The sequence below is a fragment of the Anthonomus grandis genome, chromosome 2, assembly GCF_022605725.1.
Source record: "Anthonomus grandis grandis chromosome 2, icAntGran1.3, whole genome shotgun sequence".
In the NCBI taxonomy this organism is placed as follows: domain Eukaryota; kingdom Metazoa; phylum Arthropoda; class Insecta; order Coleoptera; family Curculionidae; genus Anthonomus; species Anthonomus grandis.
The window spans coordinates 39,733,105-39,877,283 of record NC_065547.1 but is presented as its reverse complement, the minus strand read 5'-3'; the positions used below and the strand labels follow the sequence as shown (position 1 = coordinate 39,877,283).

The window sequence follows — 144,179 nt, the reverse complement described above, 5'->3', positions numbered from 1 at the left end:
TAGGATAGTTCGCGTTGTTAACTAGAGTTTTAATGCGTTCAAACTTTAAGGTTATTTATAATATTACTGTGTAGAGTAAGATTAAGTGTTTTTCGTTGGTAAGTCATTGTTAATAATTATTTTTATATTATACTAAGCGCTATTTTTATTTAGGATACTTACTATGGATAATAAGGTATTGTCGACTAAACTCGTATGCAAGAAAGAGAAGTTTTTAATCTTATTTTAATCCGTGTATTCGTTTTTTTCCAGTTGAGATAATCAACAAAGCAAATTATGAAAAATTCTTTTAATACGATCCAAAGGAAAAATATTCAGCCTATTGCCAGTCAATGTTTTAAAGATTAAAATCGTCGTTTTTTGGCAGATCTATATTCTATAAAATATTTAAATGGGTTTTTCTCTAAATAAGTAATCAATTTCTTTACCTTAGACACAATCTTGCAAAGAAGAAAAACATGTGGTGTGTAAATACTTATTCTTTCTTCTTTACAATAGATTGTGTCTAAACGATACAAAATAATTATTTATGTAGAGTGCTAAATTATTATTTTTTTGGCAATATACCCAATTAAATATTTAATACAATAATATATTACTCTTATTGGTTTAAAGAAAACCATTAACATACTTTAGTTGACACCCAGTGTAGGTTGATGGAAAACTCTTACTACAGGGTGTCCCGAAATTATATCGCAATATTTTACCAGCCGCATCTGTGTCTAAAAATAAGACAAAAACTTCATATACAGGAATCTTGAAAAGTGAATCGTTTTCATGTTACAGGGTGTTACATGAAACTGGTATTGAAGATGGTTTTTTTGTGTTAATATTTTCGAAACGCCTGGTCGTTATTTTTCAAAATTTTTATCGTATTGTTACTAACTGTTTTTATAACAGTTTATGGTAAAATATATACAGGGTCGTTTAAAATTAGTGGTCTGCAAAGATAAAAATATCATAACTCTTTTTCTGGTTACTTTATTTATTTGGATAGTAAAAGTAAAAAGAACCACCATTTTTACATAGAAAAAGTACTCTTGTCTTATTTCGAGTATATTATAGTTTCCAATCCTTATTTTTCCTTTATTTAAAATATTCACATCAAACGAATACATTTGATGAATACAAAAGAACCCTGTACATACAGGTCACTGCAATGTATTCACTGTAAACTTTAATGCTGACTTGTGGAAAAATATTGTCTATTTTTCATTAGATCAGACCTATGTTTAGTTAAGTTATTTGTAGCAGGCCTTTCTAAAAATTAATATAAAAATTGGGAATTACATTTTTGTATATTATAACGATTAATTCACCGCAAACAAAAATATTATATTGGCAAATAAAAGCTTTTTTATTGAAATCATCACAGTAAGTACAAATATATAAAATATAACAACATTCCGATATCTCCATATAGGCGTTCACGTCGTCGTGCCTTACGGGATGCGCTAAGCGTTTAAATATAAAAATAACGACTGGTTCGTAAAACCGTACTAAAACACCAAAAATTTATTCATTAAAAGTAAATGAAAATTATGATTTTCAAACATCGCCTTTTCTAAAATTTTTCTCAGTAAGAGGCTAGTTCCTCAAAAATATCAAATTAATTTTCTAGGTTATAATGTTTAGGGCCAAATTACGGACCAGCTGGTAAAGTTCCTGTGTATTATCAGGCAGATAAATTCTATCCTGTCGGTAAACCTACCAATAGCAGTAGGAGGAATAATTGAACCAAATTTTAACCTGTTGTTAACTAGCAGAATGTGTACAATTTGGCAACAACATAATTGTTGCGGCCGGTATAATAATCTTAAAAAAAAAAGAAAGATTAGAATTATGAATATCCCGTCTTGAGAAAATAAATAAAATAAACAAAAATAATGGAAGTGTTTGGTGTTTAATTTGAGATAATAGTTATAGATACTTATATACTTGTTTTGTGCCAAATCCGATATTCTTTTTGTTAGTACTAGTATTAATACGTAGTAGTAATAATACTAGTATAATTTGCCAGTGTGTGACACAGGTTTTTAGAAACTGTATACTGTGCAGTGAATTTGGTAGAATTTTAATCAATTTTTTTACATTATTTTTTTAGAAGATGTCTCAATAACCTGATAGAAAAAAGAGGTCGGTAAACTTTTAAAAAGAAATTATTTTGCTCTGTAATTTTGTAAGTCAATATGCGAGTACAATTTTATCAAAAAAAACTGATGCAACATCTTGGAAAGAAAAAGATCAATCCTGGGAAAAATTGACAGCAGAGTTTAATGTAAAAAATCCTATGTCAGGGGTGGTTCAAACCCTGAATAATCTTCAGACAAAGTGTGAGGGTATAAAAAAAGATCTAAGATAAAAGCAGCCGAGAAAAAACAGGAAATATTTAAAACTGGTGGCGGTAGTGCAATACTTCTCTTATCACCTATGAGGAAATAATCTATAATTTAATAACACTGAGTGTTGAGGGACTGCCTTCAAGATATGATGATGATAGTAACTGACAGAATATGATGGATCAAATTTGACGTTCCTATATGGGATTTTTTAGATGTATGTTTTCTTTTCATTTCTCAGTCACATAACAGTGGCATAGCCAGCAAAGAGGGGCGGGTGAGGGAAGGGTGTAACCTTAAGTCGGGCATTATCATATTAAACAAAGCGAGATTTAACCAGATGAAAAATAACAAAATACTCATACAGATTAAGAACAAAATTTAGAATATTATAAACAGCGACTTCTTGCAAAACTATGCAAGCTTCAACTATTTGAAAAATTTGAGGTTATAAACTTATTAAATTGGTTAAACTTTATAAACTATATAAACTGGTTAACCTTTTATACGCTGCTTTTTCCTGTTGTTAACTTATTCTACTGGTAAACAGGAATTATCGTTAATTATAGTTACCAGCAAGATAGCTTTTCCAGACACTTTACCAATTTACGGTCCATAATTTGGCCCTAAATATGTTAAAATTAAAAATAAGAAAAAATTAAAATTAAAAATAATAAAAATTAGAAATAAGAAATCTTACATTAATGTGATCAGCCATTCACCAGTTTGAATGTTTGTCAAACAAATTTAAAATAAAAAAAAACCGACTTCTCAAAAGGAGAATTTTCTAATCTTGTATCTCCGTACCATCGTAATCCCATTCCCACATATTTCCGCCGCAGACGCCATATTGTATTTCCTTGAGTTTTCCCGTTTTTCGTAAATTTACACTTTGATTTGTTTTATGTACGGACGATTTCTTTTTCCGGCTCGTCCCGCCGCCGCAGCCGAACGAAATCAATTTCGGTTCTTATTGGATTTTTCTTCTTTTTTTCTACTCTTGTAGTTTCTTTCATTCGATTTGGTCTGGTACGGTTCCCCGGTTTCTGCATTGCGCGTCCCACCGCTCCACACATTGCACAACGATGCGTGCCTAATTTTTATAAGGCCCCTCCTGGTTTGTTTTATTTTATTAATCCGGTTGTGAAAATTGTTTTCAATTTTTATTGCGATTGTACATAAGTACGCAATTAAATTTCCTTTAAAAAAGATCTATATGCATTTTTACGTATGACAATTAGAATAGAAGATACAGTAAAAATGTTTCCAGACAAAAATACTCATACTTTTTTAAAGTATCCCAACGGTTTTTCTAAAATATCTTCTGATACGTTAAGTTTCTGAAAAATTTTATACCTAACAATATTCTTAAGAATTTAATTTCCTTTAAAAAAGCCCTCGATAAATTTTCACCTAAGACCCTTAGATTAGGAGATACAATACAATGTTCCTAGACACCCCTAGTTACCTTGGCCAGTTTTTCTTGAATATCTCCGCAACCACTTATCCTAAAATAACGCGCGGTATCTCAAATTAAAGCTCTGTCTACGAACTACTAGAAAGTCCAATATACTTTTCCCAAAAACTTAATATATATTTAAGTAGTTAATGACAAATTAATGTTAATATTATGTGAGTGGTACAAAAGAAAAAACACGAAAAATGAAGGCAACATGTAATAGTGCCAATACCATCTACGAGTATCAAAATTGGTGTTTTGCGACGTTATACAGCGAGAACGCGCTTGAAGTTGGAACAAATTCAGGGGTGTGTTCGAAAAAAAAATGCTCGGAAACGGCGATTTTTATTTTTTGTCGCTATTTTTTTTTATGCTGAATTTATGTATACAGGGTGAACGAAAAATAAGCAACGACCATCAACTTCAATTTTTTAAATAGAAACACCCTTTTTTATTTTATTTTTTAATTCTGTATAAAATTTTAAGTCCACCCTATATACATTAATTCATCATCAAAAAAATCGCGACAAAAAATCAAAATGAATGTGTCCGACCGTATTTTTTTCGAACACACCCCTGAATTTTAAAGGAATTTGTTCCAACTTGCGCGTCCTCACTGTACACTAATGTTCATATTTCTAACTAAGGTGGCCAAGATTATTTTTTTATACAGGGTTGTCTACTATATTTAAATCTTCTAATGTAATTTCGGGTGGGAAAATAAAAAAATTGACAAAAATAGAGGATCGAAAAAAATTTAACGCATAAACAAACACATTTTATAGCTATAATTCTAATTTTCGCTTTTTTTTCAATATATAAATTTTTCCTACTGCTCCGTCTTTATATTTTTGAACTACATAATTAACCCCTTTTCCCATTCAATAGGTGTGAATTAAAACAATCGAAAATAGTCAACTAATTTATTTATATTACACAGTTCACTACGAAAACGCAATCACTCACAACTACTAGATATTTTTATTTTTACTGTATCTAAACTATTTAAATTTTGCGCCAATATTCCAAAGTTTAATTCACTGAACTGACAACTGACTATTATCGGCAATGCGGCTCTTTATATACTCGGCTAAACGCTGTCACCAACCCTCTAGACGTCGTGCGGTGTGCCACTTGTCATTCCGAAATAACGGAGAATCAGCTGCTTTTTCAGTGTTTAAAATATTGTTACTAATTGTAAGCTTATTTTGTCCCGAAATGATCTCATTATGGTGGATGTGGATATCGTCAGAAAGTTCTCTTTTGCAATTGGACCTTTGGTACAAATAACAATTAACAGTTTTTTATAAAGAACGGCGTTAACAGGAGGGAGTATACCAGCACATCAGAGTCTGAAGTGTCTGACTGACTCTGGGATTAGACCGATGTAGTTCTTGAATTTTTCCGAAGTTTCTATGAAAAAATTTTATCTATTCCTCCCAAGATTTATAAATCCCTATTAATCCCTTATAAATAGCTACACAATGTGCGCGAGCGTACTGAGCTGAATATAGGGCACCATACAGGTCACGCTGTACCTTTTCTCTCTGATGTCATTATCAATGATGACCCATGGATTTATCAAATGTAAAGTCCGATTTTGATTGAATATGCCACAGCTCAGCATCTAATTCTAAGTATCTTACAGATGTTCTGAAATAAGCTGGATTCAAAATTTCATTCACGTCAACATTCATGGTCAACATTAAATATACATTAAATCAGCAGATCCATTCGTATATTAAGACGTCGCCAAAAGTAGAGGCTTCCTGGTAGAAGATATGCTTGCTTATTTGCTGGAGTAGTTCACCATAACCACGATGTACTTATTTCCTGCTTCGGATTCGAAAAACGAACCAAAAAGACATCTAAAGACGTTGCTTTAGAAAACCTTTCAAAGGGACTTCTTACGTTGTAATGATGTATCAAAGCCTTCTGCTTTCTCTGCGGCTCATTACCTATCTTGGTTACTCCAAAGTGCTCTCGTAACATACCGACATGGATTTTTGGAGACATGGAGTTCCAATATGACTTTACATTGGGAGAATACTTGACGTCTTCTTCGCAAGTTGGCTTCACCCCTCCTTTATACAGGTTAGTACTGCCTGGATATCGGAATCCCGCTCTTACTCTTTTATAAGATCCCCATTTTGACAAGCATCATCGACGACGTGGTTCTTAACAACTTGGCATCATTTTCCTCTGCCCGCAGCTTGTCAGCGGGTCGTAACAAGATCTCCTCCGAATCTTCTTGCTACGACTTGCTGAAGACAGGTCGACAGAGTGTAAATGGCGCCATCTGAATGGTGTCTTTTACGACTTGTCACATTTCCAACACTCTAACTTCTGGTGGGTACATCCTCAAATTGCCTCCCCAATCATGCACTAGACAGATTCCTCAAATTCGTCTCCTCCTGGAATCACTTGTCAAACACGAGCCTGACCCTTGATCGTATTCTTCGCAGCATCGAATTCGATTGCACAAGTGCAATGCGACCGGTAAACACTCGAAAAATTGTTATTACTATTTCAATTAGCACGTGCAATTTAAGTATCGACTGCAAGGCCTTAATGGTTAATATAAAAGATACTTTCTAGTAAAAAAGTCTTTTCTGTACAAAATATTTTGGAATAAAACATTTGCCCATCCATCTCTGGTCTTATTTATCTCTGGCGGATCCACTTAACGCTTCATTGAAGCAACAGCTACGCAAATGGCTATACCAAAAATAGGTTCGGGGAGCATCGGCGATTCCGCAGATCCAAGTCTAGCAAGCGACTTTCTTGCTTCCAGCATAGCCTAAGTGACCCAAACAACCTGCACCAATTGCTCCAAAATCTTCAAGCATTCTATTATGAGCTTGGAACTCACTTTTTTAACCGTAATAGCCTTAATGGCAACCTCACTATCCGAACAGATTGATATGACGGTATATATTGTGGTGTCGAAAATTTAGGATTTCCTGTCCAAATTTCAATACAGCAAAGAGTATCGCGGTGCTTTTCTAGCAAGTATTTCCTGCTAGTATCTTAGTTTTACTACAGAACCCTGCATCAGCTATGTTGTTCATTTTAGAAGCATTTGTATAATAGATTGTTGAGTAGACATACAGGCTCATTGGAGTCGTGTCAATGCTCTCCTTCAATATAGTTCACAAAACTCTTTTAATGTCTATCAGAAGGAAAGAATTCTCTGTACGGCATTAGATCAGATATTTGCATGACCGACATGAATCTTACCAGCCCCTTGTTCACCAAGGTCTGCCTCGATTTGCACCACAAGGTGACCTCAGGGGCGGAAGGAGCCTTCGGCTTATAGCCGTCATCCAGTTAAGCTCGAATTTTTGTTTTCTCTGCGTACAGGGTCACAAAGTATAAGAAGAGGTTTTATAATAGTTGAGTAGATCTAGTGAAGGATCTTCGAAGATAAACTCCAGGTGCTACCGAAAGCCTTATTGCATGCTCAAAGCTCGCAGAGGTTTATAGTATTTATTTTTAAATTTTGCCTTATTTCTAAGATTTTCCAAGGTTTTTATAATAACTTTCCACGTCATTCAAATAATTTAAGTAGTTTTAATATTATTTCTGGCATTTGACGTAATTTCTTTCGACTTTTAGTATATCCTGTATGACATATCTTCCAAGTATTTCATAATCTTGTTTACACCTTCTCGGTTCTTATACGACCCTTGGAGTTAGCTTGTATGTCTTTCAGGTATTCTAGGATTTGATTTAATTTTGTAGAAATGTATAGTAATTTTGATTTTTGTCTAGGCAAATAATGTAATTTTAATTTCATGTTTATAGAGTCTTTTGTTTTTACATCTATAACTATTTTTAAATAGAAACGGTTTTTCAGATTTTTCGGGCTTTTGGAATTTGATTTCAATGTTGTAGACTTTAGACTTAAGTTCTTAGGTACGTTCGAAATGTCCTTCTGTACCATGGTAAATCCAACGTTTTTTTATTGTTTTTCAAGACATATCTAGAGAATGTGTGTAATTGAATATTAATCCTTAAAAAAACTTGCCTTGTTTGACCCATCTTCTCCAACTAATCAGATATATTGACTAACAGTTTAAAGTTCAACAGCAGACTAAAATCAGAAGTAAATAAAATCTTAGTATTTCTATTTAGTGTTAAGGGTAATTTTTTAATCTATTTATAACAGTAATCAACTATACTATTGTTACCCTCCTCATCTCTTTAATTAAAGATAACTGTTCCTACAGAATCAAAAAAGGCTTATATAAACCCGAAAGGTCGAGGTAATAATTGGGCTGGATAACAGGGGGGGAAACCCGATATGTTCGGTCAGTTATCTTTATAGCGTCGTAACGTCGGAGAGATAGTGTTCTGACCTGAGTGTTAGAGGTACTCTGAAATGAGCCAAAAGGGGGCTACTTATAATAAATCGATGTCGAATTTATTTTCCGGTGCTATAAGAAGAAACTGGGGTTCGTATCCGACATTTTTCACTGCGGCAATATAAAATATGGATGCGTTGATTTAAGGAAGTACAGGAAAAAGTATCGGGTTTACGGTTAAGTAAACGTTCAAAATTAAGCTAAAATATACTCCCCACCGTTCATCCAGCCTCATCGAGATTAAGTATTTACTTAAAAAAAGTATTGAGAAGCATTGAGCTTGAAGCTACGAACTCTGACAATATATTTATTTATATTTTTTTATATCTTTAATTGTTCTCTCACTCATCAACTTATAATAATCCATTCTTGTATATTTCTTATAAATTAGATGTATGTTAAAAAAAGAGGGTGGAGGACTGAACGGCTCTAATATGCATTGGTCATTTAGGTGGCAGGGCCGAATATTTTATAAATAATTTTTTAATTATTGTAACCATATTTATTTGTTTGCTCTCCTACTCGTTAACTTGTAATAATGTATTCCTGGCCAGATTGTATGATTTAGCTTTACCGTACTGTAATCGACTCCGGACCGGATCTTCACTAAATTTAAGGCCGAAGTTGCCTCGAACAGGATGGTCCCGGCATTATTCGCCCTTGTTTCATTAGTGGTAAAATAATGCACACTAACCTGCTGGTTCATAACCAAGCCGAGAATCGTTTATCTAAGAATTAATGGCCAGTCGGTTTAAAAATAATTATTCATTGATAAAGTTTGGTAATCTCGATTTAATCGTCGATGATTCGAATAATGCTTTTGCTCTTGCGCTTTTAAATTTTTAGTAAATAGTATGATACCTAATAAGAAATTAAAAGATTTTTTTAAAGTGGACTTAGGACTTAAATTTATCAATCATATATCAAACAGTTTTAAGCAGTCTTAATTCCAGGCACTCAAAAATTAAAATCAGTTATTTTATATTACACTTTTATGTCTATAGAAGTGAATTGAACAGAAAAATGAGATCTCTCCAAACCATGTTTTGGGATCATCTCTTTTATTCTCTTTGATACTAAACTTGTCTGCAAGTTTTACTACATTTCTAAAAAAAGAAGGATGACATATTTTTAATTTTTAAAAACGTTGTTAAACGACCTTTAAAATAAAGTATTTCAATGTATTTCAAATATTCAGGGTCCGTTTCTGAAGTGTTGATATAACTTAACCCCTTAACGCCTAGCGTTACCGTATGGTCACAATTATATACGCTTTCTGTAAAGGATGCTGCGGCTCTATTTTTAGGCCGGTTGGAGAGCTTATATCCCAACACTATTGCGGAGAATGCGCTTGTCAGGCAAAATATAATATCGCATTTAAATTTGGAAGATGGGAAAACCATGTATCGTTCTAAGAGCATTTTGTATTTTTTTTGAGTAGGACATATTTTTTTCTGCTCGTAAAAATAGTACAAAAAATAGTACAAAATTTTATTTGTAACTCTTTTTTATTTTGTTTTAAATTATTGTATTTAGGAAATAAACAAAAATAATGTTATTTTTTTTTTGTTTAATATAAAAAAATATCGTGTATTATCACTTCACTATCAATTAATTATCACAAACAAAGTTTACTAAAGTAGTATAATCATCAAACTCTTCATCCTCAACTTTTCTCTTTCTTTTCCTTTTTAGGGATTTCAAAGTTGTAGTTACTGGTAATGGCTGTCTACGATTTTGTAATTCAGATTTCTTGTTATGAGGGTAGTACTCACTAGAAACTAGAGGGCTTATTGTAGTTGTTTTCATTGCACTAATAGCAGAAATTATAGTTTTGATGTTTTTCTTTGCATAAGTAATTTCTTCTAAATTATTGCTATTTGATATCAAGCTTGTCAGAATGCTTAGTTCTTCCAGAGTTGACTTTTTTTCTAACTGAACGGTATCTCTAGTGTTTTGATTAAGTTGGCAGGATATAAGCTGATGTTCATCATCAATATTATTTTCATCAATATATAATGAAGAATCTTCATTATTCATGGAGAAAATATTTTCTCGTGGAGTAGGAGGGTACCTTGTACAAACCATATGTATATGTTTACACATGTTATACTGTATAGCATAATCGTAGCAAGTACATGAATATGTATGAAGGCAGCATTTACATTCATTGCAATTAAAATTGCATTGGCATACTTCATGAGTATCTTTAATACATTCAACAGTATAGTATTCTAAACCTGGAGTACTATTCGTGTTCTTAGATGAAGCAACAAGCCATTTCTGTTTAGGAATATCTTCAAAAATTTGAACAGTGTGCGCAAATTGCTCGGCAATTTTATGACGTTTTCTTAACTCACTAAGTTTATAGGGAACCCTGTTTCTTGATATTGTCACCAATCTTCTTAAAAATTTCATACGAAGGCATTCTAAAATGTTATTAATGCTGACATCCAGTCTTCTCTGACATTTTCCTGCCATTTGAGGATTATGTTTCAACTCCTGGTGCCATTTTTCCAGACACATGTTAGTGTTCTTTTTAAATCCTTTCCGGAAACAATGGGCCCATTGTTCAGGTCTTTTTGCATAGTAAGTGGCAAAGTACAGTCCATATTTTTTTGTATCCTCATCACTAGTTATACTTTTTATCAGATTAGTCATCATTTTCTGGAAAGTTAACTCATCAAGTTCATTAATTAATAATTTTATATTTTTCTTAACTTCTTTTTTACATGCCAGTCACATAAAACTTTGTTAGGTGAATGTTCATAAACTTTCACAAAGGCATTATAAAATATATTACAATCGTCCGACATAAAAATTCTGGGCTTAAGTTCTGGAAATTTTTCTTTTAGACAAGTAAAAAAAATCTTATATATTACTTCTGTCTGGGTAATTGACCATAAAAAAGCTACTGGAAACCCTTCGTAGTCTTCATCGACTACCATAAGTGTTGTAAGCTGTATTGTGTACGGATTGGTCCCATGGGTTGAATCAATCATTAAAATGTTATGCCCATATTTTGCAAGCATTTCTGTTTGAGCTGAATTCATAAAAATTAAAAGAAAATTATTTTTTCCTATGGTACTATGTTCTACACCATAAGGTTTATACAATAATATAGGATTATCCAAGTTAGACATCTTTTTCAATTTTTCAATCAAAATAGTTACACTTTTAGTGTCGTCTTCATCAAAAATCATGTCTGAATTTATTTTAAAGGATTTACTTACATTATGTAAGTCATGTTTTGTTGTATAGCTAATTCTGGCTGAAGGGTTAAAATTTTTACTCAAATCATTCAAAATTTTGTAATGGGGAATTCCTTGAAACATTTTTCCTGCTAATTGTTCACGTTCAAACTGTGTCATTCGCAGCCTTCCTACTTCCAGCTTATGTCCTATGTGGGTGGATATATACTTGACCATAATGTTCCCTTAAAAAATAATGACAAAATTAGGAAACATGCCAATTTCAGTAGAAATGTTTCTACTATTCCTATAAAAGTAATCTTAAAAATATAGTACCTACCTTTGTAATTTATATTTGTTGTTATCCTTTTGGTTGCCGCTCTCTTTTTGTATTTTTGACATTTTCTGTGTAGTTTCCAGATCGGTGACAAATATATTTTATTATTTTTGATTTGTCATTGAGACTTCTGGAATTTAAAAGAACATATGATGACTGATTATTTATCTCTATTTCAAGCTTCCACTCCTTAAACTCATCAAATGAATTAAATTCCAGGTTTTCTTGCTTCAATGGTAAGTCATGCACATTGGAAAAATGCTGATCCAGTTCAGTCATTAAAGAAAACAAAGTGCTGCATAAAGGGCATTTTAAGGTCTTTAAAGTGGATGGTTTCACGAAATCTTTGTGTTTCCTTTTCATGTGAACGTTAATATTTGATTTTGTACTACATTTCGTCCCACACTCCGTGCAAACATTCACAATTTTTCTACAAAAAATGGGAATTAATATTCTTACAATCTCAATAATGATAATAACTTACTGGGCATTAACCTGCTCCTCCATTTTTTGAAATGAAAGAAACTTTGAAACACAAGAACACAATTGTGATATAAAACAAGTAACAAGTGATAAGCACATAATAACTTTGCCAGATTTGCCTTTGCAAAATAACAAATAAACCACACTCCGCATCAGTCCACACAACAACAGCTGATGGGATGGAAAGAATGTGACATTTAACATTGAACGACCAGAGGCATGCGCAATGTCTCGCATTAGTGTTGGGATATAGACGCGAGTCTTAAAAATAGTTCAACTTGTTGATTAGTTCATAACAGGTCTAGACGACGTTCGTACCCGACACGTGTGCGTGTAATTTATTTAGGTGTTTTTGCTATTGCGTAAAAGTGCTATGGAGCCAAACTTTGTGTAAGTATATTGTTCGAGTTTTTTTATGAAACCGTTTCTAACTTTGTTAGCCAGTGAGAAGACATATCAAATATTGTACTAGTTATTTTTTTGTCGAAATCTGAGTTATGCCATATTAGCTACAGATGTATATATCAGCCTGTTACCGTATGGTAACGCTAGGCGGTTACACTACCGAATTTTTTGTAAATTGTTTTTTTTTTTTTGTTATAGGAGGGGTTTCTCACTTCAAGATGCCCTAGAGATTGCCTATAGTGATAATATAGACGAAATATTTATTGAACCACCCGATCCGGACGTTCTGACAGACGTAGACTCCGGGGATGAAGATGGTAGTGGATTTATTGACAATTTATCTGGCAGACAACTTAGAGGTCAAGCCGAAGTAAAACTCTTGGACAACACCAGAGTTGGTGGGTGCAGTTCTGATGATTTGTCGCGAAGTCTTGGATCACTTCGTGCTTCACCAAAACATAGGTCTCCTTCGCCATCACAAAACAAAGCACCTTCGATAACACAAATTACTGTTGATGTAGAGGACTTTGACTGGGTCCAAGGAGATTTGCAACCAAATCACCAAATTTTTCCAACATGTGACTTCAAGCCATATCAACATTTAAGTCCCGTGGAATTATTAGAATTGTTTATCCATGATGACATCATACATATGATGATCAAGGAAACGTGCAGGTATGCCTTATTCAAAAACTGTCCGGACCCTAAAGTATCTGTAGGAGAAATGAAATGCTACATTGGCATTCTTATAATTATTAGTGGGTATATTGATTTACCAGGAAAAAGGTTTTACTGGGACTCAAATAATGACATGAGAAATGAACTGGTTTAAATGTCTATGCGCAGGGACCGGTTTTTGCAAATTTCGCGTTTTATTCACTTCGCTGATAATTGTAAACCAGAGCTGTCTGATAAAGTGTGGAAAATGCGTCCACTAATGGACAAGATCAAGGAAAACTTTTTAGCTTATTTTGAGCCTGAAGAGCATCTATGTTACGACGAATCTATGATTCGATACTTCGGAAAACACAGCTGCAAGCAGTTTATTCAAGGTAAGCCAATTCGTTTCGGCTATAAAATGTGGTGTATGAATACGGCTTCCGGTTACCTCATCAACTTTGAAATCTATCAGGGAAATAACCCCCGCCGCTCCCCTGAGTATGAATTATTATTCGGTAAAGCATCAGCGCCCATGGTGCAAATGCTAAAAGAAGTAGAAAGAGTAAAAGGTTTCAAACCATATAAACTCTATTTTGATAATTTATTTACAGGCGTAAAGCTCCTTAAATATTTACGAGATAAAGGGTATCAAGGTACTGGAACTGTGCGTGAAAATAGATTACCTAAGGGATGCTCTCTTAGAGAAAAAAAGACCTTTGAAAAAAAACCGAGAGGTACTACCGAATCTATCCTTGATAAGGGAAATGGGATTTCATATGTTAGCTGGGCTAATAATGGAGTTGTCACTCCGGCGTCAACATGTTTTGGAGTACAACCAATTGGATCTGTGCGCCGATATTCAAGTGCCGAAAAAAAAGTAGTTCAAGTGCCTCGGCCGTTTGTTTGTATTTTTTCACAAATTGTTATAACTAGGTAGTTAAAACGCCTACTGTTACCATATGGTCACATTTAATTTCAGCTACAGTTTTACCAATAAAACTAAAAAATTGCTGTCAATCCTTGTATTGTATCCTAAAAACCTAAAAAATAATCATTTGATATTTCTCTGCCAAAAAAAAATTAACCAGGCGTTAATTGAACAGCCGTTTTCTGAGCAGAAAACGGCTGCAGAGGACTTGCGGCTCTCAATAGACGTCAACAAGTGCTTTATAAAACTAAATATCGCATCTTAAAAGCTCTTGCCCTACTAAAAACCAAACTGATTTTTACTTAAAATATTGCTTTCTACGAAGAAGTGTTGTAAGTCGTTTTTTTGCCAGTTTTTCTATAAATTTAGACAGCGTTAGATAGCTTTGTATTTTAATTAAGATTTTAACGGTGTGGAGGTGGTTGCAGGTTCCATATCCCTTTCTGAATCCCGCTTATTAAACAAGTTGGTATATGTCGAATAATCGGTTTATTATGATTTCTTTTGGTAAGAAATGGTAATGGGTGGGTAAAGGCAAGTCCAATCCTCAAAATAAAATGAGATAAAAATCCTCTCAAATCCTCAGGCATTATAAAAAAAACGACCTTAAATATATAAACTGTATGAGTCACAAAAAATGGAGCAGATTGTAGAGAACATTCGAAATAAAAGAAAATTCCTCAGAGTACTATGGAATACCAAAATTCACTCTATCTGACAAACTCAAGGGACTAAAAGCTGGAAAATATACTGCATTTACCAAACTTTCAGAAGAAGAGGAAAAAATTTTCGCGGAAGATATCACTCATCTTGAAGAGAGGGTAACGAATGACAATAACATGCTTGGTAAAGGATTATCTTAAAAAACAAGGAAATTACCCAGTTTAAGGAAAATATGCCTAGGATTGAGTGGTTTTGTAACTTTGTCAGTAGAAACAAAATTTTGACTGAGAGATTTGCACAAAATATAAAAAAACACAGGGCTAATGTAACCAAGACTTTAGTAAAATCCTATTTTCAGAATTTAGAATAGACTGTAGAGCAAGTTGAATCCATGAATATCGTGAATTATTATGAAACCAGTTTGATGGCCCTAGAAAGCAAAAAGGGATATGCCTCCGTGGTTCAAAGATGCTTAAGAATATAATTGATTTAAGTAAATCTAGCACCTCTGTTATGATAGCAGTAACAGTGTCAGGATAATTATTACCCCCATATGTATCTAATATGTTTACCTATATCCAACCTGGAGAGCCGAAGATCCTGATGACACCATTACAATCGGGGCGATTTTTAAAGATTGGTTTGATAGGATTTTAATTCCTTACTTTCAAAACCTTCAAACCAGGCCAAAAAGTATTAATAGGAGATAACTTAGCCAGCCACACTTTTTTGCACGTTTTAGAATGCTGCCAGAATTATAAAATTTAATTTGTACTTTTCACACCCAACGCAACATCAAGCATCTTACAGCCTCTGGATGTGGCATGTTTTGCACCGATAAAGAAACAACAGCATATGATTTCACTAAAATGAAAAATTCGAAATAGGAGTTGCATCGTGATATTAGAATTACCAAAACTTTTAAGAAAAGCTATTGCTATCATTGACAATTCCGAAAGCAACATTAAATCTGGCTTTAGAGCTTGCGGCATTGTCTCACTTAAGGCTTAATGTAATTTTAAACCGAATTTTACCTGATGTAAACCAATAATAGATAGATATGAGGGCGAAGTATATACCTTACAAGAATTTCTCAAGGAGAGCAGATTAGCTACAATTCAACCAAAAAGAGGAATAAAAAATTAAAGTGGCACTGAAAAAGTCTTTGAAGAAAACAGTGACAACCCTAAACCTGAATATTTGCGCCTATCGAGTAGTGGCATAACAAGAAGCAGCTGAAAATTTTTGTGGAGAACCCAATGATGATCAACCTAACTAGATAAATTTCGATTGTATCGATATTGAAGCTTTCTTGTGAAAATAATACATTCAAATACTTTGTTGGCTATGTCTCTAACGTTGTAGATGCCAATGAAAAACTTTATTATGTAAATTTCTTAAGAGAGCAAAATTCCGAAAAATGAATGAATATTTTGTATACCGTAATAATAGGGACCAAAGCTTGGTAGAGTCTTCTCAAATTTTAAAGATTTTAAGACAAAGAAAAGTTAAGACGAACGCGTTTTCAATCTTTTAGCTTGAAAACGCTTAAATATATTAAAATTACGGAGAATATGTAAAAAAAAATTGTTTGAATTTTTTAATCAGTAATTTTATTATTATTAGATCTCTTTTACTAAAATAGGTGGAAAATTATAGTTTTAGTTAAATGCAATACGTTAACCATGTGTTTCCTTTTTAGGTTACTGCCTTATATACCTATGCTACAGAGAAAAGTAGTATAGGAGATCAAAGTACCATAGCACGCAGTTGCAACTGAGAAGACCGGCAAGAGCAATAACAGCTAGTCCGGAAGAAACCAGTGTAACAAAGGTAATTCCAAATCTAGATGTTCTATTCCCTGATCCAATAGAAGCTGATATGCTGAATAGATCTTCTGGTTATACATACATATATGTCCGATTTTATCCCATAAAGCTACAAAATGCATTAAAATATTTGTTCTTCACCTCACACATAGGGTTAAAGGCGGATATAAAAGAACTTATTAAGCTTCAACATAAAAGAAATGGAAAGAGAGTACATTATTAGATTTTTCTTTATAATTTGGCTTGGAATACTTTGAGGTACGTAAATTATCCTTTTTTTCCATGTGACCACTAAAAGTTAGTCAAAAAATATGTAAAAAACATCCGACTTTACCCCAGATCTGTTAAGAACATATTCTTATTTGAAATTAGTACTCTAATAGTGCCTTTTACACTTCGCTATATTCCAAACAGCTTTATACAGTGTCAGTCTGTAACTTAGAATAAATTCGATAATAAATGTTCGGAAAAACGCTCGGGCACGTCAATTGAGATTATAAGTGGCGCATTTTTTACGATAAATTTTTATACAGGGTGTGTCATGTAGGCGGGATTGGGTACTACATCCTGATATACCACCCATATCTCAAAGTACTATAAGCAAGATTGAAAAACAGTTTCGGAAAAATGGTCACATAAGAACAATAACTAGTTCTCGTCGATTTGCTCTTAATGAAGACACCAGAATTATTGTGTTATTAGCCATTGAAAAAAATCCTATTATTCCCACTAGGCAGCTATCGCGCGAATTGGAAGTGAGCCAGCCTTCAGTGGTAAGGGTTCTTGAAGCAGAAAAATGTCATCCTTCTAAACTAACAATTCTCTAGGAACTAATAATCCAGGAAGATGCATATAGAAGAATTGAATTTTGTGAACAATTTATGGAATTAATGCAGGATAATACTCTTATCACAGAAAACATTCTCGTTTCCGCTGAGTCGACATTTATGCGGAACGGAGCAGTAAATTGTCAAAATTGCCGTTATTGGGCACATTTAAATGTTTGGGCACGAATTTTACATCAGCAAGTTATAAGCCCGATTTTCGTCGAAAAAAATTTAAATGGAGCAAGGTACTTTTAGAGTTTTTACAAGAAGTAAATAACTAATTCCAAATCTTGATCTGCACTCTGACTGCAAACTTGATACAATTCAAGAATACATAATTAAAAAACATTCAAAGTTCAAGGAAAAACTCAGAAGTGTAGACAACTCCCTAATAGGAGAATTTCTCCTGAGACCAAGAGAAAACCGGTCATGAAAAGGCGTAATGTGATATTAGCCGCCGAACTCAAATAAGATGAAAACAGTTCATTTAGTATATCAGGCTTTGTTTTCTCTGCGAGGAGTGGGGCTCAAGCTCTGGCTCCACCCAAAGATAACTGGCAACCTTTCCCCGAAGCCTAATTACTCTTTCTGAAATAAGTTAAAAATCCTTTAATCCAACCTCAGCACCCAGATGCTACAGAGAAAAGTATAGTATAGGAGATCAAAGTACCATAGCACGCAGTTGCAACTGAGAAGACCGGCAAGAGCAATAACAGCTAGTCCGGAAGAAACCACTGTAACAAAGGTAATTCCAAATCTAGTTGTTCTATTCCATTATCCAATAGAAGCTGATATGCTGAATAGATCTTCTGGTTTCAGCAAGATGGTGCGTCTCCCCATTTTGCAAGAAACTATCTGGATACAATTTTTTCAGACAGATATTGGCAGGATAGGACCTTTTGAATGACCACCAAGATTGCCCGATTTGATTCTGCTCGATTTTTTCCTATGGGGATATTTGAAATCCAAAGTTTATGTGACTAAGCCGGCAATTAATGAGTTGAAAACGTGAAAATGAATTTATATGTATTTAATGTTTACGTTTAGGGCATTGCCCGATAGTAAAGGGTTTACATTTTGAACACGTATTAAAGAAAAAGAAAGATTTAAGAGAACCCTTTTTAAGTTTATGAAATACGTTTTCTTTAACGGCGTGTATCTTAAAAACAATCGAATAAAGGTATAGCATATGATACATCAAAATGTTTGGAATTTCGTGGAGAATCCAAAAATATAATAACATTTAAGGTGTGTAGAAATTTGGTATTAGCCCAGCCTACATGGCACACCCTGTATAAAAACTTGTAGAAAATGCGCAACTTACAATCTCAATTGACATGTCCGAGCGTTTTTCCGAACACGCCCCCATTTATTTATTATCGAAGTTATTTCAAGTTACAGACTCGCACTCTATTATCTGACCATCACCTTTACCCTGATTATTTAATACCTGTATTTGTTAAACGACTTAAACGTGTAAATTTAAGTGACAATGACATTCCACTGTCAGTTTTGAACTGAAGGTAACCGAAATGAAAAATCCACTATTAATCCTATTATCCCTACTGCAGATTTGCTTCTGTTATAATGGATCCTCTTCATCTCTTTTACCGGAATCATTTTCAAGGTGGAAAAGCAGGAATATCATGTATACAAAGGATTTCGACTGGTGCACCCTGAATTGCCAACAAGAGAATCACATCGCATGCGTTCATAAAGGCCAATGCAAACCGATCAGCCCTTGTACTGTGCCCAAATTTGATCCCGCAGAGATTGTTGAGGAGCATAACAAACTAAGGTTTTTCTTATTTTTTTCTACAATTTTTTTTCATACCTGATATGAAATTTGGAGTTCAATTGAAGATTTGGTCGAAGGTCTTGACGCGTTGATTTAAGTTGACACGCGTGTAAACACACGTGTTTGACACGCTTTGCGTCTTGATTGTCCAAAACATTGTAATTGTTAGTTCTTCAATATAATCTCCCCTTGATTGGTTTTGGACCTAAAGATAATTGAAGTTATATGTTCTTATTTTGTTTTAGAAATAAATTTGCCAAAGGCGAAACAACACAAGCACCAGGAGTGACTGCCTCTAACATGATTGCCCTCGACTGGGACTGGGATTTGGCGTTTCTCGCCACGTGCAATCTAAAAAAGTGCGAAGACTCGATGAAACATGACCACTGCCACGTGACTGAGACCCATAAAAGCGCGGGACAAAATTTGGCATGGACGAAAGGATTTAAGGATCCCTGCGAAAAACGAATAACTAATATGGTCAATGACTGGTACGTAAATGTTTAAACAACTATATATTAAGTAACACATTGATCATATATTCGTGATATTTTAGGTTTGATGAAATTAAACCCCTAACCGCAGATCAAATTAAAGCATTGACAAGCAATTTTCAGATGCCTCCTATGGCCGGTCATTTTACTCAATTAGTATGGGCGGAGATAACACATGTTGGATGTGCCCTAACCAGTAAAGACGATGGCACAAGTACTATTTGTACTTTGGCATGTAACTATGGCCCGGCGGGCAACATTCTAACAGGTAATTCTTAAACATTAATAACGATGCGATTGTTAACTCACTGGTTAATTGACAACAACTTAAACTCTAGATGGTTTTAAAATTTGGCACGTTTCATTTCTTATTTTTTAGATTCGATGTTTAAAGAGGGCGCAGCTGCGAGTGCATGTTCAAATGGATTGTCTGCCAACGCCAAATACCCCGGACTATGTGGAGAGGGATACAAAGCAACTGATAATCCATACGAGCTTAATTCTGTATCTAGTATTTATGGAAACTCACAGCTTGCTTTAATTTTGTTTAGTATTGGAAATGTTTTAATTGCTTTTGTAAATTTAATTAATTAATTTTTTTGATCTTTTGCTTATTTAATCTTTTATCTGATGATACAAAAAAATAAACTTTTCTCAGGTTGTACAACAAGCGTTTTATGAATGAAATATTTTGATTTGAATCTCAATTTTAATACAAATCATACCAAGTGTTTTCAATATTAAAGCAGGAATGTTGGCACGAAACGTGCAATGATAAAATAATAAATTTGTTGGGATATTTCAGACAGTTATAAGTGCCTATCTTTGTTCAGGAGGAGCTCGAGTATAGTTAAGGGCATTCCTGATCTTGTCATATACAAGGTATCTACTATAAAAACTACTATACTTTAAAAGGGTGATTAAAGAAGTCATTTGCAATAAAAAAGTCGTATAACATTTTTTCAAAAAGTTGTTAGTTCTTCTGGTATTTAACATTTTTCGATTTTATCAAATTTCTTCCATTTTTTTCTTATAAACAAGAATATCTCCGTTATTCTTACCACCACATAAAATTTAGATACAGCATCTGAAAGAGAATTAAATTTGCTATAAGATAAGTGTCTTTAAGATTTTGAGTAATTTTTTATACCGGGTGTTATCAGAAGTTAAATGTAACATTTGGAAAATGTGCAAAATTAGTGGTATCTTCTTCGTTGCCGTTTTTCTAAAATTTGGTAAATAGGAACATGTTTTTTTTTCAGCAAAAACTTTTGCATTTAATATGCTTTCCAATGATATACTTACATTTGTCTTAGCTATTTGTTTTTACAGCAATATCATGGGCAAAAGAAAGAAAACCACAAAAATTGAAAATTTTCAAATTTTATATTTCTTGATTGACCAAAATTAAAAAATCAAAATTTCATTAAACAAACCTAAAATTATAACAATTCTTCAAAATGTGCTCCCTCTTGTTCAATACATTTGATGCATCTTCTTCTGACACTATCAACAACCCGTTCTAGTTCAACGCGGTTTTGTCGCATTTCATTGCAAGGCACACTAATTCGATTAATTAGTTCGTCTCGAGTATTAATGTTAATACTATAAACATTTGATTTTAATATGCCCCAGACATAAAAGTCAAGGGGCGTAAGGTCAGGGCTTCTGGGCGGCCATCTTACCGGACCGTATCTTCCGATCCATTTCTCCCAAAAGCATTGATTCAAGGAATTTTGCACAATTCTGCCAATATGGGTTGGACATCCGTCCATTTGAAACCAAAGTTCCTGTCTAGCGGCTAAGGGGATTTCTTCCAGAAAGTCAACAAGGTCATTATTTAATAAATTTGAAAACTCATTGGAATTGAGCCGATCAGGAAGTATTACAGGCCCGAAAAGGCGACTTTTCATTAATCCTATTCATACGTTGACCCTTATCTCAGGCTGGCAATGTGAAACAACAGTCGCATGAGGGTTTTCTGCATGCTATATATAATTATTTCTTAAATTCATTATTCCGGCTCTTGTAAATGTTGCTTCATCTATCCAAAATATTTGATCTGTCCCCCACTTTTGCAACTTATTCAAGTACCATCCATAGAATTGAAGCCTCACCTTATCATCTACTGGCAATAAATCCTGGACTTTTTTCAAATGAAACGGATGCAAATTGTTTTTTTTAAGATTTCTATGTACAGTGGAATGGTGAATCCTTAATGCAGCACCAATGCGGCGAGTACTTCTAGACCTATCTTCTGTAACAGCTCTCATAATCGCAGGTCTCCAGGATCTTGTCTCCTGCGTTGACCATTTTGACCACCTTCTCTAATCCGCAAACCTCGAAAGGAACTAGTTTCCCCACAGCGTCAGAACACTTCTATGGGGTTGCCGTCTATTAGGAAAACGAAGCGCATACTCCCTTGCTGCCTCCCGCGAGTTTCCATTTACGACACCGTAAATAAATAAGATGTCCCGGTATTCAATGTTTGTGAAACTAGGCATTCTTTTTTTAATGAATATCGTGATATGCTATTTATTTACGGCTTCTCTAATGGAAATTTGTGGAGTTTTTGTGTTAGAGAAGATAGATCTACAAGTACTCACAGCATTGGTGCTTAAAAGATCAAGAAATAAAATTTGAAAATTTTCAATTTTTGTAGTTTTCTTTCTCTTACCCATGATATTGCTGTGAAAACAAATAGCTATCACAAAAGTAAGCATATCATTAGAAAGCATATTAAATGCAGTAGTTTTTGCTGGAAAAAACAGGTCCCTATTTAACAAATTTTAGAAAAACGACAACGAAGAAGATACCACTAATTTTGCACATTTTCCAAATGTTACATTTAACTTCTGATAACACCCGGTATAAAAAATTACTCAAAAACTTAAATATCTTATAGCAAATTTAAATCTCTTCTAAATTTTATGTGGTGGTAAGAATAACGGGGATATTCTTGTTTATATGAAAAAAAACAAAAAAAATTTGATAAAATCAAAAAATGTTAAATACCAGAAGAACAAACAACTTTTCGAAAAAATGTTATGCGACTTTCTTGTTGCAAATGACTTGTATAATCTGATTCATGAAGAATGGGCAATATCTGAACTGGAGATACTACTTACCAAAATATGGCGATTGAGCTTAACATGTCTTATATAAATATTGCAGGTTTACGAGATACAGGGTACTTAAAGTTGGAATTTCTTAATAATTGTGATTTTAAGCAGTATTGTCTTGAAAATTGGCGGCGATTTATGTGTTTTGACATGAAAATTACGAATTTTGTTGTAAATTTAGCATTATTTATACAGGGCGTTAGTTACACTCTCTTACTTAGGTAAATTACAACATTATCTTTTTTGCCTAATCAGTTATGGCTAAAACGACTAGAAAATCTAAAAGGCAGTTCAATTTTGAATAAAAAAGTTACTCTTGTTCATTTCATGTAACTCTATTAGTTTTTAAGTTATTTGCATTTTAAACATTCAGCGTAAAAAATCCTAAGCCACCGTTATTACATTGGCTTAATAGGAATTTATTCTTTTAAATTACTACTATGCTGGGTACCAGCAGTAAAGACAACAAATAACAATCATTAACAATATTAAAAGAAAACTTCAAAGTAAATGCTCAAAATTCCCGCCTTTCACTTTAATACACTTTGTAAGGCGTCTCCTTAAAGATCTTTGATGATTAAATAACATTTATCGATTATTTTTGTTGGCTTCTTGAATTTTCTGTCGTAATTCTTCGATGAAATTAATTGTATCTTTGTAAACCATGTCCTTCATGTGTGACCCTATTAAGAAGTCCAGAGGGTTTAAGTCTGGACTTCTAGGTGGCCAAACAAATTTACTGCTACGCCCAATCCACCGGTGAGGAATGTGTTCATTCAGATATCTGACGTACTGGCAGAGAAAAATGTGGCAGCTAGTGGTACATCTTCTAGTAGTGGGTTTAACTGTTGTTCAAGGAAGTTTAAATGGAGAGGCCCGTTCAGATTAGGAGAAAGTATAAAAGAACCAATAAAAAAACCAGATATCACACCACACCACATATTTATCTTGAATTCATGCTAAAAATGCCTGATTGAATGCCTGAAAATGATTGTTTTTGCATTAAAATTACATGGAAAATCTAAACTTACATCCATACAATTAAAAACACCTCGTCTTGTAAACGTCGCCTCATTGGTGAAAAGAAGGTCATTAAGAAATTCCTGGTTTTTGGATTGTTTATCAAGCATAAATTGAGCAAACTGTAGGCGAATTGGTAAATCTTGAGGTAGATATGGACAAAGATTCTCTTTCTTTAAAATTCTTATTTTTGTTGTACTTAACCGCCGAGTACTGAGATCTGAATTTTCCGGAATACGAGCTAAAACCTCTTCTTCATCACCATTTAAGGTTTTAGGACGAAAACACCCTGTTTCGCCTAGGCGGGTATAAATACGTCTGAACAGTTTATGATTGCGTTGTCTTCGATTTGAGTATAATTCTAAATACCTTCTAGCTGCACCAAGTCCACTATAATTTGACTGAGGAAAAACGCAAATCATATCACGGATTTCACTGTTCAAATATTCATTATGATGTGGCATTTTCCTATTTTAGAATTTTTACTACAAATTATACTACTACAAATTATACTAATAATTATATTGTCATATAATTTCTTTACACGAAAAACTGATAAGTGCTGATACAAGCTTACCTGAAAAAAAGTCCGAATGTTTAAAATGCAAATAACTTAAAAACTGGTAGAGTTACATGAAATAAACAAGAGTACCATTTTTATTTAAAATTGAACTACCTTTTAGATTTTCTAGTCGTTTTAGCCATAACTGATTAGGCAAAAGAGATATGTTGTAATTTACCTAAGTAACAGGCCTGTATTAATAATGCCAAATTCACCATAAAATTCGTAATTTTCATGTCAAAACACATAAAGTCGCCAATTTTCAAGATACTGCTTAAAATCGCAAAATTATTACGAAATTTCAAATTAAATGTCCAACTTTAAATACCCTGTATCTCGTAAACCTGCAACATTTGTATAAGACATGTTAAGCTCAATCGCCATATTCTGATATGTAGTATCTCCAGTTTAGAGATTGCCCATTCTTAATGAATCACCCTGTATACAGAATGCTTTTAAACGAGCTAATCATATTGTGCTTAGTTTGTGTGATCAAATTAAGGCATTTGACTATACGTCTCATAGGATGCCCCTTTCCAAGCTGAGTAAATGTAACGTATCCGTATAAAGTTCGGACCACTGCCAGAGGGTAAAATTTGCAGTGGTTGAATTAAATAAAAAGATATCTATTTTAGGCTCTCTATTATGCGCGCTTCATGATTCTAGATATGAACTTACAATACAGTTACTCTTACTCCTAACATTATAAATAAAAAGTGAAAAAAATAGAAAAATATAATATTTACACGACCATCAAATTTAAACAAGCATCTCTAAAATATATAAGTAAAGTCTTCTTGAGGTTATTCTTTCAATTAAGTGCTGCTTCAAGAAGCTTCAAGAACTAGTTGTTTGTGGAAAGTTATAAGTGAAAAGACCATGAGCTAGAGAATTTCTTATATTTCTTCAAAAACGTATAGCGTAGCAAAATCTATACTCGCTCAAGGCAAGTTACACAGTCCTGCCAACCTCTGGAACAAGCTACTCAATAGTCTTTGTAACCGCAAGACAACTCGATAATCCCCTGTTGGCAACATTTCATTTTTGATTTTTCAACTTTTCAAATTATTAGCGGTTGTTAAGCTATAAAGAAATTTTAAAATACACCAAAGATACCAACATAGCTGTTTGATAATTCATTGAGGAGATTAACATAAAAATATATTTTTTTTCTTCTTTAGATCTTCTGACAAGCCCAGACTTAGGTAGTAAATAGGCCGCTAGGTCATACCAAAGAAGGATATCATCAGAAAAAAGTATTATAAATTACCAGAGTCCTAGAAACATACAAACACTCTTTGGTAATGCCCTTTAAAATAGAAAGAAAGTTATGACAAGATCTAAGACTGTAGTTTAACTATAGCTGTCGCAGCAGATTCCCTTAGCTCGTATAGTGATTTACTTTTTGTGAACAATTACAAAATAATCAATAGCAATAAAATCAGCCCCTATTCCATTGATCTGATAATATGATCAGCCCTTATATTAGAGAATAAAGTCTATAGTGAAAACTAAACTATGCTAAGTATGATATTAATTGTAAAAATGAAATAACACATCAATCTTGACAAGCTCTTTAATTATCTTGAATAAATGGCCTATACAATTTTCACTTTACTGATAAGTCACTTTCTTAAATCAGCACATTTCACCGTCTTTGCTGCTGATATGAGTTTCACTACATGCTATATTCATCGACAATGATAAAAAAATAGTGCGTTGCATTTTCACAAACAGCCTAATGGTTCGACTTAAAGAAGTTGTTCATTACCTCAACAAACACCATATCTCTTTTTTTTCCCTGATGGATACTATTACTGAAAACGCATTATTCTATCATCGTAGATCCAAGGCCATACTTGATAAGGTTAAATTTAACATATTAAATAAGAATAAAGATATTTCTCTTGCTGAAAGGTTTTCCGTAGAGAGAGAAATAAATTATTGACTGGTAAAACGTATGCTAGTGAGACTTATGAATTGTTCTCACATTATGTGATCTCTTTACTACTGATTCTCATGTCCTTAATTCTTGGGAAAAAGAAAGTTAGAAGAGGTGCTTTAAATACACATTTAGAAGAATTATGAACTTAAATCGTTATTAATACTTTTCGTTTGTAATAATTTAATTTAAGATCCAGAATTCTTAAATACAATAGTTTACTTTTCTATACAGGGTGCCTCCGATTAAGTCGGCACTATTGGTATCTTTGTTAATATTTACAGGGTCGGTTAAATTAGCAAACTAGTAGGATTTTTTCTGTTGATTAAAATGGTGAAAACAGAAAAAAAATTGAACATCGCGTTTTCGAGAAAACGTAAAAAATGTACTTTTGTTAAATGGAATCCCCTGCATATTTTTACATAAATCAAAAGATAATAATTTTCTTAATAAAAAAGTTTATTTACACTAATAGCCTAAACCTAAAAATAACAAAGTTATAGCGATATTAATAATTTTGTCAAATTTAGGCAAGTTGGCTTTGAAATAAATAACATTAAGTAAAACTACTAATTTACAATAAATGAGCAAAAACATCGCCATCTTATTTAATACATTTCTGAGCACACTTAAGCACACGTCTTGTAGCTTTTCAGATTGATCTTCTATTTATTCTTCTATTTATTGATCCAATTATTTGCCTAATATGTGTTTGAAGTTCATCAACGGTTCTGTATTTTTTTTTATACACTTCATTTTTTATGTAACCCCAAAAATAAAAATCTAGAGGGGTTAGGTCTGGTGACCTAGGTGGCCAACGAATCGGGCCACGTGTCGCAATCCATTTATCGTCAAACAGTCTATTAAGTAATATTCTTACATCATTTGGTTGATGGGGAGGTGCTCCATCCTGTTGAAAATAGATTTGTTGCCGTCTCTCCAAGTTAACATTATCCAAATAATCTTTCTGCGCTCCAGATAATATCAGATCAACATATCTCCTTCCAGTCAAAGTGCCATCATAAAACACAGGTCCTATTACTTGGCTTCCTATTAATCCGCACCAAACGTTTATACTAAATTGATTTTGAGGATTTCTGGGATCAGTAAAGAAAAGATTTTCTTGGGACCAATAGTGTACATTTTTACGATTATACATACCTTTGTTTGAAAAATTAGCTTCGTCGCTCCAAATTATACGGTTTAAAATATTATCATTAGCTTCATATGCATTACGTAACCAGTTGCAAAAAGCATGTCTTCTTTCGTTATCGCCAGGCAACAATGTTGGTACTGGTCGATACTTATATGGCACAAATTTGTGTTTCTTGAAGACCCGCCAAATTGTTACTAAGCTCACACCGTAAGCTCTTGCTAAATCTCTAGTTGAGTTTTCCATATGAGCTTCAAAATATGCCAAAATAGAAATTTCAACATCCTCGCTTACTATAAATTGGTTCCTTCTTCTAGTTCTTTTAAACACGTTTTCGTTACTTCTAAATTTTCTGTAGAGAATTAAAAAGTATCTACGGTTTGGCAAGTTACGAGTCTAAAATCTCTGCCGGTACTCTTCTAGCGCTCTGTCAGTATTTTTTCGACATACAAGGTAACATTCTAACATATCACATTTTTCAATATGTGTAAAAGGCATTTTACTAATTTAGATTTTACAAAAATCACAAACTTTGCTAACATGTAACTGTCAGTTTTTCTTTATTTAATAAAATCTTTACGGCTACTATCATTTTATTATTCAAACAATGATTTATTTGTTTTGCTTTCAAAAGGCCAACTTGCCTAAATTTGACAAAATTATTAATATCGCTATAACTTTGTTATTTTTAGGTTTAGACTATTAGTATCAATAAACTTTTTTATTAAGATAGACATATTTATTTTACATATAGGGGATTCCATTTAACAAAAGTACATTTTTCACATTTTCTCGAAAAAGCGATGTTCAATTTTTCTGTTTTCACCATTTTAATCAGCAGAAAAAATCCTACTAGTTTGCTAATTTAACCGACCCATCTTAAATATTAACAAAGATACCAATAGTGCCGACTTAATCGGAGGCACCCTGTATACTATATCGATTTTACCGTTTGTTAGGTGTAAATTAAAACAACTAAAAATAGTCAACTAATTTATTTACATACTTACATTACGAAAACCCGATCACTCACGGCTTCTAGAGATATTTATCTTTACTGTATTTATTTAAATCTCGCGCCAATATTCCAAACTTTATGGCACTGAACTGACAACAAGCGGCAACGCGGCTCCTTATATACTCGGCTGATCATTCCGGAATATTCGCTAAAGTTCGAGACGTCGGCGTCGTACGGTGTTTCATGCCGTAATGACGAAAAATTAGCTGGTTTCTTGGTGTTTACTCACAATATAGTAAATAATATAATACTATAACACGTAATAATACTACTTAGATATGCAAGTTCTGCCTAATAGTATTAATAAGGAGTATAGTAAATTGAGACGCTATAAAGTCAATATTAAGTCAAATGATGTTTAAATTTAAGCATGAGAGCTAAGGGATCCGATTAAAAACGAGTTAAAGGTTAACTCTGAAAGCTTTCAGATGTTTAATAATTTGCAATAAATTAATACAACTACGATTGTTCTATTAATATAAGCTAATTGGGCCATATTCTAGTTGCTGATAGTTGTTATAGATCAAAGCTTTATTACTCACTTCCTCTTGTAGATCTAAATCATCCAGTGAGTGAATATAAAGCATAAGATGAATATTGCCGCCCAAAAATCAAATTTGTACATTTAATTTTAATAGGGTAATTTTCTTTTCATGAGTACATATTTTAATTCGGATGAATGCGGTAGGAGCTAAGAAATATCACTTCGGTGCATTGCGTCATTCATCTTTTTTATAGCGTTTTATTTACTAATTAACAGGTTGATTAAAGGTAATAAAGGTCCATGGAGAAAAGAAAAGACCAATAAATTATAGCAAAGATCATTATCAAAAGAATCTTCAATATACAGAGTATTAAATTAAAGATTACTTATGAATATTAATCTAATATAATCTAATACCCTGATCTGAGAGATAATTAACTCAAAAATTATAGGGTAATGGAAAAATAAGTATTATTTTTTGTGACAGAATTATTTTTAGGAAGGATATTAATAAGATGTATAAAAATTATATTAAAGGCTTTTACACTTTAAGTATTCGGTTAGCCTTGGGTTAACCATCTCATCTCATTTGTAGTGGTTCTTTGAAATAGATTTATAACCAATAGGGATTCTACGAAAAAATCTACTTTAACAAATTCTTTCCAGTATTCATAGATTATCAATAAACAAGAGGATGTTATCTCCGAATCTGGTACCTATAAAGGTTTTGCCAGTCGAGTAAGTAACTAAGTTATGACTGTTTAAAACTTCCAGATGATTTTTACATAAATATCTTGAATGCGCATGTATGTCGTATCACTTTAAATAGAAATCTTACAAATTATGAATAATAAAATAAAGAATCGGCATTTGAAAAAGGGTAATATGTAGCGAGATATTAGTGTCATTTGTGACTCTAGTCTGACCTTTGTAGAATATAATCTTTCTTAATAATATACACTGTTCTATTATGTTATTGCTGATTGAGTTGTTTACCAAAGTTATTCCATATATTACCATATTTTCATCTAGTAATAAAAGTATAAAACTAACCCTTTCTACTAATAGCAATGCCCTTTATATTTATTGTGAAATGTTTTTGAAATGGAATGTTTGACGAAACATAGTCCATCTTAACCTCTAGCAAATTTGATAGTTCCTACCAAAAGCGAGTCTCTGCATACCAATTCCTGCATTTATGTTGACTCCCACAGAATAAAAAGGAGTCATTGTGATCAAAATGACCGTCTTTATAAATGTCCAGGGCGATCAGCTACTGCATTACCTCCAAAATTGTGTGGTTAGCTTGCGTTATGTTAAGGTATTCCATTTTTGAAACATGGTCTAGTTTACGACGAATTGTAACTTGATCTCCTTTATGGCCCTGGAAAATTCAGCCATAACATAACTCTTATAAAAATTATGTAGATCCACATAACTGCTCTGGGGAATTGTACCAACATGTGTTTGTACAATTTTTACACGTGTATCTTATGATTTCTGTTTCATATCAAGGTACTTGACTTCCGGAGTAAAACTGAGTGTGGTACGAATATTCGTTAAGAATTCGAAGAGTCTAAATTAAATAATATGTATTTTTTCAATGTACAGGCTGTTGGAAGTAAGAAACAAAATGTGTTTCACTTAGCTTCTTTAAGAATATCTTTGCATGCATACCTTTTTAATTGTTAGGCTTAGAATTATTGAGTGACATACATTAAAAACACATTTCAAAATTAAATGTAAATATGGTAATAATTCTATTTTATTTATTCATTTTTCTAATTTAGGATAGTTATGTGTCTGTGGTCGATTTAAAATTTGAACTCTCCTGAGCAGAATTGGGGATACTGCATACATGTAATTAAAAGAAGGAGCCTTATAATTAGTATTAGAATGGATGTATGATCAAATTTTCTGAAAGCACCTTTTATAACCGTAATCATTAAGCCATTCCTGTCACTTTAAATGAAAGTGAAAGATGAATGCCAGTTTAAAAAAATTAATGTCAAAAATACGAAAATGAGGACAACGCTATTAGTCCTTTCAGTCCTTTACCAGATTTGCTCCTGCTACAATGGCAATGAACCGTCTTCGCCCATTTCACCAGGACCATTTTCCCGGTGGAAAAGTAGGAATATCATGTACACGAAGGATTTCGACTGGTGCACCCTAAATTGCGAGGCGGAAAAACATGTTGGATGCATACATAAAGGCAATTGCACACCGATCAGGCCTTGCGTAATGCCGAAATACAATCCGGCAGACATTGTTGAAGAGCATAACAAACTAAGGTGACAAACGCTTTTTTTGTATAGGGTGGGCAAATAAGCGAGGTGAGCGACTGTATTTTAAGATGTGGTTGTCTGGTAACAATGGATTGGGGTCCGGTAAAGTTCAACAGACGTCTAAAAACCGATTATTTTTTTAGTTGTTACATAAAATGTTGGGTGTCGTCAAAATATTGATAAAAAAGTGAGGATGATTGGAAAAAATACAAAACTTAATGAAGGTTTTTCTACATGTGTTAAATACGTAATTATTGCCGGCTTGCACAAGGTTTTTTAGCTCTTGATTTTGCTATAATTAAAAAATATATATATTGGGGCAATTTTGGAACTTTTTGGGGGCTATAATTGTAAATTTATAGCATTTTTATCGCTTTGTACCCCTTTTAATCACATATTTTGTAATTTACACACAAGAAAAATAAAACAACAGTCAACAACCTTATTGACAAAAATCGCACTGGCTTCACTATGTCCGCAGTAGTATTTTCTGGTTTTGTCTGGAACACTTTTTAGTTAGATGGGTTGGCTGTGGACTCAATTTTAGATAATAAAGGCATAAATAATTAGATTTTACATTACATGAACAAAACACATTTATCAGGTGTTAAAAAATAGGTATTATTTATTTAAATTATTTAATATTTTATGTAATTTAATATAGAATAAGTATAAATTTTAAAATAATAATAATAAGTCGTTTTCCAACAATTATCCCATTCCCTAAGTAGGACTCAAACGACTACCTAACCCACTATTTAGCGCCAACCCAAGGTTCCAATCCCTTTTTGTATCTAAAGAATGGAATGTTAGGCGGTTTGCTTTAGTTAAAGAAAATGCAATATAATGTGTTTTAGATATGTTATATGTTGAGTGAGAGCTTAAGTGTGTCTAGCCATATTTTATTTTACGAATGCCCATAATTGTGCTTCTTCTTACTTTATCCCAAGTGTTATCTGAAAAAATGACTGCTGTGTCGTCGGTATAAGATATTACAAATCTGTTTACAATTTTTAGATCTGTTAGTGAATTAATATACAAAAAGAATGGGCCCTTGAGAAATCCCAATCTTCAATTTCAGGGGATCACTCAAAATATTTTCTATTTTTAAAAATTGTTGTCGACTTGTCAAATTGTTTCTTAATAAATTGAAGACCGTGCCCCTCATGCCAGACCTGGACCACATATCAAGAAGCCGGTCATGGGACACGGTATCAAAGGCCTTTACCAGATCTAATAATACCCCAATAAACTTTTTATTATCGTCGAGTGAATTTGTAATCTGTTTAGTAAGCTGACAGAGGGCGTCTGTGGTACTAGATCCACTAAGAAAACCATATTGGTGTTTGGATATTAAGTGTTTTTTCTTTAAATATGTTAATAATCTGTCTTTAAGGCGCTTTTCAAAGATTTGTAAAAAATTATTTATTACGCTAATAGGTCGATAATTGCTGATATTTGCCTTGTCTCCGGATTTAAAAATAGGCGAAACAACTGAAACTTTAAATTGTTCAGGGACTTCACCTGTGGCAAAAGTTAGGTTAATAATGTGTACTAGGGGACGAGTTAAAGATTGATGTGCCTTCTTAATAAATCTAGATGTAACGTTATCAATTCCAGGAGAACTATCATTCTTAAGACTATTTATTTGTATGATTACTTCGTTTTCATTAACTGGATTTAAAAATAATGAATCAACTACTCGAACACGATCCTCCAATAACATATTTTCAGTTGGCTTAATTTTTTCGTACATATCTAACCCTACATTAATGAAATATTCATTGCAATAATTTGCTAGTTCTCTGGGGTCATTAAAAAGAGCATTTCCGATCTTATTTGAAATTGGTAAAGATTTTTTTTGCTTTTTTGAATAACCATTAGTTGCTTCAGTTATAAATTTGTTTCAAATTGCTGCCAGAATTTTTAATTTTATTTTTATCATAGATATGTCTAGCTTTATTGATCAATTTATTTCATAAATTTCTATATATTTTATATATTTGAAAGTGACGTTCGTTATAATTTTGCAAAAGCTGTTGTTTCATTTTATCTCTCTTTTTTATACTTACTATTATACCAGTTGTTATCCAAGGTTTTCGTTAATCGAATTCTTTTACGTAAAATGATTTAGTGTAGGTGGCCTGATAGTATTAGCTTGTAACAGTTTTATACAAATTATCAGCTGCTTTTGACACGTCTGTTTCATTCAAGACAGAACACCAATCTTCGTTTCTCAAGAGATCGCACAATTTATCCTCATTCAACCTAGAAACAGTTTCTTTAATTTTTTCCTTATTTTTATTGACGTTGATTAAATTTGATATATTTAACATAATCGGATCTGTTAAATCTGCCCATAGCACATACGATTTGATTTGTAGAGCATTAATTTTTTTGTTATTTACAAAAATATGATCAAGACACGTGTTAGTATCTAATGTTATCCTTGTGAGTTGATTTATATATGATAGATAACTGAAATGACCAAAAAGGGATAGATACGAATTTGCCAAATTATCCTCTTTATTCAATAATATTTATATCGCCCAAGAAGATATTTAAATCAAATTTTGTACTCTGCAATAAATACTTTTCAATATCTGAAGAAAAAGTGGTTTGTCTGTATTAGGAGGTCTGTACGTGCAAATTATATTCAGGGTACTCTTATTCTTTTTTAAAGCAATTTGGCTTATCGTGATATTAGATTTTTTAAGCAAAATGTGAGTTATACAAGCAGCTAAACTAGATTTCATATAAATTACAACACCATCATTCCTATTATGTCTAGCGCCGTTATAAAACATATTATATCCGTTAATATTATATTGATTGTCATAAGCTTCAAAATGGCTCAAGCCTTTTTGCCTCCATTGAGTTTCTTTAAATATTTTATTTTTAAGTCCGAATTTGTATCTTTTTGAATTCACTGAATTTTTTTTCTATCTACCCCTCCAATCCTGCGAAGTACTTTCTGGACACCCCGGCATATAAAAAATTTAGGTTTTCTATGTTGTTTTAGAACTAAAAATGTGTAAAGCTTCTATTAATACATAATTTGTTTCAGAAATAAATTTGCTAAAGGTGAGACAGAACAAGCAAGCGGAGTGACTGCCTCGAACGTGATGGCTCTCGATTGGGATTGGGACTTAGCGTACTTGGCCGCGTGCAATCTAAAGAACTGCGTAAACGAAATGAAACATGACTTCTGCCACAGGACTGAGAAACACAATGCTACAGGACAAAATTTGGGCTGGTCAAAGGGATTTAAGGAGCCCTGCGAGAAGCGATTAACCATTATGGTGAACGAGTGGTACGTAAAAAGATATTTGACAGATAAACTATCTTTCAGGTTGTCCCGTTATTAATTAGAAGTGGTTTGACAAACTTTGACATTAAAATGAAACGTGTAAGCTTAATATGTCTTAACAAAATTTTATCGAATTTTATTCGAACTGAAGGAACATGCTCGGCACGATAACTTACTCTACAGAAACCCCTAAAACATCCATTGGGAACATTTTTGTAAGGAAGTCGTCTATAGACATTCTAATATGCCTGCTAAAGTACACCTTCCTAGCAGATACTGAGATTCGCAAAATTGCGATTGCGAGCGTAAAGGGGCTTACTATTTTCATCAAATTTAATTGTGCGACAATCATGTCGTTGAGAGTTTTTGGTGTAACAGTAATTGAGAAAAAAACTTGATACACTGCAATTACTGCAGAATTTAGTATCTAATGTTAGTATCTAATGTTATCCTTGTGAGTTGATTTATATATGATAGATAACTGAAATGACCAAAAAGGGATAGATACGAATTTGCCAAATTATCCTCTTTATTCAATAATATTTATATCGCCCAAGAAGATATTTAAATCAAATTTTGTACTCTGCAATAAATACTTTTCAATATCTAAAGAAAAAGTGGTTTGTCTGTATTAGGAGGTCTGTACGTGCAAATTATATTCAGGGTACTCTTATTCTTTTTTAAAGCAATTTGGCTTTTTTCTGTAGGAAGTACAGTTTGCAAATATTTTCAGATTGTCAAAAGCCTAGGCCTAGTCATTTAACATAGACGACACCTTCACTGAAACTGATCATCAAAACCTCTGATCGTTTCATGGTCTCTTTGCTTTGACATCAGAACCTGTATAAGAACTGTTATAAGCTATAAAGGTCCATAAGACTTTGCTTCCTAGCTATAGATTGCCCAACAATTTCCTTTGCTAAGACTATACTTCGTAATCGAGTATACACTGAAAAAAATGTGTAAGAATAAATGCTATAGTTAGAGGAATTTTCCTTATAAAAAAAATACAAATGGGGACGGTAATAAATTATTAAAGCAATTTCTATAAAATATATCGAGAAATCTGATATATTAAAAGTAGAAGGTACTGTTACAAAATTGAATAATCATAGATGACACGAAAAATAGAAAAATTTCAAATAATATTGAAAAGTTTGATCTTATGAGAAGAAAGTTTACTATTTGTAAGATATCTTTCACATTCGAGAGCCACAAGACAAATTCACTCTTATCATAGTCATCACTGTCTAGAAAAAATATTTTAATACATATAAAACTTACAAATTACTTGACATTCTACTACTTATTTATAAACTGGTGAAAAAAATCAAACTGATAATAGGTACCTGCTTTAAAACTTAGAATCACAATTCAGGGATTGTCTATTTGCTATAAACAAATCTCTGGACTATCACGTTAAAAAATATCATGAATTTTTGAAAGCTAATAGCCCAAACCTACAGCTTGAGTTAATGAAACACAAAAATTTCATTGAAATAAAATGTACTAATACATACTATGTTAAACAAAAGCACCTTTTATTATTATTATTAGTCATTCCTTATTATAAGAGCCACTAATTTGTTTCGTAGGAACTCTTTTCCTTGCCAAATCATTTTCCAGATTTCAGATTCGTGCCATTGATCAATTTCTCTTTAGTCGAATTAATCAAGGAATATATGGTCTTGATAAAAAATATCATAATTCTTATTTACTTACTTCAAGTTTTTGAATAATACTATTAGTCTCTATTTTTCACAATTCCATTAATATTACTAACATAACTGATGGTGCTTCTATATTGCTCAAGATCTAAAATTGGAGATTCCTATATAAACATCTTTTCTTACCTATCCTAACAGAGTGTTATGCATGAGTCTTAAAACGCTTATACTTATTCTACAAAACTGCATTTACCTACATTATTCTTGCCAACTGATGAATCAATAATATTACAAGGCATACTGACTTCTAAATCTTCACCCTAGGACCAATATTTACCAAATTTTGAATTCTTTCAAGAATTCCATGTTCATATTTTCCAGATTTTCTCTATCAACCTCATTTTCCAAAACAACCTGTGTATATCAATAAGAATGCAAATTACTATAAGATAAATTATGTTCAGCTGCTGCAAGTGTAATCGCTGATAAACAATTATAAGAATAGGAAATTTAATAAGTAATATAAGTATTTGAATAAGGGATCCTCATCTAGTTATTATATTTTTTTTCCTTGATTTTTAAAAATTAATTTTTCGGTTTTATTTAAAGTGGCCTTATGGTTTCTGTTAATTTTTTTTTGTTTAAATCCTTTACATTTTATTTTTATAACCTACATTTTTTCATTGTATTTTAGTGTTAATAATAAAAATTAAGACACTCTGGTGTTTATAACTTTCAGTTTCTTCTTATAGATAAAAATATTATTATAACACACAATATTATTATGGAAATTTATGCCTGGTTGATTTGACCAATCAGGATGCCAGAAAAATGCTAAATTAAGGCGGCAAAATCAAATTTTATTTGATAAGAAATCTCTCTTAATTCTAAAGACATCTTAAGAAAACTACCAATTAAAAAGGTTTTTGATAAAAAATAATTTTTACAAGTAAAATTTTTTATTATAGGTTTTTTCAGATATTGTGATTAAATAATTCAAAATCGTAAAAAAAATTCTACACATTTTATGACACGTGGTACAGTATGGGGTCCTACATTGCCGTATTGAAATGGAATATGATCATGGAATGATCGGATATATGTATCGAAAATATGTACAAATTTAAAACATATAAATAGAGAAATATTTAGTTTTTGCCGCTTGTTTGCTATAGTAAAAAATTTATTTTAAATGTAACACATTGATTATTATAAGATTTTTAAATTGTTCAAAATTCTTCTAAAAGTGCTTTCCCCCTGTCAAATAAAGCAAATAGTGCATGGATGGCATTGTTTTGCAAGTGGAAATTTGGTTTTAAAATAGGTGACCAATTTAAATTATGTGTTTTTAATACACTTTAAAATTAAACCCGTAGCTTGTTTCGTAAAAATTGTAGGATTGATGGAATTGAAACATACATTTTGAAGAATTCCGCCACGAGGTTGTCAAATATAAAATATGACTATTTTTGAAGGTTTTTCTATAAATAATTAATTAACTTTTAACAAGGACTACGAGTAGACTTAATATATTAAAAGCAATAGCTCTCTCAATCACTTTGACAAATTTTCTGATTTCATTGAAGCAAAATATGGGACTCAGTATTGGACTAATTACTACTTGACGAGTTTATAATACTGTCAAATTTGCTTTTATATGCTCATAGGATTTTTTGCTACAAATAAGACAAAATTTACTACAATTTGCAAAAAAAAGGGGGATGCAACATTGTAGTAAAAATTACAAAGCCATTTATTACAGTGTAACCTGTACTGCCTGTGCTACCGCTCATAAAACTATAATCGCTTATACTTCTTGAAGATTTCTTTAATATTATTTAAATGGGTTGCAAGATGAGAAACTTCAGGTTTATCAGACATTTATGAGGGTTTCACATTAGTCGTGTCGTTAAGAGTTCTTTGTGTAAAAGTAACTCGGAAAAACACCTTGATACTACGCCACGGATCCTTTGAAGGGCCGAGATAAATAGTACATTTTGGCGACGAGAAACGAAACCACGACGAGTAAATTCAGAGAAACTTTAAACATGGAAATTCAACTTAGTGTTATTGAAAGTTTTAACGTACACACAGAAAATGTTGGTTTAAAGTGGCAAAAATGAATGAGAAGATTCGACAATTTCTTAGTGGCTTCTGGTATAACCAATGACAACAGGAAAGAGGCTATGCTATTACATTGTGTTGGAGAGGAAGTTTTCGACATTTTTAGCTCTCAACCTGAACCTCAAACAGTAACAAACTCTTCTACAGTCTCAGTTGACCCTACATCAAAGTACGAGAGAGCCAAGGTAAAATTAAACAATTATTTGATACCAAAAGTAAACATTGAGTTCGAAATTTATAATTTTCGCCACGCCAAACAATTGGATAGTGAATCTATAGATGAGTACTATGCTAGGCTGCTGAAACTAAGCACCGATTGTAGTTTTGTGGACAGAGATCGAGAAATTAATCATCTTCAAGAACAACATCTTCCAAATTAAAACGTTATGCTATGACTGACAACCCTTCTTTTACACAGCTCATCTCTCAGGCAAAAGTGTTTGAAGTTACAGATATACAGGACTGCTAGAATAAAGTAACAACGAGCACGTTTTGTAAAGTTGAAACAGAAATTAAAATGCAGTTTTTTATTAAGCTTACAACAGTTCTATTAATTTAAACAATGAACAAATACGAACAATAACCAACATAAATAATACATTTTGGATTAAATCTCGCCACTTACTTATTACTGTCCATAAAGTACTGGACCCTGACGCTAAAATGAGGTCGCTGTCACTACCAGATTTCAATTTGGAAAATAATAGAGAATACCCTTAGTTAGAAAGGTTCAAGTAAAAATCACACATATGAAAACAGCACAAGAGCTTGAATGAAATCAAAATAATGCAAGGAGCAACTTAGGGTAAACTTGATGATACTTAATGATGTTAAGAAGAGCCGGAAGCAGTTCTCCTACATAATAAATAGTAGGTGTTCTTATGGAAGCTTGTAGAATAGTAATCTAGATCATAGTCAAAGTTGAGAGCACTGGACTTGTTTTCTGAATAGTAATATCATATCGCATTATCTACATGGAAAATTCTGGAGATTATTTGCAATATCTTGTTAAACTATGTGAGGAAGAAAACATTTTTATAATTAAAGTTGCCCGAAAATTTCTAGGATATATCAACAACTGCTAATAACTAAAATTCTCAAAACAACATCTATCTAAGGTGAAAAAATGCCTCCCCCAAGCTTAGCACAAGTAAAGGATAAAAAAACCGTCAGATACTTATTATAGTGGTGGTAATACTAAACTCCTTGATCTACTTCATTATTATAGGTAAGTGGTTCCAATTGGTAGATAAAGTCAAAAAGATATGGGGCTATAGCAAAGTTACTATCATGTGAGTTAGACTTCAGATCCTTTGACTTTCAAGACAGATTTATAAGATTATTGAATTAGCTTTGAAGTGTTTCATTTAGGCCCAGAAGATAATTCGTTAAAATAAGGCATATATTTTTCTATGCCTATAAGGCAGTTTTCTTTATTTGTTTCTGAGTGAACTCCCTGCGGCACTAGAATTATTATAATTTTCAGATTGTCAAAAGCATATTGCTTCGATTTCAAAATCATAAAAAAAATCTTTAACTGTTAAGGCTGTTAAATCGAGTATGCTTATGCCATAGAGATATCTAAGCTTACCACCTGGCCTACTAATTAAACACAGACAACACCTTCATTGAAATTGATCATTGAGTCCTCTGATCGTTTCATGATCTCTTTGTGTTGATTTGCTGTATAAGAACAATTATAACCAATAGAAAGTTCTGAATATTGCAGGGTATGAGTCGACTGTCTTTCCATACCAGAAATGGGAACAACCCTCCTTGTAGAAAAGTCAGTATAAACTAGTTCCCAAAAGTTCTTTATTATTTCTATATATGTATAATAATTCCACACTAATGAAATAATTTATTTTGGTAGAGTATATAGTCTAGTCTCTCTGGAATATCCCCAGTATTTTTTCCAAACATTGTTTATATATCTTGCTAAGGAGAAATATGATTAGATATGCCATAAATCCGGCTAAAGAGTGATTCAGGTATCTTAATCCTAACTATTTTGTTTTTTTAAAAGATCACTGCATATGCAACAATACGTTTACCAGCTTGGCAAATCCACTAAACTGGCCTCATGCCACCACGTAGAGAAGGCAGAGAACATTTTGAGAAATGGAGAATCTTATTGAGCATTCAAAGGCCGCGAGAACTCTGTCTGATCAGATAGATTGAGACTATGCTTTTCCTCGCTATATATCAACCAAGCCTAATAATGGGATTGGTAAAATCATGGAGGCTACAAAGGAGTACTGTTGTCGAACTATGTAGTGTCTACTAGTCATCACCTTGTCAAGACAAACGTTAAAGTTGTTGGCCCTGGGTCTTTGAAGAGCTTCTACTCTTGACAAGAAGATATAACTTTGGCACACTACCGATTGTATCTCTAAGATACGTACAGCTGAAGATACTCTAGGACCGTATGATATTTAGATATCATAAGGTTTTATAGATACATACAATTCAAACTCTCATGGTACGATCACGCAGATATCAGGATCAAACGCACACGAGGGCGCTATGCGCTTTGGGCACGAACTTAATAAATATACTTGGACTGCCAATTCAATGAAAAGTAAATGACCTCTACTAGGGAGCCACCATTTTACGTGATTGTGTCCTTTTGATGTTGGTCACTCTGACAAATTTCAGTTGTGCCAATTGTAGGGAAACAAAACAATTAAAGTTTTTGACACGTTATGGTTACAAATGCAAAATAGAAAGTTACATTTAGTTAAGAATTTAAGATAGTTGCGTTAGATCTGTGATTTTTCTTATACTTCTTTAAGGATTCCGTTAAAATTTATGAAAGAAAGTAAACCTCAGCTAAAATGAGATAAAGTATCAATTAAATCGGGATAGATGCATGGACTTTAAAATATTTGTTTTATTATTCTGATAATCTTAAATCTTTTAAATCTAAACTTAAACTTGAATCTTATAAATCCTAATACCATGATAATGATAATCTTCATTTAAATTTTTGCTTGTATTTACTTAACAAATTTTTTAACAAACAGTTTTATCTTCTTTCTGTTTTTACTGTTACGACTTTTACTTTCCTTCTATGTACAGTGTTTCCACATTAATAGGTACAAGCCTCTATATAAATTAAAATATAGATGATTTTATGAGGGTTTGTAATTAGCAAGGATTTATATAGTAAAAATAATCCACTCTATATATTATTTTATCATAACCACAGACAGACAATTCACAATAATTCGGTTTTGCGACACAGTGAACCAAATACGTTTAAATAAGAATGGTGATACATTATCCACGTATTAAATAAGGAGGAAGCTATATCGCCTGTTGCAGACGATATACCCAAGCGTCATTTACAAATCGCCAATAACTAGGCAATCCGCTATACTCACACGTCAAACGTCAGCGTCGTCAACTTCATATATTTTTGGTTACTGTTTTTTAATATATTTTTGGTTGGCGACACTGAAAATGTTCAGAGTGACCAACATCAAAAGGACGCAACCACTATAAAAATGGCGAACTCCAGGCAGTGGTCATTTTTGGGTATGGGGGCCATATGCATTAGCAATCCAGGTATGTTTATTAAGTTCGTGGCTTTGGGTCAGCAGTAGACCTTTTGGTATCTGTTTTTCTTTCATCAGAGATTTTCCCCCTAAGACCTTACTAGATCTACTCATCTATTCATCGTTAAGCCTCTTAATTCTTATATGTCGGGATATCGTTTGGTGGTCCTGCACAAAGGAAGCAAAAATTAGAGTGCAACTGGATACAGTCAAACTGGTGAAACGGTTCCAACTAGGGCCCTTAAGATTCTGTTGTACCTTGAAACTTTGGAACAATTTGAGGTCATGAAGACTGGAAATACTACACCTTCTTATAGGGAGTGACTTTATGGCACTTGCGACAGTCGACATGGGTCACAAACCCATATAGTAGGCAGAGAGTAATTGCAGTCACCTAAACATGGCGATTATGGTTCCATGGTTTCCTATACCAGAAGGCCTACTCCTTGGGGAGCATGCTACTGTCTTCAAAGTTAAAGTATTCGGTGTGTTAAAATATGAATAGAGAAAATTCTAAATAATGGATACTATTATAATAATAATCGCTATTTAGGCTATTACTGCTGAAAACATGAGCCCGAAGCTTGTACCCAAATGTATAAAGGTCCTAGACGACCTGCTGAAATTTCCCATTTTAATCAACCAGTGTTGTTTTGTGAGGCGCCATCTAGTAGTAATGATTTCTGTGATATAGGAGGTATCACATAATGGTAATTGTGTTTATCTATACCTTGGCATGCATAATTTTTAAATCGAATGGTAATTTTTTAATAAAAACAAAATTATACAAAAATACTTTTAAACACTTCTGAAACCTGTTTTTTGTAGATTTTGAAATTAAATAAACTAAACGCTTCTAAACTAGCGAACTTAGGTGTATCATATATGTTACAAGAAGCTGAGGTTAAAATTTGGTGAATAATTCAACAATGAATGAAATACATCATTCCACTAAGAAAAATTTCGCTTGTCTCTATAACTTTTCTGTGATGCTTCCTGTATAAATCGAAAATCCGGGAGCTTTTGTACATAATATATAACAATATTTGATTATTCATTGATTGTTTATTAAGCTCCGTGCATTTTGTGAAATTTTTTAGGTTTGACCACGTAAAAACCCTGACCGCGGATCAAATTAAAGCAATGACAGCCGATTTTCAGAGAACTCCTGACGGCGGTCCTTTCACCCAATTAGTGTGGGCCGAAGTATCCCACGTCGGTTGTGCCCTTACGAGTAAAAAGGAAGGAGCAGATACCGTTTGTTTATTGACATGTAACTACGGCCCGGGTGGCAATAGCCTTGGAGGTATTTTTTCGTTATCGTAAACTCACTAAAATTAACTAGTTTACATTCTAGGAATTCGAAACTGTTAACGTTTTAATTTCCCATTTTTTTTAGGATCGATGTATAAAGCAGGCGCAGCGGCCAGTGAATGTCCAAGTGGAGTATCTGCTAATGCTAAATATCCAGGACTATGCGGAAAAGGATACAAAGCAACTGATGATCCATACAGTTTAAATGCTGTAGCTAGTATTTATGGCAAATGTAACTTTCTTTTAATATTGCTTATTACATATACATGGTTCTAGTTGTTTTTACAGCTGAGTTATATGTTTCATTATATTCTTATGATAGATATAAGCTTAGTAATTGAGATCTTGGAATCTAAAAAAATATCTATCTTTTTTTACATAAACTTGTCAATGGATATAGTCAGCTAGATTGCTGGGTTTCCCAATTTTGTGCCAATACGTGTAACTGTTTACTTAAGATACTATATCGACGTATTAGATATGGGTATAATATTCTTATTTCTATCATGGGATATTCTTCTGCAATAATCTCGACGAGACGCCTCATATAAGTTGCATCAAACTTCACAGGTAAGTTATAAGTGACAATTATAATGGCAAACCTTAAATAAGTAAATAAGAATAAGTTGATGTGATAGGGCCAAAGATTATCATGCTTACAGGAATAAAATTATGGTGATTCTTCTTTTACATTACATGGAAAACCTAATCCATCCCTTGCTGGATATTGGTCTCGGAGGAGTGAACATAGTAGTTTTCAATTCCATGCTCAGTATTCTCAAAAATTGATTATTTAGACTAGTATTTTGGGTGACATTATAGGGTCATTTTTTTATTAATGAAACGCTCAATAATACCTTGAGTTCCTAGAAGACCAATCTTTCGCTCATTCAAATCCTGCTTGATTTATATCAGAGACAGGTTCACTATGATAAAAAAATCGTAAACAAATACTTTTTCTAAGCGTGCTATTAATGAGACTAGCAATATTTTAATGGCCTGCTAGATCTCCAGATTTATCCCCAGATGACTTTTAGTTTGGGCTTATCTTAAGGGGACCATTTACAAACACGAATTTAGTAGGCCAACAAATTTTAAGGAGTTAAAGTTAACGAGAGAAAATTTTTGAATGTGACAATTCTATTTTGCTAGAAACTTTCGTGGAAGAACGAAATTGATTATTATATTGTTTAGCTAACGAAGGTCTGTTAAAGCCTTTAATTAAAAGAATTAATTTTGATTGAGGTTATATTTAAGAATAACGTTTTAATTTTCACTATGTAGCACACAGCATAATAAACATTTTAAGGTTACAATTCTATGTTGATTGTACACTAATGTATGTTAGCAAAAACAACGATGTAAAAGGCGAAATGCATTCAATGCGTGCGCGTTGTTATATTTCGTCTTTAAGTACCTGTCTATATGTAATGATCGATTCCCCAACCTGTAGATCGAAACTACTGGAACCAGCTGTAGCTCCTAAAACATGGCAACACTGTTTCTGTACTTTCTCAAGAGTTTCAACCATGGTATAACTCAAGATTAAATAAATTAAAGAGTTTCCAGATCATATAACAACATAGATAAGTTTTTTAATAATCGGTCGCCATATGGTAATCATGAAAACTGCTAGTCAACGTACATATCCAGAAATTTGTTGGCCCGATACCTACTCAATTGTGTAATCATTCTTATGCATAAACTAAGAAGGATTGATAATTTTCCCAATATACTATCATAACTGTCTTAGACAAGTTTAGAATTAAATTGCTTACCTAACTGTAGGCATATGCTTCTGTTAAATAACCTTTTCTAAGTAACCTTTCTAAGTTCTAAAGCTTTTTAGAGATGATATTTATTTGCAAATAATATTGACAAGCCGCAGTTAAGGAACCTAAAAACAGTGGCTATATATATCGATGGTCCAGTTCCAAAAAGCACCAAGTCCAAAATGCATGTTTTTTATTTATTGGCTCTTAAACATAATGAGCACATTTAATTGTTCCATAAAAAGTTTTCTATGGGTATATTTTAAATTGTAGGTGATGAGATTTATTGAAGACACTCTGAGCAATAGGAGTCAGATACAATAAATATATTTTTTTTAATTATGGTATTATAAGCAATTTTGATGACTTGTTGCTTTATGATACTGATAATGTATTCACTTCTATGATTTAATTTCAGTTTGTTTGTTTCAAATTGAAGTAGCTGGCAAATTTTTGTAAAAGCTCCAGTACTGACTTGGTATAGCATTAGAATCACATAAGCTTATAAGGTCGTTTTTTTTGGCCTGTGGTATTTTTATTGGATTGGAGTAAAGCTTCTTTAGATTAATATTCTTATTACTAGAATTACATTAACCCCTAGTCTTATAACGAACATCAATTTCCTTGTAGTCATCTTCTGTGTACGAGGTTTTATAAAAAATGCTAAAAGGTTTACTTTTTATAGCAGTTATCGCACAAATTTCCTGCCACTGGACTTTCTCGCCAATAACGTTTTGATTAAAATGTTTACCAATTTCTGATTGCAAATGTTTTACATCCAAGAAGTCAGTGTAGTTCATTTCAATGCATTTATAAGCATTGCCCTTTTTTTTTGCAAGTCGTATTATGGGAATTAATTGGTCGGGGGTATAAATGGCCCCACTTCGAAGACAACGTTTTTTTCCCTCTCAATTAAGGCATGCATTGCATCACCTTCATTTTGGGTATGGCCGACCACTAGAAATTTGTATGTGATTTCCTCAATACTTTGAATTGAATTTATACAGTGTAACAGGAGACTAACAACAAATTTATTTTTGTTCTGACCGGCGCAATTGTCAGAGTAAAGTGTAAAATTTATACCCTTTGCATGATGTTTTAAGAAAATATAAAGGCAGCTTCCAATTTCATTGGCGCCACGTTTACCAAGGCCTTCATGCCACGTAAAACAGAAACCTTAATTACCAACTACATCATAAATGGTGAAATTGTATGTAGCAAGTCGTCTTTTATAGAAAAAGGCACTAATATCTCCACAGGGAACAGACAAAACAGCCTGTAGATCAAAACAGGCTACCTGTTTAGTGTTATCTAACTTCTTATGTTCTTACATTCTTCTTCTTACCTTCCCATGACGAAACTTCATTTAAACTTAATGGCTACAAATTTGTTAGAAAGGATAGAGTTGGCCGGGGTGGAGGAGTAGGTGTTTACCTAAAAAGTCATTTAAAATATGAAATACTTCAATTTTAAGTTAATTCAGAATCTTGTGAATATTTAAGCATAAAAATTAACATAGGTAAAAAATCTGTTATTTTCACCACAATATACAAACCACCATCTGCAAACATTAATAACTTTTTAGACAGCTTTGAGGACATTTTAAGTCTTACCGTACCCTTTTGTGACTATCCAATTTTTGTCGGAGACTATAACATTAATTTTCTAAACCAAACTACACCAAAAAATGATTTTGTCAAATTGCTTCAAAATTATGATTTGGAGCAATATGTTAAAAAGCCTACTCGGTTTAGTCACACTGGAGATAACTCGAGTTTATTAGATCTAATTATAACAAGTAAAACATTCATCCCTGAAAGTTGTGAGGTGGTACCTATTTCAGAAAGTATATCTGATCACTGTTTAACTTTTGCATGCTTTAATTTGATTTCAAAAAAGCCATTTCAAAAATTTGTTTCTTTTAGAAATTATAACGATATTACAGTGGGTGACTTTGAGAGGGACGCTCGAGCACTAAATTGGGATATTATTTATTATATAACTAATATTAATAATAAATTAAACATTTTTAATTCGTTTATCATGTTTTTACTTAACAAGCATGCTCCCTTGAAACAAAAAAGAATCCAGGATAGGCCATATACACCATGGATTACGAATAACATTAAGTTGCTAATGAAATTAAGAGATAAGGCCCACAAGAAATATCTACAGCATGGAACCGACGCCAAACTGCAATACTATAGGGAACTTCGAAATACGACTAAACATGCCATAGCCCGTGAGAAAATAGCTTTCTTTCAATCTCTTTCTACAAAGTCTGGAAGGGATTTTTGGAAATCTGCTGAAAAGTTAAATCTGACCAAAACTAAAAATACCAATGACATTTTTCAGCTATTTCCAGATCCATCTGCAATAAATAATTATTTTGTAAATTCTAATTCAAGTACATATACTACCTCGGATGAAAAGGTTAATTTTTATAAACAAAATAGGCATCAATCATTTACCGAGGAGTTAAGGCTTGGTCTGATAGACGAAGAAGCATTAATCCAAATTTTAAATTCTATTAGCACTAATGCCACAGGCGAAGACGAGATATCAATAAGAGATATTAAATTATGCTTTCCTTATTGTAAATATGCTTTAATAAATATTAATAATACTTGTATTCTAGAAAATAGTTATCCGGACTTATGGAAAAAGTCTATTATTTTACCATTACCAAAAGTTTCAAATCCAGGAGACTTTAAAGATCTTCGACCCATAAGTATTTTGCCGGCTATATCAAAAATTTTGGAGAAGCACATTTATCAACAGATTGTTTCATTTGTCGAATCTAAAAAAATAATTCCGCCTAGCCAATCTGGATTTAGAAAAAATTTTAGCACTAGTACCTGCCTAATTAACTTGGTGAATGATGTAAGGCTTGATCAGGATCGGAAAGAAATCACGTGCCTCTGCCTATTAGACTTCAGTAAGGCCTTTGACACACTGTGTCACCGGATGTTGTTGGCTAAGCTTCACCATTTTGGTTTTTCTCAGGAAGCTGTAAAATTCTTTGAGTCTTATCTAGTCGGGCGTGTTCAGAGTACACTTCTTTATAATGGGCCCAACAAAATTAAATCTGATTACATACCGGTGACAACGGGCGTCCCACAGGGGTCGATATTAGGGCCATTATTGTTTTCATTATACGTTGCAGATATGAACAAAGAGGTTATAAATTCCAAAATGCAACAGTTTGCTGATGATTCCCAACTGTACATTTCATTTAATCAAGATCTATTGCAGCATTTTCAGAAAAATCTTAATGATGACCTAAAAAAAATTCGAAGTTTTGCAAATAATCATAATCTTAAGCTAAATGCTGCAAAATCATGTGTAATATTGTTGGGAGAGAACAAAGCCAGAATAGCAAATATTAATCAACATTTAAATATTATGATAGATAATGAAAGGTTGCCTGTTGTCACAGAAGTCAAGAATTTAGGTGTTTACCTTGACACAAGATTAACTTTCGAAACGCATATAAAAAAGAAACTTTGCATTGCCTATTTAAGATTGAAGAAAATATATCAAGTAAACAGATTTTTGCCCTCAACAACAAAATACTATTTATGTAACTCTCTTGTTTTATCTTTGTTGGATTATGGTGACATCATTTATCACAGCTCTTTGACTAACAGAATTTCTAAATCTATTCAGAAGTTGCAAAATGCGTGTTTGCGATTTTCATATAATATTTTGTATAGAGATCATATTACTCCACACTTAAATAAACACTCAATATTATCTATGGCTAATCGACGTACGCTACATTTAACCAATTTTATTTATAGAGTTTTAAAATCCAAGCAACCGCCATATTTATATCAACTTTTCATATCTAGAGATCACTATCACCAAACCCGCTATACTGGCAATTTTCTTGTACCGCAACACCGTTCTGCAAATTTCCAAAAATCCTTTGCTTTTGTTGCACCTCAAATATGGAACAATATTCCAATTGAAAAAAAAACTTTAGCAATATCTACATTTTCAAAACACATTAAAAATAAACTTTTGCAAGAGCAACGTACAATTTAATGAAAATGTGAGAAAATGTTGAAATTATCTGACTATTTGTGGCTAGATCTGTGCGTTCTCTGTCAGTCCAATTTATAAATAATAATGAATTATTAGTGCTATTCTCCTAGTGATCTATGGGGGGTTCTTGTGCTTGACCGGATACCAAAATTATTGTTATAAACTGAAAATTATTAACTTTATTGTTAAGTATAAATAGTGATTTTTTTTTTCTTTAGGTTTTAGTTTTTTATAGGTTTTAGTTTTTGGGGCGCTCTACACATTTCTGTAAATAGGTTCCAGACTTGTGAATCGGTTTATTAATCGCAGGGTAGTCCTTTATTTATCATCAACCGAGATTATTGTTATATTTAAAAATGAAGTGTAATTTATTTTGGGATAAATAAAAAGCTTTTGAATTTGAATTTGAATTTGAATTTATGTATAGTGTTATCTCTCTCCTTTATGTGCTTATCATAATTTGCTTGTTTTAGTTCCTTTTCTGTCTCAGTACAATTGTTTAGTGATTCACAAGTCATACACTGGTCTTTTTTGGGGATGTAAAAGGCAATATTAAATTCTGTGTTGAAGATGGTTTCGTACATATTTTGCTTGGCAAACGGTTTATTAAGTTCTTCGCAGTTTGCCTTATAAAGTCTGTACATTGACGCAATATTAAGGCTTCCATCTATGTAGCTCTTATTTGTTTGGGCTCTGCAGTAATGCGATGGCATTGTTGGAAAAGATTTTATGTGATTTCGGATTTCACCTTTTATTGCGTCGGTTACCTTTTTACCACAATTTTTATGCTTTCCGCGCATGTCTGGCATCAGAATACCGCTCGCATCTTTTTTTTTTGTTGCTGTGAAAATAAGCTTATTGCTGATATCCAAAGTGCTCAGATAAAATAACTTGCATACCCTGGTTCTTTCCCTTTCGATCTCAAAATGGTATGCATAATTTTTGGACCGGTTGCTATTAGGGGTGTACATTCTATACTTAGGAGTTATTGGGTCCATACATTGTAAAAAATAATCTCTCTGGCGATGAATATCTCCAATTTTCCAAAACCTTTTATGGATTGCCTTACGTTGTTCTTGACTTATCCGATATCTGCATTTCAATCTGCATTTATCCGCGCAAGGTAATCCGACTTTTCGACTTTTAACTAGTTTATTCTTTACATTAACATATTCTAACCCCTCATTTCTTCTTTTTTTGGTGATGGATCTTTTCCATGTTTCTGGGTATCTTAAAACTTTCCTAGTTCGTTTCTTCGCAGAATCTTCATTATCTCTATCTACTTCACTTTCACCTCTTACTTCCTCGCCGTTTTCAGATGAATACTCACTGGACCCAGAAGTTTCGTTTTCAGGATCATAATTGGAACCTTGATCTGAATGGTTAGAGATAAAATGATCATCGTCAATATCAAGTGTCACCTCTTGTTCTTGTGTGTTGGAAAAATTCTTGTTGGTTCTCTATAAAAGATAATAATATAGTGTTTCATAAGAAACTTACTGTTTTTGTGTAATAAGTCAAACACTAAAACACACATTTAAAATTGTTTACAAACCTGTTCAAAAGAATCTTCAATTGGAATTTCAACAAAATTTTGCAATGCATTTTTTTCAATCATAATAATATTATTATCAGCACTAAGTTCTATATTATCCATTTTCTGAACATCCAAGTTTAATAATGTATGTAGTGGTTCCTACAAATAAATAATAATTTATTATTACCACAAAATTTTAACTAAAGCAATATTAGTTACTACCTCTATTATAACATTTTGCTCCAAAGAACAATTTTGGCCCTCACAATATTTATTAATTATCAATAGTTCTCCGTTAGACTGCAACTCTGCCTAAAATAATAAGAAATAATGTAAATAACATTTTAATTCTATTTCATTGTATACGTAAAAGAATATACCTGTAAATCATTGTCATCCAATATTGTTTTCACATATTCATGCCCATCAGGCCCAGGATCCATCTGACTTACTTCTTCAATAATAATATTATTTGGATGGTTATTGCTCGAAAAATCTACATTCGTAGGTGATAATATTATAATATTATTTTGAATATCAAAGGCATCGTTATCGGTATTTATATTTGTTAACATGTTTGGTTCACTCGCTTTTGGTGCTAACTAAAATTAAAAAATAAAACATATTTGACTTCTATCACATTAATTTTATTTTCCAGTAGAAAGCTAAGATAAAGTAAAAAACTAAATAAAGCTGTGGAGTTGTTTGTCCCTTAAAAAATTAGCACCAACCTAATAAACAAATACTTACCTCATTGTTTTGAGTAGCTAAACGTAAAACATATTGTGCACGTGTTTCTCGGAGGCCCTTTTTTGTATTCTTAACCATCCTTTGAGTTATCAATCACTTTATATAAAGAAAAATCACAAAAAATGCGTTTAAAAATACTATTATTAAAAATTGTTGTCAATGTGACAGACCTGACTGAAAAATTATGAGTACATAACCTCAAGGAGAAAACGCAAAAAAGCCAATTTCATAGAGAAACAACTCGAAATATTGCTATGTGTTATTAAGGCGTGTATAACAATACCTTTGTGTCATAAGGCAACATTTAAAATTGTTGCCGTTTTGAATTGCAGAAATACTAAATTTGTTGTAAGTAAAAAAAGAAACATGTCGATTAGAATAGGCAAAAAATTAACATATTGAGTTGTTGCCGTATGAAATTAAGAAAACCACTTAATGAGAACTTATTTCCGTAATAATCCGAAAATGCCAAAATTCGGACTTGTTGCTGTATGGAACTGGGTCATCGATATATAACAAAGAGAGTAGGACCTACAATTCCACCTTGCTCTCTTTCAGACTGGGATTCCACTACTGATTGCCAATGGTTTCTGCACTTTAGAAGTTTTAACTGGACCTTTGATAGAAAAGTTGATGTCTCATTTATATATCCTATCTCAGTTTAAAAATTAGAAGAGAATGGGAATAAAGTGATATTTTTCTGCTATGATTGAACCAACTAAACTTAAAAAAAAATTTCCTGACGATCCCGATAATATTAATAAAATAAAGCCATGATATAGCAAATAGGTGGAAAAGTTGAATCCTCATTTATATATTCATTCATTCTCATTTATATTCTGCATCTCAATTTGAAAATTAGAAGAGGATGGGAAAAAAATTATATTTTTCAGGTGTAATTAGACATATTACAAGAGAAAAACACTAATTTTAGGAGCTCCAAACACTATTAAGAAAATGAAATGATGATATAGAAAATAGGTGGAAAAATCGAATTCTCATTTATATATCGTAATCTCAATCTGAAAATTAAAATAGGTTGGGAATAACATGATGTTTTTTGGGTATAATTAGGCACAATATAAGAGAAAAACAATAATTTCAGAAGATCGAAGCTCTATGTAGAGAATGAAACCATGATATAGAAAATAGGTGGAAAATAGAATTCTCATTAATATATCCCTTTCTCAGTCTGAGAATTAGAAGAGAATGGGAATAGAACGATGTTTTTCGGGTTTAGTGTAATAAATTTTCGTAATGTGTCTGAATTACGATGAAAAACACTAATTCCATGAGATCCAAAATTTAGTTAGTAAATGAAACGATCATATAGAAAATAGGTGGAAAAATCGAATTCACTTATTTAATTACTTCACTTATTATATAAGAATTTATTTATCTTTATCTCAATCTAAAAATTAGAAGAGGATGGGAATAACATGATGTTTTTCGGGTATAATTAGACACATTATGAAAGAAAAACACTTGTTCCAGGAGATCGAAACTTTATGTAGAAAATCAAACGATCTTAGAACATTAAGAGGCCTTTTAATGTTCTAAGGAAACGATGATATAGAAAATAAGTGGAAAAATCAAATTCTTATTCATATATCCCTATCTCTGAAACTATATGTAGAAAATGATACGGTGATATAGAAAATAGGTGGGCAAATCGAATTCTCATTTATAGATCCCTCTCTCCATCTGAAAATTAGAAGAGGATGGGAATAAAATGATGTTTTTCGGGTATAATTAGACACGTTACGAGAGAATAACACTATTTCGGCAGCCGATCCAAACAGTAATTAGAAAATGAAACGATGATATAGAAAATAGGTGAAAAAGTCGAATTCTCATTTATATATCTTTGTTTGGGTTAATTCCAAATCCACAACACTTGTGTAAGTAATTTCATCTTGGGCGTTACAGTACATATTAAAATACAATTTAAGAGTCTCTTCGCGGGCTTGAAGATCGGAAGATTAAAGAGTTTTTTAAGAACCAGTTATGATACCGTATAATCGTGCCTTTCGCGGGTTTACGGTAATTTTTTACGAGTTCGAAGTCAAGAAAAAAATAGAGTACGAAAAAGTATAATTTTACCGCAGTAGTGCAAAATTAGACAGCGAAATAAATGCGAACCAATAGTTCGTAGAAAATATATAGTCTCCCGAGGAGTTTAGGGCTTACGTGCATAAATAATTGGAAAAAATTCACCAAATATGGTTTTCTTGGATCTCTGTAAGCTATTTTGGCTTTTCATATATATTGTACAAATTGTTACACATACACTTTTATAGACCCTGTACGTTTGTTGTTACCATGTTTTCAGGTATAAAAACTATTATTTTACACCGGTTTATAGGGTGCCAACATTTGGAAACCATAACTTGACAAAATCTAATTATTGGCATGGGTGCCAAAATATAGATTTGGCGGTAATTTTAAAGTTCCTAATATTGGCACCCGTTAAAAATGATTCCTACCTAAGTGTATTTTTAAGACTTTTTGCTTAATAAATAGGTTAGGTAGGTAGGTATACGTTTTTAAATTGTACTATTTTATATTTAAGTAAATAAAAGACAAATTTAAATCAATATGATCCTTTTGCACTAAGGGGTAATTAAATATTCACATATTTAAAATTTATTATCAGAAGTATGTTATAATCTCTGTATATTTTTAAGTATCTTCAAAATTATATTCTGTTTAATGTAACTTGCTTTTTATTTCTACTTGCAGATGCCAAAAGTAAAGAAACACACAAAATATTCAAAATCATACACCGAAGAACTGCATCAGAAGGCATTGGCTGAAGTAAGGGATGGTGTAGCAAAAAAAACCGTTGCTGTAAAATACGGCATACCAAGGCAAACGCTACAATACCGTTTAGGCCCCAAATTTTCAAAACCAGAACTTGGAGGAAATACATATCTAACAAAAGACGAAGAAAATAAACTGGTTCAATGGATTCTAGATAGCCATAGAAAAGGTTTTCCACGAAGAAAAGTAGATGTTCAGGCATCTGTAAAGAACTTCTTGGATGCAGATAACAGAACCACCCCATTTAAAAATAATATTCCTGGTGACCATTGGTATAATCTATTTTTAAATAGGCATCCAATTCTGACAGAGCGAACACCCGAAGGAGTAACTGCGGCTTCAGCAAATGTGTCTGAGCAAAACATACGAGGCTGGTTTTCTGAAATAGAAACTTACCTTAAAGAAAAAGACCTTTTTTCCGTTTTAAGTGATCCAAGCAGGATCTATAACGGGGATGAAACTTGTTTTCAGTTCTGTCCCAAAATGGGAAAAGTACTAGCACCAAAAGGTTCCCGTAATGTGTACGAGGTTGATCAAGGGGAGGCCAAGAAGAATCTAACAGTTATGTTTACCTTTTCGGCACAAGGCGATACCACTCCACCCTTAATAATCTACCCCAATAAGCGTTTATCAAAAGCAGTCGTTAATAGTGTTCCAGACTCATGGGGAATTGGATTAAGCGATAACGGCTGGATGAAGACCGAACTTTTTATAGATTATATCAAAAATATACTCGATCCATATTTAAAAACCAAAAACATAGAATTCCCAGTTATTTTATTCTTAGACGGACATGCAACTCACCTTAGCTATCAGCTTAGTACGCTTTGTACCGAACTTGTCATTGTTCTAATAGCCCTTTACCCAAACTCGACAAGAATATTACAGCCAGCAGATATCTCGAACTTTAGACCACTTAAGGCAATGTGGAAGAAGTCGCTTTTGGATTGGCGTCGAAAAAATCCTTTTTGTAAGTTTGGCAAGGATCACTTTGCAAAAATCCTGAAAGAAGTTGTACTTTTTTTAAAACCTGAAGTTGCCCGTAGCGGATTTAAAGCTTGTGGCTTATATTCCTGGAATCCAGATTCAATCGACTATAGCAAATGTTTAGGTAAGCAGTATCACAAAATGACAAGTTCCAATAATGAAAAGACTGACATAAATAAGACTGATGATAATAATAAGTTCCTAACATATGAAAAGTTTATTGAGCTTATTGGGGCCACTAAATCATTAGAACTTGATGATTCTGGTGGTTCATTTACTGGATGTGAAGAAAGCTGTGAAAATTTTTTATTACTACAAAAACTGAAAGCGTATTTAAATCTGAACCTGAAATTAATGAAGATAACCATGTGATAGATATACAGATAGAAGACCCAAATGACAGCCTGGTCCATAACAATGACGAAATATTTTTGGACAAAAATAATATAGAAAATATACCTATTGTGTTTTGTGACGAACCCTTAAATAATGACAACGTTGGTAGAAACAAAATTGTTATATTAGAAAATAAAGTTCTTACACAAGCACAAGCTTCTTTTACACCCAACAAGCCTAAACTACCCGACGAACCTGAAACATTTTTAAATTTTCACCAGGAAATAAAATATCAAAACAGTGTATTAGACAGTGAGGATCTAGTTGTCAGCGATCCAAACAGTGCAGAGTATATTATCTAGAGCGACGCTAAGAAAATAGAGGAAAAGGTTGGCAATACACAAATTATTACAATTAATAACAGTTGCAAGAAAGACTCATCCATTAAAGATTTTTTAATTTTCCCAAAAACTCCCGAAAGGACAGGTAAAAGACAAACTGAGAGATCATCATTTGTGCTTACATCAACTAATTATAAAAAGCAAATGGAAGAAAAGTAAAAAGTTAAAGAAGAAAAAGAAAAGACGAGAGAGGAGAATAAATAAAAAAGATTAGAACAGCAATAACAAAAACAGAATTTAAAAGAAAAGACTGAAAAGAAGCAACCTATAAAAAACGCGAAGAACAAACAAAAAGGCAAAAAATCTGACATTTTTTTTAACAAATCTGACACAGCTCAAGCAAAGTCTAATTTTAAATCCAATTTTGGGTCAACTCCTAGTAGAAGCTTTGGTACCATAATTAATAATAATGGTTATAACTTGCCATACTCAACCGGACAGTCTTTTCATAAATCTCCAGAACCAGAAACTTTTGCTATAAGTTTAAAAACAATCTCTCTCACATAAAAAATCTTTTCCCTGAAAGTCCCGATCGTTCGTCAATTCTTTTTTTGCCAGAAAACAACATTGTTGTTCCCCGCGGAATATGTTTTATTTGCACAAATAATATATATAGGACTAACATAGGAATAAGATGCAAGAACTGCACCAGAACTTATCATGTTAGTTGCTCAACTAAAATGAAAATTTATATAGAAAGTTTTATTTGTAAAACCTCATAGGTAAGCAAACAAAATCCCAATGATGACTAGAATTTTTTTTTATGTATTAGACTAAGTTTCAACATTTTTGTTGTATTTTCATAATTTTTGTTTTACTTTAAAGAAAGAACTTCTGTTTTATTTTATTAAAAAGTGTTGGATTTTTTGTTGTAAATAAAATAAATGGACTAAAAAAAATCAACATTTTTGCTTTATTGAATCAAAACAAAAGAAATATAATTGTTACTATACCTAAAATGATCTTTTTGTTGGGAATATCCATTGAGTAATACCTAGGTACCTTGCTATTTTGCTAAAAATATTTGGTGCCAATAATTAGAAGATATGGGATGCCAATAAATGGCGTCTGGCCAATAATTGGAAATTTTCTCAATTGGAACGAATTAAATAAAATTTGGGTCAAAGAATATAAAACGAATAACAAAATGAATAAATTACAGATATTAAATTATTAGATATTTAATAAAAATTACTATTATTGGCTTAAAATTAAATTTATAATTTTAAGAACGCATTTATTAATAACACTACCTTAAAGTGCCAATCATTGGGTAGTTTACCCTATCTTAGTTTTAAAAATTAGAAGAGGGGGATTGGGAATAAATTGGGAAAAATAAATTGGGAAATTGGGAATAAAATTATGTTTTTAGGGTATATTTAGACCTATCACGAGAAAAAAAACACTACTTTCAGCCGATCCAAACACTATCTGGTTGCCTATCTGGCAACCCTGATTTCCACTGTCAAGTGTCAATGTCAATGTCAGAACATCAACAAACCTAACCTAATCTAGCCTCAATCTTTTTTTATTTATTTAAATTTTTTTATTTATTTAATTTTTACACGTCTAAATATTTAGATTACTTGCTCAACAAATTGCTTTTATATCCTCACGTCGGAGCCAGCGTGGTTTCTTTCTAGTTATCATCTGCTATGACCTCATCTTAATCCTGTGCCAAATCAGCCAACAAAATGCTAAAGACTCCTATAAAATTCGTCTCAGATAACATCTACCTATTTTTGGGGATTATAATAGGATTGTACATATCTTCTTTTGTGACCACGACTCTGGACATCTCATGTGATACGTCAAACCAGCTTGGGGTGGACCGCAGTTTTGCCCAACAGATCATTAACAGCTCGATAAACCGGTTGGCCCCAAAGATTTTACCTGAGATGGCGAAGGGGGAAACCAAATCGAAATTTGTCAGGCCTAGGTACTATTCCACTGAGCTGGGAATCAGGGAAAAGTTATTTGTGGGGATTTTTACTTCTGCCGATAAAGTCAATACTCAGGCATTGCATATTAATAAAACTATTGGTCATTTGGTTGATAAGATTAAGTTCTTTATTACTGCACAGTATAAATTGAAATCCAAGTTTAATCTTACTGGTAAGTACTTTTTAATATGAAGAGAAAATTGTAAAATAGCTAAGATATTTTTTTTCCAGGTTTAGTAGGTTTTACTGATGCAAGGAGTAAATACAGACCCTTCCAAGTTATAAAATATGTTGCAGACACTTTTGCTCAAGATTATGACTATTATTTCTTTGCCAGTGATATAACCTTTATCAATGCTCATAGACTCAGAGATATTGTTGATAAAATTAGTATTAGTATGGATGTTTATCTGGGAACTAAAGTACCTGATAGCAGCTTTTGTAACTTGGGTAATATATCTTCAGAGCCAGAAAATACGATAATTTTAATATTGGTGATAACATTTTAGATGCTGGTATAGTATTAAGTAATAGTGTGTTAAGAGCTGCTCGACAATATTTAGAATGGTGTATTATGAATGCAGTGTCTGATGATAATAGTGAGAATTTGGGGCGTTGTATACACCACAGTTTAGGGTTATCATGCCAAGAATCTGTACAGGTCTGTTGTATATTATTTCATAAAGTAGAGTTTTTTTATTTTCTTTTTTAGGAACAATCTATGCCTTCATTTAAACTCAAACATTTTGATCTGCCTTACTATTTAAGTGAATTAAAGGCAAATGTAGATTTTAATAAAGCTGTTACTATCCGTCCTGTCATTGCTAATGATGATTTTTTTAGGTTGAATGCATATTTTCTCAAGGTATGTATATAATGACCTTGCATGTGTTTTTTGTTAATGTTCATTGTATTTTAAATATGAGGCTTAAGTAGATTAGTTTAGCTGAATTCTATTTATTTGATTAAAGCAATATTTATTTTTTTATGGCAATATTTTAGTAAGGATATTGTACTTATATAGTTAATATGTTTCTTTTTTATTTTTAGAAAGTCTTAATCTTATAAAAAAATATATTTTTATTAAACAAATTTGTCATCTTTAATTGCTGAATTATTATATTTTCAAAAATTACACAGTAAATGTATAAAAAAGCATGTTTTTGATTGTTTCATAGTGTTATTATCTAGGCAACTAATTGTATTTTTGTACAAAAAAGAAAGAGGACCTTAAAACTCAATTAACTTCCAAGTAATGCCAAGTTCCTGAAAACACTATTCAATTTCTATGTCAAAAACATAATCTTACAAAATACATAATTAATGATTGTTGCTACACATTACACCAATATTCTGTTAAAAAACTGTGTATTCTGAAATATAAACAACTCACAAGTGCTAAATACATGTAATAAGCTTTTTTAAAAATTCACATAAATGGTACAATAATAAACTCCTAATAATAACAATGCTAGAGAATTTTAACAAGCAAAGAAATCACTACTAAGGCAGCACAACTGCCAATGCGTAGCTATTTCAACTTTAAATTAAAATAGTTTATATGATGAAAAATTTTAATTAAAATGCTTTTACAATACTTACATCTAGAATAATACAAGAAAAATATTACTTACATAAAAAGGATAGATTCAAGAATTATACCTTTGAAGCCAGTTTTGTTTTTGGCTTATTAATTGCATAATTATTTTTGATTAGTACTTAAAAAAATACCTTTAATACTATTATCACTATACCTCTCCTATTCCATAATATTCTATAATATCTTGTTTGTTGAAAAATTGTTTATAAGATATTGTATCAAATCCCTTAGATTAAAATTTAAATTAAAATTAGGTATGGACCAGGTCCATACCTGTCTAAGGGATTTGTACACATATTCACCACAGTTGTTTTGTCACTGTCCAAAATTATCCTCAATCCTAATTTGTGGAGCTAAAAAATATGCCTATTACTTTTTCGTTTAACTAATTTCCAAACTATCAAAAATGTTATATCAATGGTAATCCTCCTAATTCATACAACTAAACATGCAATTTTTTTAACTGGAAGCTTCATCGTTTTTTTGATAAGGTTAGAGATGGGAATATTAACTTTTCCTACAGGATTAAAATGGTTTTCTGATTTTCTAATATAGTCTCAAAGGAATGATATATATTTTACTCTTAGCTATAATGGCTTGAGAATGGATAAAACAAAAAGCACTAAAAGTAGAGTTAGCCTCATATCTTTATCAACATTTGAATTACCTAATGGTTTTCCAAATTTTTTAAAGACTGCCAAAGTTATTTTAATATGCAAAAGCAAATGGACCAACAATGAACGAAACACATACACCTATCAACGGTAGGTATTCTCGATACTGTTTAAAAAAAAGTTTGAAGCCAATACTACCTATAAGATCCCCATAATACTACCGTTTGCCACTTATGCCGTTAATGCTCTATTCTTGAAAGGTTTGAGGATAGTTGTGACACCTATGCTTTATTATTTACATGGATCGCATGATTTAAATTATATTACGTGCATCACATTGAATGGACAAAGTCATTCATGTGTTTCACGTTATATTTTGGATCCTTTAATAGTCAAAACTTAAAGATATGCTGGACCTACTTTGTCTCTTTATAGTGAATACTTAATTCATTTCCTTCTTTTTACTGATACTAATGATCCTACAATTTATTTCCTGCAGAAGAGCCCTCAGGCAGTTGAAATAGTATCTGACACCTATGACAGAGCCCTGATTTGTTGCCAACAAGCTGTCCTTGAATGAATCTAAGATTTTAATATGAACTTTAGTAATGGCATAAATCATAAGTCTCAGGTTTCTTCAGAACCATATTTTGGTTCAAACATGTCAAGACACTGAGTAGTAAAATTGGAGATACTCTTGGAATGTTGAAAGACCTTTCAATGTTCTAAAGCCATAAGAGAATGTTTTATTTTTTGTTAAGACCTACCTCTAAGGTTGAAACTCAAGAAATAGTTGGCAGCTTATATGTGTTTTCATTCACAACTTACATAGGCACTGTTGGTGTGGGTGTTATTGCTATTAATAGAGCTATAAAATAGATGGACTCCAATAAGGTTACTAATTTAATCCAAGCTTTTTCTAATTTCAAATTGTGGCTTTTCATCAGTTTATATTTATTTTCGTATTTTATCAATCTCATATTAATAAAGTAACAAGAAGCAATACAGTTAAGTTTATATACTTCAAAATACTTTTGCAATTTAATATTTTTTGCCAGATCAGTAAATTTTGTTGGACCTATGCAATAATATAATTTTCACATGAAATGTCTTTTATATTTTTTACTTCTTCATATCCTTGTTCTATACTTCTAGGATTCAAACTATGTGTTACATCTCTAAAGTATTCTCTAACAAAGCAAAAAATCACAACCTCATTACCAATCCTACAAAATCTTTATCTAATTTTTGGTAAATCTAACGATGAACTAAATTTTTTAAATAGTTTTAATAAGTCAATTAAATTAGGAAATAATACGAAGAACTTAGGTCTTTATATGGGTCATGAACTTCGCTTTATTGATCATGTCAGTTGCCAGAAAAAGCATATTTCAATTTAAAATTATTTTATCAACAACGGCATACTTTCAATAGAAAACTTAAAGTTCTGTTGTGCGACTTCTTAATATTACCACATTTAAACTACTGTGCTATTCTTTATGGACCCCATCGATATTACAAAATTCCCGTATTCGCAAATATGAACATATCAGTCAGGCTTTCAACCAATCAGGATGGTTGTCTCTGAGTGAGAGTAGATATTTACATATGGTGTGTTTATATCACGATGTCTTATTACTTAAATCTCCGCCATACTTAGATAATAAAATCCGACATTTTGAACTGAAATTCATAATATAAACATAAGGTTTAAGGGTAAGCTAACGATTTCAGTGCATTTTACTTTCATGTTCGAACGATCCTTTTCATATCTTATTTCGAAACGTCTAAATGATTTGCCTGCAGTTATAGATGCTATGTCTCCAGTTAATTTAAAAAATATGTAATTAACAAGTTACGAGCAAGGTGTATCGACATTTGAGAGATTTTATAAATACCAATCTTCTTCTTTCTTTTTATTGTATACCTAATTAGTAGTAGTAAGTATAAATATAAAAAGTGATTCAATATCCTGCTCCACTACTCTCTTTAAATACTGTACCTGTAAAATATGATCTATTTTTGTCCACTTTTTTGCAACATGCCATTTTGAGATGATTGAAAATTGCCTTAAAATAGAATCAACAAGAGCACTATTGTTAGTGTTATACAAGTAAAATATTCCTAAGCTTTTAGAATAATATGGTAGTTTTATTTGTCATAATTTATATAGTTTTCAAATGAATGTTTTATTACTATTAACTAAGATATTTCTAGCAAATGATTTGTTGCAATCAGAATAACATTTATTCACCACACCGAGAAATTATTGAACCAATTCGCATTTTCACACCAATTATGCATTGTCAACTATTAAAAGATAAGCAATGTTCATATAGAAAGAGATACGGGTATAAACATAGTTTTTCGTATTTAAATAATATGTTATTGTTGCTATCAAACCGTTTAATATGCAATACTGACATAAAAATGAATTCGAGGCTTAAAAAAAGTTTATCATAAACCTTTAAAGCTTTGGGGATGAAAAAACCTCCCCCAGCCGACTAAAGGGACAAAATTAGTGAGGGTAAAAAAAGCGACATTAAACTTGAAATGTATATTTTGTGCCTCAATACAAAAAATAAGATTAGTGTAATGCTTTATTGTGTATGAAACTCTTGAAAACACTTTTTAGTTGAGGAAAGGCACAAATTTAAATTGCATTTAGTGCAAAAGAACTGAGTTTCAGCTTTACATCCTTTGTTTTTACACATCCTTTTACCGGATCTATCCAAAAGGTCGGGCATGTGGTTCAAACCATCAAATCGGATATCTGGCTCGGGGATATATGTCTAAGATTTTTTTGCAGGTTGCATTGCTTCCTGCTTCGAAGCAGATGAAGGCCTGCCAGGACGTTTTCTGACAGCTTCGTTAACGCATAGTACGGCAGCTACTTGTGCTCGAAACACTGGTAAAGGCGGCGATTCTTTATGAATCCATTTGTGTAGCAGATATGCATTGACCATAGCCATGTCAATAAAATGATAAAATAGACGCAATGTTCACTTGCTAGTCTTTAGACGAATATGGTACCTTCCAAGTAATCCATCCATTAGATCAACTCCGCATTCAATTTGCACGTACTTTTCTGCAGACCGATCATATCTTGTTGCCTTTGATGGTTGTTTATCTTGGAGAGCACTTTTAAAGGGTAGTACTCCGACGTATGTAGAAGCCAAACGCACATTTTTGTTGTCCTTCCACAATACAGTTGTCAAATCTACACCATGCGCATTTCCCACATACTCAACAGAAAATCCCTTATCTGCTGTGCAAGCTGTTTATCTTTTTCACTAGGCAATTTACAATTAGGAATACGACCAGAACGAATTGTCCCCAATGAATAAATGCCTCGGCTTCTAAGATAGATAAGTAGTGGCAGTCTCGTATAAAAATTATCAAAATATAAAATATGATTGACAAAGTCAGGTATTGTTTGAGATAGCCGGACGACAACATTTGCTGCTGCTCCCAGATTAGGCGTATTGGGCAAAATAACATTGCTCTCTGCGCCAGTAAAGATTTCGAAGGCGTAAGAATAACCATTGCTGTCATATAGAACAAATAGTTTGAACCTCTATTTATGGGGCTTTGCCGGCATGTATTGTCGCAATGAACTGCTTTTCATTTTAGTCGCGCACATTTGCTCATCTACGCATAAACGAGGTAATTTTGGAACTGTTTGAAATCGTTCATTTAAATGTTTCACTATCGGTTGGACTTTATATAATGGATCAAATCCAGGTTGATCCCGTTTTTTTTCTTTTGATTTATCGTTGAAGTGAAGATACTTACGAATCATAAAGAATCGTTTGGATGTCATTGCCGTACGAACTAGTTCAAATGAATAACGACCCCAGTATTCTGTCGCATTTGGATAACGATATATCGACATAAATATCAAGATGCCAATGTACTTCCGGATCTCAGCAGCATTGGTAACAAATGTTGTCTTGATGTCGTACTGTCGAGCATATAAATTTGTTTGTTCTGCAATATTTTCAAGAAACTCTTGTGTAAAAAAATAGGCGAAGCATTGATATGGAGTTTTTAAATCCTGAAAGTGTAGTGGATGCTCTGTGCTTCCACGGAATACCACTTCATTTTTATGCAGCTGCAAATGCTGTTTACGCCAAATTATTTCTTTGCATTCTTTTGACTGTGCTAAAAGTGCACTTGGGTTCCCCGTAAACCCACCTGTGTTAGGCTCGGAAACATCAGCCCCATCTTCAAATTCTGGCAGAGGAGAACGTGGTCGTTTTTGCTGTCGTTGAAATGAAGTAGATGGTCACCTGAAGTCAACGGGGATAAAACTCTTGAAACAACAGACATTTTTTGTGATTCAGTTGAATAATTCCCTGATGTCGATGGCTGTGAGGTATCAGGTGTTTCAATATCTAATGTCAACAATTGGTCGTCAGGCGTAGAAGATTCAGAAGTTAAATCGTTGCATTGATTTATTTCATCTTCAAGACAAAAATCTGGGTCAGCAAGTGTCAGGTCCTATATCTACATTGTCCAAAAGTTCAAACATTTCGTCCGAAGTCACTTGAGATAAGTCATATAATTCAGGCTCTCGGGGATCCTTCCCGGGCTGTCCTTTCTTGTTTGATGTCATATCTAACCACAAAAAACAAAAATAGTAAGAAAATAAATATTTCGTATGAATGAGATAATTTTCACGCAAACCGGTCGATCCGCCTTTAGGCAGGTTGAGGTTATGAGTGATTTATAGCAAAAATACATGAACTACTTTTTTTTCAACGCATAACTAAGAAATATAACATACATAAACTCACCTGTAAATTTTTTGGCTTGAACAGATCGCTACATGTGTTTATTTTATAGCACAGAAAATATCATTTATAGCGAAATAATTATTCTGTAAATTTACTAAGGCGGCACATACGCGACTGACTCTACTGAAAAAACACGGGAACCAATAGCCGTTCTAAGTACGTCAGACACGAAACAAATTCCACCCCAAAGGCGGGATATGTGGCCAAAAAATTTAAAATGCATCTCTAAATGAGATTTTGATAAAGCCTGCCTTAAGGCGGGTTTGCTGGCTAGAGGGTTAATATTTACAGTATTATCAGAATCTTTATCCAACAGGATCATAAATCAGGGAAACACCTCTCTCTCCTACACAATCTCGCCACTAACCAATCTTCTTTATTTATTCAGCTATTCTAATTCTTTAATTCTGCAAAAATAAATATTAAACTCATTTACTTCTTTTTTATTAGAGCAAACATTGAGTTATCTGACGATGCCAGTCACAATTTTTCAACTAGATTGACAAATATGGTACTTAGGATTACCTCTTTAGTTTTTTATATTATAATGGTGCCTAAAAGTGTCATTATATTTATTATTTTGATGTCTTTAATTAATTAAAATGTTCATTACAATTAATTCACAAAGGCTAAATATATTTTTTAGCAACGTCTAGAGATTCACAACAAGCAAATCAAAAAACTGTCAGAATCTCTAAAGGAATCCTGGCCTCCCGGTATTAATCCTGGAGTAAAACCGGCCACAAGATTTGATGTTCCCAGACAGTATTATTTTAATATGACTCACGTCTATTTTCCAGATGATTTTACTGTTTTAAAAACGCATACTGAACCTGAGTTATTGGATATCCAGGTGAGGAGGGTTTTTTTTAATTGGTATATTCATTTAAGCATTTTTTTTCCCAGAATATTATCCAAGGAATTAACGCACAAGTCTCAGAAAAATACCCAAAAAGATTTGAATTCAGGAGACTTGTGAATGGATACAAAACTTTTGACCTTAGTAGAGGAATGGACTATACTTTTGATATTGGGTTTAGGGATCTTAAAACTGGAAAAGAAATTGTTAAGAGGTACTTTGCACTGAACAGTATTTTTTACCTTATTTTTTATTATGTATTTTTTGTAGATTTGAGGTTTGTAAGCCTCTAGGAAGTGTAGAATTTATTCCAGCACCGTATGTAACCGAAAATTCAAGGGTTTCAATCATACTGCCGATACAAGAAACAGAAATCGCGCAGGCTGTGCTATTTTTAAACAATTACAATAGAGAAATTATGTTGAAGAAGGAAAAAACGTTTTTGCTTTTGGTGTTTTTGTATCAGTATGACAGCAATAGTAAAGGAGGTAAGTTTATTTTGGGACCTGTAAGTTTATTTTGCTTATGTTTTGGTTGGAAAATTATGAAAAGGAAACTAGTAGCGCTTTTTTAAATTAGAACAGATTATTTTTTAATTGATCTGAGTTCTGGTAGCTATAAGGATCTATCATACAGTATCATATTTATGCAAGGGAGTTGTACCTTGTAGTTGTATAATGCACAGAAACTTTAAAAAAGTTGCATATAAACTTTATTTTTTGATATGCAAATTGTCATTTCTTTACAGCCATCTAATTTATCTGAGATTTTTATTTAAACTTTATACTTTCCTAAACCGAGAGTGTTGGGAATTGATTCATTGATGAAATGTCAGTGCACTTTGAGGTGCTGGATTGTTCAAACTATTTATCGATTTATATTAAATAGTGAGAATGTGCGGAATTTGAAGGGCTATAAAAAATCTGTCTTAAGTAATTACATAGGCTAAATAAAGAGAGAATAGACGCGTAATCTTACCAAGGGACGTGGCGCACGCCGCACTTGGCGCTGTCGTCGGACGGCCTTATTAAATTGGAAATTTTTAAAATCGCGCCGGTTTGTTTCGACGGAGCGATGAAGCAGGTTGCCGGATTGTGCTAAATTTAATAAAATTAAATTACTGCTACAGATAAATGATCAGAAATTCGCCCAGTAAGATATTTTTATCTGTATTAGCGTAATTCATGTTTTACAGCAAATTATTTTATTGCGTAGTATTGCGCCTTCTAAAAAATGGTTAATAAAAAATTATCAAATTCCTACAAATATCTCACAGTTTCAAAAAATGTTTAGAAAGAAGATGGAATGAGGAAGTTGCATCAATTTTTTTTATTTTTGATTTTGATAGGGAATGAAAAATAAATAAACACGTGTTTATTTATCGTACTTTTTTTCATAGTTTCAAAATTGACAGAGTTACAGCGGTTTGAAATGCGCCTGTGACGTCATAAGACGATAGTTTAATATCGTCACTCCATGCTTTGTATATCTTTATATACAAAACTAAAAACTCGAATATCTTTTGAAATAATCGGATTTAAGCAAAATAAAAAAATACGTATTGATTATTTTACTTTGTTCTTCGGTTTTTAATACTAAAAAACCGATTTTGTTTTTCATGCAACTTCCTCATTGCACACTTATTCAAATATATGTACATATGTTTAGCAAACTTGAAATCTAAGTGATTTAAACCCTTCATTTTAGTAATTTTGCTATTATTATTGATACTTTTTATTGACCATTAGGTAATTCTTGGCTTTATGGGTAAAACGTATAAATAAAAAAAAGATAGGGTAAATTTTGAGCGGTTTTATATTGCAAAAAAAAACTATTTATTCGGTGAGGAACATTCAAAATTTTTGCTTTTTATTTTTTTACATAAAAAATAAGAATAACATAATAGACCAGTTTAACCAATCGAATAATCTTATTAGGTATAGGTATGTGTCTACTAATAAACAAATAGACGCCAGTGGATAAACAATAACATTAAAGTCTGATTAACCATTCTGGGGGATTTAATCTTTAATAATGAAACCAAGGTTATGAAATTGTTTGGTGCCCTCATTATCACGTGTTGTAATCCTTCAGGGTGAGAGAGGGCATCAGAGTCATGCAATTCTACCTCTGTTTTTACAATTTTGGTATACTCTTCCACACCACCCCTGAGGTAGAGTTCACGGCGCGTTTTTTTTAGGTGGTTTCCCTCAGAGGCCTAGTCTACAAATTGAGTTCGATTATTTAAAAATTTAAAATAAATGAAATTTTCTATTTAATAATAATTTCTGAGCGACTCTCTTTAAATTCTGAGGCACTGCTATAATAAAAATTGGTTTATGAAATTGCTTCATTTAACCAATTCGAATATAAACTCATTTGTTAAAAATTATAAATATCAAGATCAATAAAATAGAATCACACTGCAAAAATGCCGATGGGATAATTATAATACTAGTGCGTATTTAATGCCCCAACTGTGATGAAATAATCCGAAATTAATTTAAACAAAGCAAATTTTCATTCTATAATAAAATTATTCTATTTAGAAAATATATAAAATTCTATAAAAAGAATCTAAAGAAATAGAAACTAAAAGTAATAAAATTCTTCTTACTTCGGACTGTAATTTACTAGAAACTCAAAATTCACTTTTTCTAGGTATTTTACATAAAAACATTAACATCAAGAAATAGTTTTACTTTACATAATAAATAAATGGCTAAAATGGCCCCCTAACCTCTTTATAATTAATATTTTGGTTCTTTACAAATTTTGTAAATTTGCAATTTTTTGCTTGCTATTTTTCGATCTGATTCTTGACCATTTGCAAAATTTAAATAGGCTTATCTGAACCAATTTATTAATTAAAAATAGCTTATGAGGATAGCACTCATCGCTGTTAAGACCCAACCAAATCATGTTTTTCGAAATTACTTTATTTTTAATTTTTGTAGCTACTAGTTCTTGATGCTTATATTTATTGTAATTAATTTTTAATTGTGGCTATTGATCTGATAATAACTTGCTCGAGTTCGGGGCTTGAAATAATGAGTGATGTCCTTTCTTGCCCAGTGAAGCTCTTATTAAGGAGAAATGATTGTGAAGGCTCTGACAAATTTATATTAGTCTGGAAATTAAGTTTGCATTTTGCACACTTAAATTGTTCTATAACACGTCTTACTAAATATCCAGCATAATAATGATTTGCCGATTGTTCTAAACTAATTTTTGATGTTACAGTTTCTCCTATTTTGGCAACCTCCATTGATTCATTGGACATATCATCATTGGAATTATCCTCATCCATGTGTATGTTAGTCTCGTTAGGGTTAGAGGTGTCAATATTGGTGTTTTTAGACAAATTTGTGGTTCTTGTCAACTCCGTTAATAAAAGGTCTGTGCCTGTGTCTTCTTAGCAATTGGATAAAGTAGAGGGTGCTAATAAACCTGTTATACTTTTGATTCTAAAAAATAATCTAAAATATTTAGCAGTTTTTTTTCCCTTGTTGTAAAATAAGGTTTACATATGTGCTATACTCATTTAGGGCGCAACTGTAAGGATTCTTTGTAAAAGGGCGCTTGCTGTTCAATGCGTCAAATAAATTATTCATTAACTCTACAAACTCCGCTGTATGAAGGCCTACTTTTTTAGGTATCAATCCCTTATCCGCGCAAGTTTTTATAGCAGCCGCCATAGTTTTGGAAAATACTTGTAGAGCCAATGAGCAAGACATTTTCTCGAAAGCATTGGGGTTTATATGCCTGTCCGTAATTTTGGGAAGTGTTCTAGCAGTCAGGGAACATTTGTCAATTTGGTACGTTTTTCTAATTACGTTAAAAGCTATCATTTTTTGTGATGGCAATTTAAAAGTCCCTGATAGCAAATTATTTCTTACGCTTTTAAAAAGATGTGGGGCATCAAACAAAGCAAAAATTTTAGAATCATTAAAATGGAAATAGGGTTGTTCTTTCGTAACCTTCAATAATTTATATGCTGCCCTTGGTCACAGACTAACGCTTTTGGTATAAATCCTATTTCAGTTAATTTTTTAAGAATATACAAAATTAAACGCTGTAGATTTTTGACAGTTGTCGCTGAATGAGACAAAAAGTAGGCTAGGGGATACTTCCAAGATGAATATATACCTCGAATTGAAAAAACTAAAACATGTGAAGCCTCTTTTGGCTGACAACCCAAAGGACCTAAGTCTTCGAAACCTTCAACAACGTCAAGTTTTTTATTATATTCGAGGCATTTTTCAATTGACATTTCATCAAAAGCCACCAGACATTTTTTTTCTTTTTTATCCATGCCATCGCATTTTAGTTTAAGACAGGTTTTTATATTGTCATCAACACCAGTCTTGAATGTATTTTGTCCAATCCATTTTTGAATGGTTGACATAGATGGTAATATGACGCCTTTTTTTCTCAAAAATTTATAACAAGATGGCGATTTATAGTATAGAGATATTGCCAACTGTTTTTCGGATTGAGAATATAGAGTGCGTCGTTTACCTCTTATTTGCATAACTACAAATGTTTTGGCAGTAACAGATAAAAATGATAAAAAAGGTAAAAGAGTAAAAATTGTGAATTTTGACTGGCGTACTTGTTCTTGTGAACGTCTCAATTTTCGCCGCATATTATAAATTTCTCTCTTTTGACATGATATTTTTTTTTAAGCTTCAAGGTAATGGGAGAAGTTTTACAAGAAGGTCGATATTTTCATCTATAAAATCAGATTCCTCATGTTCAAATATGATAGGGCTATTGCACGGAGTAGTGCAAGGACTATTTGATGCTATTGTCGGTCCATCATAATTCCTTGCGTTAGCATGAGTCTTTTTAGGAGTCAAAACGTGTAGTAAACTCATTATTAAGTAACATCATTATTTAATAAAGACTTATAATGGACAGGGACCGCATTATCTTTTAACCTATGTTTTTTTTAAGTTTTAAAGTCATGGTCAGTAAAATGATTTGCGCAAATATGCTTGTTTTTTAACAAGTCTTCGGTTAGACCGACTAGTTGTGAATTTCCTTAAAAAAAATCTAAACAAAGCAAGAAGTATGATCTTTTAAATAAAACTGCAAATAAAAAGTTTCCCTACATCACTCCACATATTTTTTAACTGTTAGCAAAATTGATAAAATAAAGTATGTACCTACTTATCGTTGCATTTAGAAGAATACCAGGTTACTTCATTTCTAAAATTCTTAAGAGTCATCACATAAAAAAAAGTTGAAAATTAAGGTTAATTACCATAATATTTTTACAGGCTATTTTCGACACTTACCGTCACTTGTAACACGTAACACCTTCTGTAAAAGCTCGTCAAAAAAGAAAATTGTTGGTGTATCTTTTTTGACATCTGCCAAGTACGTCAGAATTTTGCTTCAAATTTATTTAATTTTTTTTTGAAAGAAAGAGTTTGATGTGTAATTAATCAATTTATATTAGTTTTGTCTTTAACTAAACTTTTATTTAAAATTATTTGTAATAAACAACTTTAATTATTAAAAGGAAGGCAACCCTAAAATAAAGTTACCAATCGACAAAAAACTATTTTTTAAAAAGATTAAAAATTATAAAAAATGCTTGTTTAAGGAGCAGTTTAATTAACCATTAGTTACATGGTACAGATTTAGTTTTTTATATTTACTTATCTGATTTAACTTTTTTGGACCACCTTGTATAAAAAAAATTGTAAGATAAAATTTGTACCTAACCTATAATAAGAATAAAATACAAGGCTGTCCAATTTAAATATATTTTTTTCTTTTTTTTAACTTTTTAATTTTTAACATTTTAAATAATAACATTTATCGCCACCCGTAAAGCGCGTTTTTTGTTTTGTTTCAAAAATTAACAACGCTAAAAAAAGTAAACTACTCCCCTTAGGCCAATGTTTACGAAAAAAATTGCGGGCTTTATCACATGACAATATTATGATATGCAAGTCATGCCAAAAACAAAATAATCACAAAAGGCCGGCCGGTGAGCCGTCGAGCCGCCCAACTTAATATGATCATAGAATAACCACTTAACCAGACAAATCAAGATCGACACGCTAGAAAAGAAATTTGGCACCTCAGCAGCACGCATCGCGAGGTGCCATTTACAATGCATTGGAGTATTTTTCTATTTGTCTGGTTATTCTATGGTAATTATGATATATACCACCTCTTTTATAAAAAATCAAGAAAGAAGAATAATTTGTTGATTTTTTGTAAGTTAAGTTTCAACGAGTGTATTGCTTAAACATAACATACGATAAAACAACACATATGGCTTTATGCTGTTTTTAATTAAGTAACTAAGTAACTCGGAACTATTTCAATTGGTCTCATTTGGTTACTAATTTTAGCGAAGTTTACCTTTTCTGAAAGCCATGGAAGATGAACTAATAATAATGGGGTACATTTTTTGCCTAATTAATTTTTAATAAGGTGTCCGCTAAGACGCCACTTGATTTACAATACTGATAAATTTTAATAAAATCGGCTTGTTAGTTACGTATATATTTATGTATTTTGTTGCTAGACCTCGATTATTCTTTAAGTTGATTTAATGAGATGGAAATATCAATGGATTTTTAATACTTGCGAAGTCATGATACATAAACTTATGTATGAAGAGTTTCTACATAGTCATAACGGGTAAAATATCAGTCCGTACGGCAAATCTTAAAAAAGTGTTCCGTCAAAAATATTAGGTTCTACAAAAGGTTTAAAAGAACCTCGCTCTTCTGTACCTCGATCTATTTTCTCTCAATAATTTTGTATATTGCGTTGACACAAGTATAAATTTTAGGTGTGCAAGATCCCTTTAACGAACTGAAAAGCTTTGCCACAACTACCGCATCCAAATTTACCAACGACGAAGTAAAAATAGCATGGCTATCAATCAGGCTACCCAAAACGGAAAATCCCTTGGAGTTAGACGATCATAGAGTCTTAAGGTTCGCTATTGTTGATTTGGCTTTGAAAAAGATCGGTTTGGAGAGCCTTACATTGTTTTTAGACGTTTGGAGTAACATTTCTGTCGATTTTTTGAATAGGGTAGCTACGAACCCCATTAAAAACCCCTTGAAAAAGTTTTAATAATATTGCTTTCAGGTTAGGATGAACACTCTAGAAAACTATCAAATATTCTCCCCAATACCTTTCAGGCAATATGACCCAAAAATTACCCAGATACCCAATTTGAGCGTGAATAAGTCTGCCGGGCATTTCGATAGGGAGGAATTTAAATACATATCATTTTATGGCAGAGACTATGTCGCAGGTGAGTTATATCACAGATTTAACGAGACAAACAGATACGTAATCTTACGGCGGTATATGGAACACGGTGTTTGGCGGCGTTTCGATCAAGCGATCAGTTAAATTCTCAATATTTTAAATTTTGCTTCTCTCGCGGCAATACGATTTCAGACCACGTTGCCAGATTATAAGCGATATGTGAATTATTAGGATAGAATCTCTCCTGATATCTACAGACGCGATTTATTGATTGTTTAGTCGAAGTACGTACGCTGCTCGGCCAAACTAAAAAGACTTTCTCGTCTTTTTCGTGGGTTGTGATGCCGTAAATATCAACATACCTACATATTGAAGTTATTATATTATAACTTATTAGATGGATGGATGGATGGATGGATTTGAAGGTGTTATATTAACTTATTAGAGGTTATTTGGTGGTAAAGTACTAATTTTGTGTGCTTGGTGTTGAAATACGTTATTAAAATTATCAAATAATTAATTGTTTTTTTTTTGCAAAATTTAATTATTAAAAAGCTTTTTGGAGTTGTATAAAAAAACAATAAAATTAATTGAAAAACGTAAAATTTTTATCGAGATATAGGTATTTAAAACCAGCCATTGTCAAATTTAACAAATTGTCTTAAGTTTATTAAAATTGGTGGTTGTTTAATAGGGTGCCATTGATTAGAAAAGGGTTCTAATCAATTGAGGCCCTATAGACTGTAAAATTTATAGGTTGCGATGATTCATGTACCTTTGGACGGTTTTACACCACAGCCTGCTGACTTAGCACGAAAAATATAAAAGTAATTGAATTAAATTAAAAGTAAAAAGACTTACCTAGGGGTCAGTCAGGATCAGGATAACACAGGAGGTTTTTGCGGAAGGCCGCGCGAACACTGGTCGTAAAAATGGTTATTAACAGTAAGACGATCTAGTACCGAGTGTTTTTCACCTCGATTCCCCGCGTCAGTCTTTTCGGTACTTGCGTGTGACGTATTATTTGGGTATGTACCAGGTTTGTAGTAAAAGTAAATAATAGCAAGTAAGCAAATATTATAGGGAGAGGCGAGGAAATAAGGCAAATCTCAACATTCATTATGTAAAAAAATATTAACAGCAAGAAGCGATACTTTGAATGCACTTAAGAATATAACTTATAGAACTAAACTAAATCAAACTAAGTATTAAACTAATCAATAAAGTGAAATTGAGGTGACGACAAGAACAGAACGGTGGTCATTAATATACCAGGCGTTTTAAGAAAAAAAATTTTTCAGTGTTATATTAACTTAACATGAATCCTAGCCTTTGTCTATTCAAATTTTGATCTCCCCTATTAAATTAAAAATGTTTGAAATGATAAATCAAAAATTATTTTTTTTCATGTAAAATCATCCATGTAAGATCATCTATAATGATTCTTAAAAAACGCACTGTAGATAAAGTATAGTATAAAAAATATTCTTAGGTAAGTTAAGTACATTATATTTTTCTTATAAATTTTGCAAATTTCTAATTTTTTATCTGTGATTTTTTGACATTTCCCTTGACCATTTGCAGAACTTAAATAAACCTATTTGAACAAGTTTGTTTAATAAAAACAGTTTATGGTCATGACAGTCGTCAGTTTTTTTCCCCAACCATACTAGATGTTTTGAAACAATTTTATTTTTAATTTTTGTTGCCACAAACTCTTGATGCTTACATTTTTTTAAATATTTTTGAAACTTGGACATTGCTTTTGACACAATATACTCAACTTCTGAAGTAGGAATTACAAGAGATGTTTTTTCTTGCCCAGTGAATCTTTTATGAAGAGAAAAAATTTGAGAAGGGTCTGTAAATTTTGTGCTGTTTTGAAAATTCAATTTGCATTTTTTACATTTAAATTGTTCGATAACACGTCGAACTAAATATCCCGCATAATAATTATTTGCCGATTCTTCCAAATTTATCTCAGGTTCTTTGACTGCTGCAATTTCTTCTAATTCAGAAATCGGACTTTCAGACCGATCTTCTTCAGTATTTAGTTCTTGTGATATATGAACACCTTGAGTGGTTTTTTCGCTGTCACATTTTGTATCAATATTCCTTGTAATTCCTGACAACAAAAGTTGAGTTTCTGTATCATCTTCGCAATTCGACAACTTTGATGGAGTTAATAAACCCGTTATGGATTTAATCCTGAAAAATTGTCGAAATGACTTTGCAGTTGGATTTAAATTCCAACCACCCCGTTGCCTGGCCATTGAAAACAAGTTTTCCAAGAAATCTTGATTTAATCTATTTGTGAGAATAAACTGAATATTTTCCTTTTTTTCACTTTCAAAAAGCTGTTCAATTGCATTTATAGTATGAATAATTCCATCAAAACATGGAGACCTTGTTTCGCTAATTACGGTCTTTCCCTTTTTACGGTACAACTTAATCAATGCTTCAAAAACAGATTTACCTTTGCCAAAAACCAGATTCACACAAGAACTGTTTTCGCTAAGACCACGGTTAAAAGGATTTTTGGCAAAAGGGCGTTTGCTATTTAAAGCATCGAATAAATTGTTCATCAGTTCTATAAAATCAGCAGTATTATTACCTAGCTCCTTGGGTATAAAACACTTATCGACAGCAGTTCGTATAGCGGCTGCCATATGAAAAAACCTGTAGCGCTAAGGAGCATGACATGTTTTCAAATGCATTAGGAAAAATATGTTTATCGGTAATTTTGGGAAGAGTTCTTGTTGTAGATGAAGATTTATCAATTTAATACGTTTTCCTAATAACATTGAAACATATGCTCTTATTTCCCAACTTAAAAGTTCCCGACAACAAATTGTTCCTAATACTTTTGAAAAGATGCGGAGCGTCAAATAGGGCAAAAATTTTTAAATTATTATAATAAAAAAAAGGTCGTTCCTTAGTAACACTCAATAATTTAAAAGTTGCCCTATTAGGACTTCCTTGGTCACACACTATTGCCTTGGGAATAAAACCAATCTCATTTAGAGATTTTAAAAAGTAAAAATCAAAAGTTTTAAATTCTTGCCACTTGTAGTGGTGTGAGAGAAAAAGTATTCAAGTGGAAATTTCCATGATGAATATATGCCTCGAATAGAAAAAACTAAGACATGACTGGCTTCCGTTGGTTTTCGTCCTCGAGGACCTAAGTCTTCAAAACCTTCTATTAGATCCAGTTTTTTATTATATTCGAGGCATTTTTTGATTGACATTTCATCAAAACCAACCAAACATTTTTTTTCATTCTTATCCATACCTGCACACTTCAGCTTAAGACAGGTTTTTATATTATCATCTACGCCAGTCTTAAATGTATTTTGACCAATCCATTTTTGAATGGTTGACGTAGATGGTAATATAATGCCTTTTCTTCTTAAAAAATTGTAACACGATGGTGATTTATAGTACAGGGAGACCGCCAACTCCTTTTCGTTGCGGGAATATAAAGTACGACGTTTACCCCGTACTTGCATCATAATAAACGTTTTTGCAGGTATGGATAAGAATGATAAAAAAGGTAACAAATTAAAAATTGAAAATTTGCACGCGAACTTTTTCTCTCAACCGAATAATTCTTCTCTTAATATTATGTATTTTTTTCCTTTGATAAGATTGTGAATGATTTTATTTTTAAGTTTTACTTTTCTTGGACTGTTAAGAGTATCCGGGAAGTCTATAATTTTTTTAACAAACTCGTTTTCTTCTTCAAATTTCATTTTTTTCTTTGAAGGTGAACTTAAACGCGGACTATCACTTAATGACACGTTAGTCTTGATATTTTTATAGGTCTTTTTGGGTGTTAAAACGCGTAAATTCTGTTCACTGTCCAATAAACATTTTTAATTAATAGGAACGGCACTGTCTTTTAATCGATGTTTTTTGTCCGTTTTCCAGTCATTTTCTGTAAAATGTCTTTCGCAAATACATTTGTTTTTAAGCATATCTTCCGGAAGACCAACTAGTTGTGTATTTCCTAAAATAACAAACATCGTTAAAAAATAAAAGTAAATATTATCATAAGTTTAAGGAGGTGTCTAAAAAGTTTTGTTGATTTAAAATATGCATTGTGCAAACATTTTTGCTTAAAAAAAATACTTCAAAAATCGCGTTACGATTCACCCTTTTCGAAATATTTACATTTAGGGTTTTCAATGTCCTCAAGATAAAATTTTATTTTCCCACTTGAAGTTAAAATATTTTTCAAATAGACGTCATTGTCACTGTTATGGTTTATGTTCTTGTCAGTTACTTTGATGCTTGGTTATAAAAATTCAAACTCACATACGTTTAGTAACGTTATTAAATTTATCACTCTGAATCATGGATGCCTTGACTTTCGGACAAGGAAAATTTTACCTAATCTTAAATTTTGTTTAAAGAAATCTACTGTTAAAATATTTACCATTATTTATGGGACATCCTGTATATTTATTTGTTTATTGTGTAAATTAACATATTAATTTTGATAAAAAAGATATTTTAAAAAAAGTTATATTTATTAGTAATATAGTTAAATTATATTTATAAAGTATTAATATAGTAATATAAAGATCATAATCTTTTATAAAGATCAGACTGTCAGACCCATAGAACGCACGGGAGTAAAGTGAGAAATAATCATTTACAATAATTTTCAATTTGCCTAGTTCCTAAATAAAAGGGTAAAGACGCTCATCGACTCGACGCCGTTAATCGCCGACGACCGCAATGAATTCAACCAGCGCAGACCGAAGCAGGCATTTTTCCTAAAATACTAAAAATAGATAAAAAAAACCTTCCTAGTACAAAATTGTATTGGCAACTAGGCACGGACCGAGGAGCGAATCCGTCGGGTCGAAGTCCAATGGATCTTAACTTTTTAAAGTTGGGATCCATTCAGTGTACCGTTTTTAATGCATTGCTTTACTTATCTGTTTGTCTCGTTAAATCTGTGGTTATATTTTATAAAAGTTAATACACCGTTAGAGAAAAAAGAATTAAAATAATTTATTTTAGCGCGTAAAAAAATACAAAGTTCTGTACCGCTAGTACGCGTGGACAACGACATCTCGAAACTAATCGATATAAAGCATACGGGAAACATTTTCGAAATGTTCATTAAACATGGCGGGGATGTACACTGTATGCGGGCGACAGAGATGAACTTAAAAGTGTTTTATCACGAAGAACAGGATGAGAATAGGGTGAATAAGTTTTACGGGGTGGACGCCCAACTGGCCAAATTGTTGTTAACTAAAGAGGGTATTCCTGAACTACTGTGATTAAAGTGCCTTAAACTTAAACTTTATGTGCCAGTAAAAAAAGCATAGGGTTTTATATGTGAATATGCCAAATATGTGTAATAATAGTGTACATTATGTGATATACACCACTTTTTTAATCTTGCCAAATTTAAGTCCAGGTTACTTTTAGAAATGCGTATCTTTTTATCTGCAATTGTACGTTTAATGAGATTCATTAATTTACAACATGTTGATTTTTATTTTTAGATTTTGTTGCCTAAATAAAATTTTAGTTATTTTATATTATTTTTGTTTTCATTTAATATTTGAAATGGCTTTGGAACATTTTAAATGTCAGGTAAAGTTATCAAATAATTTGATTCAAATTATTGTTGAAGAGAATAGGTATTTTATAGTATAGGGTTTTGACACCTCATCTACTTTTTTAAAATTTTCTTTAAAATACGGGCAGTGGTATCACTACTAAAATATCTCTTAAAAATTAATACTCTAGAATTTCCATGCATTGAAAAATTAATAATAATAATAAGGCTTTTATTTCCAACAGTCACCCACTTACAGGAAATACAGAAAGAATTATCTACAACAGGTTTAAGGTTTAAAATTAAATAATACAATATAATATTAAGCTAAAGGATAGGTTATGGAAGAGGCTTATAGGCTAATAAAAATTTTAGAAAACATACATTTACTCAAAACATTATCTACCTAGAAAGTCTTGAAGAGAAATTCAAGATTTAAGATTATTGATTAAAAAATCGTTCTAAGAAAGACATTGAAGCAACAAAGAGGTCCAAGTAGTGGTTACAAAGAGTATTAAATAAGTTACACATATAATAAATCGGCGACTTTCTAAAAATGTTATTTATTGCTCTATTACACTGAAATGTTCGAGGGTTTCTAGAGTTTATTCTGGGAACGACAAAGTAAATTTGATTTAACAATGAGCTACAGTCGATTTTATAATTAACTAACTTATCTAAAAAGACCACGGCCGCTACCACACGGCGGTCGGCTAAGGCTTGCATGTTAAAACGTGCAAGCATTATATCTTGACATGTTCCTCTTGCTGGATAAACACCATCGGTCTGTGTACATTAAATATTTTAAAAATCTACGCTGAATTGACTCAATTTTATCAATCTCCACCTGATATACAGGTGTTTCTTTTGACCAAAATTTCAACTTTAAAAATCATATCCATAATACAGTTATAGCAGCATCCAGATCTCTGGGTTTTATAATTAGAAATTGTCATAATTTTGACGAAGTTAGGGTGGTGCAGTTCTTATATTGCTCATTTGTTCGCTCCAATGGATCCGCTGGATGGCATATAGTTGAAGCGTACTCAAGCTTGATTATTTTTTTATTTATTTTCCCTTATTTTTTTTCCCTTACCAATCCCTACATCCTTCCTCACCAATCCTTCCTCCACTTATATACCTTAGCAAAAAAATTTACAACCATGTTCCTCTATGTATCAGACAAATTTTAGAAGTTAAGAAATTCAAAAAGAAATTAAAATCACTTTTATTATCCAGGGCATATTATAGTCTTGACGATTTTTTTAATAATACCTTTTGACCTATGCTCTGACATCATTTTAGTGTTTTAGTTTTGTTTCCTATTCAATATTTTAATTTACTGCCTCTAAATTCTGTTTTATTGACAGCCTTACTTATTTTTTAATCAAATTCATCAAAAAGATGCTTTTTTTTCTGTTTTGTTATAATTAATTATGGTAATGTGTGTAAATTTTATGGTAAATGTTTTAGATGTTATGTTTGAAATTTAAAGTGAATTTGGAATTTTTTAGTTTTTAGGATGCTTGTACACAAGATTTTGTTTTGTCTTACGTAATATAGCACATTTTCTTTCTTCTTTCTTTCTAAGTAGGGAGTGAAGAAAAACTCAATTGACTGAATTAAAAGGTAAACGAAACATAGGGGAGTTGACCTTCTCTCACAAGTGTTAAGGAATTGCCCAGATAGTAGGATAATGCTATAAATATAAACCATTGAAGATCTTATAAAATAGTAGCATCAGAATGATGCCGCCTGATTTCAAGAGAAGGGATATCAAACTGGATACTAATAGCATTATAGTCGATAAAATATTTACGAAAAAAATTAATTTCAGCTCTAAGCAAGGAATTTTCTCTGTACAGCATCAAGGCCTGCAACAATACTTAATTATAATAAGGGGACCAAATTAGAGACCCATCTTCAAATAAGAAAAGAACCAAAGCACAACACAATAATTTGAAACAGTAAGGTAAAAGATGACACTATTTCTAGTGGTAAAACCAAGACTACGCATGCATACACCTGTTAATAACATATCCAAGATGTGCGGAAAAAAGTTTGGTATCGAAAAGAACGCCTTCTGTATTAAAGTTCATTGTTTATTGATAATTAACAATTTCATTAGAACGATCTAAATGAAATACATACACACTTATTTACGTTTACTTCCAAACTAAAAAGAAAGCAACTTGTCAAATACACACATCTTTATAGTTACACTTATTAGTTCTATCGCCATTTTTTTGAATTGGTGTCTGAAAGCTTACCTTCCCGTAATCAGGAAGTTTGCCTTATATCAAGCAAAGATTGAAAAGATGATGCAGCTGCCTACTCAGAGTAAACACACAATTTTTAAGAAAAACAGATGGGATATACTATAAGAGCTAAAAGTTTGTGTTGGGAAGGTGTAAAATTTCCAAAAATTCCATAAAAATTTCCATATGTATGCTATTAGAGTATAAATCAGGCCTCCGTAATCTATTGATGTGTTCGGATCGTGAGAAATTTCAATATTTAATCTTTCAATATATGACCTATAACATTCATCACGAAAAATTTGACATTGATTCCTCAAAGTTGAAAAATTAATATAATCAATCCACGGGACCTATATTTTTATTTAATTTTGAGTGAGCAATCTTTTGAATAACAAGATTCTGTCATTTTCTACTAAACCAAGTAGGAAGATTGGAAGGTTTAAAATGTTTAATTGGAACAAACATCTATCTCAATAGAGTATTGTAAAAAATATCAATGCATTCTAATCTAATCTAACATAGCGCAACTATCATTACTATTTTTAACCAGTCGGATAATAATTTTTGACCTTTTACAATTGGGGCTTGTCGAAAATGCTCGACTTTTTTTTCAACTTTATAAAAATAATAACATGGGCAACTTCCATCCTAAAGCAAGATACAATGCATGAAAATAAAATTGTTTACATCACTCCTAGTTTCAAGTAAACAGGTTGGACACTTGAAATGTTCTTTTTTTTGAAGATTGTTGTAAATATTTTATAATCTCTTTTTGCACATTTACTCTTGTTTCTTTACCTCTTTCCATATACACACCATAATACAAATTGAGGTTCGACAAGAGTCATATAGCTTTTTTAAATATTTCGGATGTAAGTGCTTCCTGAGACATTTAAAATTAGAAACAAGATACCATAATTTATTAGTAAAAGTTTTTTACCTTGAAATTCAATCCATGTTAGTTAGGATTTGAATTTCTAGATATATGCTTGGAGATGTTACATTTATAAAGTAATATATTTACGGTATTAATATTAGAATTTAACTTAAATTCTTGAGCTATACATATATACCTACGAACTAAACGTTATAAAATGATTACTTATTAGCATGCAAAGTTAAAGCAATAATCAAATAACTCTTTCAATTTGGCGACACTATCCTCGACAAGACCCAGTTCATTCCACAACTCAATAAATAATATAATTGGATCGTCTGCAAAGCTCGCTATTATGCCATTTATCAAAAGTCGAAAACATCGTTTATGTAGAGAATAAATGGCAATGGACTAATGGACACCGAGCCTGATCTTTCACCTATTTTTACTACTCATTGTTAAACAGACAGCTTTTTATAAAATCAAGTTAAATTGTCTCCTGATTCTATAGTATTCCATTATTTCATGAGCTTTTAGATGGCAAACAGCTAAAATTAATTTGTAAAAATAAACACTGAACTAATTTCAACTAAACTGATTCCCAAAGAGATTTGATTTTGTATTGAGTCCATGTAAACAATATTTAAGTTTTGGCCCACCAGTCTCTCAGTTATTTTTCATGATGCATATTAATTTTGCAAAAAAATTGCACAATATCAATAATAACATAGCAGAAATGAATAAAGATACAACTAATATCTTTGTTTCTATTACAGTGTGTATCAAATAAAAAAAATTGTTTTTCCTTTAGTATACACTTGTATCAATAAAAAACCAACAGTATATAATTTAAAAAATATAATATATAATAAATAAAATTTAAAGCTGACACTTACACTTTCTCTTATACATGCAAAATCCTAAAATACCTAAAATTCTACATACGAAAATTATCAAAACACAACTGTAAAATTCAGAGCAATCTAATGAAGTTATATCAAAAATTTTCTTTTATTCAAAATCCATTATTTGATGCAATAACATTTTCATACTTAATGTCATTCTCTTCATACTGAGATCCATGTTCCTTCTTCATGTGACTCTTCCTGTAATAAATATCACTAAACTTCTTATCACAAAAATCACACTTAAAAGGCTTTTCTCCTGTATGGGTCAACATGTGTCTTTGCAACTTATTATTAAAAATAAACTTCTTGGGACATAAAGAGCATTCAAACTTCTTCTCGAGCTTTGGCACCTTCCATGTCCCTAAATCATGTACCAGCTTCAAATGTTTGTTTAAACCTTCTTTGTTTTTGTACTCTTTATCCACACAAAGGTTACATTTGAACTTTTTCTGATTGGAATGACATAACATGTGCTTATTCACTTCTGATTTATTAAAAAATGTTTTGCCACAAATGTGGCAGGAATGGTCTCTATTGCCTGTATGTCTTTTCATGTGGAGGGTCAAACTGCTGCTTATTGGGAACTTCCTCTCACACAACATACACATATATTTCCAATCTTGAGGCTGTGTATGCTTAACAATTTTATGGGTTCGTAAAATACTTGTGGTATTAAATCTTTTGTTACAAATGTTACATTCGTATTCTTTTTTGTTTAAATGGATTTTGTTGTGGTGAAAAAGGTCTCCTGAGCAAACAAAACCTTTGCCACAAGTGCTGCAAATATAAGGCTTTTCATTGTTGTGGTTTCTTTTGTGGACCAATAAGCTATGTGAAGTTGCAAAGCTTGCTTCACAAAGTTTACATTTATAAGGCTTTTCAAATGTGTGCTTTGATCGTATGTGTGCAGCCCAGTGCTGGTGCCTGTTAAATTGCCTCCCACAGTATTCACAAGTGAATGATTCAGGCTTTTCTTGTTTTTTACGAGAACGCCGTTTTCTTAAAGGTTTTTCATCTTCTTCACTTGAATACTGTTCAGCATTATCATCTGAAAAATAGTCATCTTCACCAGTTTCTAGTTCAGTTGGACTTTCTTTTTTTAATTCATCTTTTGGCTCAGGAATATGGTTCAAGCTTTCATTGTTTTCTTTCTCATTGGAGCCAGAATCATCAATTTCATCTTTTGCTTTTGAGCTCACATGGATTCTAGTGATGTGGGACTTTAAAAATCTCTTTTTTTTAAAGGACTTTTTACAAATATAGCATGTAAATTCCTCAATATCATATGTTTGTTCTTCCTTGAGCTTTTTAAGCTTTTCTGCCCTAGCGGCATAGCTTTTATGACATAAAATAATAAAATCATAAACTTCGTTTAATTTTTTAATACAAGCCTGGCACAGAAGTAATCTTTGGTCATTCCAGTCCTGGAATAAGTAATTTTGATTTTGAAATTAGCATTTATTTTTTTATTTTTGATACTTACTTGGTTGGAGTCGCATATGGTTAATTTCTCTCTAAAACTAATTCCACAATCATCCAATACTGTTATCGAGTTTAGGTCCTCAGTTTCCTGGATACATATGCAACAGAAATTCCCGGTTTTCTCCATTCGTTTTATTATTAAAATTTATTTTTGTTATTTTTTTTTGTTTACGATTTTCAGTTCAAGACATCTGTCAAATAAGTGACATTTGACATTGGCATATATGTCATTACTGACTTTTAAATTTAGTGGTGACAAGATCTGAGTAGAAATTTCTAATGCACTGTTGCCACATTTTTCTTTTAAGTGTTAATTTTTTTTTTCTAAGCGGTCTTTCTATTATATTCCTTTCGTTCTTTGTTCTCTAGATTACTTTTACTATTTAATATCGCCTTGAGATACTCTCTACAGCACACGTTTAAAGAAGTGTAATCGGTGCCTGCTCTAGTCTGTTGCTACGTAGCACGGGCTTGAGTACTTAAGAAACTTCTTACCAAACCAAAACCTCAAAATGGTTTGTGTGCTCGACGCAGTTTCAGGTGAAATTATTTTTACTTTGTAAAATTGTTTCTTATACATCATATTATAATAGATTGTATAAATCATGATTCATGATATCAGGAAAATCATGTAAAAACTGAGGTTATATCGGGAAATAAAACCCACAGGTCCAGTGTTTACAAGCGACTAGCGACTGACTTTATTATTACTCATCCGTTGACAGTATGGTTGACATAAGAGTGACACATATTAAGACAAGTTCACATACAATATGTAACGCACCGCAATAAGTTGCTACATGCATTAAAAACATTTAAAGCATAATATTCAACACTCCCACTTGTGTAAATGTTTTCCAAATGTCAGTAAACACTAGCCTAGCACTTAACAATTCCCAACTTATCTAAAAATCTATAATGCTTTTGAGAACTTAAACTTTTAGTCTTGAACCTTTAGTCAATAGGTCAGCGGGCATATCAGCTGTCTGTAAATATTTCAACACTATCAAGTTATCAGCAATCAGCTCTCGAATAAAATGATGCCTAACATCAATGTGTTTCGATCTTTTATGCAAACTTGGATTTACAGCCAGCCTATGTGCACTCTGATTATCATTACAGAGAATTACCCCTTTCGATTCCAACATAAGCTCCTGAACTAAATTCCTTAAATATATGGCTTCCTTAGATGCTTCCGAGATAGCCATATATTCAGCCTCCATGCTGCTCAACGCAACTATCTTTTTGCTTTCCCATGACACAATAGAACCAGAAAATTTAAAGCAAAATCCAGTATATGACTTTCTGTCAACTAAACTATTACCCCAATCAGCATCAACAAAACCTAACAAATCTTGATTATCATTATAATATTTTAATCCATAAGATTTCGTACCTTGCAAATATTTTAACAAACGTTTAGCCTGTTTCCAATGACTCTCGTTATAACAATTGTTAAACTGCCTTAAATAACTCACTGTAAAAGCAATATCAGGCCTAGTCAAAACACATAAGTACATTAAGCTACCCATGTAACCTTTCAACAGAAACATTATCCTTAACTAAATTAACATTTGGTTCAATAGGTGTTGACACCTCTTTACAGGTACTCATATTGAATCTCTTTAACAACTGTTCAATATACCTCTCTTGATCTAAAAAATCTCATTTTTATCCCTATTTATGGTAATTCTCATTCCTAAACATTCAAAATTCGGTTTCTTTCTTAGAATTACCAAAAATGAAAAAATCATCAACATGAAGCGCAATTACAGTAATTCTGTCATCTTCACGTTTAAAGAATAAACAAGGTTCAAATTCTGATTTCTTGTAATTTAAATTTTGCAACAAAACCTCAACCTTTTTATACCAAACTCTTGAGGATTGCTTTAATCCATAGATTGCCTTATTTAACTTTAATACCTTATCAGAATTTGACACTTTTAGGCCTTTTGGCAACTTCATGAAAACATTTTCCTTCAGTTGTCCATTTAAAAATGCCGTTGTGACATCTAAATGACAAACTTCAAAATTACGCTTCACAGACAAAGCCAACAACAATCTTAGAGTTGAGTGTCTGACAACTGGAGAAAAAGTTTCTTCAAAATCAATTCCATACCTTTGAGTATATCCTTTGGCCACCAACCTGGCTCTATATGTCACATTTTTGTCAGCATCATGCTTCCTTTTAAATACCTACTTACACTCCACTACACTACCATTTTCTGGAGCATCCACCAAATCCCATGCCTTGTTCTCAGTAATAGAATCTAGCTCTTTCTGTATCGCCTTCAACCAACAAACACGCTCAGGTCTGGATACCGCTTCCTCGAACGTCACAGGATCATCCAAATCTGGATTCTCACTTATCAGATAAGTCACATAGTCACTGTAAGTTTTTACCTTAGGTATTCTGCTTGACCTTCTTGCCTCTGCAGGTGTGTCTTCCCCTGTCACTGGTAAATTGACTTCATCAGGTAAGTATTCCTCATCAGATTTATTTTCACCAACATCAGTTGAACTGTCACTCGCCTCCTCCATAGTTTGGTACTCCTCAGAGTCTTCCACTGAAACTGAGTCTCCTATTGAAACTGAGTCTCTAATAATTTCGGGCTCGTTCATTGTAATTGTTGTCTCATTATCATCAGATGGCTTCTCCATTATTATAACATCCCTACTTGTGGTTACAGCCCCTGTCTCTGGATTATATACTCGATAGCCCTTTATTGTGTCACTGTAACCAACCAAGATATGTTTTACAGCTTTCTTATCCCATTTCAATCTCCTTTGTTTTGGAATATGCAGCATCACAATACTACCAAATATTCTTAGATTCCTGACATCAGGCTTCCTGCTATACCACAATTCAAATGGAGTTTTGCTAAGTCCTAAAGCCATACTTCTATTTCGTAAATAGACAGCTGTATGAACTGCTTCTGCCCAAAACTTCTCGTCCATCTGTGCATCAAATAACAAGTACTTTGCTTTCTCAACCACAGTCCTATTCAACCTCTCACACATTCCATTCTGCTCTGGTGTGTAACTGTTAGTTGTTTTCTGATGTACTATACCATTCTGTGCAAAAAACCTTTCTATGTCACGTCCAGTGAATTCTCCACCCTGATCACTCCTGATTATTTTAAGCTTTTTCTCTGTGTAGTCACTCAACTTCAACTTTAAACTTCTTAAAATTCTCAAAGACTTCATCCTTTGATTTAAGAAAGTACACAAAAGCCATTCTACTATAATCGTCAATAAAAAGCAAGAAATATCTTGACCCACCTAGAGAAACCGTTTCCATTGGGCCACAGAGATCTGTGTGTACTACTTCCAGAACACACTTGGCTCTAGTACCCTCCTCCTTGAATGGTAATCTTGACTGCTTAGCCTCGCAACAAATTTCACAATTTGCCTTTTCAGTTTTAACCAAACCACTGTAATCCAGCCCTTTTACCATTTCTTGAGACTTCATCTGGTTAAGATAACTGCTATTGATGTGGCCAAATCTCCTATGCCAAATCTCTCCACTTTCGATGGTCAGACCAGTAAACAGCATACTACTTGAATTTTTGACATTCAACCGATAGACTCCTCTAACTAAATCTGCTGTACCAACCAGGCCACCAACCGAGTTGTAAATCAGGCAAACATTTTTGTCAAATTCCACAGTATTGCCATTCTTAATTAATTGACTTACCGACAACAAATTTGTAGTCAATTTTGGCACATATAAAACATCTTGGACTGTCACAGGCACAGTTTTATTTCCAACCACTGTATTAATTAGAACATTGCCACAACTCTTACAACTGTTCGATCAGCTATCATAATCTCTTGGATCTCAGGTTCATACCCATTTAATATCCAATCTTTATTGGTTGTTAAGTGGATACTCGCACCACTGTCCACATACCAATCAGACTTATTAAAATGACTACTCAGAAAAACAACACTAAAAGCATTCACTCTTTTCTGATCATTACCTGATTTCTCAGATCTATTTTGAGGACACTTGTTTCTAAAATGTCCAAGTTCAGAATACTTGAAGCACCTTACTTCACTTTTGTCCTTCTTATCACGCTTTTTATACTGCGAACTAGACTTTGAATAACTGGAACTCGAACATTTACTAGCAAAAGCACTGCCTGAAGCACTGGTAACATCACATTCCATTTCCAACAATTTTTGTTTAATGGAATCAGCTGAAATATTCATACCAGAATGCTCTATCGCAATAATCATAGGACTAAACTTTTCTGTGAGTCCAGCTAATAATAATGACCCAATCCATTCATCATCTATTTTAAATCCTGTAGCACGCAATTTCTGTCCTGTTTCTATAACCTGGTTAAGACAGGATTGCATTGTATCGCAATTCTCCAACCGTATAGAAATTAAATTGCGTAAAAGACTTATGTTTCTACTGTACCCGGAATCATCATACAACTTCTTTAAAATTGACAACAATTGAACACTAGTTGTAGCATCCCGTACATGAACGTATAACGATGAATCTATAGTTAAAATTATCTTCGCCTTTGCTTTCGCATCACTATCGGTGACAACCTCCGATAAGCACTTTTCTAATCCTTCTAACACAAGGATTTGTTCAACGGCAAAAGACCAATCGCGATAATTTTCTCGACCACGCAGCTTCGGCACGTTGAACATAAAACTCGAAGCGGCCATCGTTCACTGAACCTATTCCCGATACTATAGCGACAACACACGCAGGTTTTCGCTAAATCTCAGCGGCCTGGGCCCATAACCTGTAAAAACTGAGGTTATATCGGGAAATAAGACCCACAGGTTCAGTGTTTACAAGCGACTGACTTTATTATTACTCATCCGTTGACAGTATGGTTGACATAAGAGTGACACATATTAAGACAAGTTCACATACAATATGTAACGCACCGCAATAAGTTGCTACATGCATTAAAAACATTTAAAGCATAATATTCAACAAATCAATTATAGGGAATTCGTTTTTAGGATAGAGCAGTTTTGGGGAAACAGAAGCGTTGCAGTCATGACTCTGACTGAAGCAAATATTCAAGTCTTCTTCTTTGTTATGGCTTCGGCTTCTTTCGGGTAATTTGCCAGCTCATGTGGTTGATTATTAAGTCGAAAAAAACACATAGTCTATAGTAGATAAAGTAGATCGACTTCTTTGGAAGGTATAGAACTCAAAAACGAATTTCTCGATTAAAGCGTCAATTATGTAATAGGTCTTCCAGATCTTCTCACTAGGTTTTCATTAGCTAGTACTGCTCAAAGAAGTGGCTTGTCTTTAAAAGCACCTGGCTAAGGGATCATACTTTCCATGCTAAAAATGTTTTAGGGCTAATAGCCCTCAATACAAAGATGGTTCAAAGAAGCCCACCACTAGGTCTAAGAGTGGGCCAAGAGCCTGCCCTTCAAGAAGTAGATCAAGATCTGTCTTGACTAATAACAATAACCAAAGCTAATAAAATGAGTCATAAAGCTAGTCTTTTGGTTCTCTCTTCAAATAGGGAAAAGGAACGCAAACATCCTCTCCAAACATTGTTCATACAGGACTGAGAGAGGGCTTGGAGAGAGAGATTTTGAAATTTTTGGGGAAGGATCCAGTATCTCTCAATTTAAAGGCTCCAGAGCTTCATTAAAGTCTTATATCTAGAACAATTACATATTAAAAGGTTTAAATAAAGAGATAAAAAAAAGCGTTTTGGGTAAATATATAATTAATATCTGTACCTATCTTAAATGAAGAGATTTGTCAAATTGACCCTGAATCTTCCATTACAAAAGATAAGTTTCAGGTGGCCATGCAGTCTCAACTTGGGGCAGCAACTAGCTCAGGGCTCACCTTAGATAAAAATTCTTAAGAATAGTGACTTTAAAAATCTGATATTATAATTATCAGATTATGGCAAGCTTTTAATAGACCTCTTTTTAAGATTTTCACATCAAAGAAGCTTTTTTCTATTTCAATTAAGCTAAACAGCTAAGGGGGGCACGATAGGAACACATCAAAAATCAGTGGAAAATCAAGATCTGATAATGTAAACTTCAAGTGCCCTTGTCCATACAGGTGAGGTCAGAAGTATCAAAGCAAACTCGTCCGAAATATTACAGGAGTGATTTCTTATTACAAATTTTGCCAGAGAAACCAGCCTCTGTCTCAATTCCCACAAGAGTCCAAAAAGAAGTAAAGGTAAGGTTGCTTGGAAGACTTAGACAGTTTGTTAATGTATAGAGATATCAGGATTCCCTTGATTCCAGTTACACAGTTCTGAGTTAGCTGGAAGGTTACAGGCTGCTTTTTATAAAAATGCCACCAAACAACTGTGCCTCTTTTTTGGCTTTTCGTGTCAGCCTCAATGTCAGTTTCAGGAAAATTCTATTGTCCTATTTTCTATTAGAGGAATTTCCCACTTTAAGATGGAGGACGATGGAACAGTTTTGAAACAAAATCACCTAAAAAAATCCACTTTTAAGTCTAGTGTGGATTTAAAAGATGCTTATTTTCTCCTGTCGATATTTGAAAGTCACATAGAACTCTTACGATTTTGCTTCAACAATAAAATTATATGAATTTACTTGTTGCTTATTTGGTCAAGCACCAATACCATAGGTTTTTACAAAGCTTTTAACCCTCCGTTAGTAAGGTGGGGTATATCATACCCCAGCTTTCCATTCTCGTAATTTTTTTTTCTTTAATTCTTTTAGAGGTAAGTACGACATATTATATATAAATTATTATTATTATTATTATTATATAATATAATAATAATTACGTATAATATTAATATGTTATAAACCTATAATAATAATTATTATTATTACTCTATTGATATTTTTTGTTTACCTTGAATTTCATTTGTAGATATTATGTCTGCTCGATGGTCATATAAAAAAGAGCAAGAAAAGTTGTTGAGGCTTTGGGAAATGTCGGATAATTCATCAAAGGTACCTGAAATACTTGATAAGCAGCCCATTGAATCCGGCTCTGAGGGCGAGTTTGACGACCACGTTAGCCAGCGTTCTGATGAGTCTGATTCTGAGCAAGAAATATTAGATGACATTGTCAAGGAGTTTTCGCCTGAAGTAAAGTCAAGATATTTATGGGGAATTGACAAAAAAACTAAATGGGTAGCTAATCCAGGAAATAAGGCTGTGCGTACACGTCAGGAAAATATTATTATCCATCTTCCGGGACCAAAGGTGTTGCTAAAGAGGTCAAAACCTCTTTTGATTGTTGGAATATTTTTATAGACAAACTTATTATTGACTCTATAGTTGAATGTACTAATCGGTTAATTCAAACGAAATCTGAAAACTATAATGACAAATCGATCGTACAACAAACAACAGCTTCAGAAATGAAAGCTCTTATTGGACTACTATATATGTGTGGTCGTTTTAGGGCTAGTAGGTTAAATTTAGATGAGCTTTGGGCTAGCGATGGTTCCGGTGTAGACATGTTTAGAGCAACGATGCCCCTAAAGCGTTTTAGGTTCCTACTAAGCTGCCTGAGGTTCGACAATAAAGAGTCTCGGGAGGAAAGACTTAAAATTGATAAACTAGCTCCAATTCGGGCAATATTTGATCGGTTTGTGGAAAACTCTCAAGCAGGTTATGTACCTTCGGAGTATTTAACAATAGACGAAAAACTTGAGTCTTGCCGCGGTAGGTGCGGATTTCGGCAGTACATACCAAACAAGCCAGCTAAATATGGCCTCAAGGTATTTGCACTTGTAGACTCAAAAACTTTTTATGTACTAAACTTAGAAGCATATGTAGGCCAGTAGCCCGAAGGTCCGTACGCCCTTAGCAACAAACCGGCTGACATAGTTTGCGATTGGTAGAACCAATTAGGAGAACAAGGCGAAACATAACGTTTGATAATTGATTTACAAGTTATCACTTGGTAATAAAGTTACTAAAATAATATAAGCTTACTTCAGTAGGAACGCTGAGAAAAAATAAAACAGAAATTCCTGGCGAATTACTCACAACAAAGCGAGAAGAAAGAAGTTCCAAATTTGCATTTCAATCAGACGTAACATTGGTCTCTTATATTAAAAATAGAAACAAAAAAAAATAGAAATGTCCTCCTTTTATCAACTCTCCATCATAACACAATTGATCCCAATTCTAGGGACCAAAATAAACCAGAAATAATAATGTTTTACAACATGACAAAAGGAGGAGTAGATACGGTATATCAATTGTCTACCAGTTATAGTGTATCAAGAATAGCCGCAGGTGGCCACTAACTATATTCTTTTCCTTACTAAACTCAGCTGCTATAAACACGCTTTTGTAATTTTTAATTGCAATACGAATGAAAATCTAAAACGGCGCTGTTTTCTAAAAGATTTATCTTAGAGTTTAGTAAAACCGTTCCAAATGAGTCGACTGCAAAATCCGCGAATAAGTCTAACAGTGCGACGTAAGATTTCCGATAAACAGGAAAAAATTGTCCCAACAACAGTTGGAGAAGACACAAAAAGGCAAAGATTTTCCAGAAGGTGTGATATATGTCCAAGAAATAAAGATTGCAAATCTTTTTACACTTGTAGGGCCTGTAATAAATTTCTTTGCCTGAGTCATGCAGAGCAAAAATGCGACAACTGTAGCTCTATAGATAGTACATAAAACATAAAGCAATGTATTAGTTTATATTTTTTTTTAGTTATTTGTAGTTTATACTTAATCAAAAATGAATTTTTAAGTAAATATTTTTAAGATAATAATATATTTTTAATACCTGGTTGCGTCTTGTCCGAAATTTTTGTGAAAATGTAGGTCTTTTGAAAATAAACGTTTAATTTTTTTTTGGTTGGTTATTTGTCATGTGTTTCATTTTTATTTACTTTCAGACCAATACAAAAACATTATTTATTGATAATATTTCAAAAATATTTAGTTTATATTCGAAACATGTTTGTTTTTTTATTGGGGTATGCTATACCCCAGCTTACCAATCTTGTGACAATTACCAACCTTACCAACGGAGGGTTAAAATCATTCAGCTTCTACGTTCAAAGGGTATCGCATGTGTGAGTTATAAAGATATTTGTGGCATTGAAAGTTTAAAGAGTAGGTGTTTAAGTAGTCTTAATCAGACTATGAATACTTTAAATATATCGGTTTTATTATAAATTTGAGCAAAATGTCAAATTGGTTCTCTTTGGTTCCTTCTAATATATGTAGATATTTAGGCTTTGTATTTAATAGTACAAATATGTCGATACAATTAACTGAGGTTTTAACTACATATGAGCTTTTAAATTTGTGTACCAAACTGAGGTGCTCACGAACCCCTTATAGAAACTCTCTATCCCGATTGGAAAAAATGAATATTGCTGATCATTTGTTACAATTCAACTCGAAAGGATCTGAAATTTGTTTCTATTCTTTATTTTCTATTCCTTTTTAGGGTATCTGTCGTTCAAAAGTCTGCAAATGTGGGATGAGATGTGAGCTTACAGATCGTGATCAGAATCCATCTGCTTAAACAATAATTTAATTTAATATAGGAATTCAAGGAAAAGTAAAACCTAAATAGTATATATTAATAATATTTATTCTAACAAATGTAAGGGACAATTAATATGGCAACCCACTTATTATAATATCATCTAAGAATAAAAACCTATCCAAAATCTATTCGGCTAAAAACAGTTCATCTTCGGGTATTTTCGCGAAAATACTATTGGCTCCGCTTTCGTGTAACCTGGAGAGAATTTCCTCAAAACCACCCTTAACATCTTTAAATATTTCCAAAGAATTTTCATTGACAGTTTTTCCTAATTCTGCGGAAATCTTTTCATTTCCCGGGATGATGTTGGGAAAATCGAAGTGGCAACTCTCCACGCTCATGTCCATTTTATAATTTTTTAGGCGCATGTGTTGCTTTCCTTTTTTGGTAAAGTGTTCGCATTCGGCTGAGTGTTTATTGGAAATGCCCTCTTAAAGAAAGAAAATATGGTTTAATTTATACTATCCATATAGCTGAGTTCAAAGGATTGAGGACCTATATTACAGCATTTAAAGATATAAATATTTGTACTTACGCATTGTAACATTACAGCGTCCGTAACCATTAATAGGAAACAATAGAACTTGTCCAGTTAATTTATAGTCGGCATCCATTCGGGTGCCTGGGCTGTAGACTATCATCTCCCATTTGCAGGTTTTGCCATCATCTTTTAGGCTAAAATTTCATTAAATTACCTTCTGTGCTTAAATTAGATAAAATTTGGTTCACGCTATATCCTATTTAATGATATCTAATTTTTCTATGACATGTGGAAAGCGCCGCTTTAGTTTACTCACATTACGATTATAGGTCCACGATTGGTCGCCTATTTTTAAAATCAAATTAATTCAAATGGTTATTTATACATCGCACAAATATAATACTTGTAAAAGTCATTATGAATAACACTGTAAGCATTAATGTTATGAAAAATGCAACTAATAGGTTACATTTTTTGTAAATTTAAAGGCTCGCTGAACAGTTAGAGAACATTAAAATCCAAATGTTCTTCAAAAGAGTAAAAAGAATTCGTACTCAGGTACAATGTTAGGATGGTGTTCTAATAGTGTAAATTTGAATGGGTTGTAAATTGGAAAATGTTATTATTGAAACTATTGTACACGCTGCCAATATATTACTTGTTCTCCTTCATTCGCAAGCGGCTATACCCCACGATATATCTGAAGGCCCGTGGAAGGTTCGCGAATCATCCAGAACCATGGTCTAGCTAGTATATGAAAACATTCGCCGCCAGAGGGCAGTTTAAGTGGGAATATTAGCGCGACTTTTAGAGCGACGTAAGTACTAAATAGATTTCGTGTAAATAAATTTTTCTTATAGTCGTAAGTGATTCTTTTTAGCGTGTACGTGTAAAATACATCAGTTGACTAATTGATGTTACATTGGTAAAAATACATAATAGTGAACTGAAATTAATTAGGACCATTTATATGTGAAAATGGCTAAGCTAGTGAAGTGAAAAGGGTGCTGGAGGAAAGGTATTGCAATACGACGGAAAAGAAATCGGACTTGCAAGAGCAGCTTTATAACGCATTATTTGGGGAAGGCGACTGTAAAAGTGAGTCGGTCATATCGTTTAAGAACTAATAAGTTTATTAAGGAGAATCCTGTCCATATTCTGGAAGTTCTTTAGGGCACAAGAAGGGGTCAAAAAAGTTCTTAATTATCCAGAAAATTCCTATTTATTGGCTACCAGTTTCGTGACTTCTATATGTCACATCATCAGGCCAAGGAAATTATAAAACGAGCTTTGTCAACATCATAAAATTAAAACACATAGAAACACAATGGACATTTATATTAGTGTACGTGGACAACACAAATATAATAAAAACTTTTTAAAAATTTCGTCCATATTAATATAAACAAATAAAAACCCAAGATCAACACTGTACTATACACGTATAGTACAGTGTTATATACTTGTGCCCTAACTAATAAGTTGCTAGAAAATTTTGCAAAGATTGAAAAAAGCAAGAAGGCTTGAAAAAGAAATTATAAGAAAAATCCGCCAGCCTGGACGCTAAATTGTTGGAAAATTCTGCAAAGAAGTAATTAAAACAATAAAATCGAAAAAATCTTCTTCGCTAGGAGAGCATTAATAGAGAACAGCATCCGGAAAGTTCAAAACGGAATCGCAACATTGGTCGAGAATACTTTCGATGAGCTGCTTCAGCAGTGGGTATAAGAACGAAGTGCGTCAATACGAAATCTGTTGGGGTGATGCACCTCAAACCGTTTAAATTTAATGGTATTTCATTATGCAATATTCATCAGCACTGAAGTGGCTGTAAAAGCAAAGGTTGCTTATCCAGTGAGAACGCGACTGCCCTGACGTTAGCTTTGAGAGGAGATACTGCGGCCGTTCTTCAATGAATGGCTCCCAAATGGCAAGAAGCTTACGACCACCTGATGTGGCATATTTACCATCCTTAGTTAAAAAATTGATGCCAGAAGTCAGGAGAGTCGTTACAAGAATCTGAAACTGAGAACGTGAAAACGTATATGATTTTACTGGAAATCGTAGAACGTGTGGCGATTTAAGTGTTCCTGAATGGTAAAATGAGGAGGTACTTACTACTAGCATATCCACCTAAGCTATCAGGTGCACTAACACCGACGCTTAAAGTCGAAGCTACCAAGACGCATACGAACAAGAGTCAGAGAGTCGAGTCTGGCAATCGATTACAGAAAAGGACATATTTGAGAAATCAATCAAGCAGATCATTAGGGAAGTTTACAGAGGATTGCAGCATATCATCGTAGCAGCTAGCACCAGAAATTGGAGGTTTTTGTCTTTGACCAGAAGGCGCTAGTTCCAATCTCGCCACTGCAAGAATTTTCTGCGAGGAGAAATATGTTCAGTTGTTAAGAACCACCATTATCGATGATATTTGTCAAAATGGGAATTTTATAACAGAACCCAACCCAACCCAATCCATGTAAGGGTAAAAGGGGTAATAGGACATAGGATATTTCTTAGTTGGACGACCGCGACTCACTTTTTTCAACTTTCACGGATTTTAACCCGATTGATTTATTTTTCACATATTTTTACTACTTAGGTTTTCATAACGGCTTAATAAGTACGGATTTCATCAAAAGGATCGGTGTCTAGGAAAAATCCATTGGGAACTTAAGTGCTTAGGATATCAGCTTTTACCATCTATTAATACACATGTTAATATGATCCCTAATAACTCCCATAAAATTGTAAACCTATTAAAAATTAATTCATTTTAATTTGATCAGGAAAAAAAGTTGTTGGGTTCTTTCCTAAAAAATAATTGTAATCAACTTGTTTAGGGTAATTAGGCCATGTTTCGGGTGTAAACGATATTTTGATCTAATATTAAAAGGCTTTTAACGTTGCGTTGTTTTAAATTTGTAATTCGATATTGGCAATTAAAGGGAATTTAACTTAATTGGTCTGTGAAAAAGATCAAACGACGAGAGGTAACAAATTATGAATATATCATGTTGGATGAGGACAAACGATATAGATATTTAGAGGTTGAAAAAAGACAAATCTTGAAATATTAGCTATACATTAAACAAAGTGATACTGATACAAAATACACGTGATTTCTTGCTTATTGTTTCATAATCTTGGATTCAATAGAGAGCAAATAGACAGCTTTAAAAGTTAAAACGTAAATTATGTATTAGACCGACTCATTAGGCTCCATTGCATAATTTTTTTCTCTTTTAATAAAAATTTCAACTTAACGGAATTAAAGAATTAAACTAATTTAAGAATTTGTTATAAATGCCTCTTATCATATAATTATACATAAAAAGTAATTTTTTCATACCTAAACTGTTTTACTTCAGCGTTGGTCATTCCGTGTAAATAAATCTTTTCATAATGCTGGTTCAGCTTGACAGACTTGCCTGGGTCAGCTTCTATTTCTAATTTTTCCAGATAAAATGGTTGTAGCTTGGGAAAACCTAATTCTTTATTTCCTATAAACGTATATAATGGTTATTTATATTATTTTTACATAACACTCATACTAACCGTTTTTAAAAAATTGCAACGCCTGTACTATGCTCTTTGACATACATTCCGAATCACTTTTCTTGCATTTGGTTATTTCTGGGGCTAAAAAAAACATAATTTAAAAAAAGCATTCATTTATTTAAATGATGCCGTGTAACCCAATGTTAATTAAACTTTAATTTTGTATAATTAAACTCGGTAATTGTTTGAACGTCTAAAAGTAATTATTGTTTTATAAATTTTGATAAGGTTTACTTAATATGTTTTTTAATTGATTGATCAAAATTATATAGAAATCGATCAGGGGAAACGATCATTATGTATAGAGAGGTATTTAAAGGTGAAATATGACCACCCCGCACGCGTGCATTTAATAGAATTGTAATTGGCACATTCAACATTTTTATCTCGCAACTTCTCTAAATTTCTTGGCGTCTTTGTAAAATGTCTCTTTAGGACAATCCCAGAAATTAAAGTAATTTGGAGACACATCTGGAAATCGAGGCTATTTAATATCGCCAGTCTTATTAATAAGACGGTTATAGGATAAGCATTTGTTGAAAATAGACCGATCACAGGTCTAAAATGGCAGGAAGAACTTGATTTTGCAGCACTTAAAGGTATTCTTGGACGTTTAAAGTATCAGCAATAAAAAATCACCCTATAATATGGTCGCCCAAAATATCAGCCTAATGCAATTTTTGAGGACACTGAGTATAAAATTAAAAACTTCCGTGCTCATTTTCCCGAGATCAATACCAAACAACGGAAGGATTGTGTTTCCCAAGTAATGAAAAAAAAGATTCATCTATAAAGAGAATACTTCGTAAAAAATTTTAATTTTCGTTTCCATCATTGTTTCATACAATTCCATTCTTCGCCAATGGTCTTTGGGAAATACCTCGTGAGTTTGGGAATATTTGAAACATTTGTACCCATGTCTTTTCCAAATACTAGTAACAGTTTTATACTTCATCCCTATTTCCTTTCGAACATTTCTACTTATTCTTGTTGAATCTACTTCTGGGGATCTACAAACCATTTTTTCCACTCCCTCTTGCTCCTCGACCTTTTCGCCTTTCAATAGAAGGTTCTTTCAATTTATCTTGAATACAACAGAATGTCTTAAAATTCAAAACCAAATTTGAAATTGTTTTTTTGCAATGGATCGGTTTCAAATGGAATTAGAAGCAAATCCCTACTTCGTAGTTCCGAACAGCGTCCATAGAACCAATCATTAATTTGAACTCTTCAAGAAATCAGATGATTGAAGGTGGCCGTTCGACGAGAGGTAGCGACGTTGCCATTATTATGAACAATGCGTAATCTTTAATGCCCCAACCTGTATACTGAAAGTTTACTGTGGTTAAAAATTGTAAATTTTTATTATTTCCGACCATCTAGTAAAATTTTCCATTAATATTTAAATAAACTTGACAAAATTCGATCTAGATCACAAAAAAGTATTTTAAAAAAAATATATATATAAGGCAACTTTTACGACAACGGGGTTGCCATTTAAGCTTATCCAGTTAATATGGCTGGGCATAAAAAACAAATCACAACTATGATAGTCGTAAAGAAGGTATTATTATTATTATTTTTCGCAGAATGTATTGAGAAGGAACAATAATTTCAAAGGGGAATACACCCCATATTAATTATCCCTGTAATCAAGTTGTGAAATATCCAGGACCTAATCAGTTACCATGCTTTCTGACTTAAAATCGACACTATACATATATGTCAAGGAACTCAGAAAAGCTTTCTAACTAGATATACAGTGCTTTCATTTTAAAACAAACCTCCCTAGTGACTTTTTATTATCCGACTTAAAAACAGGAGGTGTATTGGCAAATGAGGTGCAATTAAATGGCTTGCACGGCCCCCAGACTTATCGCCATTAAGTAATCTTTATAAAACACCACCGGAAAATATTGATGCTTCAAAAGATCGAATTTCTCGTGAATCTCGAATGAAGACACCTTCGCCAACGTTGGTGAGGAATTTTAAAATAGGGTTTTAATTTTGTCTTGTCAATAACGGCGAACATTTTAAGCGTTTAATAAAATAAATTCTTTGAACTGAATAAACTGTTTTATTTTAACCCACTTTTTACACGCTAGTTGCTTATAGGTCTAACTATAACGATTTTTTTTACGCCGTTGTGCAGCAGATTATACCGGGATGTGCATCGCAAACCTGGCCTTAGAAAATCCCATATAAATTATGATACTTTCAAATACTGGGTCCCCTATGTATATATTACAGAAAAATTGTATTAGAATTAGAAAGGTGCGAGTAAGATAAGCCATTATACCAAATTTCATTAATTTAATAATTAATTTTATAATACTATCAAACAACAAACATACAAGAAAGCAAAACAAAATCAATAAAAAAGTATTAAAAATAAATACAAAATATTTTTTTAAACTAATGCATTAGATTTCCTTAATCAATTGCTCAAACAATCCTCCATTTACCATTAAACAATATCCTAATCGGCTGTAAGATCCGGTTCTTACATTACTAAGCTGATATGCAGTAAATCATCAAATCTTTATAAATAAAACTTTTAGTATGACCTCACAGAAAAAATTAGTAAAATATCCATTATTACCACGTATTTTTGCTTGTACCTTAACCGATTTAATTGGTATGGATCACGAACATACATATATACCTAGACTGCTAATGCATATGGCCACGATACCCAAAAATGACATTGCCTGGTGGGCGCCATTTTTATAGTGGTTGTGTCCTTTTGATGTTGGTCACTCTGAACATTTTCAGTGTTGCCAACAAAAAATATATTAAATAACGGTAATGAAGTTGACGATGCTGACGTTTGACGTGTGAGTTAGCGGATTGCCTAGTGTTCAAACATCAATTGAACCATTTTTATTTCTTTCCTTTTAAAAGGTTTTGTGCCTTATCGTTATTTCAAGTGTGTCGCACATGTTCGACTTTCTCACCTGGCTCTCTTGAAAATATCAAAATTTTTGGGAACAGATAAAGGCACGCAACCCTTGGGTGGCAAATATACCTACTTTTTAAGAGGTTTGACAAAAATGTAAAATAACATAAAAGCACTCTCTTTACGACTCTCTCTCAGTTTAGATCTCCGAACTTAATAATTCTTCTCTCCAACTCTCGTCAAGCAAAGCTCATTAATTTCTCTCTCTTGAAATTAGTCTCTTTTATTTGTATATCCTATTTATAATCAAAGATAATCATAGGTGTTGTTACAGTTTAAGGCATTGTACATAGGCTGTTGAATAATCTAGAATATATATTAATTAAAATATATAAAGTCAACAGGCCTTTTCTTTTCCTTCACTGACCTATGGAATTTACCCTGGAGGAAAGAAAGATTTTCTCCGTCGATGTTTATGGTGTGCCGAGTCATATCAAAACACCTAGTTTTTGGCGATTTGTAAACGGTGCTTGGGTATATCGTCTACAACAGGCGATATAGCTTTCTCCTTATTTAATACGTGGATAATGTATCACCATCCTTATTTAAACACTGTTTCTCAAAACCGAAGTATTTTGAATTGTCTGTCTGTGTTTATGAAAGAAATAAATTATAGATTTGTTTATTTCTATATAAACCCTTGCTAATTACAAACCCTCATAAAATCATCTATATTTTGATTTTTATAGATGGTTGTACCTATTAATGTGGAAACACTGTACATAGAAGAAAAGTAAAAGTCGTAATAGTAAAAATAGAAAGAAAAACAAAAGTATTTTTAACTGAATTTGTTAAGTAAATACAAGCAAAAATTTAAATGAAGATCATCATTTCCATGGTATTAGGATTTATAAGATATAAAATATCTTGAATTCTTAACTAAATATAACTTTCTATTTTGTATTTGTAAATATAACCTCTCAAAAACTTTAATTATTTTGTTTCCCTACAATTGGCACAACTGAAATTTGTCAGAGTGGCCAACATCTAAAGGACACAATCACGCAAAATGGCGGCTCCCTAGTAGTGGTCATTTACTTTTCTTTGAATTGGCAGTCCAGGTATATTTATTAAGTTCGTGAGACCAACGCTTGGACAAGCTAATGGTGGGTATTCCTATTTGACATATCCAGTTGAGGTTAGGTGAACATAAGGAGATAATTGACAAAACTTTATTAAATGAACAATTAAACTTGTTTTTTTAAAGAAAGCTATTAACGACTGTTTGTTCAAATCAAGGTATAATAAAAAAATTACAAGATATAATTAAAAGATAGCAATTCAACATCCATTTTCCTATAAATAATTAGTCTTTTAAATGGTTAATAAGGACAATTTCGATTGGAAATATTCGGCATAAATATAACTTCGATCAACCACTATAGCTCAATATTTATTCACGGAGGGACCACGTACCTACCAAAGATTTAAGAGGTGAAAACCAAAAAATTATGACTTTAAATATTTGCGAATTATAGCAGAGTACCTAGCAGAATATTTAGAAAATGATATGTTCAGCAATTTGAATATTTCTAAAACATTTTATTAAAACATTCGCTGAATGTCACATGCACTACCACTGTTGACCATTTTATGTTAGGATCAAAATGTATACTTATATTTATATGCTTTATTTTTAACCTAATAATGTCTATAGAGGAAATTCTGTACGACTGGAATATTGCTATATTATATATATAATATTGCTATTATATAATATCTGAAAAATGTTTCGTATCAGTCTCTGTTTAACCATATCAACAGTATCATATCCGTCGATCAACATGGATTCTTTAGTGGGCGATCTTATGTTACACATACAGTGTGGTGACTTTAACTGGAATAAATTCAGTTAAAACTAATCAAAATTTATCTCGCAAAATTCCTAAGACCCGTCGATTTTTGTTTATTTTTTTTTCACATTTCAAGATAGTTTTTGTATTTTTTCACCTACAAGGGGAAAAAAGACAAAAAAAATACAGGGGGGGTCCAAATTAACCCCAACTTTTTTTTTCAAATGGAAAGCCACTTTTTTTAAACTCTCATTGAAAAGAGCCCTTTTTCTTGATTAAATTGCCCTATTTACTTTTGTGATTATCTAAAGGAGAAATACGAAAAAATAAATCAAAACCATTAAATTATTAAAAGTTGCGTTTAATGTATAGGATGCTCAAAATGAGCAACATTTACTTGTTGGCAAAGCCCAAGACGATAATAAAATTCGTTTCTGACATTTTCTAACACTTCTGGAGATATTTGTCGGATTTCTTGCCTAATACGTTCTTTGAGTTCGTCTAGGTTTCCTGGTATGCTCATATAAATTTGACTTTTCAAATGTCCCCACAGAAAAAAATCAAGTGGGGTGAGATCGGAAGAACGTGCCGGCCACTCGATTGCACCCCTTCTACCAATCCATCTGTTTGGAAAATTGTCATCTAAATACTGGCGTACATTACGGGCATAATGTGGGGGAGCACCATCTTGTTGCATCCAGATTCTTTCATCATACAAATCTGGATCGAACTGACTCGGATATAAGATGCGTAACTGGAATAAGCGCAGTATAAGCACGACTGGAACTAGTTCATGTTCAAGAAATTCTAGATATATTTCCCCAGTTAAAGTATCATTGAAGAATATGGGCCCTATAACTTGCCTGCCAATTATGCCAGCCCAAACATTAGTTTTCTGGGGATATTGTGTATTAGTTTCCCTTACCCAGTGTGGGTTCTCGTCAGACCAGTAGCGACAGTTCTGCTTATTAACATGGCCATTTAGGGTGAATGTAGCCTCATCAGAAAAAAGGATCCACTCCGAAGATATGCAATTTTCGTCAATGGCGTTCATCATTAATTCACAGAACTGAACTCTGCGATCTCGTTTATTTGCACTTTTTAAAATTTTTAGCACAGATTTATGATGAATAGAATTTTCGCGAGCTACTCTTCTGGCTACAGTTACCGGATTTTCTTCCATCGCTAACAATACATTTAATTGGGTGTTTTCATCGATTTTAGAAGACCTTTGTCTTGAAACATCCCTCAAATCTGCTTTCGATTTTACTAACCGTACCTTGGTTAATAGGTGGCAAATCTGGATATTTCTGCCTGAATAAGTGGACAACCTCTAGCTGAGTACGACTTCTGTCCCCATAACCAATCATCATTAAGATTTCAATCTTGTGGGATTCGGATAAATAAGGCATTTTTTCAATATAAGTTAAGTTATTTAAAAACTGGTTGAAATTCACTTTAACAGTGACACTACAACAATGTCAGGAAATGTCTCGATACCAATTTAATTGGACTCCCCCTGTAGGTGAAAAAATACAAAAACTATCTTGAAATGTGAAAAAAAATAAACAAAAATCGACGGGTCTCACGAATTTTGCGAGATAAAATTTCAGTTAAAGTCGCCACACTGTATATTTATGTCTATTAATCAAATATTGTTATTTATGTTACAAATTTATCCTGTATGTTTGGTCGTGTATGTGTATCAAGTAATGATCATAAGCAGATCCATGTCGTTTATACTTTCTTTCAAAAATCCTTTGATCTGATAGACCCTAATATATTGCTGAATAAGTAAAGTCAGTATGGTCAATTCTAATTAGCAATTTTTCGACCGGACTGCAATTTGCAACGCAACGTTGCATTGTTACCTTGTCTTAACCGTCGAGACAACCCCGTTTTACAACAATTTGAAAGAGATTTTTTTGGTTGTCTCAACGTTACGCATTGACTACCCGTTAACTTTTTAAACGCTTTTGCAACGTTTTTAGAGTTACTGATTTTTGGACGGATGGACGCCATAGCGATAGAACAATTAATTACTTTTTTAACAATAAACTAATAGATCAAGCAGCTACCCCAAAAATACAACCTTTTTAATCCATCTTTTGACCAGTCGTTCTTAATATTTGTTTTGTATGTAGTTTAATATAATGAATTATGCGCGTAAAATACCAGTTTTGAAAGATTTACAATAACTTAATTTAAAATTTGCGTTTAAAATTTACTTAATTTATAAACGCAACATAGTTTACTGTGAAAAGATGTTATTTTAGCCCTAAATACACACGCGCCCTGAATTTATAGCGGATTTCGAAAAAAAAATATGTAATTTTTTTTATTGGTTACATAAGAAACCCGCTATTGTTGTCCCTGGTTGGCCTGAAGCAAAAGGAAGAACGGATGGACCTAACCTAAAATTTCAATAATTCAATTATTGTCTGCAGTTTGTTGCGCGTATGCAGCACGTTTTTTTACAAAGCTATATAAATCCTAAAAAATAAAACTTTCTAAAATTTACCATTGTTTTCAAACTGGTTAGTCTCTTGTGTAAAGAAAGGCTATAAAGTAGGATATAGGAACCATGAAGGAAACCATTTACTAAAAGTATTTTAAACTTTAAATCTGTAAAATTTACTTTAAACCGTTTCACTGCTATCTTCCGCCACTTCTATTAATCCTACATAATCCATATCAACTTCAGGTAAGCTAGTTGTAGGCATTTTTGCTTCCATTGTCTTTATATCTCTTCATTTTTTAAAGCAAAACGAAAATAATAAATCCCAATAATTCCAAACAAAAAAATGAATTATAAAAATAAAAATATAAATTAATTAGGTTATGTTGAATTGAATATTTTTTCTTCCTCTTATTCTCTCTACCTTTGTTTTTTATCTTTTTCATAAAACTCTTAACATGTCAAAAAGCTCTCTCTACAGCGAAACATGCTTAACACAGACGATCAGGCAATGTAATACCCATTTGCTAACGATGAGGTAACATTGTTCTTACTGGGTTTTTGATTCGAAAAATTGTACACGTCTGCGTTCACGTTGTTTTAAGTATAAATTACTATTGCTACCATCTATAGTAAAAAAATACGTTGTAAAAACAGCAGAGTTTTACAACAGTTGCGATACAGGTGCAGTACGTCGAAGTTTGGTCGAACGTCGTTGCAAAACCAACTAAATTTTGCACTGAAAACAAAGTTGCAACTAGTGAAAATAAGAGTAATCTCAACTTAGGTGACTGCAAATTGTTACTTGGGATTCTACATTCAACCTCACTTAAATATCAGATTGAGATGTACTGATGACTTCAAGCTAAATTATAATATCAGTAGTATTAAAGATAAAACTTTTTGATCGTGTGCTGAAACCGGACTAAATACTGCTGCTAAGCGTAATGTAGTTATTAATTACAGATCAAAGTTCCCCATTACCAACAATTATTTCATTGACGATATCTGTTGATCAAATTACTGATGGGGTAACCTTCAATTTGGTATACGACTAATTGCTATGACTGTCGACTCTGCATTTACCTCATATTCGCAATAGGTTCGCTTTTAAGTTTTACTCTAGAATTTACATTTAAAGTGCTGTTTTGTTGTCTTGTCAGATCAATATGGAAGTATGGTTGCATCATATGGCTGATCAATGTGACTTTATCAGTGTCATATTGATCCAGTTGAATCCATTCAGCGCAAGTTTTCAAAGCATCTGGCTTACAAATTTGATCAGGCCCACTGTTGAGCCACCGTTGAAATATCTTCTCTATAAAATTTGTATATGGGCTACTTAATGGTTTAATGGAAATCCCTCTTATACTTTTCTTTATATCTTTTTTGGTCCCTAGATTAAATACTCATTAATCGCTTTTTTATATATACCTAATGTTTAATCATATTTATCGTTTGTGCGATATAAATAGTTCCTCGTTTCATGTCATCGGTGATGCCTTGATTGGTTTATACTTTCTGGACTAGTATGGCAGTTTTATTGTTTAGATAATTATATCTTTTTTTCCTGTTTTTCTGGCTTAAATTATTCTTTATTTAATTAATACTTAATTTTTCTTATTTTATTAAACATCTTCTTGTCTATTGCCAAGAAAGGCTTAATATTTTGTGCATAAAATAACATTTAAGTAGAAGCCTATCATCAAATATATATTAACATTTTAAACTTAAGCACAACGTATATACAGTATCGGACAAAAATAGAGCGACGATACAGTTTTTTCTTTTATTAAAAAAGCAAAAACGCAAGAAGAATTAAAACTCAATAAAACAAATACACTCATTAATAAACATATATTTATTACATAACATACCAAAATTCTTCCGTATAAACAAGATCATAAAAAGAAAAAGAAAAGTTAAATATTTCTATACGACAAGAATTAAGCGATCTTCGCTTACAATAAAAATAAAAGAAAACATTATCAGATTGCGCCCTTAATATTTAGTCTACAAGCCTTTATTTGCGATTACCTGGCGGCACCTTTGAGGCATGGAAGAAATTAAATTATCAATTATATCTTGATCAATATTTTTCCATATATTTTTAATTTCTTCAAAAATGTACTCTTTGTTTTTATAGGTTTTACTTCTAAGTTGCCTATCCACAATTTCCCACAGGTTTTCGATCGGGTTAAGATCGGGAGATTGGGCTGGCCATTTAAGAATGGCTATTTTATTTTCATTAAACCATTCTTTTATACATTTTGCTGTATGTTTTGGATCATTGTCGTGTTGGAAAACAAAACGTAGTGGCATATTCTATTCCGCATAAGGTAGCATGACATTTTCAAGTATATATTTATACTTAAACCTATCCATAATGCCCTCAATTTGGTAAATTGGTCCCATTTCATAGCCAAAAAAACAACCCCACACTGACACGTTGCCACCTCCATGTTTTACAGTACCTTGAACATAATTTGGGTCAAGTCTTTTACCTGCAATACGACGAACATATTGAACACCATCGCTTTTATACAAATGAAACTTTGACTCATCACTAAAAAGTACTTTTTTCCATTGCTCTGGTGTCCAGTGAGCGCATGTTGTTCTGCAAACAGAATACGTGCTTTAATATTCTTCTTACTAAGAAGCGGTTTTTTGGCAGGTTTGCATGCTTTTAAGCCTGCTTCAACTAGTCTGCGCTGTATCGTTCGAGATAAAACATTAGAGCCCCCAGCTTTAGCCAGAATATGCTTTGCTGACAGAAAAGGATTTGCCTGGGAGATCCTTTTAATTTTTCTTTCTGGTCTGTTTTCGGTTAACTACTTTTCCTCTAATTCGATAGTTCTGAATGGTCCTCGACACAACAGATTTTGAAACCCTTAGTTCTTGTTTTATTACGTATTGTGGTGTTCCTATCTTATACGATGACATAATTCTTTCTTTAAGATCAATAGAAAAACTTTTACCACAATGCATTTTTAAACAAAATATAGATTTGATACCGACCAAAACCGATGTTTATCTACTAATGGTACATAGAGAAAGTAAGAAGGGAAACCTTCTTACTTCTTACTGAAAGAACCCTTCTTACTTTCTCTATGTAATGGTATGACCAATATCGATCAAGTCGCTTTATTTTCGTCCATGAAAAAATGCATCAAAACATACAACAAATTACTAATCTCTTGCTATTCATCACAAGAGGCAAAGAATGTTTAAATACGATTAACAAAGGTATGTACTGATACTACAAAATTGTTCCTAATTATACGAGGTACAGTCACAAAGTTTTTTAGGAATATTATAGCGTCGCTTAATTTTTGTCCGATACTGTATATCTTTATGAATTCTTTTAAATAAAAATTAATTATTTAACTCATACCATAAAACTCAATTATTTATTCAAAGAAAAATCACCTTTTTAAAATTTGGCACACATTCTTCATTCTGCTTTTTAATATCGGTTTATTTACTTAATTCTTTAAACTTGATATTATTTTATTAATTTTTTAATCAATAAATTTAAAAAAATAAGGTATTAAAGAACATAGAATAAAATTAAAAAAGCCATTTAAAAAAATTAATTAAAACTATTATTTCAGTTTTTTGCTTAATACCTGATTAAATTAAAGTTAATTTTTAATTGAAGTAGATACCAAAATAAATAATATTAAATTTATTCAAAGTTATTTAAATAATATTAATTTTAAAGACTCGAATTTTTTAAAAATTGATATGAAATATTTTTTAAATTATTTAATTTGTGATATAATTTTATTATAATTTTTTTATATAATTTTATCCTAAAAATTTACAAATTTGATGTAATTTTATTATTAGTGATTAAATGATTGTGTGAAAAGTTTCTTTTTAATTTTTTTTTATATTGCAAACTTTTCATAAGTATATTTTTAAAATTTCATTAATATGTAGATCACCCGAATCTTAAGTTCTGTAAAATAATAAAGAGCATAATCCATAAGTAAAATATTCCTGGAATGATGATATGGATATACTAAACTTTCTATGAACATATGCTTATTCCTATAAGATTTCTGGTACATAAGGAATAAACTTTAGAAATAAAGTATTACAAAATTATTATAAAGAGGAGATTGCACAGGAAACATATTCTCAATTATAATAATAAATATTTCAGTTTTTTCAGAGATTTGCCATAGATGTAAAATCTTCTTCGTATCAAAAAAAATAATAAAAAATGATTTAATAATTTAACGAAATAATTAATTATATACATATTGAAATTAAGTTCCCCTCTTCATTATTTTATTTTAAAGTAATGAAATAAGAGAAAATTTTGAAGGTAACTTAGCAAAAACAATATAACAATGAAAAAGTAAAGCATTTAATTTATTTTTAAAATTTAAATATATTTTTTTTATTCGCAAATTTTAAAAGTTTTTAAAATTTTTAATTTGTTAGGATTTGTGTTAATTTAATAAAAAAAAATAAAATTAAAAAAAAAAATTTAACACTTTTTTTTTTTTAAAAAATTGAAAATATTTATTTAAAAAAATTGAATTATATAAATTTTTTAATTCGAACTAAAATACACAGATACAAAGAAAAAATTAATGGAAAAATAGAATAAATTTTTAAATATTGTAAACTTTTGTGATTTTACCAATAAAAAAAACTTAAACGAAATAGAAATTTAGTTAAAAATCATTAACGAAACACTAAAATTCATTGAAGATTTTCTAAGAAGTTTAGATCGAACATTTCAGAAATTTCATATATATTTTGATGATATGTTTCCGCGATATGTGAAGTTATACTTGATTATCCTATACTTGAAGATAGGAAAATTATTAAATTAATTAAGTTGGTGAAAATATGTTTTTTCAAGACAAACAAGTGAAACACCAATCAATAGCAAATCATTTTATAAAATTTAAAGGTTATATGCTATATTGATTTCAAGCCAAAATAAATGAGCTATTTTACCATAAAACCTTTCGTCGCATAACATTAATTAATATTTATTATAATACATATCACATTTTTCGATAAAATTCAATAATCTCCTCAGGCACCCAATATAAAACTAAAAACTTTTATGATTTTACTTTTATATAATTATTTATTCCACTCTAACATTTATGATTTTTATTTTCCTTATTAATACGGCTTAAATCAGCACTTACGTAGTTGTACGGCACCAATAAATACCCCAGAACCCAACAAAAGGACGCATATGAATTTGCAGTACATCTTGACACTGAAACTGACTGAACTATACTAAAAACCTAATTTGCTCTATTGAAAAACCATGATGGTATTAAATCGAAAATGAGCGTGTACCAATTAAAAAAAATTAGCTATTAAACTATTGATGGTATAATTGACATAATTTCTTTTTGTTGGGCTCAAGTTTATTCACGTAAAAATATTTTTGTTTTAATTTCAAAAGCGTTTTGTTAATGAATTATCCAAAAAAACTATTTTTTATATCTTGAGTACGCCACTGGTCGTCATTTAAATGACTTTTCAAAAAGTGGTTTTGCATTATTAAGAAGGCTAACAACAAATAATGGTTTTTATTGATAGTTTGGGTAATTAGAGGTGTAATTAAAGGTGCTTTACAACTGTTATAAATGATTCAAAGTTATTCGACAGATATTTATTTTGATTAATTATTAAATTATAAAAATATATAAATTGTTTGTATATTTTTATAATTTAATTGTAATTGTAACAAACCTCCTTTTATTGATAACGACAGATTACATACAGATTCACCTTACTCATTTGACTGTCTATGGTTAATTTAAACTGATTAAAGTGTCATGAACCGTAATACCCATGAACCCATGATACGAAGACCACATGATCTAAACTGCTTAGAAATTTCTACATTATTTTTGTCGGTGGATACCAATAATTTCTATAGAACACTCATATTCAAAGCAAGCAAGTACACAGAGTCTATAAAATTTATACTACCAAGATTTACGATAAAATAAACTCAATTGAGGCCCTCTAATAAGATAAGCTTCTTAAAACTGGACCATGAGTTTAGATAAAAATATTTAACTAAACTCTCGTATTTACATTTTCATAACAATATATTTGGGTTTTTAGTTATTTTGTTTATTTTCTTAAACCTTCACATTGAAATTATTATTTTCACAGACTTCAAGACTATCGATGGACGGCTTGTTGATTCATGAGCTTAACATTTGAATGAATGAACCCCTAATCCTATTATCTTCGTACTCTTAGACCCACAATTTTATAAAGACGTTCCTGTTCAATTGTCGCGTTTATGCCCATTGAGTTTGGTGGTTTCTCCTAACCCAAGCTCGTATTTCTCTGTTGTTAAGGTCTTCCAGCTTCTTCCATACCAGCTGCAATGTAAATGATCTATTAAAAATGATAGAAAATTATCTTATTCTATTCTATTCTATTCCTTTGATCTTGTCAATAAGGATTCTAGGTCATAAGCCTGATTTGAATTGGTCTATGTCATACGTATCTAACCTCTCACATCAGAATAGTGTACCATGAAGTGTTTAGTGCTTAAAAATCAAATCTTATTAATTTAAAATCTCACCTTGTGTAATTTAATTATGACTCTATCACAAAAATACCAAAACCTGCAAATTTTAGTCTTTTTTAAAACGTTCACGATAATTATCTGTATAACATTTTTAAATAAGGACCAGGAAATCCGCAGTCTAAACAAAAAAGGTATTTTAATGGTACTTTTTATTTCCAAGCAAAATAACTGTTTTTCTAAATAAATCTTTGACATTTTCGTGGGTCATTATTGACGACAATACGATTTTTGCCTGTTTATTATCAACTAAGTATTTAATTATTTGAATTTTCGTAACTGTGTTTCTAAAGTTTTGTTCAAACCATTTCTAAACAAACATTTCATATAAAAGTAAGGACGAACTTGTTGACATGATTTCTTAAGTGAATGTGAAAAGAATTTCCTTTTAGTCTCTCGAATGTATGGGGCGCGTTATCCTGATAGGATATATTCAAATGAAAAATCTTTAAGAAGATTATTAGCAAGATTCATGGAGACAGGGAATGTCTGTTACCCAAAGTAGAAAGAATAAGGTCCGTTACTAACCAGGAGCAAGAGTTGGATGTGTTATTAACGGTAATCGAAGGTGCTCACCTTCAAGCAAGCAAGCATCGGAAGAGCAGCTGGAATAAGTGAAAGATTAATGCAACCAATTTTAAAAAAGGAACTATTTTCGATACTACATTCATGAATATTTGATAGGGATATACAACAGCACTTTTTGATAAGGATATATTATAAAACCGCCTTAAAGTTTGTACTTGGAGTAGAAATAAATTACAAAACGACTCCATGTTTTATAAGGTCCTATTTACAGATGAGCCATTTCATAAAAATGAATCAGTAAATAGACATAACTTTTACTAGAATTGTAATTACTGGAAACCGAATGTAGTTTCAACAGGATGGAGCTCCTGCACGTTTTTCTCAAAATGTCACTGAACATTTGAATGCGACCTTTGAAAGAAAATGGATTGGAAGGAATGGGCCCATTAATTGGCCAGCCAGATCGCCTGATTTAACAAAATTTAATTTTTTTTATGGGGTTTAATAAAAAAATTGCTTATAGAAATCCACCTACAATGGCAGTAGACATAAAGCAGAGAATACGAGATGATTTTGCTCAAGTAACTCCACGAATGTTACACGATGTAGAAATAAGTTTTCAGGAGCATATTAATTTATCTTAAAAAATATACAGGGTCTTCAATTTGAAAAAAGCGGAAAATAAAGCTTTGAAATTCGTAAATTTTGAATGATAAATACGAACATAAGTCCGATAGTACATGATAGTACATGATAGAAAGAAATCATTTAAGTCAAAGTAATCCTCCATTCAGTTAAGATAATTAAATAATGTAATGATTTTTTATATATTCCAGTCAAACCGCGCATGACAAAGTAGGCATATGTAGCCCATATACTAAGTAGCCTAAGGTGGGCTCAAAAATTACATAAAAAGAATGGCACTCCATTAAAAAAATACCCCTTATATCGCCACACTCTTTTGACGCACATTGTATATTTCAAAATATTCTCCAGACATGCGCTGTCACGTCGCAAAAAAATTTTAAGAGGTTAGAAAATGTGAACCCTTTTATTAGGCTTTATAGAAAACCGACGCAGTATTGCAGGACCCTGGTATAACGTATAATTGATAGTGCTGAGTGGAGAGCTCATTCCGCTCCTTTTGTCCAATATGAGTCTGATTATTAAATAATGAGACTGTGGTGCCCTAGAGGAGTGAGGAAAAAACTAGTACTGCGTTGGGTAGCTAGACATCTTTATCTATAGGAATCTTTATTCACGTCGTATTCTTTTCGTCACTATTATAGTATTTAGTAACAATAATAATAATAGGCCTTTATTTTTAACTCAGCGAAGTTCAGCATAGCTGTTATTAACCGAGCATAGATTTAAAATACATAAGATTAAATTTACATATACTGGCAACTTAAGGTACTAACTAGGCAATGATACTTTTGTAATTATAAAGGTATACAGAAGGTACCACAAGCGTAGGAATGACATTTTATAAAATCACTAAAAAATTTTGACATTCTATGGGGAAGGTACCTATATTGCTTTTACCAACTAACAATTTAAACTTGGCTAAGTAAATGTTGCTTATATTTTTTTCTTAAATGTCAAAAATTGTAGGTCATACAGTTTGCGAAGAATATCAGTGTTGGCTAACTTAGGTAACAAATAGAAAAACGAACGTTGGAAAAGTTTTGTGTCTATGCCTAGGAACATCAAATAAATTATTAAAGCGCGTGTCTCTGTTATGAACAGTATTTCTTTTATTAAGTTTATCAAACAGATAACCTGGACAGGAACTATCAAGTAACCGTTTTGCTAGCCAACTCAGATGAAGCCCCTGATGATAGCATATTTTCTACCAACCAAGTTCCCAATATCTTGGAGTAATATGCTCTCGTACACTTACCCCAAAAATGAACCGTACATAGGCATTTTGTATTTTTTGAAGCCGGTATTTTTAATTTATATTAAGATAAGGCTAATAAACTGTGTGATTATAATTGCAGTGTGATAAAACAAGCGACTTCGTTAGCTTCATTTTCAGGTTTGTGTTAATAATTTTCCTACTCTTGTACAAATTTTTCAATGCACAGAACGGTTTTTGGACCACCTTCACAACCTGACTTTCAAACTTTAGGCTGTCATCAACAATAATACCTAACTTTTTGTATTTATCTACATTTGGTAATGGTATATTATTTAAAGCAATTATAACATTATCCTTAACCCAGTCCTTGTTAGGCCCAAAAAACGTAATTGCCGAATTACTAGGATTTAATTTTGATCCATTGTTAGTAAGCAAGAATATATGGAATTTAAATCGTTATTAAATTTTTCTATAGCTGCAGGTAGTTGTTCTTTGTCAAAACTGGTATATAATTAAGTGTCGTCAGCATATTGGTGTACACAAGATGTTTTAATTGCTTTTCCAATATCTTTAATACACAGAATAAACAATAAAGGACCAAGAATGGAGCCTTGTGGGACTCCTCTATCCAAAAAAAATTATGATATGTTTGTTACGTTATTTTTATTTCTGTAAATTGTAAAGGGCTTTTTCATCCCTTCTTTGCTTGTGCTTACTAGGAAAAACGATTTTATAATCGAGAGAATAGTCCTATTTGTCAATGTATTTTTTTCCTTGTAATTTTTATTGACCTATAAAATTGTAAATTTTGACAAATAAACCATTTTGATTTGATTTGATTTGTTATCAATTTCAACGACTTGAAACCGATTGCTCAAGTAACTCTTAAAAAACCACATAGTGGCATCTAAACACAAGTAAGACAACATTGCACATAACATATCAATGGTGTCAAATGCTTTGCTGTAATCCAAGAGAACCAAAGCCGTGGTTTTACCAATACCTCGCACATAAATGATAATTTGTATAGTGGCGGTTTGAAACGAACGTGTTTTTTTGTCGTGGTAAAATGGCATGTTGACCAAAAACACGAGCAATATATCAATCCTAAGTTTCTTGTTAAATTGAGAAGACTCCGACTGAGTGGTATAAGTTGTTGTAAGAGGCCTAGAGAGATGACCTGTCAGTATTTTAACTCCGAAAACAGTGACCGAAATCAACCAAATTGTACGTGCAGATCGTCGAATGAGCATCCAGATGATTACCGAGTTTGTAAACGCCTGTAAACAAATAGTTACGACAACTTTACACGAGGAATTGCACCTGACAAAAGTCTATGCAAAGTTGTTGCCAAAAAACCTGATCCTGACCAAAAGCTCCAAGCGGCATTCGATGCATTGGAAGACACCTGAAATTACCCAGAATCAAATAAGCAAAGACGTCTAAATTAAAATTTAAGGCAATGTTGATCATTTCATTCGTGATGACTGAATGGATTCCAGAGGATCAAACTTACTATTTGTTAGTCTTTGTGAGACTTGCAACTTTGCGAGAATAATTTTGGAAGAAACGGCTCGAGTTGTGGAAAAACAACTCGTGGATTTTGCGCAAAGATAACGTACCTGCCCGTATGTGAACCGGTATTTGGCCGATAAAAGCACTTTTATCACAAAGCAAGGACACAGAACACGAACTGTATTCGTCAGATTTGGCATCGTGCGATTTTTTCTTTGTTTCCGAATATGAAATCAGCTTTGAAAATGACCCTCGAGGGTTGAGTTGATGGAAGCGATAAAGCAAAAAACGGTAGAGCTCCTAAAGGCTCTTACTATACAAGAATTCCAGCATTGCTCCAGCATTTGATCAAAGGAAAAAACTGTATGGAAAGGTGTGTGGTGAGGGAAGGGGAGTATATTGAAGGAAAGCATTTGAATGAAGAATAATTTTTATAATAAAACCATTTTTCGTAACCAGCCTCGTTGTTTGCCGTTATTGTCGATGTATTCCTGAAATGTATAGAAACTTGCAGTATTGTCAAACCATCAGTGTGTCGCTAGTAACAAATTTGAATTTGATTTGACTACTATTAATGCCGTGCACGAATGTTTTTTACCAATTAAATCAAATGCTGCCGGTTATAACTCTTTATCAGTTCGTATGCTAGGGCACTGTATGCCTCAAGTATTACCACAAACTTGTCATATTGTAAATTTTTGTTTAGAAAAAGATGTATTTTCTACACTCTAGAAGATGACGCATATGCATCCAAGCAGACTGTGAAGTTCCTCAGGGAAAGTCATGCACTTCCTGGTCTGCAGTCGGGCTTTAGGGAATCCCGCGGTACCTTAACACCTTTATTAAAAGTAAAGGATGACATCAGCCGATCAATTGATGCAAAAGAAGTTGCATCATTGGTATTGCTAGACTGAGCTAAGGCTTTTAATACTGTGGATCAAAATCTGCTTTGTGCTAAATTAAAATTTACTGGAGTTAGTCACATCCCAACGTTTTTTGAAACTTATCTTTCTGAAAGAAAACAAAGTGTTGTTTTTAATAATAAATTATTAAGCGCTTCTCCTATTTGTACTGGTGTACCACAGGGCTTAATATTTGTTGTTTTTTATTTATATTTTTGTTCTCCAAGCTTAATTCGTCGTATAAGATTGTAACTTCTTTTTTTTCTTCACTTCACCATCACCATCTAAGTAAAGTTTATGAGAGCTCACCAACTAAAGCATCAACAATACTTTTCCTTACAATATTGAACATAAAAAAGTCTAATTCATACAAGAAAACAGTCAAATTTTTTGATTCTTTACTTGTACTTAGAGATCCTTAGAAGTACGGTTCTCGGAGCATTACTATTTATTATTTGCATAAATGGTATCTTTAACTTGAATGTATGTTGCATTATATTATTTTTCCCTTGATACTATACTTAATTTTTACAGCACATGTATTTGACGGTTTTCAAGAATAAATAACAAGCAAAAATGACCATATTCATTAAAGCCAGGTCTGCTATAGCATCCGATGTTCATTCTCTCCTTAGAACATTGAAAAATAAAAAGCTTTTTGTTAGGATTGATCACTACAGTTTGATGAATAAACTAAATTGCTATGGCTTTCTATCCAGGCTCATTATTTTTCTTCATTCGTATCTACTTGGTGGATTGCAGTTTGTCGAGTATGGGCGCTTTAGATCCAAATTCTTCAATGATATCTCGGGTATGACCTATTCTTTAACATAGACAATGAATGCTTATTTTTGCAATATTACATGGATTTCTTGGTGTGCTGATAACAGGCTGGGGTTTAATGCGATAAAGCATAATGCGGTCAATTATTCGAGATCGAGGATCCCCATTATTTATAACTACGCTATCAACAATATCTTCTTAAGCAGACTTAGTGAGGTTACTGATCTTGGTATCACCTTGGATTACAAATTTACCTTTACATCACATTTTAATAGTATTGAGATTTCAGCCATGAAGAAACTTAGATTTAGAATTAGAAACCCTCAGAGATTTACCGCGAGGTCTACGCCTAGACTGCTTTTTAGTTGCTTTGATAGTTCAAAATCAGAATATGGCTGTATCGTGTGAAATTCAATTTATCAGTGCCACATTGATTTGATTGAGTCTGTTTAGCGTAGGTTTGCTAAGTACTTAGCCTATAGACAAGTTTGTAAAGCAGATAACAATCGGATTATTACCTGTTGATAGGAAGGGTTGGTATCAGGCTGAAAAAAGTAGAAAAAACCATAGAGGTGTACAATTTCAGAAGACTAAGAAACAGAGCCCTCAACGATTTGGCAAAAAGTAAACTTTTCACAGACTAAGGAGCAGAAAAATAATGGAGATGTAGGAAATGACCTCAAAATGCTTCAAAATGAAGAAATCTTGGATGACGGACGAGATCTTCGAACTAATGGAAAGAAGCAGATTGTTTGAGAATAAAATAAGAGAACATATAAGGAGCAATAAGGGCAAAAATAAGAATAGCCAAAGAAAAGGAGAAACTGGAAAAATGTATGGATATTAAATATGAGAACTTTGATAATATGAGAATGGTATCACCCAATATTAAAAAACCAGACCCAATCTTAGAGGTAGTTATAGTTCAGACAGGCCTGAAAAATGCTAAAGATCAATAAGTCCCAACGTGATTCCTGCTGAAATATTAAAGTTGATTGAAGAGAAGCATCTAAAATGGCTTGCAAAAGTGTTTAATTTGTTACATTCCTTAAAAAGCATAATGCTAAGAAATGTGGCGAGCTCCGAACAATAAGCTTGATAAGCCACCTACTAAACATATTCCTGAAGGTAACTCACAGTACAATATTTAAATTATGTGAGGAATAAATATCTGATACCCAATTAGGCTTTAAAAATATAGTAGGGACTAAAGAGGCGCTATTATCGATCCAGGTAATGTTCCAGCCATGCAGGGATAGCAGCTGCCATGTATTCGCATATTTTGTAGAATATAAAAGCGTTTGGTCACACGAAAATGATGGAAGTTTTGTAAAAAGCCGGCCTAGATGGTAATGAGCTTAAAATCAGCAAAAATCTCTACTGAAATAAGATGGTTTATGTCAGGCTAGATAGAGAGACAACGAAAGAGATACAAATATTACGTGGTGTAAGGCAGAGATGCAATCATGATGGAACTCAATTATCAAGTACTCGAAATACGTCTCCAGAGAATGTTTGAAAAACATAAGACATGCAGACGATATCGTAATTTTTGCAGACAACCTTACCTCAAAATCAAAGTAATGATTTGGAAATAAACAAAACAAAGTTCATGATAATGAGACAAAACCAAAAAACCTGTGGTATTTTATTGGAAATTGGAACTCCTTTAGAAAAAGCCAACAAATACACATACTTGAGCATGAACATAATTGATAACTGGGACTATTCTGTGGAGATCAGACCGCGCATTCAAAAAGCCAGAACAGCATTTTGTTAAAATTCACCTATTGCGACGCTACGTGTTTTCGATTCTTTTTGATGGGGTCGAATCGTGGACGCTTACCTGAGGCCTCCTCCAAAAAACTTCAGGCATTTAAAATGTGTCTGTACCTTAAACAGAGAAAATAACCAATAGGGAAGTGCTGAGAAGGATGGGAAAAGAAAAAGTAGTCCTTAAGATAGTTATGATGCGGAAGGTACAATATCTTGGACACTTAATGCATTATAAGAGCCGATATGTGCTTTTGCAGAGGATCCTCTAAGTTATATGGAGCTAGAGGAGTGGGCAGAAGGAGAATATCGTACCTGAAAAATTTAGGAACGTGGTTCAACCAATTAACTACTCAACTATACTAACAAATTTCAAACAGCCAACATCTAGAATGGATAGGTACTCTAAGAAGAGGAGAAGAATTTGTTTCTTCCAGACGGCAGAACTTTTAAAATCAGAGTTAGGATCATAATTTATATCATTGAAAAAAAAAACACATTTTCTATCATTAACACTTTCTTATTTATAAAAAAAATATTCTTTTATACAAAACAATTTCTTACAAAATCAGAAAATAATCTAGTTAATCCTTAATACTGCATTTCGCCATTATTAAAAGAAAAAACTAAAACTATTCTCTAAGTTATACACATAAAAATCTAACACACTATTTCTTAAAAATTATATATTCTAATCCAAGAAAATATCATTCACTGGCACTTTGTGTAATACTCTATTGGCAAGATCCTTGAAGATCAGTCCGAAACTCTTCTCGTATCCTGGTCTGACATCGTCAAACACTTCCTTGTTGTTCTCGTTAAGAACCTAATGAATTTAAGATATATTAAAATGTCACGGAAATTGAAAAATAAATTACCTTATTAATATTATCTCCCAAATCCTTTTGTCCATTAAACAAATTATCAAACTTAAACTCCACCCTTTCAGGCGCCATGGTCACTTTAAAATCGGTAACTTTGATATATGTTTTTCCCTTCTTTTCAATATAATCGAAGCTCATTATATGGTGGATTTTCATGTTGACTAAATATTAAAAAAAGTATATATTTTCAAGAAAACATATTAGTGCTAGATGGAACTTACATAGGGTTACATTGCATCTGCCCTCTCCAACAATTGGTAAGAGAAGAACTCTGCCTTTCATGTTATAATCAGCTTCCAATCTTAACTCAGGATTTAAGGAGTCGGTTACCAATTGTTTCTTGTCCCAATCAAAACTGAAAAGAAAAACTTTTTTATATCGGTGAATGATTCTCCATAGATCATATAAGATGCTTTAATATACCATAATATATGGGAGGCTGCTACTTAGAGCAGATACGGTGTTTAGATAATAATGGTTTAGTTAAAATAAGAAATATCAAAATAACATCATAAACTGAAAATTTGTCTTGTCGAAAATCTCCGACTTTACAGGTACAAAGGTTTTAAGGGCATAGTCACGAACTTAATAAATATACCTGGAGTGCTAATGCATATGGCCACGATACCCAGAAATGGCCACTGCCTGGTCGCCGCCATTTTTATAGCGGTTGTGTCCTTTTGATGTTGGTCACTCTGAACATTTTCAGTGTTGCCAACAAAAAAATATATTAAATAACGGTAATGAAGTTGACGACGCTGACGTTTGACGTGTGAGTATAGCGGATTGCCTAGTTTTTGGCGATTTGTAAACGACACTTGGGTAAATCGTCTGCAACAGGCGATGTATCTTTCTCCTTATTTAATACGTTTATAATGTATGACCATTCTTATTTAAACGTCACTCAACATTTCTCAAATCGAATTATAGTGAACTGTCTGTCTGTGTTGTTTAGGATAGAATAATATATAGAGTTGTTTATTTTTACTATATAAACCCTTCCAAAAATCTCATCCATTATTCTCTAAGAGACCAACATACAAAATTGACGAAAAACAAAGAAAAACACAAAGTCACGGTCTCACAACATGTAATTAACGTGTGTAAACTACACGTGTTTCGCTCTAGTTAGAGCATCATCAGGCCTTTAGAAGCCATCCACACACTTCACTTGCTAGTCCGTTTAATTACATGTTGTGAGACCGTGACTTTGTGTTTTTCTTTGTTTTTCGTCAATATAAACCCTTGCTAATTACAAACCCTTATAAAATCATCTATATTTTGATTTTTATAGATGGTTGTACCTATTAATGAGAAAACAATGTATATAAAAGGAAAGTAAAAGTCGTAATAGTTAAAATAGAAATAAAATAAAAATATTTTTAACTGAATTTGTTAATTAAATACAAGCACAAATTTAAATGAAGATCATCACTTTCATGGTATTAGGATTTATAAGATTCGAGTTTAAGTTTAGATTTATAACATTTAAGATTATCAGAATAATAAAACAAATATTTTAAAGTGCATGCATCTATTCCAAGTTGATTGAAACTTTGTCTCATTTTAGGTGAGGATTACTTTATTTCACAAATTTTAACGAAATTCTTAAAATAGTACGAGAAAAATCACAGATCTAACGCAACTTAAATTCTTAAGTAAATGTAACTTTTTATTTTGTATTTTTATCAACTTAACCTCTCAAAAACCTAAATTGTTTTGTTTCTCTATAATTGGCACAACTGGAATTTATCAGACTGACCAACATCGAAAGGACACAATCACACAAAATGGCGGCCACCTAGTAATGGTCATTTACTTTTCATTGAATTGGCAGTCCAGGTATATTTATTAAGTTCGTGGGCATAGTCCGCTAAAGATCAAATTGTTAGGTTTACAACATTTAATATTATGTCACAGATAAAGACGAATCCTAAGCAAAACTTTTGACATGTTGATGACGTTATTGACAGTAGAATTATTTTAGAAGCATAGTTTTCAATTTGTATCAGGCTGGTAAGTTCACTGGATTATTTACTAGGATGCTTAGCATAAATTTATATCTTGGGTCTGTCTTGACTCTAGTATCTAATAGTCTTGAATTATTGACTGATATTCTATCAGTTTTTGATATATATTAATGATATCAAAACGTCTTGGAGTGAAAATTGGTAATTTTTTTGTGGTTTACCAGAAAGTAAGAAGATCAAATATTGCAAAATGTGATGTCTTGGTGCTCTGCATTCAAGTTTTATAACCCTAGTATTTCAGATAGAAAAAATATTTTATAGGTTAGTAAGGTAATAACTCAATAAGGTTCTTGTTCAGAGTTTTGTCCTGAAAGTTGGCCTGAATGTTATGCATATTAATAGTAGAGTAGAGAAATTCTTGGATAAGGTTTGATCTTTTCGAAACTTGTTCAAAGTCTGGTATACACTTGACAAAATAAGGGAGAATAAAAACAGGTTTTAAGTGATCTTCCTTTAAAATTCTAAAGCTTTCTCGTTAATTCTGATGCATTAGAAGTTTGTTGAGAGAATAAATAAATAAATAAAATAAAATAAATAAATCTGGCCTTTATTTGAAAAACTATACAAGTTTATGGCGAAGTCTAGCAACACTGCTATTCTACTTAACCACAAAAATTGAGAAGAATAGAAACAATCTTATAAAAAACTTATTAGATAAAATACACACATTCAAAAAAAAAAAGACAGAAAAATACAGGTACCCTTACACTAGCTAACCTAATAACATTTTAAAACACATTTCACCATTGTAAAAAAGAAAAAATAATAATCATCACATCTTTAAAATTTTTTTATTTTCACTTTTTCCCTTTTTTTCCTTCCTTTTCCTTTTTTACTTTTATTTTTATTTTGATAGCAACAGAAACATAATCATCAAATCATATTATCCAAATAATGTCAAGAATCAGTTAAAGCTTTGAGAAATTACTGAAATGCAGAAATTACTGAAAAACACTAGTACTATCAAGATTCAACTATTGTGATTTTATTTACTTTCCATGTCTTACTTATCTTGAAAAAAATAAGATACAAGTCATGCAAAATGCCTGTTGCAGACTGATATTTGGCTTGAGTAGACGTGATCATATATCACATAAGGTTAACCAGCTTAAATGGCTCAGAATGGAAAATCGTTGGAGACTTCATTTGGGTAGTTTTTTACATAAGACCATGAATTTATCAATAAATAGTAATATTTAAGTTTAGCAATAAGTAGCTGATGATTTATTGTATCAAATGCCTTCGAATAGTCTAACAAAATAAGCAGAGTTGCAAATCCCTTATCATTAGTTACTTTTGCCAAAGCAGTTGAGGTGCTGAAACCTTGTCGGAACCCACATTGGCTAACTGGTATAATTTCGTTGTCATTGCAGAATTTTAAGATTTGCTGGTATAGAACCTTTTCAAATACTTTTGATAAGGCAGGTAAAATACTTATTATACGTAAGTCGGAAAAGTTTTTTGGATCGTTAGATTTAGGTAAAGGTATGCCCTTTGCATTTTTCCAAATAGGAGGAAAATATTTTTTTTCAAAACAGCAATTAATAATATGCACTATACAGATTTCAATGTGAGGGATACAATATTTAAGCATACGCACAGAAATGTAGTCAGAGCCGACAGAATTTTTTTTTAAAATTAAGTAGTATTTCATGGACTTTTTGTTTTGTACACATCGTAAAAGAAAATGTGCAAAACATAGGAGAAGAAGTGAAAAGAAGATGAAATTATGGTCCCTCTCTTTTACTATTGCCAAAGTGGAATATCTGCTTTGGAAATCGGAAAACGTTGTGTACGAATAACCAGATTATCACATCTTCTTTTAGAAGTAGGTGGCTCTAAACGCTAATTAAGGTGCGTTCTTACCAAAAAGATATAAGGTCTATTAAGCATCAGTTATACTCTTCTTTTTTTTATACTTTTATTATAAACATAGGCCTGTCTTTCGTTTTAAGTCATAAAAATCTCTTTATTTTAGTGCTTTTCGAGGAAAAAATCAGATTATAATAATATAATAATGAGTAAGGCAAAGAATCATATATTCGAAAATCCGAACTTCGTGTTTTTTTTTCAAAGAAACTTTAATGCTCTTGAGAATGGATGAAATTGCTATTAGTAAAAACTTAAATAAAATATATAGTGCGATATTAAAAACAATCAAGTTAATGATAGCCACTCAAAACCGAAACGTCGGATTCTAAATGCAATAAATTTACTTTATTTAAGGCAAAAAGTATCAAAGAAATAAAGCAGCAAAAAAAATATAAAAAATAAGACATTAACAACAGAAAAATAATTGGTACTTCCTAGAAATTATAGATAAGATGGCAATGCCGCATTACATTTTTAAATTTAATTTTCTGCTTTATTCAAATGATTCCAATAGTTCATCAGATTTTTAAATTAAATGACAGAAAACGCAACTTTACTTATTTATTTTAGTTCATATTTTGTTAGAAAAAAACGGAACAAATACATAAATTATGTCCCTAAGATGAATTAAAAAATGAGGAAACAAAATTATTTGTTTTGTCTATTTTTTCTCTTTAGTACTTACTTGGATTTGAATACTTTTGCGTTAGTCAATCCGTGCAACTGCACATTCTTGAAATTCTGCGCTACGTTTACAGGTCCCTTGCCTTCTCCGATATAAAGTTCGGGGATATCCAGAGGGTCAAAAGTAGACAAGCTTAGTTCAGGAGTGGCTAATAGAAAAAAAAGACGTATAAATTATAAATTCTAATAGTGAGACGGATGAAGTAATCCACTCATTACTCTGAAGTTATATGCTAATAACATACATTCCTAGAATATGCCAGCAATATATCATTAGTTTTATTATATTAACGATTTTTAAACATGAATTTCTATTTAACTGAGTTAGACTTAGATTTTTTTAAATTTAAAACAACTTGGGCAAAAACATATTAAATTGAATAATTATATTTAAAGAAGAATTATATATATTAAAATTTAAGTTAATATATATAGAATAGATTTTATGTGTAGATATTAATAGTTAATAGCAGAGAAACTAATTTGAACAATTTGGAGTTTAATAGGAATTTAGGCTAGGAAATATATCTCTTTGTGAGTTTATTAATCTCGAAACACTCAAAATTTCATGGCCCTTGGTTTCATAGGAGTAAGTGGTGAGTGTCACCCAAATATACGGACGATACACCTATTTCCATGTTAAAGTTATGTATCCTCTTCTTAGACACATATATTCTACATATAGTCAATTGCTGTATTGAACAACAATATTTTCCAAATTCTTGGAAAACAGCGATTGGCAAACCATTAGCGAAAATTATATTCGAATTGTAAGCATTTTGCCAGCACTTTCAAAGGTATTCGAAAAAATCTTATACGTTCAGATGTATGCGTTTGTGAACGATCATCATATTATTCCGGACAACCAATGTAACTTCCTCAAAAACTCTAGTACATCTACTGCCCTAGCATCGGTTACAAATCGGTTACTGCAGTGCATTTGGATGAGTATATATCAGAGAGATCAGTCACAAGATGTAATGGCAAGGTAGAGCGAGAATTCTAAGAGTTACATTAAAACGCCTGACATTATCCATGTAGCCAATTTGAGCCAGTACACTTACACCCCTTCCCTGCAAATTAAATATTGCTAAGAATTTCATCGTAGAACAGTATTTTCTTGTCTGTTCCATGAAATTAAATCTGTTTTTGTTAGGTTAAGGTTTAGTTGATTCATGAGAAGTCTTCTACTCCATGAATAAAATTTTGCAACATTTAAGCTATTCTGATTATGGCAATTTACGAGAAAAGTGGTGTCATGTGCGTAAAGGCTAAATTGAATTCTGGACTGACAATGTTAAATCATTTACATATGAGAAACAGCTAGGAGCCTAATATGGAGCTCTTGGTTACAGCATACCGGACCCTTCCTATAGACAATTTTCCGTTTGAATATGTGACGCCTGTCTACTAGATAGCTATTGATAAAATTGCAGCTTGACTGAAAAATTCCTTAAAAGGCTACCTAGAAATTAGGACGCTCTTAAAATGCAGCCGAAGGCCTTGAACAGGTTACACTAGGTCTGAAAATATTATCACTTATACATCAATCAGTATCAATTATACACTTTTTCAATTTGACAGACCTGTTGAACGATTAAAAATATATTCAAAAATACAACATATTTTTTTATTTGGAAGAAATTTTTAAATTAAAGGAATATCCAGGTTTTTGGTAAAAGAATATTTGTCATTAAATAAATATATTAAATATTTTCATATGAGTATACTAAATGCAAAACTCGGTATTTGACAAAAAACGCGAAAGTGATTTTATTTTACATTTTGACAGACCTACACTGATATCTAAAAGATATACTACAATATTAACTGCAAAAGTGCCTATTTACGTATAAAAAAGACGTTTAGTTATAGAGGATAAATGCAAAACTGTGTATTTGCAATCGCCGTTCAGATGCAAAACTGGGTATTTTCAATCAACCAATAAGAGCGCTAGAAACAATTGTAACGGCCGCATACCACGTGTTATAATTTCATTATTTTTATTTTTAGTTTGTTACTGTACTTGATAGTATACATCGTCTCGCAGTTTTAAGACGTTAAAATTTTAATTTGTTAATATTAGTTTCGAAAAAAGTGTCTACTACTGTAGGAATGAATACAGTACAACCATGTGAAAAAGGAAAAGGGAGAAAACGCGAAATAAATAAGGAGAACTGGAAAAGAAGAAAGATGCAAATTGAAAGGTAAATGCAATGTTTATAATAATATTGTTTAAACCTGCATAACAATAAGTATCCAGGAAAAATTAAATTTTACAAATTATTATAGTTTGTTTTTTTTTAATTTCAGACATATTTGCTTGCATAATTTGTCTCAATACCCGAAATGTGCTCACAATAAAAAACCAGTGTTTTTGTGTCGGAAACTAAGCATGAGAGACATTCAAAGCTTCCACATGGCGTTATATTCAAATGTTGACAAGGTAAAACAAGACATTTTTGTGCTACAATTTTGTGAGGGTTCAAAACCCAGAAAATCATTAAGAAATCATCATGGACTTTCCATAAAATATTTAGTTCCAACAATAACTAAGGAAAAATTTAGAGTTTGTAAAAAATCTTTTCTCGGAATAAGCCGTTTTAGTGGAGACAGGTTGGAAAGAAATGTAAGAAATTATTTGCTTTCTAATGAGTTGCCAAAAGAGCGACGTGGTGGTGATAGGGTTAAAAAGAAAAATGACCATCTTAAGGATTTAATTAAGCAATTCATTGAAAATTTGGAATGCAAAATAAGTCATTATCAAAGAAATCGAACTACTCGTGTGTTTTTGCCCTGTGAATTAAATTTTTGAAAATTATACAAAATATTTTGTGAAGAAAATCCTAATTTGGCCATAAAATTGTGTTTTTTTAGAAGATATGTGAATAAAAATTATAATCTATCTTTGGTATCCCCATGACTGATTTGTATTCCACTTGTATTCAGTTTGAAGAGAAGTTGAAAGTGAACACTAATGACAAAGCTCAGATAATTTGCGAATAACGTGTTCATAAGTTGAAAAGCAAATCATTTTATAGGTGTTTAAAATTAGACAGAGAAGATGTACAGGTTTTTTCTTTTGATTGCCAAAAAAATTTGTCTTTGCCTAAATTGCCAGACCAGAGTGCACACTTTTCTCAACAAATAAACTTTTACAATTTTACTGTGGTTTGTGGCAGCTCTTCAACAAAACTTTCTCAAAATATAATGGTATCCTTTGTCTATCTAGAAACTGAATATTGTAAAAATTCAAATGCTATGGCCTCAGCTATACATACTACGCTGAAAAATTTTGATTTTAGAGAAACTACAAACAAAATTTTACTTTTTGCCGATGGGGCAAAATGTAAAATAGCACCGTCATGGGGATGCTAGCATACTGGCTCTGTTATGAGGCACCAAAAACCATTGAAACTATCGAGTTTACATTTCCAATAGTTGGCCATTGATTCATTCCCCCAGATAGGATTTTTGGGTTAATAAGTCAAGATTGGACAATTCTTGATTGGAAAAACGCAGTGTACCAAGTAATAAAAAAGCCTGCCCAATGGCACTTTAAATTTAATGAAAGTAAACGCTTCGTATTTACACGAGAAGGTAATAGCACGCTATTAAGAGGAAAAGTGCTCTATAAATCTGATTTGGGTGTGTTTAAGTCAGTTGTAAAGAGAGGAAAAACCCTTTCTCGTTTAAAGCCTGAACAAATTCCTACTGGAGTGCATTACTTAAAAGGAGATAAGTCCTCTATTTTTAATTTACTAAAGAATCATTTTGGATTGGACTGGGCTAGCAATCCAGAATTGGAATTTTACAAGGATCTTCAGAACGCAGTTCATAATTACCAACAGAGAGGAGCTAAAGAAGACCAACAAAATGAAGAAAATGAAAATGATAATAATGTGGTCATTGAAGAATATGAAGGACTTAGGATCTAACCTGTTTAAGGACTTTTGGTACTTTTTTGCATTTTTCTAAAAAATAGGAATTTAGAGAAATAAATTTTGTTCTTAAAAATTTTTAGAATTTGTGTTGTTTTCTTTAATAAACTTTTTCACAAAACATAGTTTTTGGTATTATTATTCTTTATTTTCAATGCAAAACTTGGTATTTGTAAAAAATAAATGCAAAACTGTGTATTTTCAAACATTATTTCCTTTTTTCTTATTTATAAATAAGTAATGATTTAAAAAGTAAACACAAATCGAAAGAATTTAGATAGACTCATCTACCAAACATTTTGCCAACTACATAACACTAAAAATAATTTTTTTACAGATTTTTGCGCTTTCTGAAAAATTGCTTCTATTGCAAATGTCGAGTTTTGCATTTAGTGTACTCATATAGATGAAATTTAAATTGGAAGTAAACGAAGACTAAAAACATGTACGCCTTGTGTGTTATTAAAGTCAACCCACCACCAGACAATGGAACTGATCTATGCAAGGGTTAAGTTTTTAGGTTTAACCTAAGTAATATGATAAATAAACGTTAAATAATTGTAAATAGAAACTGTAAATAAATAATTGTAATCTAAATCACTTTCAAAACTCCTCAGTGTGGCCGACAATGCTCGGCAATTGGCGTGACGTCAAAAGTTAGTTCTAGACGTTCGACTTTAGGCACAATGCACGGAAACTACATTGCTGGACGTGTGAGTCGTGATTGGACAATGTATTATTTTGATATATTATAATGACTAGTCAGGAGTATATAAGTCCAGTCTTAAATTTTTATTGTCCTTTTCTTGATGTACGTGTCAAACTATGTAAGCTGTCAGATTTCTGGTTTACAACCTATGAAAGATGAAAATAGACCAATTTTCTACTGTCTATAATTTAAAAAAAGGTTCAAATAAAAAATGGCATGAGCTACAATAAATATCGAACGTAAAAATGTCTTCATAGTATAGAGTATTCTAACCGTAAAACTTTCCTAAATCCACTGGCGCAGTTCTGAAAACCTCCCTATACTCGCTCTAATCAATTATCTTGTCTTGTAGATTATTATGTCGTTTAAAGTTTATAAATCTATTTTTTTAATACACTTTTCTATCTCAAAACATTTTTTAAAATTGATTTTATTAATAATTTCATTTTTTTAGGAATTAATAAATTCGAAATATGGACGACTTATTTTGTAAATAATAATTTGCTTACTATTTATGCATTTTACCTTTACATTTTCTATATTTGAGTTATACAAATAAAATCACATGAAAATATTATAGTATAGGTACCTATTCTTTTCAGCACGTCGCGTCGTTATTTAATTAGTATTCAACATCTTTTTTTAACGTATTTTTAATCACTTATATCTTAAATCAAAATGTTCCTCGGGCATTAATCCTCCTTATTTTTCAAAATTCTTTCGACTCTCACCGAGCTATTTCAAACCACAACTCTCTATTTTTTTAATGTTTAGGAAGTTGAAAGTTTTGACAGATTGGAGGTTAATGCATTTCCATCGCAAAGTTTAAACAGTAAATATTTTAAATGTTTGTTTAAATAAAACATGTGAATTATTGTGAAAATACAAAGATTACCGAACACTCAGGATTTAGACCCGCAGAAAAATAATACATATTTAACTAACAAGTGACGTCACGCCCCGTATCACTTTGGCTAACTTAAAGTAATATAACTTATTTTTTTTTTTAATAATTGAAAATGATTTTCGGTTCTCATTCGAAGGAAGAATTCTAGTGATACGTGGTCGTTTTTAGGTGGTCGTAATATTTTAAAAATTGGAGCTTACGGTCCAGTACACAATTCTTACGAATATTCTTTTATTTAAAAGAAAACAGTTGAGAAACTCTCGCATCACTAGTTTCTGGCTACGCATAAATGTAATTTTTCTTGTATCCATTATACGATGATCTGTCAAAACTGTGATTCGTTAGACAATTTTCGCGCCAAACTCCATACAAAAATTTGACATTTTAAAAGGATGAAACCTTTGAAAGTTTTGATTAAAAATTGAACACAGTATATGTAAATATTGGACAAGGTAGAAGCTAATTCTGACATTGACAGTAAATAAGGCAAAAATATTCACAGATGACAAATAATTTCGTACAGGCATCCGTCGGATTACGGATGCCTAAAGCCTGAAACTCTGAACAATAAGAAGTCAGTATTTCCTCCAATAGAAACAATTTTAACTTTGCCAACATATAAAAGAGGCTGTTTATTATAATAATTTAATTATTGCGAATTAATAATCAATTGTACATTTTACCAATAATTAAAAATGATAAGTGATGAGAGTATTGTTTAATTTGGTATTTAACATTCTTAGCAACTTATTTTCAACTTGAGATGAAAAATGCGTGCAACCTTTTGATTGTATTATAGTATTTTTTTACGTTTAATTGTATTCCTGTTAAGTGTAGTACATCTTCTTGAATTGAATATGCCTATGCACTTATTTTCGTAAAAACTATGCAAAACCTAATACTTGATTTTTTATAATGGGTGCCTTGACACTACGCAAGAAATTCGACTTGGAATAGCTTAAATTCAATAATTAAATGTTAGTTACATGATAAAGAACCACAAACCGAAGGTTCCTCCCGTACATTGACCTGGTGCAAATTAATTTAACACAAAAATTTCTTAATCCTATAAGAGGCTGCGCTTATTTTTCGCTTGAACTTGACCTGATGTCTCGCTTGTGCAATTTTTCGCTCTTATAATAAAAAAGATTGAGGTTTTACTGCTTCGAGATATAATTGACATTTGTAAAACTATTTTTTTTTACTTACGTTTGTTCATGCTTCGTATAGCGAGCTCGAGATTCTTCCTTATGCACTCTGGAAATGCTGAATCGGTCCTTTTGCATCTACCCCAGGTGGTTGCTTCAATGAAAAAATAAATCTAATTATGAATGCGTAATTATGATAATTTATTAAATGACACTGAATTTAATATCGGGTTCCTGATGAAAATTATTAACATTGACACAGATACAAAAATGTTTCTTTTATCATAAAAAAAAACTGTTAAAGAAAATCGCCTTAAATGGGAAATATGTTATGGCGTAACTTTTGCCATTGTGCCTGTGACCTGTTTGTCTGTTTTTGGACGTGCAAGATCAAGATTTTCGCAATTTTTTAATAAAACTCAACATCTGATGCTGCAGAAATTTTTATTAGATTTATTTGATGCAAAAAATTCATGGTGGTTTGTGGAGTTTTCATTGAAATTATTTTTTTATTCATTTTAACAACCTCTTACTATGTTTTTATTAAATCGGTCATAAGAAAACCTATAATTTTGCTTTGGGGATAGACTCCTCAAAATACAAAAACTTAAGAAATGTTTAATTTCTTAATCCTCCCTAGGGTCTTCAAGATCCTAAATAATTTGTAGTTCCTGGTTAGAACGTCTAGAATCTAATTGCTTAGGACATAATAGATTGAACATATGGAACAAATGTTATTCATGTATTGAATGTTATGTAAAGCTCTTATGCTCTCACCATGTCGAAATAATTAATATTGGAAATTCACTATTTTGGGTTCTCGATTAAATGTCATGACTTTATACTTTGATGTGTGCCACAAATAAATCTGACCCATTGTATAAATGAGTTGATGGCATAAAAAGTAAAAGAAGTTTGCCTATTGTCAATATATAAAAACGAAATAGAAAACCTTGGTATACGAAACGTCTAGTGTCTGGAGTATCTGGAGGAAATATTCTTTTTCTTTACTAGACAAGGTAATACTCTATGAACAATGTCTTATTTTTAAATTATTTGAATAGATACCGCAGGATCTATAGAAGCTTGATTAACATGGTAAAGTAGTTCTATTTTCAAAACAGAATAAATAATTCCTCCAATAGAGTAAGAAAATATTGAAACATTATGAATGAGATGAGAGGCAAAAATAATATCTTTGTTCCTCCAAGCACCTTAGATTGCAGAACAAGAGTTACTATTATTGTAGAGTTAGGCACCTTTAAATGCCCTCAATTTAGCCTACTGTAATTTTAGCTAGTAAGCTTTCAGCAAATATCACAAAGAAGATAGGGGAGCTATCTAAATAATATGATAGCAGCCAAATGCTTATTTTTTGCTCCAACGAATGAAGATAAGCTTAAAAGCGGATTCAATAATGTAATTGACAAGAGTTCATCAGGTTTGTATGGGCTTTTACTAAAATAATCCTCTGTGTTATCTCCTCTTGACTTGCAGGCTTTACCTGAGACAATTAACTTTTCATTTGTATCTGAAGTTTTCTCGACTTGCTTAAAGAGAGCAGTGTTTCTTTCTTCTTTCTCAGCCTGTAGTAATCTACTCCTGAATATAGGCCTCTTCCAAATTTCTTCACGTCTCTCTATTCGTAGCAGTCTGAATCCAGTTTATTCCTGCGATCCCCTGAATGTCGTCTCGCCACCATCTTTGGGCTCTTCCTACACTTCTCCTAGTCTCTCTTGGTTACCAAACCAGTATTCTGTTACTCCATCTATCTGGATCTTGCCTTGCAATGTAACCAGCCCAACGGTCTCCGGATTTCGGACTCTTAAGCCTTTACCGAGCATAGCTTTCTCCATTGCCCTCTGTGTTACTTGGAGTTTTTTAGTCGATTTACTGGTTAATGCCTATCTGGATCTTGCCTCGATTTACTGGTTAATGCCATTAATCTAAACCATACGTAAGGACTGGCAATATGTATGCATCAAAAACTTTCCTTTTAAGATTTATTAAAATAAAATTCAGCTTAGGCTTACTCTTTTCATTTCAAGAGTTTGGTGCTCTTTCCCTAACTTAATTTTGTGACCTAAGTATACATACTCGGATACGTTTTCCAATATTCTGGGGTAATGTTTTGAGGGCTCATTACTTTGGTTTTAGTTAGATTAATTTCAAGTACAACTTGTAATGATGCATGATGTAGTTCTTGAAGCATGATGTTAAGTTCTTCGGCAGAGTTGCTGATAATGACTATGTCGTCTGCAAATCGTAAGTGGCTGAGGTATACGCCATCAATATTATTAATTCCTCTATTTTAACAGGCCAGCTTCTTAAATACTTCCAACTCTAAAGAGAACAATTTAGGGGAAATTTTGTCTCCCTGACGTGCTCCTCTTTCGATACGGACATTATCGGTCATTATTTCTTCATTGATTTTAACTTGTAATGATGCGTGCTCGTATATGTACTTAATAAGGTTTGAACATCGGGAGTCGATGCTTGCACTGTCCATAGGTTTTCAGAACTGCTCAAGCTTCAATTGAATTGAAAGCTTTCGGATAGTCAACCAGTGGCGAAGCGTACGAGTAGACAAGGTAGACACTGTCTACCCAAAATTATCCAGTTATTTCTCATTGATTTATTACGTAATTATTTCATGTAATTGTTGAATTCAAATTAAAAAAAAATAACACAGAATGTAGTCGCTCTCCTTACTATTATTATATAGTATCTAAACGGCTATAATATCTATCTATCTATAATATATAAGGCGCGCCCCGCCTGACGCACCAATTACAATAAAAATGCAGGGCTGACACCCAATTAATGTATACGAGCCCCAGAAAGACACATTGATATTTGTCTTCCGAAATTTGGAGCATCTAATCGAACCATATACGCATCAAGCAGGTGACAGAGGTCCAGCCGCATCAGTACTCAGCCTATTACGTATGCAAAATTTACTCGCGGGAAAGACATTTGAACTTTTGTCTATCGAAGTCGACCAGCTATTTTATTATGCTCTTGAGGGTTATTGTTTATGGACACGCTTGATCTGGTCGGCCGCAATACATCTTCAGTTTTGTTTTTTGATGAATCTGCATTTGGCATTTGGTGCGGGCGCGTGCTATTGTAATTTAATAATTAGTATTTTTATTTTTGGGTGTATAGAAAAGATTTTTTAGGGGTTATTTATAAACGACTGTTTAATATTGGCAATTGTATTTTAGTTGTGTTTTTTTGTAAGTTGTATTTATTTTTATCTATCTATCTTTTTATGCTAGTAGTAATTATTTTTTTCTTTTTTATATCACTACATATTTTTCTCTTTCAGTTAATATTTCATGCGCTTTCATTCTCTATTTCATTAAAGTGAATAATATTGAATACACATTTTTTTCTAATTAACAATTTTTATTGTTTGTCTACCCGAAAGAAAAGTTCACGCTTCGCCACTGTAGTCAACGGTGTAGAGGAACCATATACTTAAAGATTTTTCAATGAGGGCGCAGTGTTTGCAAGTGGTCAATTGTGCTCAAGCCTTTTCGAAATTCTTCTTTTTCGGCTGGTTTGTATATATGCATCTCTGATGATAGACTATTTATAATTATCTTGGTTAACAACTTATATAAATGGGATAGCAGGCTAATGGGTCGATCATTTTTTTTTGGTCCGTTTTCTTATACAATAGAATAACTTACACCTTCTTCCACTTATCTGGAATTCTCGCCAAAAATTCTCGAGGAAAGGAATAAACACTGCTCGCTCGAGCAGTGTTTATTTATCAGAAGGGTCAACACAACTATTTTGCTAATTTTTGATCCATATTTTAGCCAAGATTGTGGAACGGCTTGTTAAGGTGATGATAGTTTTATTCTTAAATAGGCTTGGCCTATTAAGTTTACAGTTTGACTTTCGTGAATTTATGAGCACATTATGCACTTTTATAACAGTCAGAACACTGGTGAGGTTCCGGTAACAGTGTCCTGTGAGTTGTAAAAAGCATTTGAGTGCGTGAATCACATAGTGCTGATGGCAAAATTAGAGCTGTGTGGTTTAAGGGGAATTGGCCTAAAAATTATCTTTCAAATCGCGTTCAGGCATTTATGTTTAATAGTGATACCTCTGAGTATGGGATCAACCCTTACTGTTGATCCCAGGGATCAACCCTAGGTTGTCTTTTTTTTCTCATTTATGTAAACGGTCTCTCACAATTACAGATATCTGGCAAATTTACATTGTTTGCATATGATACCACTATACCTTTGGAATGACTTAGATGTTGCTCAAATTGAGGATTGAGATTTGTTGAAAATAAAAGACTGGTGTGACTCAGTCACTAGACTTAAATCTCTTAAATTTGAAAACCATATTTCAAATGTATGCAAAAAGGTTTCGTCTGGCTATTATGCCCTTCTGGTTATTGCCACAAATCTAAATTTTTTCATTGCCAGATGTACATACTTGCGATCATTTTCGTATCGAGTCCAAACTTCGATATGGAATCTGCTTCAAGGTTCTTGCTCAACTTAATTCACTATTCGCCTTTTAATTCACTTATTATTTTTTTTAAGAAAAGGGCTATTAAGTATCAGTGTGTTTAGTTTAAAAAATATAAACATGAACTAAAGTAATTTTCCACTAATAAGCGAACTTAAGAGTTTAGTTTTATTGTAACTTAATGCAATGTCTCTATCACTTATATTATGAATTGGCTTTCTTTACAACTTCTACGTTTATATTGACAATAAAGCACTTTTTTTTATTTGAGTCTGAAAGTAAATGGTCAATCCAAGCAAAGGTCTTTGAAAGTCTGTATACATCACATCATCCTGATCAGTATCGTCAAATGTACCATTCAAATATTGTGTAAATTAAGAGGATTGTTGAGGGATGAAGTCCTCTTATTAGTCATTAGTTCATCTAATATTATAGCCCCCGTTTTTAATACTAGTTGAACGAGTTTCTAGAGGTTTCTATTTCATTAATTAAAGACGAGGTTTCAAAGATGTTTATTAAAGTTAGGACTTATGTTTGAGAATTGTGATGGTCATTTAAATATGGTTGTGTATTTCTTAGTAGAGCCATCTTTAACATAAAAAATCCATCGTAATGTCATATATTCTTCTACAAGTGGCAGCATTGGATTTTTCAATATGTCTTATTCAGTACTGATCAATGTGGACATCCATTGAAGATTTTTGTTCGCATAGTAAATGGAAAAAGTCGATGAAACTTAGTTTGGATGTAGGACCCGACACTTTTTGCTTTAAATAGTTCAGTTACTTCTGCAAAAATGCCGCGTTCAATGTAAAGATATTAACACGTTGACTGCCGTTATGCTGAAAAAAAATCAGTCCTTCAGGCCAACTTTTTTTTTTGGAAAGTGATGACAGTCCATGGGATGAACATTTTTCCAGTGATGAAGATAAACGGGTATTTGAAGAAAGAACTGTAGCCCAAAAAGCAGAAAAGTCAGAGGGAAATTACGTCGTTGTTAAATTTAAAGGAAAGTATTTTCCAGGTCAAGTTACGACCGTATACAGCATAGGAGCGACAGTAAATGTGATGGAACATGTTGGAAAGCAGTGGAAGTGGCCTCAAAAGAAAGACGAGATATTTTATAGAAATGAGGAAATTATTATGGGCATAAATGCCCCAATTCAACGTAGAAGAAGAGCGTTATTTGACATTCCAGAGTTAAGTGATTTTATTTTGTAATCACTGGTGTATCATATATTATTTACCACCAGTTTTATTACTTAGTTTTCTTTTGTTTAAAGTTACCTACACATTAATAAACATTTTGTTAATATTTTGGATAAGAGCATTTAGACATGTAAAATAAAAGTTATTTTGTAATTATTTATGTGTTTTTATCTATCAAATATCCTTATTTAAAATTTTAATATTACATATTTTTTGTAGATAAATAGAGTATGGGTGTTACTTTGTGCCAAAATTGTATTTCACGTTAAATATCAAACAAAATGATCCCTGTCACAAAGTAACCCCGACCCAAGGGGTGACTTTGTGACACTTTATTTTGTTTTTTTCTCAAATTCTACTTCACATGTTGAGTTATCGATTTGAATCAAGAAAGAACAAATATGAAACGATAAGTTGGTATATCTAAAATAATATTATTTGCAAGTTTACATGATTTATCATCAAAAAAACCTAACAAATTGTCACAAAGTAGCCCCACTTTACGGTAACAAAAAAAATGTGAAATTTATTAAAAAATAAGCTATTTCCTTAAATAAAATTAAAAATAAGTTATTTTACATATAAATTATTAATTTTTTACAATTGATTTATTTACATTCATGTTATATCAATCGTGGCCACCGACTGATTTATTATCATTGTTTCGTCCTTGTTCACATTGAATTTTTTCTTTATCTTCTTAAGTTTCTTTCAGTATCAACAAATTGTTGATTTTCTTCATTTTCAATGTCTAAGCAATTGTTTTGAATCACAAATCATACGATTGGTTTTATTAATTATCAAATTTGTATTTTTTCAGGTACAGTTCACAATATTGATTCGTTTATTTTATTAGCAATTTATAAGAAATATTTTATACACAAGTTTTTTTTACAAATTTAATGAAAACAATCTATTAATTTGATCATTAGGATACCTATTAATTTTAAATACTTTGAATAAAAAACACATTTGTTAAAATAAATCATACAACAAATAGCATACAGTTACGTATATCTGTTGTTGCTTAATTGTTTTTTTTTAAATCAATATTTTACAAGTTATTCAATTTTCTTTCATAAGGTTATTAATAAAATTGAATTTAGTTCACAAAATTTAAGTTTCAAATTAAAAGTTGAAATACTATTTCGATAATTCAAATAAATCATTAAAAATTACAAAAAATTTAATTGTCCTAAATTCTGCAACTTGATCTTTGTTTTTGCATTTATAGCATTGTAATTGTAAGTATATATTTATATTATTAAAAAAATCATATATATTATATAGATATAAAAAATGCGATTAATCCCAAGGCAATTTTATTTAATTGTGTAATTATTATGTTATTTAGTTATGGTGTATATGATTATTTTTTATAATTACGATAATGTTTCGCTTTTTTAATCTAAAAAAAAAATCGTAGCTATTTAGGACATAGCAAGGTATATTAGTATTTTTACTAAGTTTCAACAAAATTTGAATTATTATAATTGTTGCGATAATATAGACAAAAACAAGAAATTTGATTTTTTGCATTAATTCAGATATTTTTAAGAATTCGGATACAAAAAAATTAGACCTATAATCAATTAGCCCTATAGTAATTTTCATTTAATTAATTAAAAAAAAATCTTTTTAATAAAAAAGGCAAATTATTGGTAATTAATTAATTAGTTTATGCCTAAAAAATATTTTGTACGAAAGTTATTTTAGAAATATCGCTAAAATAATCAATTATTTTAGAAATAATTTTAAATAGTTTAATTAAAAAATACATTTTCTTTAAAAAAAAATGCGACAACTTAATTATGTTGTATTTTTTTTTTGGATCAATATTTTATAAGTTATTTCATTTTCTTTCGTAATCTTAATATTAAAATCGAATAAAGTACGTAAAATTAAATATTAAAATACAGTTTCTTATATATTTATTCCTGGCGTTATTTATTCGTTAATTTAAATAAATCACCAAAAAATTCATTGTAGCTAATTACGCCACTTTTTATTCTTTGTTTTTTAATTAAAAAATACGTTTGGTATAATACATAATGTAACGAAGAAGAATCAAAGAGTTGCCTTTTTCCATAACCTACTAACAGATTATGTCGATTTTCATGGAATGTACTTACTTTTAAAATAAAGAGCACTATATACAAAAGGTGCTCAGAAATAAATATCCAACTTTTCTCATTATTTTTTTTTCTAAAATCAATATTTCACTTTTAAGTTTTACACAAAAATTAAGTTTTAAATTAAATATTAAAATGATATTTCCTATATTTATTCTCATAAAATTGAGTTTTTTGTATTCGATAATTTAAATAAATCGTCAAAAAATATTAAAAATTTCAATGCAGCAAATTGTGCATTTTTAGCATATCACTAAAGGGTGGTTATGTATTTCCTAAGAAAGTATATGTAGAGATAGAAAAATGCGATCCATATGTATATTGTATAAACTATCGAAGTCGATTAATAACAAGACAATTTTATTTACCAAAAAGATGATTTAAAAAAAAATTAATTATTAATAATGTTACGCTTTTTTAATCTTAAAAAAAAATCATAGCTATTTAGGACTTAATAAAATAAATAATTATACAATCAACAGAATCTAAATAAATATAATTTTTGTGAAAATTAGAAACAAGTAACTTTGAAACAAGAAGATTTTTTGCATTTGACTTGGATATTGAAGTTATTGCAGAAAATTACTCGTATTTAGTTACAGTTTAAAATTTTTACATTATGCATTTTTAATTTTTACATGAACTTTCGTCGATCGAAATTGAACTAATAGAATTTGTGAAAAGGGATGGTTTTCCCCACCTCATTCCCTTCCCTAAAAAAAATCCGAGGAACCTTTTTTTTGTTCATTATTTGCCCCAATGCCTTTCAATCTTTAGCCACTTGATAATAATTATTTTTTTGACCTAAATTGATGCAATCTGGCTACAGGTCTTTATTAGGTTTTCTTTTATGCCTATTATTGTAATATATTTCTGTTATCATTATCTTAACCATAACTTGACTATTTATAAAAAAAAACATTAGAAAAAACTAAGCATTATTTTTTGTGCCAAAGTACAACTCTTATAAATTTTAGGTGATTAAAATACGTTTTTTTTAAATTAGTATTGTTATACTCTACTATTTTTTTTTTCAATCTGCTCAACTCTATTACCAATAACTAAAGACTACTCACGTAATTTTGCTGACTCTCCGAACCCGATTAAAGATACCAACAAACACGTAGCAACTAACCAGCCCATGTTTAACTAATTTTTTTTTCGATATTTCTCCTAAACTTGCACCTTGAAAATAAGACTCGCGTATAAAATAACAATGGGCGAAGCGCTCTTTTTAAAGATCATCAATTTTTCAAGATTCCCCCTCCTGCCATGCCCTCGACGATGTTGAAGTTTAAAGCCAAGGTAACTTAATTCTTCTTAATTTATTTAATGACGCTTTTTTTTGCTCTAATTAGTTATCGTACGCTTAAAAATTATTAAATTGTAAGGAAGTGTGTAGTTGTAAGAAGACAGTTTTGGAGGTTAAAAGGTTGTTACTTTAAAAACGTAGGCCTATTATATATCGATATTTAAAATTATAAACAACTATAAGTTTTCTTAAGAATGTCATTTAATTACAATTTAATTTTATAATAATCTAATGATGGCGCCTTAAGTGACCAAATTAACGATATAATGGACACTATATAATATATTAGAAAATATATATATTTTTTTAATTTTACATTTAAACTTTCCGAAGGTTTGTCAGTATAATAATAAATTAACTAGTGTTTGTTCACGTGTGTTTGTATAATCATCAATATTTAATTAGGTTTTTTGTCCGTTGAATGTAACAATCATAGGGTGTAAAATATTTTTGGTGTTACAAGGTTAAAACTAAATAGTTCAACATTGTTTTATGTATTTCCGTATATATTTTTAAGTTAGTTATTTGGTAAATTATTAGGAAAAGATTATGGTTCCCAAAAAACGTATAGTCTTGCTCACATTGCCTTAAAAAACTCTACAGTGCATCCGTAAAGTAGCGGATAAATTCAATAAAAATTAAATGGATCGTGTCTGAAAAAAACGCCCATTCCCGTCGATTTTAAGATTGGGTTTAGGGTTTTTTTACGTGAATATTAAATATACAAGGAGACTCAAAAAAGGATATGACGTCATCTATATGTTTTTTAAATGGAAACCACCATTTTTTAATGCAGAATCAGAAAGAACCCATTTTTTCACAAAAAATATGGTACAAATAAATAGTGGTTACATAAGCAATTTTGAACGAAAAATGATGATAAAATGTAAAATTAAAGAAATATCTATCTAAATTAAATGTTTGAATTGAGCACCGTTAACAACCTGACAATAACCAAGGCGATTTAAAAATTCTTTTTGAACATCTGGAGTAATATTTCTAATTTCCTGGCGTATTTGTTCTTTCAAATATTCTAAACTCGGTGGTTTAGTGACATACACTTTACCTTTTAAGTATTCCCATAAAGAGTAATCGAGGGGAGTTAAATCTGGCGATCGGGGTGGCCATTCAATGACCCCTCGTCTACCTATCCAACGATTTGGAAAAACTTCATCTAGATAATTGCGAACGGGTTTGTCCGTTGAATTTAACAATCCTAGGGCGTAAAATATTTTTGATATTAAAACTAAATAGTTCAACATTAAGTCATTTGGTAACTTATTAGAAAAATATTATGGTTCTAAAAAAATGTATATCCTTGTTCACACCACTTTTAAATACATACATTTCAGTTTTCGTTGTTTCTTCTTAAGACCCTAATTACCAAAATAATAGTAATTTAGAAAAATGAAACTCGTGTCCGCTCAATTTTATAACATATTTAAATATAAAGCGTATTTGTTCCTAGTGTCGATTATAATAGATATATCATATATGACTATTTATATTTAAATTCTGAGGTTTCAAGATCAAGGAATTAGAAAAGAAGCATTAGACGAAATAATCTGTTTTCAAATAACTAACAATAAACACAATGATAAATTGTGTTTTTATTTGTTGGACGTTATTTTGAACATATATCTTATTATATTCATGCTATTAAGTTATTCTTGTTGATACTAAAAGAATAGTTTAAAATCTTTAAGGCGTATTTATTTATTTATTCGTCTATTAGTGTCAACAAGCAAATAACTGTTACATAAGTCAAGAAATATACAATTCAAACGCATATATCTAAAAAATACAACAAACCGTAAGGCTAAAAATTTTTTATGTCTTTAACTGAGTTTCCTAAACTAATAAGGCATCTTTAACTAATTAAGTACTCCTTTATCTTGGACTTAAATGAAAAAAATGACAAATTCATTAATATAGAAACGTTAAAAAACTATATTGAAAGATCTGCTTTTACGGGGTTGGTAAAACTTTTGATACCGCAGTACCAAGGAGTGAGGGAATGGGTCCATTATACCATATAAACCATCCAACCATATAAGCAGTGAGTGATGCCAGTGAAACAAGCAGGATGCCATCACAGATACAGATTAATACAGAAATTGAGGTGGACTAATTTCGTATTAGGAATATAAGTCTTGATAACTTAAGCAAGGGTTTTCCAACATGAGACCGCCAAGTCAATCTCGAATCTACTGATACTAAAGAAGTTACAACCTCATTCAGAGACTGTTGACCATGACAATCTCTAACAAAAAACTATCCACTTCCTCAGGTCACTGCTATAATATCCAAGCTATAAGCTGCTCCGCAATCAAGAAGGTTATGTCATTAGCATAATGATAAGATACAGACGCAAGAATACACCTGGGGAGATCATTGACATACGCCAGAAATAAATTAAATACAAGAACAGAGCCCTGCGGCATACCATGTATTATCAGCAAAGTTACTCCTATCAAAATGAAAACACTGAATCCTACTTGTTAAGTAGGACTAGAGCAAGTTAATGGTTGAATTGTCGAATCTATAATAGACGAGATTTCGAGGAAGTCTATTATGCTCAACACAATTAAAAGCTTTTGACAAATTGAAGAATGTGAGTGGAAACTGTACTGAAAACTCTGCAGAATCTTTTTACGCAAGTCCCTGACTGATATATCCGTTGAATGTTGTTGTGTAGCATAAAACAATGAATTTTCTTTATGTAATCTTATATTTGACTCGTAATTAAGGTCTCAAAGATTTTACCAAAAATTCTGAGAAGTAGTAGAAGTAGTAAGAAGTATAAAAGTTGTTGAAAGTATTGCCTTCCAACTTCAATGCAAGCACCTATCCTACAAACCATTAATTGCCAAATTCGTTCAAAAATGATTGCTATGTTTCGAATTGTTGCGCAATTTGCGCTACTACTAAAACTATTTTATTTCTTAACTTTGCCACATTTTCAATTGGAGTAGTATAAACCAATTGTTTTCGGTAACCCCAGAGGAAAAAGTCTAATATTGCGGAGGCCACAGTTGTGGACATCCGCGGCCTATCCAGCAATTGGGATGTTCTCGAACAATTAAACTAGAGTGCGTTAGAGCACTATTATTGTGCAAAAAACCTATTTGATATCTTAGCTAAAAGGGGACTTCTTTTAATAATGCAGGCAGTTCCTGTTCGAGAAAATGTCAATAAACGCGTCCAGTTAATCGTTCAGGAAGAAAAATAGGCCAATTAAATAATCTCCAGTAATTCCCTTCCATAGTCCTTGGAACTTCAATAATTGCATGCGGATTTCCGTAAGTCCATATGGTATTATTGTAAAAAGTCATAATTGCGTTTTCGAGAAATTTGCTTGAAAAATTTGTCAATAGTATTCTTACCACGAATTGAGCATTTTCTCCCATTTTTTCTTGTAGCCATCGACATAATGCGAGTCTTTAAGGATAATCAGCTGGTAAAAGTATTTGCTCTCGCTGTAAATGGTACGGATATAAGAGTTCCCTCTTCACTATTCAGGAATTGACCAATATTACGGTTGTAGTACTTGTTGTAAGTTCCTTCTCAATTTGGTTTAATATTGCCTCTTCCGCTTCTATAGTTGCAACTATACGAAGTCGTTCATTGTTAGCGGTCAATGCCGTACACAAAATGCTTATCACTACTGTAACATTTAGCCACGTAAAACGGCGGCCTCCTAGTAGTGGTCATTTACTTTTCATTAACTTGGCAGCCCAGGTATATTTATTAAGTTCGTGGCCCCGCCACATTCAACCTTCATACCGGTGGGTAGCACGCCAATTGCTGATGTGGAAACCCTGCTAAACCTTCCACCACTCAATATCATTGTTAAGGAAGAGGCTAGAATGGGGGCATACAGACTTCCATGTAATGGCAACTGGTATAAAAAACAAACATAATCACAAACCCAC

General features: G+C 32.0%; 7 protein-coding genes across 7 annotated transcripts; 3 read left to right on the top strand and 4 right to left on the bottom strand.

Moving 5' to 3' along the window:
- Nucleotides 1-18,882: 18,882 nt before the first annotated feature.
- On the top strand, nucleotides 18,883-20,374 carry LOC126750423 (scoloptoxin SSD552-like). The gene is made up of 5 exons (XM_050460049.1): nucleotides 18,883-19,011; nucleotides 19,116-19,286; nucleotides 19,532-19,777; nucleotides 19,843-20,048; nucleotides 20,160-20,374. The coding sequence occupies exons 2-5, from the start codon at nucleotides 19,135-19,137 to the stop codon at nucleotides 20,372-20,374; spliced, it is 819 nt and encodes a 272-aa protein (XP_050316006.1). The 5' UTR covers nucleotides 18,883-19,011; nucleotides 19,116-19,134.
- Nucleotides 20,375-31,041: 10,667 nt separating this feature from the next.
- On the top strand, nucleotides 31,042-43,636 carry LOC126750422 (scoloptoxin SSD552-like). Its single transcript, XM_050460048.1, has 4 exons — nucleotides 31,042-31,375; nucleotides 34,437-34,682; nucleotides 43,131-43,336; nucleotides 43,430-43,636. Exons 1-4 carry the CDS (start codon nucleotides 31,050-31,052, stop codon nucleotides 43,618-43,620), a joined length of 969 nt encoding a protein of 322 aa, XP_050316005.1. The 5' UTR covers nucleotides 31,042-31,049; the 3' UTR covers nucleotides 43,621-43,636.
- A 5,636-nt stretch (nucleotides 43,637-49,272) lies between these two features.
- On the bottom strand, nucleotides 49,273-51,600 carry LOC126750569 (uncharacterized). Its single transcript, XM_050460217.1, has 6 exons — nucleotides 51,454-51,600; nucleotides 51,084-51,305; nucleotides 50,926-51,015; nucleotides 50,722-50,862; nucleotides 49,631-50,626; nucleotides 49,273-49,329 (listed from the first exon to the last, which is right to left on the bottom strand). Exons 1-6 carry the CDS (start codon nucleotides 51,529-51,531, stop codon nucleotides 49,273-49,275), a joined length of 1,584 nt encoding a protein of 527 aa, XP_050316174.1. The 5' UTR covers nucleotides 51,532-51,600.
- A 5,889-nt stretch (nucleotides 51,601-57,489) lies between these two features.
- On the top strand, nucleotides 57,490-78,627 carry LOC126750419 (chondroitin sulfate glucuronyltransferase). The gene is made up of 10 exons (XM_050460044.1): nucleotides 57,490-58,115; nucleotides 58,175-58,393; nucleotides 58,453-58,604; nucleotides 58,656-58,808; nucleotides 65,603-65,809; nucleotides 65,863-66,029; nucleotides 66,086-66,303; nucleotides 72,636-72,883; nucleotides 72,941-73,109; nucleotides 78,098-78,627. The coding sequence occupies exons 1-10, from the start codon at nucleotides 57,695-57,697 to the stop codon at nucleotides 78,361-78,363; spliced, it is 2,220 nt and encodes a 739-aa protein (XP_050316001.1). The 5' UTR covers nucleotides 57,490-57,694; the 3' UTR covers nucleotides 78,364-78,627.
- Nucleotides 78,628-82,628: 4,001 nt separating this feature from the next.
- Nucleotides 82,629-84,856, bottom strand: LOC126750420 (zinc finger protein 62-like). Its single transcript, XM_050460046.1, has 2 exons — nucleotides 84,177-84,856; nucleotides 82,629-84,117 (listed from the first exon to the last, which is right to left on the bottom strand). The coding sequence occupies exons 1-2, from the start codon at nucleotides 84,300-84,302 to the stop codon at nucleotides 82,801-82,803; spliced, it is 1,443 nt and encodes a 480-aa protein (XP_050316003.1). The 5' UTR covers nucleotides 84,303-84,856; the 3' UTR covers nucleotides 82,629-82,800.
- Nucleotides 84,857-93,734: 8,878 nt separating this feature from the next.
- Nucleotides 93,735-110,308, bottom strand: LOC126750424 (circadian clock-controlled protein daywake-like). The gene is made up of 5 exons (XM_050460050.1): nucleotides 110,143-110,308; nucleotides 97,750-97,833; nucleotides 97,544-97,694; nucleotides 94,243-94,382; nucleotides 93,735-94,137 (listed from the first exon to the last, which is right to left on the bottom strand). The coding sequence occupies exons 1-5, from the start codon at nucleotides 110,207-110,209 to the stop codon at nucleotides 93,833-93,835; spliced, it is 747 nt and encodes a 248-aa protein (XP_050316007.1). The 5' UTR covers nucleotides 110,210-110,308; the 3' UTR covers nucleotides 93,735-93,832.
- A 9,110-nt stretch (nucleotides 110,309-119,418) lies between these two features.
- On the bottom strand, nucleotides 119,419-140,165 carry LOC126750425 (protein takeout-like). Its single transcript, XM_050460051.1, has 6 exons — nucleotides 140,009-140,165; nucleotides 131,156-131,248; nucleotides 124,391-124,538; nucleotides 120,025-120,158; nucleotides 119,798-119,964; nucleotides 119,419-119,745 (listed from the first exon to the last, which is right to left on the bottom strand). The coding sequence occupies exons 1-6, from the start codon at nucleotides 140,073-140,075 to the stop codon at nucleotides 119,611-119,613; spliced, it is 744 nt and encodes a 247-aa protein (XP_050316008.1). The 5' UTR covers nucleotides 140,076-140,165; the 3' UTR covers nucleotides 119,419-119,610.
- Between the last annotated feature and the right edge of the window lie 4,014 nt (nucleotides 140,166-144,179).

What these genes read in the sequence shown, in the direction of transcription:
- LOC126750423 (XM_050460049.1), top strand. Translation starts at nt 19,135, where the DNA reads ATGTATACAAAGGATTTCGACTGGTGCACCCTGAATTGCCAACAAGAG. An exon ending in GAGGAGCATAACAAACTAAG is followed by an intron (nt 19,287 to 19,531) that starts GTTTTTCTTATT and finishes ATTTTGTTTTAG; the next exon opens with AAATAAATTTGCCAAAGGCG. An exon ending in GGCGGGCAACATTCTAACAG is followed by an intron (nt 20,049 to 20,159) that starts GTAATTCTTAAA and finishes CTTATTTTTTAG; the next exon opens with ATTCGATGTTTAAAGAGGGC.
- LOC126750422 (XM_050460048.1), top strand. Translation starts at nt 31,050, where the DNA reads ATGAAAGTGAAAGATGAATGCCAGTTTAAAAAAATTAATGTCAAAAAT. An exon ending in GAAGAGCATAACAAACTAAG is followed by an intron (nt 31,376 to 34,436) that starts GTGACAAACGCT and finishes AATTTGTTTCAG; the next exon opens with AAATAAATTTGCTAAAGGTG. An exon ending in GGGTGGCAATAGCCTTGGAG is followed by an intron (nt 43,337 to 43,429) that starts GTATTTTTTCGT and finishes CATTTTTTTTAG; the next exon opens with GATCGATGTATAAAGCAGGC.
- LOC126750569 (XM_050460217.1), bottom strand. Translation starts at nt 51,531, where the DNA reads ATGGTTAAGAATACAAAAAAGGGCCTCCGAGAAACACGTGCACAATAT. An exon ending in TGGATGACAATGATTTACAG is followed by an intron (nt 51,016 to 51,083) that starts GTATATTCTTTT and finishes TTATTATTTTAG; the next exon opens with GCAGAGTTGCAGTCTAACGG. An exon ending in AGCAAAATGTTATAATAGAG is followed by an intron (nt 50,863 to 50,925) that starts GTAGTAACTAAT and finishes ATTTATTTGTAG; the next exon opens with GAACCACTACATACATTATT.
- LOC126750419 (XM_050460044.1), top strand. Translation starts at nt 57,695, where the DNA reads ATGCTAAAGACTCCTATAAAATTCGTCTCAGATAACATCTACCTATTT. An exon ending in GGAAAAGAAATTGTTAAGAG is followed by an intron (nt 66,030 to 66,085) that starts GTACTTTGCACT and finishes TATTTTTTGTAG; the next exon opens with ATTTGAGGTTTGTAAGCCTC. An exon ending in TGGCAGAGACTATGTCGCAG is followed by an intron (nt 73,110 to 78,097) that starts GTGAGTTATATC and finishes AATTTATTTTAG; the next exon opens with CGCGTAAAAAAATACAAAGT.
- LOC126750420 (XM_050460046.1), bottom strand. Translation starts at nt 84,302, where the DNA reads ATGGAGAAAACCGGGAATTTCTGTTGCATATGTATCCAGGAAACTGAG. An exon ending in CCATATGCGACTCCAACCAA is followed by an intron (nt 84,118 to 84,176) that starts GTAAGTATCAAA and finishes TACTTATTCCAG; the next exon opens with GACTGGAATGACCAAAGATT.
- LOC126750424 (XM_050460050.1), bottom strand. Translation starts at nt 110,209, where the DNA reads ATGTACTGCAAATTCATATGCGTCCTTTTGTTGGGTTCTGGGGTATTT. An exon ending in GTTGCAATTTTTTAAAAACG is followed by an intron (nt 97,695 to 97,749) that starts GTTAGTATGAGT and finishes ATACGTTTATAG; the next exon opens with GAAATAAAGAATTAGGTTTT. An exon ending in GCTGAAGTAAAACAGTTTAG is followed by an intron (nt 94,383 to 97,543) that starts GTATGAAAAAAT and finishes ATGAAATTTTAG; the next exon opens with CCTAAAAGATGATGGCAAAA.
- LOC126750425 (XM_050460051.1), bottom strand. Translation starts at nt 140,075, where the DNA reads ATGGGCTGGTTAGTTGCTACGTGTTTGTTGGTATCTTTAATCGGGTTC. An exon ending in TATACGAAGCATGAACAAAC is followed by an intron (nt 124,539 to 131,155) that starts GTAAGTAAAAAA and finishes TTTTTCTATTAG; the next exon opens with CCACTCCTGAACTAAGCTTG. An exon ending in GCAAAAGTATTCAAATCCAA is followed by an intron (nt 120,159 to 124,390) that starts GTAAGTACTAAA and finishes TTTTCTTTTCAG; the next exon opens with TTTTGATTGGGACAAGAAAC.